Source organism: Ursus americanus, chromosome 12, assembly GCF_024610735.1.
Source record: "Ursus americanus isolate L20-20 chromosome 12, mUrsAme1.1.p, whole genome shotgun sequence".
Classification (NCBI taxonomy): domain Eukaryota; kingdom Metazoa; phylum Chordata; class Mammalia; order Carnivora; family Ursidae; genus Ursus; species Ursus americanus.
Genome location: NC_142138.1, coordinates 68,147,077 through 68,291,255, shown reverse-complemented (window position 1 = coordinate 68,291,255; position 144,179 = coordinate 68,147,077). Strand labels below are relative to the sequence as shown.

Below are 144,179 nucleotides of genomic sequence, written 5' to 3'. Positions count from 1 at the left end.
GATGAACTTCCTGTTGAGCATAAACCCTCTGACACCATTTGAAATTCGGATCTGCCTGCTCCCAGTCACAGAACTCCCACCTTAGTACTCTGGGTGCTGGCAAAGAAAAATGGGTTTCTCTAGCTGTGTTCCATCTGACTGGGACAGCTAGGAGCTTACTTACACTTTCCTTTCCCCCCACAGGAGAGGTCACTTCCACCAAATACATCAGTCCATTCAGTGTTTCCTTGGGGGAGAGGCAGCGGCAGGAGAGTTACTCTTACCACCTCCACTGTGACCAACTGCTTTTTTTTTTTTTCTCTCTCTTTTTTTCTTTCTCCAATGGTATGCTGGAGTCTTCCTACAGGAAGGCTGGATATTTGCAAGTTCTGTCTCATGCATGAGTACCTGTCCGGTCAGCACTCATCCAATTTTTCCCTGACAGAGGTAAGAGGGGTCTAGGCAGTTGTGCTGGCTCTGTAGCCTGTATGGTGGTTTGTCTGTCTCTCATGGGTGGCAGTGGTGGGTAAGCCTCCTCTCTGGTCCTTCGGAGTAAGGTGCTAGGTCCCAAAAGACCCACCAACATGCTTTCGTTTGTGTATGGATGTCTAATTCATCGATTAAAAAGGGTAAAGGAGGAATGTCTTCTACTGCCAATGTTGGTGATGTCACCCTCTTCACTTCTGAATTTTTATGATCTCCCAGTTCCATGTCCCTTATGTATTACCTACATAGTACTCCTGCAGTATTGGAGAGTGAATGCAAACCCAGATCATCTGCGGATGGGTAGGGGAGAGCATTATGAACTTGAAATTCCTTCAGAAGTCTTCTGTTCATTTTAAACCACTCAAATATTGCACTCTACTCTATCTGCATCTATTTGTACATTTTCCTAACTCATCCAAATCAAATCAAACTAATGCTCTAGAAAAACGTGCTAAAATAATTATATGGTTTTACATACTTCAGTTTGAACCTTTCCTCTCAGTCCATCCTACACACCCCAATCTTTTAAGTTATTCTAAAATAGAGGCTCTGTTAGGCCACCTTCTATTTAAAGTCCCAAATGACAAGCCATTACCCACTGGATAAGGTCCTGCTTAGAATGGCATCTCCCTGGACAAGCCACATGTGGTCTTCTATAATGTGGTCCAAATCCCTCTCTTTAAAATCAAACTCTCCTCTCTTCCTCAGCCTCAACCCTCTACTCTGGCCTGCCTGGCCTACACACTATTCCCTAAACACATTCACTGTGTAACTGCCTGGGTCATTCAACACCCTGTACTGGGAATGACGAGTTGTGGGAATATCAAAAAGTATGAGACACAGTCAGGGATCGTCATCCATTTCTCTCTCCACTCACTTAAATTCAACCCATCTTTCCAGGCCCAAGATTACTTTCACTGCCTCCATGAAGCTCTCCCTGGTAATTCTAGCCCACACTTTCACCTACCCTGCTCTACCCTATTTCAGTTCTTCTTCAGAAGAGTACACACTCTCAACCCTATTTCCTTACCAACCACTTACGCCTTAACTCTGTGCAACCAAGGTTTAATCTTCACACTCTCCTCAAAGTACTCCAAAGTCATGCAAATCCAATGGCCTTTTCCCAGTTCTCATCCTCACTTTGGTGCCTGACAATGCAGTCCACTTCTTGACACCCTCTCCTCCTTTATACTTCAAAATATTACATTCTCAAGGTTCTCTTAGCTCACAATTCCTTCTGTCTCACCTTCTTGCTGCTGTTCCTAAGTGGAGGTGTCTTCCATGTTCTGTTCTCTGCCCTCTCATTTCCCTGTCCTGCCTCCCTCACAGTTTCAAACAAGGATCTAAACAGGCATTCCTCAGTCTTCATTTCTGACATCTCCTGAATTCTCTGCTTTTCCAACTGTCCAATCAATATTAGATGTCAGTTATTTTAACCTTTAAACCTTTCTATCAGTAACCTATTTTAGTAGAAAGAGTATTCCTCCTAAGTCTTTATATCCCTTTCCACCCTAAAGAACTAGGCAGAAGAATCAGGGAAAACTAATCTCTAAAGAATCTGAAGGGCCCTTCTCTATTGAACAAGGTCCCTTGGCCTCTCAAATCCCCAGAAAATAATGACGGTAATAATTTTACTCCTCTTGCTGCTCTGTGATTTCTGCACGTTAAAGAAGGAGCCTTTCTCCTTCTCCATGCCAAGGGAGGATACTTCCGGACTTCCAAGTTCCTCTGGCCCCAAGCACCTTTACTTCTGTCTCCAGGGAGGGCTGTATCTCAGCCTATGCTAACCTCATAATACAACCTTCTCCTCTTCAACACCGAACCCCAGCTCTTATTAGCACTTTAATGGCAGGTCTGATTTCTTTTGCACAGGTCTCTGACATTTTCAAGAAATATTCCCTTATGAAGAGGGGGTGAGTTGGTCGCAGAGGAGTTTGTAAACAACGAAATGCTCTTCATGCCAATACTTAAACATGCACAGAGGGATTGATATTTATCAGAATACTTGCCTATCCACTATCCTCATTATAGTCCCATGAGGTAGGTGGAATAAGTATTAATCAGAAATTACAGATGAGATAATAGGCACAGGGAGGGTAAAGGACTGCCTCAAAGTCACATAACTAGCTAAGTGATGACAAAACTAGCTAATGAGACCCCAACTAGCTCTCCCAACTCCTTAACTAGTGCTTCATAACCCATGTGATACCTGCCCCAAGTTTCCTCTACTCTTGTATTCCATCCCTACCCGTTTTCTCTACTTTGCTTCTTACCTTTCATTTTCCCAGCCAGCTCATATATTTTTCTTGGCTCAGCAGATCGTGTTTCCAAAGCTGTGAATAAACCACCTCTGCCCCAGCGACCAGAGTCATCTGAAAGAAGAAAAAAAAATTTCATTTATAGAAGGCAAAGTCCAGTCCATAATTCAAAAACACAAAGGTATGCCAGATTTGTAGAAGGATGATTTTTCAAAGAAACACCTATGTAGCCTCCCAGGAACATCACAGGTCGGACTTCTCATATGTTTAGGTTTTATGGAATATACATGGCTATCATAATAGGAAAGGTGGAGAGTAGGTGTAACATACAGCTAAAGCACTGGTAATACAACAGCATACAGCTCCCATTTCACAGGTAAGGAAGAAAAAAGGTTAAATGACTTATTTGAGCTACTACTAACATAGCTGGTTAGTACCTTCTATTTACAGTCATTCGCTCATTCTACAAATATTTGTTAGCATGTATTACATGTCAGACACTGCTCTAGGTACTACTGTTACAGCAGTGGACGACAACAACAAAATGAATCCCTGCTCCCATTAAACTTATTTTCTAGTGCAATGAGACAACCATATAAACAATTACATTCATAATACGTCAGGGTGGTGATATGTATTAATAAAGTAAACTAAGGTAGGAAAGGAGTAGAGAATAAAAGAAGCATGGAGGTGGGGTCTGTTTTACATGAGGCACTCAGGGGAGACCTCTCTGAGATGCAGACATTTGACTAATGCTTACTGTGGTTATCTGTGGAAAGAGGGTTCCAGGCAGAGGAAGTAAAAAGTGCAAAGATCATGGAAGCAGGGGGAATATCCTTGCAGTTTTGCTTTTCCTCAAAAGATTTGTCTTATATATACTGACTCCTTTCACCCTCTTAAAAAACTTGTGCAGAGAATAGGGAATTATTCAATTATATGCAACCAGGTAAATGAGAGCACCAAGAGTCAAATCTATGTCTCTGGATTCTAAAATTTGCCCTTTTTTGACCACAAGACCACATCGGCCCATCAATCATCCCTAGGTTAGGCTTCTGCCTCCTCCTCCCCAGTTCTTGGCATCATAAAGAACAAGGTACCCACCCTTGGCCAGTACCACTTCTCCTACCTACACAGTGCACGATGATAGCATCCTCTGCCCCAGCCTGTGGGTGGGTGACATCACCACTAACATACTTGATGGCAGTTGAATCTGGATCTTCATAATCCAGCTGGGCAGAGCTCTCATCTTCCCTGTCCTCTAGGTCCTCTGGTTCACTCTCCTCGGAAGGCAGGCAGAAGGACTGGTAATTGTTGGACTCCCACCAGGCCATCCTTCAACAGGCCAGAGAGAAAAGGAAATTAACCTGGCCTATCACAATTTCCCTTGGAGCGCACTTCATCCTGCTATTCACAAACAGCAAGGGCCCAGTGGAAATGCAATTAGACACTCACCCTGACTGCAGTTTTCTGCCTATTTGTAAATCAACAAGAAGTCTTACTGATTAGCCTAGCGGCCTCCTGACTATACTTCAATAATGAGCAGCCATCACTGGATGTCCCTGTTTTTAAGAACAAGATTAAGGTACTGTTCAAGTGAACTACTCTTTGTCAGACAGCGACAATAAAATCTTAACATTTTCTCCCTTCAACTGAATGAGTCTACCTTAGGCACTCAAGACTTTTACAAAAGTACACTGTTAGGGTTAAAGTTCAATCTTTAAAAAAATATTCTATTACCAGAAGAAGCTACCAGTTTTATAGAAGTTTTCTGCAATTTTAAAATGTTTAACTGTGGATTCAGTTTACAGTACTGATTCCTTTAAATGTGACCCTTATCATCTTTATGATAATACAGTCAAATAATACACACATACTTTTTCTCATGTTCTGCTTCTTCCTTTTTCCTCTTCTTCTCCTCCATTAGTCTCTTTCTCTTGGCTGCTGCTTCTTGTCTCTTCTTCCTTCTGTTCTCCAGTTCCTCTGGGCTCAGAATCTGCTTCCTTTTGGTAGACCCCTCCGCAAGGCCTGGGAGGAGAACCTGTAGGAAGAACAAGATCTATAACCAGGAAGGTTGGGGGCTGCCTATCCTTCATGAGTTCCATTCATCCCTAAAACACATCTTGTGTGAAAGCAACACGCTTAATATTTCACAAAACTGCATCTCCCTGACCCCTTGTGTGGTGGGAAGTGGTGGCAAGACACTTCAATTTACTGTCCACATTACACATCTCACTGGCCCAGTGATCAGGATATTGTGCTCTAAGCTCAACCAAAGCACTGGCATGGTTGGTACAGAAGTATATCATTTGATTGATTTCAACAGGACCAGGTACTTCAGAAAAGTAACTTTTTTTTTTTATAGAAAGCATGCATACCTTGCAAGAGGCCATTTTTAGGCTTAACCTTTTTTTTTTTTTAATTTTTTAAGAAGATTTTATTTATTTATTTGAGAGAGCGAGAGAGAGCATGAGCAGGGGCTAAGGGAGGGCAGAGACAGAGGAAGAAGCAGACTCCTCTGCTGAGCAGGGAGCCCGATGCAGGGCTCGATCCCAGGACCCTGGGATCATGACCTGAGCTGAAGGCAGATGCTTAACCGACTGAACCACCCAGGGGCCCCAGTTTAACCATTTTTAAAGGAAATCCTCCTATAACGTATTATATAATTCTTTTTCAGAGTATTTCAACATCAAGATTATCTTAATGATAGCTAGCATTTAATGAGCACATACTAAATGCCAAATACCAAGGACATTACTACATACATCGTTCATGACTGCCACACTCTCTTAATGACACAGGGTCAAATTATTGGGAGCAGGATGTGGTATTTTGGTGATCCCTTCTGGGATGGCTAAGATGGATAGGGCTGCTTTCACCTGCATTAAATGGTAAAACACACTCTTCCTGTTAATGTTATTTATGCCAACTTTTACACGGTTTCTATACTAGAGTACAGTTAATTATACTTACATTTCAACAAATATTTACATGCTTATTTCTCAATAAATCACTCCCAGCATCATTTTTTATTCTTAGTATGCAAATTTGGGAGAATTTATTCTTTTTTTTTTTAAAGATTTTATTTATTTATTTTGACAGAGATAGAGACAGCCAGCGAGAGAGAGAACACAAGCAGGGGGGAGTGGGAGAGGAAGAAGCAGGCTCAAAGCGGAGGAGCCTGATGTGGGGCTCGATCCCATAACGCCGGGATCACACCCTGAGCCGAAGGCAGCCGATTAACCGCTGTGCCACCCAGGCGCCCCTGGGAGAATTTATTCTTTTACGTAAATTAATAGTCCTTACACTGCTTTTATTTCGGAGTAACCGGCCCTCTTGCGAAGTTTTCTCCAAAAGGGTTTTCTGCAGGTTCACCAGTTGCTCAAATGATTTTCTATCTTCTTTACTAGGCTCCTTGGAATAATCTTTACCTTCAAATAAGTACATATGGTTTTCTAAGAACATAAAACACAAAAGAGAAATGTCGGATACCAGAGAAAAACGGATTAATTCTATTCAAAGCAATCAGGGCAAAGAAGAGAACAGTTTGTATTCTAAATGGGCTAAGACTAGCTTGTGATAAGGGGTACTGATTTTGGATCTCACTAACATTGACAGGTGAGGATCTCACACATTTACTATTTAAAGGAGAGGGCGTGGCTGATGTCCTTTGGTCCATCTCTAGCTGGTCTGCAGGTCTCTGCTGGATACCTCCACCCTGCTGAATCTTGGGATCACTCATCACTAATTCCACACTGCTCTTCAGCATAGGTCTCACTGATATTAAGATCACTTAATGAAAGATAACTGAGAATATAATTTTTTTATTCTGCCCATGCTTAATACTCAACTCTTTGCCCCCCTTTTCTGTAGTATTAAAGGAACAAGTGGCAAATCTATGAGAAAATGGAGAATCACAAAAACAATTCCTGAGATTTACAATATTCTCTTCAGATCTCATGACGTATCTTTATGAGCCTCCGCACAATCCTGGTATAACTAACCCTGCTGAAGAAAAGGAGAAATGAGGCTCAGACAGGATTAAGGGACTCCCCAGTTCTCACTGCTAATAAATGAAGAAGGCAGAATTTTGACTAAAAAACCAGCATGCTCTTTTCAGGGCATTCCTGTGTCTGCAGAAGGATCGAGAGTGAACAGGCCAGCAAATACTAATTATAGTAATAACAATAATGACAATAGTGTAATCTTGATAGTATTTTATGCTATTGGAACACTTTCACATCTATTATCACATTTAATTTTTCAACTATTTAAAAGACTAAAGCAGACATTAGGGGCGCCTGGGTGGCACAGCGGTTAAGCATCTGCCTTCGGCTCAGGGCGTGATCCCGGCGTTATGGGATCGAGCCCCACGTCGGGCTCCTCCGCTATGAGCCTGCTTCTTCCTCTCCCACTCCCCCTGCTTGTGTTCCCTCTCTCGCTGGCTGTCTCTATCTCTGTCAAATAAATAAATAAATCTTTAAAAAAAAATAAAGCAGACATTAACAGCAACATTTTACAGGTGAGGACACAAAAGCTGAAAGGTTGGGTGATGTGCCAAGATCATGAATCCGTGATAAAGAGAAGTCACAAGAAGCCAAGACCAGCAACCACAGAAAGGTGAGATAATGATTCTAAAGTGAAGCATACTTAATAGCACATACTCCCAAAGAATGTATTTTCACAGCACTATGAAATCAGCTTTAAGTATGTTTTCTCTAGAGAGTATGAAAGCAAAACATTTTCATTCTCAAGAGATCAATTGCTTCACACTTGTACCCAAATCCAACCAGCTGTAATTCTAATTGGCATTTGCTAATTAAATCAGCAGGGGGCTTTCAATGAGGTGCTCTATCAACAAGTGGAAAAAAAAGAGCTGAGAAGTGTCAAATATGATCAACATATGTAGCTTCATATTGCATGCAATTCTCAACTTACAAACATGCTTTTGAAAAAACCCTGGCATTCCAGATAAAGCAACCCTGGTTTTTTTACTTGCTTTTGATTGGAATTGCTTTAACTACCGGTCTTTCATATTCATTTATATTATTTTTAATAGTGCTCCCTGTCCTCACTCTGCAGCCAGGAGGAGGCTGGAGACCACAGGCCTAGACCCTCATCTACATCCTGCTAGTAGAACCATCTACCACAGAGTGAACATGTACTCGCTGAACAAAGACAAGATTCCAAATTTTAATATAAGTAGGAAATCTTTTCTGGCAGCTGCAGTGACTGAGGAATATAATTATCTTTCCGGAAAACAGCAAAATTTTATTTTGTTCTAATAACATTAGGAAACTAACCTGAAATTAATCTAGATGGGTGCAGAAATGGGTACGGTCTTCAGTATTTCACGTAATCCAAGTATAACTGCAAAATAGGGTCATATGCACCCATTTCTTCTCCCACCTAAAACCACTAAATGGCAGTAAACGGATTTTGAAAAGATATGAGACGATAGTGGATGGAAAGTTCAATAATTTGGAAAACGTAAAGTGGCTGAAGCAATGAAAAGATTAAGAAAAACAATAGAAGCCAAACACAGGTGCCTAGTCAAGCGATGATTATGAGAATACAGACCCTGTCAATCCTTCAAAGGACGTACAAGGACAAGGTGCTGGAGAGTGGGGGATCTGAGAGAAATTGTGTACACCAAGTAACAGGAGCACCGTGAACCCTTGTCGCCCACTGTCTCTTCAATTTGAGCAAACAGGTTTATTCCAACCCAAGAAAGATACTAAAGGATTCATCTCTGGAGAAACTAGTTGCCCAATGAAAAGACTTCAAATGCAGACATCTGGGAAGGTCTCCTCAATGCAGAAGCCAGCTCCCCAATCAGTAATGCTGGAATAAAGACAAGGAGACCATATACCTGCTTGGCTTTGAGCTGTCAGCTTGGGCACTTCACTGGCACATTTCAGTGAACAGTGTTTACAGACAGCCAGAGGACAGCAGCTATTTCAAGAACACTCAAGACAAAAGCAAGAGATTCCAAAACAAATTTTGAAAAAAAGCAGCAAAAGCAGCAATGTGAGGAAAGAGAAAAAATGCAGGGGGCTAAGTCCTGCATCAGGTTCCCTCCTCAGCAGGGAGTCTGCTTCTCCCTCTGCCCCTCCCCCTGCTCATGCTTTCTCTCTCTCTCTCTCTCATTCTCTAACAAATAAAATCTTTAAAAAAAAATAAAAGCGATAATAAATGTGTCAAGGGAGGACATTATCATATGTAAAACGAAAACAGGATGAGATTAAAACCAAGAATAAGAAAAAGTACTTGAAGAATAAAAATGGGACGCTAATATTAAGATATTTAAAAGATAAAATATAACAAAAGTCAAAGAGCTGTGTCCTATAGAATAATACTAACTGTCTAAATTCCAATCTCTCCATATAGCCTATAAAACCACCCCTAATCCACGTCTACTATAAAACGAGGAGTCAGAGAGTATTACAAACTTCCATTTGCAGGTAAGTAGAGAAGTAAACATCCAAACACCAACAGAGCCAGCTCCCAAGCCCACACTAGACAGTGAGGCAGAGACCGGCAGTGTTGGACACAGCCCCCCGAAGAACACCACACCCTACATGCAAAAATAATAAAGACAAGTCTCCAACTCGGTAGATCAGAGCATGGGCTACTGAGGAATTGAAAGGAAGGGACCAGCAATTGCAGCCAGCAATTTGGGAAGGCACTGCTTTTGGAGGAGAAAGAGACAGCCTTTGGCAGTTTTGTGGCAGAAAAAGGAAGCAAGTAATGGAAATTGGGAATCCTACAGAAACAAGAGAATCACAAAACCAGAAGTCATGCCAACCCCACTCCTACCAAAAAAGAAGCTACAAGTCTGTGTATGTGTGGAATAAGGTACTCTTGAATTAAGTTTAGAGTAAGGCTCTCAAACCTCACCCTGTCCACACTGAATCCCTGCTGCCACTGGTACACAAAAAAAATAAGTATAAGACAGCAGGGAATATCCTTACAAAGCTACTATGTGAAAAAACACTTCAAGTCAGAAATTCAAATACTCAGAACTGAAACGTACAAAAAAGACAAATGCTGACCAAATTCAGAAAAGACAAAATCCTCCCATAATCAACATGTATTGTTTCACTAAAAAATTAGCAGTACCTACACCTTATGAGGTATGGTGAAGATTAAATGAAAAAAACAGGTATAAAGCACATGATGCAGGACACACTTTTGATCAAGCACAGAATAAATGTTCAGCCGATGTAAAAAACAAATCATTCTAATATTCAGAAAAGGAATATATTGAGAAAAGGAAAATGTGGAGGACACCATACAAAGGACAGTGGGATTCACTAATGAAGGAGAAAATGCTTGCAACCAAGGCAGAAATGGAAGAAATTAAAATCTTTGAGATACTACTACAAGCATTAATATCGCCGAGCAGGTTCAAAGTTCAGCTACAAAGGAATAGTCAGACAATTTCCAGTCAGTCTAGGAAGAGTTCTTGGACCAAGGAAGTCTTAAACAGTGTGCCCAAGATAAGAACAGGGCTGGGCCGGAAAAAGATGCCCCGTGGAGCACTATCCAGGACTTTCTATGGGGACCAATTTCACTCATGTGTGACTCGGGCGGCTGCACCATTTGCTCTACTCTCACCCCCAACTTACTGCCTTCTTCCTGCTCCTTGACTCCTCCTTCTATTGTAGGCAAGGAATCAGAGATCCACTGGCCATCTTTTGTTTCTCCCAGGATCGTCTCCAGGTCTATCTCATCCACGGTGCTCCCCTCAGATGACAGCAGTTTATCCAAACCGAATTTGAGTATCTCACTCAACTTGAATGGAGAGAATGAAAAAGTCCAGTTAGTTCTCATGAAAACAAGCATTGGGATGTCAGTGATTCTGCTACATGGCTTAAGCACCCAAGGCAATCCCTTCCCTGTTAGTCAGCCATTCTTCTCTCCCCATGATGATGATACCAATAGATCCACTTAGTAGTCGGATGACAGCCAAGCAGAGAGGTGATAAACACTGATCAGTGATGTTGACTTTGACAATTCCCCATAACAACAAGAAAAATTAGCCAATTTTTTTCCAAAGAACAGTAATATCCTCCACTATCTATAGCACTTCTCAGAGTCCTTCTCACAGGTACTTCCAGTAGCCACATGAGAAATCAGAGACCCAGTTAGCTTCTCTCCCAGTGACAAATTTGGAAGGAAAAGGCTACACTGGGTACTTTCCCTCTACCTTTAACTGTCTTCTTTCCTTAGGCAATCTGGTTTCCTACCACAGCGCTCTATGGAAACACCTTCGCAAAGACCAGTATCAACTGATAGCCAGAACTGAAGGCCATTTCTCAATTCTAATCTTCCTGGATATTCCACTGGCACTGCCCTATCCTGTTTCTCTTCCCTTACCTCAAATACATCCTTAGCCTATTCCCTAGGGATACAGAAACCACCCAAACAGTTGAAATAATTTCCCTGGCTTTAGCTTCCTAATTCCAGCTTTGCAACTCCTTAAGCACTAACTCTCTGAGATTCCAAATCAAGACAGACTCACATCTTGGCTTCTAGTTCGTATTTTACCCTTTTAGATTGGGTCAGTTATCTCTAGATGGTCTAGTATTTGTGAGCCAAATACTGTTGGGAATGTAAACTGTTCCCAACACCAGCTGTTTGAGAGGGCTCTATCAGACACCTTCCCCAGCTCAAGGACACCAGGTTACACTCTGGCTCTAAAGTCTGCTTTCTCTCTTCCCCATCCAGACTACACTAATTATCTCTTTGGTTGCCAAAACCAAAGGTGACAACCCAATGCCCTTGTCTCAGATGAAAGCAGTTTGTTCGTTATTTGTTTTAAAATAATCCAGTAATAAAAGATGTGGTTGTGGTTTATTAAATTTAAGAGGTATAAGATTCTCAAGTCCTGAAAGAGGGAAGTAGGTTCATTATCCTACAGAGAGGCAGATGCAGTGAACGTTTATTAAATGCTTACTATGTGCTATTATCTGAAGTGCTAGTCTCTATTTCAGTGAATATGATCCCTGGGCCAAAATGGAAGAACATTATAATACATTATAATGTGGGTTCTAATTTTAACCTAGGAGCTACTACAGAATAACTCAAAGCCCTCTTCAAGAAGAGAAAACCTTCAAGTCAGCATCTGTTTCCTATCCAATATTCCCATCTTCAAGCACTGTACTCTTTCATCCATTTTTCCTAAAGCATAATTTTGAATTCCTGATCATCTCATTTACCCTCCTATGACTATGAAGGTCACTCACTGATCAAAGGGTCTGGGGTTAGATGAGGTATGGGATTAATCATCATTTATTATGCTGAGTTCTTTATCTAATTTTTTAAACAGTCCTCTGAGGTAACTTGCAGTATTCTCATTTTTTGAAATGCAAACAGAGTACATCTGAGAGGTGAAGATATCTGCTCAAAGCTACACAGCCACTAAGTGACAAGGCTTGGATCCGAATTCAAGTGAGGGGGCTCTAAAGCCCATCCTCGTTATTCCACATTCTGCTACCTTCATATATCAAATTCACTTCCAGCACTTGCTTGCATGCAGTAGATACCATGCAGGTATCTGGCCAGGGAACACATGTGTAGCTGGGGAGAGTGGGCGTTAATGCCAGTTCTCTGTGTTTACTTTCTCACCCACGAGAAAGTACTGACAATATGACACATTCTTAAGGGAAGAACAACGTATTATACCTGGAGGTCAGCATCGGCTGCAGGTTTCTGGGTCCCCAGAGTAAAATGGCCTCTCTCTATGATTGTGTTGGTAAGCTGCAGTTTGGAGGCTGCTTTCCTACAGACTATTTCCTCCACGGTGTCTCGGCCAATCAGCCGAATAACTTTAACAGACCTGTACAGAGTCAAAGGAGAGGAGTGTGCTGTGAGGGTCTGCACAGATGAACACAAGCATGCAAGGCGGATATACCTAAAAGGAAACAAACCCCAAATGCCACGTTCAGGGTACTAACGGGAGACTGTGCTATGTGGACCTGCACATTTGTTAGAACTGACCTCACAGAAGCTTTCCAAGACAGTCAAGGAAGGGATGAGGAGGAGGCCATAAACTGGGGTTTCTGATGGGAACAGAGGAGGGAAACCTCTGGTAGATCTCGATTATCTTCTGGTCAAAGGGTAAGGTCCATCTTTTTAGCTTAACTCCACAACTCTGTAAGTTCATTTTTTAAACTAAATTAGACCTTAACTCAGGAAAGAGGAGTTAAATAACTTCTAAAAGTTCCTTCTAGTCTTTTCAGGGTTTGATTGGGCCTTTTAACGAAGCAGATCTGGAATGAGAATGTGTGCTGGCCCGCAGCCTTTAAGGAGTCAGCAGCAAAGCTGGGCTAAAACCCCGTGCTCTCTGGGCCTCCTGTATGGGGCGTCACAGGACCAGCTTCTTCACTTTCCTTTCCCACCCAGAACTGCCGAGGAGCCCGGGATGTGGAAGGACGCTGGTGTTGAAATCTCTCACTTGTTCTGGCCAATCCGGTGAGCCCTGGCAGCTGCCTGCAAGTCATTCTGAGGATTGAAATCACTGTCGACAAAAATAACAGTATCTGCAGCCGTTAAGTTCATGCCAACTCCTCCTGAAAACAATGCAAAAGGAACATGATCGGCAGCATGCTGGCTAGACACAAGGCTACAGTGGTATGATTGGTAAATTAAGATCAGTCAAAACAACTGGCCTCACCCTTCAAACCGACACTCCATCCCCAACTCCAGGACCTTGGAGTGGTTAACAGCGCTACCCAGGCTCATATTGCCTGACTTGGGAAAATTTAACTACCGAAAGTAAGAGAATGAGAGGAGCGGGAGCAAGAAGCCAAAGTGCATGCTTAAGTTAGTGCCAGGAAGGCGTTTTAAAGGGTTTGATTGGTTTGTTTAGAATAGTCTGCGTAAGAGGATGCACGCTCTCTCAAAAGAACAGTTTTAAATATGCGAGAGGTCTTCTGCTGTGGGCGCTGTTAAGAGAGGAGTTAACATCCATCGCAGGTTACAACTAAGGTAGCAAGATCCCTGATACGGGCTAATGAGAACAGAGGATGACATTTATTTATTACACTCCTAAGCAGAGCAGGAAACTACCTCCTTCTGACAGGAGAAAACGTGAGAAAGTCTTTTCTGTATTTGTTTCCACATTAATCAAAGAGAAGGTAACAAAACCAACCACAGGACAAGAACACTCCACAGGACAACTTTCTGATCCTTCTTCAGCATTGTAGGAAAAGGGCTGAGGAGGCTCTTTGGATGATGAGAATTAATTAAGAGGACCATGAAAGCAAATTACAGCCTTGTCTTTGATTAATGTGGAAACAAGTACAAAAGGGACTCCCTCTTGCCAGGGTCGTTACAGCTCATTGCTGAGACAAGCGAGCCTGAAAGGGCTTGTTCCAAGAGCCTGAATTAAGGACTGACTTTTGAAATGGGCTACTGATCTAAGCTGGCTCTCTAGACGAGTCAGGCAGGAATATTCTAATTAAAGACTTCATATAAAATTAAAGTTGGAATAAAGAGATAATAAAGACTGATTACTGAGAGATGCTAAATTATACCTGATAACAACGCCAGCTACACTTGTGCTGTGCTTACTACGTGCCAGGCACTGTTCTAAGCACTTTACATATATCGACTTCTTTAAACCTCACAACAACCTTATGAGTAGATTATTATTATTATTCGCATTTAATAGATAAAAGAACAGAGAAGCCAAGGGACTTACTAGAGATCACACAGCTAGAAAATGAAAGAGCCAGGGGTCAGTTCCACAAGGTCTGTCTGGCTCCAGAGCTTTTGCTTTCACCCACTACACCATTATTCTCTCCCAGACACTTATTTCATTAAAGTGCACTCCATAAAAATTATCATCTTCTTCTTGGGTTAATGTTGTCTCAGTTCAGCTCTTACTCATTACGGAGTGATGTTTTACAATAAGCTATTCTCCGGTTTTGTCTGGGGTCTATCATGAGCTATCACTGCCACCTGGTGGCAATATGCTTCAATCACAGAAATACTTGAAAGTTGGATGGAAAACTGTTAAATGAAAATGATAATACTACTATTCTGCAGCTAAAAAGTGACTGGAAACACGACCATTAGTGTTTGGAAAAGGCTCATGTCCAGGACTGCTTCAGCTCTTAAAAGATTACCCTGTGTTGGCTAATTCTGAGTATTCCAAGGGGCTGACTCTCTTCCTAATTTTAGACCTTTCAAACATAACGCTACTCTTCTGAATATGAAGATGATGAAATCGGTAATGCATAAATAGAGCTGTTTTCCAACACTGAAGATGCATTTGCCCTGATCCTTCCAGTGTCTCCTAAACCATCCCTGAGACAACAGAGGATGTGAATAAATGGCTGATTCAGGGTGTAGTCTATGATAATGGAAGCAAGTGAAGCCAAATGAATCAGGTTATACCTTTAAAATACAGAGATGAGACACACACAGGTGAACAATCTCCTTATGGTCAAGAATTCTACCTAACACATCTTTTATGTACCCTTACAGTACAAAACACTTAATAAATACTTTCTAAGATGAAACTTTCTCTTTATAAAAATAGTGATTTCCCTTAATAGAGGACAGGAATCCCTTTAGTGTCCCTGCATCTATTCTATCAAGTTTAGGTCTACAGGGCGCCTGGGTGGCTCAGTCAGTTAAGCGTCTGCCTTCGGCTCAGGTCATGATCCCAGGGTCCTCAGATCGAGCCCCACATCGGGCTCCCTGCTCAGCAGGGAGTCTGTTTCCCTCTCCCTCTGCTCCTCCACCCCACTAGTACTCTCTTGCTCACTCTCTCTCAAATAAATAAAAATCTAAAAAAAAAAAAAGATTAGGTCTACAAAAAATAAGATAATAAAACTAAGATTCTAGGGGCGCCTGGGTAGCACAGTCGTTAAAGCGTCTGCCTTCGGCTCAGGGCGTGATCCTGGCGTACCGGGATCGAGTCCCACATCAGGCTCCTCTGCTATGAGCCTGCTTCTTCCTCTCCCACTCCCCCTGCTGTGTTCTCTCTCTCGCTGGCTGTCTCTGTCAAATAAATAAATAAAATCTTTAAAAAAAAAAAAAAAAAAAAAAACTAAGATTCTAGAAGTTCAAAACTAATTTAAGGTCGGCTTGCTCCATGACATAAGAATAATTTCATCTCCGAGAACTGATTTCAAACAACTAAGGCATCTATCTATGAAAGCAGTCTTTAACTGGTAAAGCACTATAAATATCACATAAAATATTTATGACTTAACTCACAAAGATAATGTTAAAAATAATTCTAAAGAGCTGGCAATTTCATAACAATCACAACTTTTTAAAAAAAGATTTTTATTAAGCTTTCACAGCACTATTCCAGAGCTACTTAAGGAAGAGGGATAACTAACAGACAGGTTATCTTACTTCCCAAATTCACAGCTGGGAAGGAGAGTGTTCTCTACTGAATGTGAATAAAACCTTCCATGAAATTGCAGACATATTCCAGGACAAACCAGGTCAGTGGTCAAAGCAGATTAAAATTACCTTCCAACAACCCCTAGTTTCAGCCTTACTTCTCTGAGCTGACAGCTTGGATAACTTGGACAGGAAAGAACCCCATGCTAGGAGTCCAGTACTTTGATTAACTTATGGCAACTCCCTCATTTCCCCTTTCTTATGTTCCTTGGTAATGACCTCACACCTTTCAGAGAATTAGGGAAAAACGTATTAATGGTCGGGATATAAAAGTACTGTATCTCCCCCTTATTTGTCTGCTTTCGTCAATACTTGTGCGCCTACCTGCTCTGGTACTCAGGAGAAAAATAAAAACAGGCTGCTGTCCGAAGTTCTTAATGGCCAGGTGTCTCTCTTCTCCTCTCACAGAACCATCCACACGCTCATAGCTGTACCCTTCACACAGAAAAAGAAAACAGAAATAGAAACCCTTTTCACATATTCCTTGGGGAATAAAACACTGTCAGCTCAAAACCAAATGCTAATTTTGTCCCATTTTGTATACAGGTATGCCTCTACTTAAAGCAACTTCCATGGGAAAAATCTAAATTTAGGTGACATTTCATTGTTTTACAAAAGAACGCAACATGACATACCTCTCTGGGTTTTTTAAATACATGCAGTTGATGTATTTGGCCTTTGTGGAGTTAATAGTCAATTCTGACTATCCCAACCCTGAAACACACTGTGAACCATTCTGTGTGGTAGTTCCCAATTCTGCCGCGACAGAACTCTTACTTACACAAGCAGTAAGACAAGCACTTAGGAGCTGCTGAGTGAGCCGCCCAATGGCCCAGCAGCTGTCTTCCACCCATTACCACAGACCCCTGTCAGGAAGGGGAATTATATGCTCAAGCCCTGTTTGTGAATCTGGGGATCCCTCAACATACCAATGGCATTTCCTGCAAGTATCCAGTGGACCAGGTACCGTACTGTAGTCCTTAGGGGGCGTCAAGTGGCTCTGAAAGACCTACTCTGAATTCATGTTTTAAACAGTAAGGTCTGAAGCTGATACTCCCTCACCACTGATTTTAAGATCAGTGTTACAGCCTTTTGCCATCATCCCACATACATTTTATTATATATTAAACAGAATCCCCAGGTAATAACTTACATTCCCTATTGTTTATATAGAAAAAGTATTCCTTTCCCTTGGTTGATATGTGGGATTTCTATAATTTCATCTTTTCTACTGATCCTAAGTGCTCGTTGAATTGAATGTTGCAAGACACCGAAAGATCTTTTTTTTAGCAAACATTTTCAAAAACACTCAACATTTCTGCAACTCAGATTTTTTTCCAGGACCCATAATTTTAAATCACATCACCAGTGGGAATGTATGTTTATTTCTGCCCACGTGTCTCTACCTGGCTGTCAATCCTTGTGTAACACACCTCTCTCCTTACTTTCAATCTTCCTTTGGTTCAGAATGATGTTCTTTCAGTGCTTTCCTCTGTAACATCCCCACCCCCCAGATTACTCTTCATGGACCTACTGGACTGTTAAGTCTAAAAAAGGCTTAAGCAATGTAGTGGCCAAGGAATGTCACCTCTATAGTCCATGTAGTCTTGGAGAATATCCAACATCTGGGTCATCTGGGAGAAAAGTAAAACTCGATGGCCCCTGGCAAGAAAGAGAAAAGGAAAGGCTGCCGACTCTAAGTATTTAAGGTGAGTTTCCCTCAGGGGAAACTTATCAAAGAATACGAGTTTATAAATAATGAAATACTGAAGCAGAAATATAAATACCATAATCATTTACAGAGACTTCTTCAGAAATGCTAAATGTTCCACATAAATAACTCCACATGCAGCCATATTCTGCAGAGCCGAAGTTCTCAAACTACAGATATTCCCAGGAGCATGTGTCAATGCACCAGGGGGTACAGAAAGCCCCAGGATAACCAAGGCACCTCTTTCTGGAATGTCAATTTACTAATGGAAAAAAATATATGCTTTCATTTTAACAGCAAAATAAATAAAGGTATGTGAGGAATAAAATGCAAAATTCAAATGCACAAAACCCAACGGGTTTTTGTGGTCAGCCAATTAAAGCCATTCTCTACTTGGGGGTGTAAAATCACTGTCCTCTCATCTACAACTGTATTGGTTGAAAAGTCTGAGAAGTATCACTTTAGAGAAGCAAGAGGCAGGTGACATCTCATATCCCATATGATACATTAAAAAACTTATGTATAGGGAAAGGAGGGGAAAGGAGGAGGCAAAATGAATTAAGTCAAGAATGAAGATGAGCCTACAGTCCCATGTTATCAGGTATTATTTTAAGTTTTCACAAAGAAAGAAATATGACACTGTCAAAACAAGAGTCTCATTAGGAAAACTAATTTAATCTGAGCTTGTGAAGTATGTAAAGGAATAATTATGAAGAACTCCTTCAAGACTCTAGCCCCAAACATGTGGAAAAGGCATCGAACTTGATGACCTCAATTCTTTTTTTTTTTCTTTTAAAGATTTTTTATTTATTTATTTGACAGAGAGACAGCCAGCAAGAGAGGGAACACAAGCAGGGGGAGTGGGAGAGGAAGAAGCAGGCTCATAGCGGAGGAGCCTGATGTGGGGCTTGATCCCAGGACCCCGGGATCATGCCCTGAGCGGAAGGCAGACGCTTAACAACTGAGCCATCCAGGCGCCCCTGATGACCTCAATTCTAATCCCATTTCTGTCACTTGCTGCCTGTGTGACTTTAGACAGGTCACACAACCACTCTAGGCCCGTTTCATCACCTGTGAAATGAAAAGGTTGGACAGAAGATGTTTACGGTCCTCCTCCACCTCTAACACACTTTTTTTTTTTTTAATGATTTTTTTATTATATTATGTTAGTCACCATACAGTACATCCCCGGTTTCCGATGCACCTCTAACACACTTATACTAGATATATCAGAGCCAATAAAATACACTAAGACATGCAATTATTTGGTTTGCACATTCCTAACATTGGGTGGTTTTGCCAAATCTGAGGTTCTAAGGTTAGCTCAGGCTCACTTGGACAGCTGTCCCACAGGGACAACTTTGAAACTCTTAGGTAGCTGGGCTTTTTCTAGACTTTTCTGTCCTTCTGGGGACTAGGAGGATCAGGTAGAGGCTGGATACCAGCCGCTGAACACTTAGCTAAACATTTTAAGGTTCCAGAAGTGACTTGGTCTTCTGCTACCCAACCCATGTTTCTGGGAAAGAGTTCCTCAAGTTTTCTCTGAACCAAACCCTACAGGTTAACAAAAGTGCATACTTACTAAGCCCTCACTAGGTACCAGTTCAATGAAAGATACCAGCAGGCGATTAAAAAAGAAATCTTTGACGTTATCTTTGTCTTTGTGGAACTAAACACCACAGCTGGAGCAGTAAGATTACTACACATCAATTAAACAGAGAGCAGATTAAGGCAGTGCATTGCCAAGTGCTGGATGAGGGTCCTAGGTGCTATAGGAATTCAGGGAAGGGAAGGATGATTATGGAGGGGATGGGGTAGATATGGGATGGGGTGTGGGTGTAGCTGCAAAGAAGGTGCAACTGGAATCACGGTCTTGAAAAAAAGGTAAACTGGAATTAGTCTCAAGAAATCAGTGAATTGGGGTGCCCATGTGGCTCAGCTGGTTAAGCGTCTGCCTTTGGCTTAGGTCATGATCTCAGGGTCCTAGGATCAAGCCCCGAGTTGGACTCCTGCTCAGGGAGGAACCTGCTTCTCCCTCTCCCCGCTCCCCACTCACGCTCTCTCTCACTCTCTCTCTCTCAAATAAATAAATAAAATCTTTAAAAAAGAAAAAAAGAAATCAGTGAATCATCTGGCTTTAAAAATTACCAGCTCAGAGCAGAAAATGTGAACTGACCACCTACCTGGAATACAGGAATGCCAGCAGCTTATCCAGTAGATAAAGTTTCCCACTGGCCTCAATCAGGTGGTCTCCAATTTCAAAAGGCTCTGGTTCCACACCTGAAAAAAAAGGAACCATTCCCAATAATGTGTCCCCTGGTCAGGGCTGACTCCTTACGTAGAAAAGCTGATGGTGAGGCTACAACAAGAAGTCAAGCTCCTTCTAAAGGAAAATGGGCCTGTCTCATCTCTCTTTGAGACATTTTCTAATTATTTATTTGTATGATAATCTTGGTGCTGCTTAACATCAATCACAGAGCCCAATACCTTCAACATACCTAGTAAATGTCCATCCAGGGAACAAGCCCACTCTTTAGGAAAGGGAGGCATAAGGACATGCTAAAGGCCAGAGAATTGAAAATTTGAGACTCTCACTCAAGAAAACAAATCAAAAAATAATGCTTAGATGTATAAACTAGTAATTCTCAGGGTGGGGGTGGCAGTCAGAATAACCTAGAGGGCTTCTTTCAAAATCTACATGTTCCCAATGTCCCCTGCCTTAAAAGAAGATTGTGAAATGTACCTGAATAAGATTCTGTGACATCTGAAACAATTCATAGTGCTACTTGCAAATACTCCCTTAAAATGACTCCACAAACTCTCCACATTGATCCTATCCATTCCAGTGTCCCAATGGCCAAAGAAGTCCTAGAAGTCTCCCAAAGGCTACCTATCAGAGTGAATCAAAAAAGCCCTCGTTTGAATAAAAATGAAAACACTACATAGTGAAATGTGTGGTCTGTAGCTAAAGCAGCACTCAGAGGGAAATTTGCAGACATCTCTAAGATGGAGGGGAAGCAGCCAAAGACGCTGAGAAGGAGCGGAGGTAGGGAAATGGAGAAGCAAGAGAAAGTGCTGTTCTAGAAGCCCAAGGAAGAAAGTGTTTCAAGAAAGAAGTGATCAACCGTGTCAAAGGTTTCGAGAGGTGAATTAAAATGTGAACTGACAACCACTGTAGATCACTGGTAAACTTGTAAAGTTCAAGGGTGGTAATGAAAGGCTGACAGTGGAGTGGGTTTAAGACAATGGCACATCTAGGGGCACCTGGATGGCTCAGTCGGTTGAGAACCTGATTCTTGATCTCAGGGTCATGAGTTCAAGCCCTGCGTTGGGCTCCATGCAGGCTCCAGCATGGAGCTCACTTAAAAAAAAAAGACAATGGGACATCTAATCACAAAGAAATAATCCGTAAATTCAGATTATGAGACAACCCATAAAACAACCAACCCTGAGATTCTTCATAACTGTAATTTCAGGCAAGACCAAAAAAAAAAAAAAAAAAAAAAAGGCTGAGGGAATGTTTCTGGATTATAGGAGAATAAAGAGACAGACAAATATAATTCAGATCTATGACTTGATTTTGAATTTAAAAATAAAGAAGAAAATCAAAGCCATAAGGGACATTAAGGGGACAACTGAAGAAAGCTGAATATGAACGATAGATTACATCCACAGAAAAAATTAACAAGAGAAAATGGGGGCAAAACTAGACAGTAAATATAGGTAATTCTTTTGAAGAATGTTGCAATGATGTTGGCCACAAATGTTCATGAGGGGGGCCTGGGTGGCTCAGTCCTTAAGCAGCTGCCTTCAGCTCAGGTCATGATCCCAGGGTCCTGGGATCGAGTCCCCACATCTGGCTCCCTGCTCGGAGGGAAGCCTGCTTCTCCCTCTCCCACTCCCCCTGCTGGTGTTACCTCTCTCGCTGTGTCTCTCTCTGTCCAATAAATAAATAAAATCTAAAGAAGAAAGAAAAGAAAGAAAAGAAAAGAAAAGAAAAGAAAAGAAAAGAAAAGAAAAGAAAAGAAAGAAAGAAAGAAAGAAAGAAAGAAAGAAAGAGGGAGAGAGGGAGGGAGGAAGGGAGGGAGGGAGGGAGAAAGAAAGAAAGAAAGAAAGAAAGAAAGAAAGAAAGAAAGAAAGAAAGAGAAAGAAAGAAAGGAAAAAAAAGAAGGGGAAAGAAAGAAAGAAATGTTCATGAAAAGCAATGTGAGAAAAAAGGGCATTGTCTCACCATCAAACAGATATGGGTGATCCACACACTTTCGAAGCTGGGACAAGACGTTCTGAAGTTTAACTTTCTTTGCCATCTCATTTTCAAATGCATCTGAAAACAGTGACAGAGACAGAGAGACAGATAGGGACTACTGAACAAAAACAAAACAAAAACTCTAAGTTAACCTTATTTATCAGTAGTCTATCTCTCAAACCTCTATTAACCTCCTAAATTTCAACTGAATTGCATTAAGAATTTACCAGCATATCCACATGAAGTTTTCTTAACTACCCTTTGTTTTAAGGAAGCCTAACTACAAAATGAACTCAGGAGTATGTTGTTATTTCTGCACAATTCTAAATTCCCTTCTTTACTGTTGTGGAGCCAAGGGATAGAATAATACAAAGTGACAGACTGTTCTACTCCTCTCTCTGTTTCCACTCCCAATTCCTCTCAGTGAATCTGATCCAAAAAAAAGCTTTGCAACGTGTTAAATATCTGACAGGGTAGAAAGATGAAAGGCATGACTGGCATACCTAGAAGTGTTTGCTTAACTAACTTCTACGCAGTAAGGACAACTGGTGGGGGCGGGGAAGAAAAGGAAATTTCCCAAGTCCAACAACCAATAAAGTCTGCGTTGTAGTAAAGATACCCCACATGGTTTCATTGCAGCTGACCTAAACATTATTCAGAATACAAAATTCCATCCCATATTACTATACAAAGCAAGTGTGGTAATAAAATATTTACTCACCTAGTACACGTATACCCACTAGTAGGCATGCCTAGTATTTATTTTGAACAATCATCCTGGGATAATAATAAAATCATATCCTCATTTAGTTTCTAAGCAGTCAAGTGCCCTCTGATTACCTAGGTCTTTCATCAAAACGGCCTTGTAGTATTTTTTCTGCAATGCTGACATGCCGTGGTATATCACTACCTCTGTCTTCTTGGGAAGCTCTGTAGCTACCTCAGCTTTCACCCGCCTCAACAGAAATGGCTGCAAGAGTTTGTGTAGTTCGCTCGCTGTGTAAGGAAAAAACAACAACACAAGAGCAGGATGAAATTTTCAGGCCAATTCCACATGCTAGACCAGTATGGTAATTTTTCATAGTAGAGGTGAACCTGGAACATGGGGTTGAACTATGCAGGTTGACTTAAATGCAGACTTCTTTTCAATAAATACAATAACTACAGTACTGTAAGTGTATTTTCTCTTCCTTAGGGTTTTCTTAACATCTTCTTTTCTCTGGCTCACTTGATTATTAAGAATACAGTTTAATACACATGACACACAAAATATGTGGTCATTGACTGTTTACATTGCGAGTAAGGCATCCAGTCAACAGCAGGCTATTAGGTTTTAGCAGATCTTCGATTGTGTGGGGACTGTCAACACCCCAAACCCTGGTTGAGGGGTTAACCATATTTCTTCTTCATTGGGTTCTTTTTCCCAACTCCTTCTAAAATTGTTACTGGCTCTCAACTCAAGAACACTCAAAGAACTAGATTTTCATTAATAATCTCATTTGCATGGAGTTTTACTGTTTCCAGGATACTTCTGCACTTAATCTGATTAACCAGCATAGCAGCTCAGAAGTAGAGGCCAAGTAATATTGTCCCCATTTTTATAGCTAAGTTAAGCACACCTAATCCAAAGTCACAGAGCTGGATGCTAATGTTGCTATTATTCAAATCCAGTTCTTTTCACTTCAACTCCCTTGTTCCTTCCCCAGGTGTTACGAACTTCAAAAACTAGGCTCAACTGGAATTCCACTGCATGTTGGGTAGCCAGGTGCAGTAAATAAAAAGACAAGAATGCAGTGAAATATAAATTCCACATAGACAACAAATAATTTTGTAATAGGAGTATGTCCCATGTGATATTTGACTGGGTGTCATATATTTTATCTGGCAACCCTAAACATGGAGGCAATCAGAGGAAGTTCCCCAGGTAATCTCCAGCCTGTGGTATGAGCACTTTTGCTGTGAGAAGCCCTTCCAACTCATACTCATCTGGTACACATATCCCCCCACTAGTCGCCATGCCTAGCATTTATTCTGAACAATCATCCTGGGATAATAGTACAAGGATACACAGGTAATTCTATAAGGCAGTGGGGCAAAATGCAAGAGAAGACTGCAACTGGCAGCTGTATAAATGAGGACGGCTCCCCTCCTTCGCTTCCACCACCTACTCACCCCGGACTCTTAGTTTTGGTGCACTGTTAATAGAAACTCCAGTGCTGTGGAATGCTGAGTAGTTTGGGACTATAGAGCCCACATATTTTTCTGCCTCAGGAAACAGCATAGAAAGTTAACAAATCACAAAAGTATAGAAGTTACGTGTGGGTAAAAAAAAAAAGCAGACACTTTCTATCTCTTCCAAAATGATCCATTAAGCCCTACTGTAGAATCACGTAACAAATAAGAATCATGACTAGCAGACAACTGGGTACAACGTGAGGGATCTAGCAACCCCTCAGGTTTGTGTGGCTCTTCATCTCCCTAGAAGGTGCCCTCCAGTTATCAATTCTCTTTCCTTCCTATGTATAACCCCGTATCTATTATGCACCAGGGCAGTTTCTGGGCCCAGACTTCTGGGCATGATTTCTAGGAAGGGAACTTGCCTGATTCAGACTCCTTCTCAATATCCTGGTAATGCTGAACAAAATCTCCCACCTGCTCCTTGGGAAAGAGATCAGGCTCCACAAAACTGAGGAGAGAGTAGAGCTCTTGAAGGCTGTTCTGGATGGGAGTTCCGGTCAACAGGAGACTGAAGACTGCGGAGAACTCAAATACATAAATAAGTAAAGTAAAAAATTCATAACCTTGGAAAGCAAGACCCTGTTCCCTCTCACAACCTTTACCTGTACAGAGAGGCATAATTTAGTGGGATGACCATGAGGACATGAAACTAGAAGACGCGGTTCAAGCCGTATACTAGAGATTTGATGTAGGAAATAGTACCTCTTCAGTTGTAAGAAGGGGACAATAATCCATGAAGGAGATACTGTCACAAGGAGGTAAGTGAAATCACTGTGTGAACTCCGAAGTACTACATGAGTATTGGATATGCTGACTGTTCCTCAATCTTAGTGGGGATTCAAGCTGTATTTTACTACCCACATGGGTGAGTCTACTGAAGCATCACAGGCACATGGTACACACTCAAGCAGTTTGAAACAGCTATAGCATCAGCCCCACCACTACAAGCAAGAAGATCTATACTAGAAGAACGTCCTCTGTACAACTTTACAGCGCATCACATCCAAAACCAAGACTTCTGGATGTTTCTGGGCCTTATACAGCCCAAAATGAAAGAAATTCTTTAAATTTTGAGCAACAGGTAAGAACAAGAATAAGAGACTAATGAAATAAAAGGTTAGGAAAGACAATAATGGATATTAGGTTAAGCAAAGGACAACCACTAAACCGACATTAATAAGAACTTCTACCATTTGAGTTAAATAATGCAGCAAAAATGGAAAGCCATATCCCGTGTACATTAAATACTGAAATACAGTATGATACATATATACACATATGTATACATATACACACCTTATTGTAAATATAAAAATGCAGTATACTTTGGTTTCTAAAATAATATATATGCATATTTATGTGTTTGGGTGTTCACATGCACAGCAAAGGATATGGCAGCAGATATACCAAATGGTAATGTATTCATGGAGTAAGATTATTGATGGTTTTTATTTTTATTCTTGTGTTTCTGTATTTTGATTTGGGGGGGTCATAAGAAGATACTGCTTTTGTAGTCAGAAAAGGTAACAGATGGAATGACACAATTAAAACTGATTTGAAAATGCTGTATTACTGTTGTTTTTTTTTTTCGATCTCCTTTTTTTTGTTTTCTTTTTAAATTATTTCATCAATGTCTACCCACTCATGTCTGTTCTGCTGGTAGGGCAATGTTTCCATAGAATGTAAATATGGGAACTGGTCAAAAACAAATGTTTTCAACAACCAACTCACCTTTTTACAATGTGTTCACCAAGCAAAGAGCTGGGGTGACCAAGAATATGAAGTCAAAAAGACAACCAGGATTTTTGGTCACTACAGTCAACTTATGAGCTAATACGTCATATGAGCTAATGTATTTATTCACAGTAGTGTCCATTTAGTATCAAAACTTATAACTGGGCAAAAAAAATCCAGAGGCCATCTCTTTGTATACAGTATTTTTAAAACTTCTTTTTGTGTAAAATATTTTGCAAACATTTCCCATGTTGTTAAATATTCTTCTACATAATTTTTCACAGCAGCCTTACTTTGTCAAGGGACTATACTTACTTTGTGAATGTACTTTGTAAATGTAAATGACGGACAGCACAAATTGTAATAACCAACTCCTATGTTTCACTACAAATTACTTCCAAATCTTACAAACAAGCTGAAAACAATATTATAAAGGGGAGGGGGGAAAGGCACTACCCTTCTCCCCACCTCTCAGCCCTATCAATAAATACATTTCTTTCCAACCAACAAGTTGTCTGCAATTCAAACCCCACCTCATGCTTAGATGACACAGAAATTTGTCACATAATCCCTCTGAGACTTAGTTTCCTTATGAATAACAAGGAAAGACTCTGGGACCAGCAACAGAACTTAGTTTCCCCACTTCAAAACCCGGAGTTCCTTTACTACACCTGCTTCTCTTCTCCCATTATCCATCAGTAAACTGGCATGGTAGTTTACGAAGCAGTCTTTTATAGGGTTAGGTGCCAGAATATGAAACCCTCTTGGGAAAAAGATACTTTAAGAGTCCCTAAAAGAAGGCAAAAGACATCACAGAGCAGAGGGGGCCCACCAGGGCATAGCAATCTTTGAGACTGGACTAATAACAGACAGTGACCATATCTGCATTAAAATGCTAAAAACTACAACTTCTGGCCAGTAAACAGAGAATTCAGACCTAAGACTTTCCTCCAAATCACCTCTAAATTTATTAACTCATTTGTTATAGGACATCATGTTATAGGACAGGGACCAAACTTCAGTGATGGCCACAGGAATTTGCATATGTGGTCTTATTTATAAGGTCAGCAAGGAGAAGGGCACTTCTTACAAGCTGTTCCACTGGCTCCTCAGAAAAGAGGGCAAATCTAGAGCTGTACTGACATTTCTCATTTCTCACTGTGCCAGAATGATGCCAGAGATCAAGAGAAGGGAATGAGATCAAGAGTATCACATTCAAAAGTATGACAAAGACAAGAGTGACTAGAGCTAATAGTTAATGGCATGCAATGGGGTCTCTTCATTATTCCATGTGAACTATTGAATCTTAAAAAAGGTAAATGGGGGGAAGGGTAAAACATGTCAGATGTATTTGCTATTGCAGAGAGAAGAGTTATAATAAGATTAATTTTAAAGAACTATCCCTCTGAAGATCAAAAGAGAGTTGAAACATTTCCAAAAATACAATGTATTTTATTGAGGTAGTATCTTATTATTTGATATCCAGATTTCAGTAACTGTTATCTCCTATGTAAAAGATGAGAGGAAAAAGTTAGGCCATATTAAGTACTACCTCTGTTACTCACAAAATGTTTATTTAGCCCTACAGAAATCTGACTAAAAAAATGTTTCAACTTAACTAACTCTATACAGGCCCAAGATAGTATTTTTTTTAAAGGAAGTTGTACAAAAACTAAGACTATCCTGTGAGTTTACCTCCGAAAGTGTCTTATGCAGCAAGGAGCTTTGGTTTTTCAACCTGTGAGCTTCGTCCACAACAAGAACACTCCAAGGGAAGCTGTGAGAGAAAAATCCAAGCTTTCAGTTTTGTGTAACCCAAGCACGTATCTCATACCCAAAAAGTCTTACTGTACAAATGGCACTAGTGTTGGAAATACTAATATTAAGCCCATTCTATTAGAAACACACTTAAATTGCCCTTTTTTTTTAAAGATTTACTTACTTATTTGAGAGGGCGTGTGCATGAGTGGGGGGAAAGGCAGAGAGAAAGAATCTCAAGCAGACTCCCCACTGAGCATGGAGCCCCACACAGAGCTCGATCTCACAACCCTGAGGTCATGACCTGAACTGAAATCAAGAGTTGGATGCAACCCAGGCGCCCCTCAAATTACCTTCTTATCTGAAAGCCTGCCATGTACATAAGACAACATCTGAATAAGGTAGTAAATTTAAGGGAATTTGTTTTCCAAGATGGGAAAGATCTGTGCATAAAGGCAGAAAGGAAGGAGCTAGAGACAGAAAGCAAAAGGAAACATTTATGACCATCTACTATGTGCCAGACCCTGTGCTTGGTTAGGGCTTTATGTCTGTTATTTAATCTAAAAGAATATAGTGAGTCGACATTACTCTGCTCATTTTACCAACAAGGAGACTAAAGCTCAGAAAGGTTAGGTGACTGGCTCAAGGTCATAAAGCTAGAATGAGGTAGAGCTAAGATTTAAACCCAGAAGAAAAATCAAGAGAAAATGGTGTCATAGGAGCTTAGTAAGTGTTTTAGATTGAAAAATGGGAAAGCAGTGAGTAAGATCAAACGTTAAAGACGTTTGGGAAGATACAGCCGTTGGATATACTATGGAAGTCATTGGTGGCTCTTGCTAGAGCACAAAAAAAAATTTTGAAATATGGAAAAATATGTATGTATGAATATGTTCCAAGCTGCATTATTTAAAATAGCAAAAAGCCAAAAATAAAAGTCCAATTATACGTGATGAAATATTATTCAGCATTTTAAATACTATGATTATCTTACAATAAAAAGGCCTATACGATAACTAAAAAATATATAAATATTATGTGTCTTCTCACAAATGAGAAACCATGCAAGAGATAACAAAGTGAAAGTTACAAGATTTTTAAATTTTTGTTTGTAAACATTCTGTAATCTCATTACATTGCTTTGTTTTGTTTTTTAAAGATTTATTTATTTGAGAGAGAGAGAGAGAGCAGGAGCACGGATGGAGAAAGTGGGAGAAGCAGACTCCCCACTGAGCAGGGAGCCAGAGGCGGGGCTCGATCCCAGGACCTGAGATCATGACCTGAGCCGAAGGCAGATGCTTAACCAATGCTTAAGCCACCCAGGTGCCCCCTTATTACATTGTTTTTATATTTAAAATACTAAACATATATACAAGTAAGACAGAACACTGGAAAGATAGCGGGTATGGAAATAAAAATCACTCAAAATTTAGAGAAAGATCTTGAGCAGATGTTGCCCTTCCAAGGAAGCAGCCCTCTTCCTCTGAGGCTCCAGAGAAAATCCAGAAAACAGGTAAGAAACGGAAACCTAGTACCATCTACCTATTGAGAGTGAAGTAGACGGAGCAAGAACTGGGGGTCCAAAGAGAGTAGGAACTGGGATCATTCCTGCTGGGTAGCATCTGGAGGAGATGCATTTAAGGATTACGAGCAGTAAGTGTCCAACTGGTGTTGGACAGTGGTCATGAGATAAGCTGGCAAAGTGGCCATAAAATAGCACCTGGCCTGTCAGAATCAGCATTCAAAACAATTCCGGTCCTATTTCCTCGTGACGAACTGGGTGGGTATTAAAGTCTTACACAATAAAAGCTTATGCAGTGAAGCAGCCTACAAGGAGATGGATGTGGGTTTAGTGAAAGGAAGGTCAAATCACTCATCAAAGAACACCAAAGTACACTAAAGGATGCCCCCTGGAGGGGAAGAGGTGGACTGAATTCCAGCACTGAATGCAGAGTGGGATGAGGAAACTTCTAAATCTCTTGACCTGCATATTTCATAGGTCTATTATCAAAAAAAATTTTTCATATTTTTCATTCTGGTAAGTACACAATCTTAATTCCCCACTAAACCTCTTTAGGGCAGATAATACATTACACTTTCTGGCTCTTCTCAGCGTGTGATATAGTAATATACAAAATAACCTTGTCAAGTATATCAAAAGAATAAATGTGTCCCTGGGGTTCATACTATTAGCCAATATTATAAACGCCCCCTTATTACTTAGGTTCTTAAATTCATGTGGGATGGATTTAAGATGGATGATTTAATATAAAAAGACTGTCTAATGAACAGTGTGAAACTCCAGTGCACCTAGATGATTTGAGAAGCTGTCCCTGGGGTTTGTTTTGTTTTTTCTGATATCAGTATCGGATATTTTTTGTTTTTGGTTTTTTTTTGAGAAGCTCTTTTTAAAAGTCTCCACAGCACTGCATGCTGCATTTGGATAAATGTTTTGCCATTATTAGCAACATAGCCTTGGCTGGGTTACCTAATCTCTTACTTTCCTCATCTATAAATAAATAATACCTGCCTACTAGGGTTTTCATGAAGATCACGTAGGATAATTTAAGTACCCCAAAACATTTATGTTCCAATCTTCTAGCCTTTTGAGACTTCCCACATCCTGCCTTGTATTATGGATATCCAAATACTGCCTCTCCCTCTACTGGAGTCTACGTCCTCTTAGGAAGCTCTATAGCTTACTTTCCCGGCACTGCTGGTAACTCCCAAACAGTGTTTTTCCAAAGAAAAGATCTTCAACAAGTATTAAGTTGGATATTAATAATAAAAAAAGAAAGAGGGAAAGCATGTTTTCTTCTTAAGAAGAATAAGATAATGTGCTCACTTAAATGAAACGTAGTGAACCAAAACACAGGATGGAAGTCATGAAATCTATGACTGGGCCTTTAGTATCTCAAAGTAAGATGAAAATAGAAATCCAACTCAGAAGAACCTGGATGAGAGCATGTAAAATACTGATAAAGCGCTTTGAAAACAGAAGTTTCTGAATATTAAAAATGCAAATCCCCACCTAACCACATCATTGCTATGCAGTCTATGGAGAATGAAATCCTGTCAACACATCTTTTCTTATGTATCTGAAGTCCGGCTAATGTTCAATTTACATTGCAACCGCAGTCCTGACCCTACACTGTAACATATTACCCCTAGTGTCAGGTGGTATGAAGAAGTAAATCTAAGTCTCCTATACTTCATGAGCTGATATGAAAGCCTGAAAGCTAACTACTTAAAGTATATTTAAAACTCCCTTCCTAAAAAGTGAATTTTATAGCACTGACTGCTACTTTAGGATACTTCTAGGAAAAGGCTCGAATAATTCACCTCCTATATTATACTAAAAGCTCCAAATAGCAGTCCTGAAAGATATCTATGCATTTGCAATGTAAAGAATCTAATATTTATTAACCACCCACCATGTACACCTTATTTAATCCTCACAACAGCCATTCAAAGCGAGATTTAACTATCCTCAATTCAAAGATGAAGAAGCTGAGGTTCACTAAGGTTAAGTAACCCAAGGGCACACAGTTAATGAGCAAGGGGCTATAGAGCAGGCCTCCCACTATGCCACCTGCCTGTAAATCAGACTCGTGGAAGACATACCAGGAAGACGTACCAGACATAGGATGAAAGAGACAAAGTACTAAAATGTAAAGGAAAGACATGACTCTCATGAGATATTCAACAGTTTCTGAAGCAGTGCAACATACTCACGATTTTAGAAATGATGAATCTTTCAAGCAAATCTGAAAAATTAAGAAAAAAGACACATTACAAGTAGTATTAACACAACTGATATTATAAACTAGTTTCTTTTTAGCTAAATCCTGTAGTTTAAGAGAGTTAAGCCTCATTCATTCACTAAGTAGAAAAAGTTCTGAGCAAAATTCTTAAGTAGCACTATCTCAGAGAAAAACAAAACATAGGCATGAATAAGTGGAAGGTCTTGCTTATGGTGAGTCAGTCTTTGCTTAAAGAACAGGAACTTAAAAAGAAACTGGAACTTAAGTGTCCTACACTCCCATCCTGCATTAACAGACAACCCTCAGCCCCCAAAACCCTTTCTCCTACCTGCCTGACTCCACCTATTCACCGGCCAAGTGCCACCTCCCTGGAGAACCTTTACCCTTGATGCACCAGGAAAGAGGGAGATATGTGCAACGAATTTGGTCCTTCTCTGCCTTTGGTCATGGTCCCTCTCTGAGAATCTAATGGAAGTAGACTTTTCTCCCAGAAAAATGTATGCTCTCAAAAAAAGTTAAATTTAATTCCAGTGGATTCTACAACATGTACAGTCCCAGGTTAAGAGTTCTTGCTATAGAGAAATAAATGGATACCTCATAGGTAGTTAGCAGCACATGAAAACGTGACTCTTGTTTTAGGTCTTGCTGTATATGGGCTCTCTCCTCCTTGTCACCTGCATACGTTATGCAGGAAAGACCTGGAGCAAATCTGAATCCAAGAGAAAAGGTAGATGAACACCAACGCAGAGCCAAAGGGAAGGGTGTAGGTATCTGGGAAATTACATTTCATGGAAGGATTAAGGACGTGCAGACTTCGTGATGTCCTGCAATCAGAAAGAGTCCTGGGACTCTGGAATCTCACCAGAGCAAAGGTAAATCTATCGGTAAGTTCCTGTGTGAAAGGCAGAGGGTTGGATGAATATCTACAAGGGCGCTGTACTAATTCTAAAGAGAAAATTGTTTTTTCCATGTTGTTACTTCCATGTCACTGTGAAAAAGATAGTTTCTCCTTTAGTTCAGCAAAATTTACTGAGTACTGATCTTCAAATTGCCAAATAGTTATAATAACATCCACTGGACCCTCCCCCCATCAGATTCTTTCTCTACCTACATTGCCTCAGGTCAGAGTTTCTCAGGAAGAAATAAAATCACAGATTGGGACAATATGTTGCTTTATCATATTTCACATACCACCCAGAAAAAAAATCTTTATCGATGTAAAAAACAAAATTGCAGCTACATCTGCTCTGTACCTCTCCATCTCTTCTGTCCAGTTGCTCAAAACAGACAAGGGACATAGAATCAGAAATGGTCCTTCATCATTTAATCTTCCTGCCAAGTAAATGAAGAGAGCAATAGTCTGGAACACACAAAAAGGCAGTTTTTATCACATTTCCACATGAGAAACAACCACAAAGTTCCCAGGACCTTGGAGGGAACACAAACTCGTAAAGAAGACTTAGTGCACAAAAAAAATAATGTACCATCTTCCACACGTCGGGAGAGTCATCCATTCCTAAAGTGAAATCACGTAAGCCTAAATACAATTGCCAAAGAAATGTACGGTACCCAATTACATCAACAGTTAACAAGCAGTGGTGCTCAGTATTGATGTAACTGAACCCTGTAGTGCAAAGGGAAAAAATCAGGAAAGATAAGAAAAATAAATGAAAACAATGCAAATACCGCACCAGATCAAGAAAACTGAAAACATACAGCAAGCACATCCAAGATGTGACTGACGATGACCTACCATGCGGTGCTCTCTGCTGTTTGCCACACTCTCCTGAGGGACGATGTTTTCCTTCCTCATTTCCTCCCCCGTTTCCCTCACATTTCCCTTCCTTCTGTCTGCATTTATAGAGTGCCTTCTATTTGCTAAGCACTGTGCTAAGTTCAAGTACATCACAGTGAACAAAACAGACAAAACTCCTAGCTCTCCTGGAACATACATTCTAGTGAAGAAAACAAACAGTAACACCTCGTAAGCTTAAGCAGGCATATGAAACAAAAATCTTTGAAAAGCCAAACAGGCATATTTTAGGACATGGCTGTACGTACTTTTGACTAGAAAAGTTTCTTAAAAAGGTTGCTGAGATTCACAGAGAAAATAGCACTCTTTTATAAAACAAAATGTTTGAGGACCCCCATCCCCAAATGCTGAACCATTCTGAGAAAATCTATCCTAAAGATACAATCCAAAATCCTGAAAAAGCTATATGCCCAAGGATGTTCACACTGAGGTTAATACAGCCAAAAAGAGGGGACACCTGGCCATCCCTCATCTGCAGGATACTTAAATTATGGTGAATTCTCTAGATGGAATATTATATAGCCAGCAGATGACTGTGAGGAATATAATAAAATGGATAATTACAATAACAAAGTCAGATTAATAAAATACAAGCTACATGTGTACCATGTCAACCATTTAAAACACACTGCTATTCATGCTTTTGGTTAGTGTTGGGGCTCTAGGGTGACAGTTACTTTTTAACTGAGATTACATTAATTTTATAGTGGAAATAATTTCCTTTTTAAAAAAAATAATTTCCTTTTTTAACGATCCACTGCTTCCCAGCCCAGACTGTACCAGAGCAATCACCCAGTAAGTACTTACTGGAATAAAATTATTCCGTTTAGCTTTTGTTGAGGATACTATTGAGAGAAAATTTATTTTTTTGTTACTGTAAACCACATAGATCTATAAAATTAATTTGGATTCACTAGTGAATTCTACCAAACATTCACAGAAAAAACAATGCCAATTATACACAAATTCTTCTAGAAAACCAAAGAGGACAAAAACTTCTCAATTCATTCTATGCGCCCATCTTTATCACAAAACTAAAACCAAAGACATTATAATAAAAGGAAACTACAGACAAGTATCTTTCATGAACAGATGCAAAAATTCTAAACAAAATTTTAGCAACATGAATCTGGAGGTATAATAGTTTTAGGACACTTAAAGTAGAGCTGTATGAATACTCTGGAGAAAGGCAAAGGACAAGTGGAATTTGCAGGCTCTGAATGAAGTCCGGGGGATCCCAATGTGCAAAGCAAAGGAGACTGCAGGGAGGGCTCTGCACATGATCTGAGTGTCTCCTAGCCTGGCTCCCAGAGACACCCAGAAAACTTACCTTTGTTCTGGTTGCATAGTTCTCAGTTCAGGAATGTACTAGAACCTGATTTATTTGCCTGAGAAAGCTGAAGGTGACAAACCAGACTCAAAGGTCATTTTGTGTTCTGAATAACCCCAAGATCAATGAGGTATACGTGGCTTATAAAGTAGTCTCCAACACATGGTCAGATAGAACGTGCAGAACTATGTGCAGAACTGCTCCAACTGGATGTTTACGTATGTGAGGTCAGACTTGCATTTTGGAAGACAGGATTCTTCCTCTGCACTTCTCTAGCATGGCACAGAAATGAGAAGTAGCCCCTACCACCCACTGAGGAAGAGCGATAAATAGATCCAGTTAACTAAATAGAAGTATTGCTAAGAAGGGAGGAGTCCATATGATCCCGGGGGCCGGGGGGGTGGGGGGACACGACAGAACAGTACGACAGATACATTTACATAGAGAAAAACCTTGCCCATTAATTGCAATCCTATGTCAAGTGACACAGTTCAAAACCATCCCCATAACTAGGAAAGTCAATTCCAAGGTCATAATCTCTTAACAAAGGTTCAGGCGTTTTACCTCCTAGTATAAAAACCCACAGTGGTAGCTAGCAGCTAAAGACAGTGATGAGTTGTGAGGAGGTATTTCAGCGGAGGTGAACAGTGGTCACTCCACAGTAACATACCTGGCAGGTCTTACCCAGGCCCATCTCATCTCCCAGGATGCAGCCATTCTGACCATGGAAGCACTGGGCAAGCCAGTTGACTCCCTCCAGCTGATAAGAGCGTAGATGAATCCCTAGAAATAAAAAATACAGCAAGTCTGAAAAGAAGCCATTTCAGCACACACAAGCTATCTTCTAAGACGTCAACTAAAGAACATTACAGCTATATCCCTTGCTAGGAAGTTATAAATGTAAACATGTGCTGACTTCCAAATAACTTTTTTTTTTCTTCCCAAATGACTTTTTGAGCAGACTTAGTCACCATTATATTTGAAGCCCTAAAACAGCCTGTCCATGTCACAGGATCCATCTGACAGACGAGAAAGTTGACCTGGGATTTGGCCTCTATACTGCCTGGCTCCCATGTCAGTGTCCATTCTAGGAATGAGGCATTACTAATGCAACATAACCACAAACAACAACACTTGGAGGGTACATGTGTCTGGCTGCTTAACTGCAACCATTTAAGTTTGCCAACAGTGGTAAAGGAAAAAAAATCAAGACAGGACTAGATTAAATTATGTTTCAACAGACAAGCAGCACCATTAAGAACTGACATGATCTTGCATAGAGAATATTTAACAGCGCACAAGAACAGCAGGAAACATCTGAAACCCACAAAGAGCTTCTGCTCTCTCTCTCTCTCTTTTCTCTCTCCCTTGGGGGAAAAAAAATCCAATTTCAGAGAATAACCATATCTGGGGGTAAGAGAAGACCCCAAACATACTTTAACAAAAATATAACTTTCTGGTTTAGTAACTCATGACCGTTACAAAGAAACTAGATGGTATATAATAATTGTAGAACATTAAAAAAATGAACAAGTTATTTTTATTAAGCACTTCCTAAATACCAGGAAGAGCAGCAAACACTTTACCTAAATTGTCTCATTTGATACTTACACTCATGTACTAGGTATTATCCCCAGTTGTAGGTTAGAAAATTCAGATAACTGAGGCTCTAGCTCAAGATGGCAGTGTGGAGGTGCGGGTGAGGGGATGGGCAAAATGGGTGAAGGAAAGTGGGAGACACTGGCTTCCAGTTATGAACAGAAAAGGAATATGGTCCATGATATTTTAACAGCATTAAGTGGTGCCAGATGGTAGTAGCTACATTTGCAATGAGCATAACATAGAGAAGTTGAATCGCTATGATGTACAACTGAAACTAATGTAACATTGTGTGTCCAACTATACTCAACTGAAAGCAAATAAGAGTTAAAATAAAATAAATGTTTCAAAAAATATGGCAATGTAGGGAGATCCTGAGCATACTTCCTCCCACAGATACACCAATCTACAGCTATCTATGGAACAATTTCCTCTGAGAAAAACTTAAAAACTGGATTGGGAGATAGGGGGAAAAAATAACTTAAAAACTGGTAGAGCAACCTCTTCACCTCGAGCAAAAGAGATGGAAACAACACTGCAGAGGGCAGGAAAGGCTGAGACACAATCTTGCCGTAAACCCCACCCTCGGTGATATGACCCACAGTTAGGAGAGGATGAAGGGTTCGCACCCCACACTGGGCACCTAACTCTTAAGACCAGCACCTGAGAGTGGGGCGCCCGGGTGTCTCAGTCAGCTCAGTGTCCAACTCTTGATTTCAACTCAGGTCGTGATCTAGGGTCATGAGATCCAGCCCTGCAGTGAGTGGGCTCCCTGCTCTGCGGGGAGTCTGCTTCTCTCCTCCCTCTGAGCTCCCCCATCCCTGCTCATGCGCTTACATGTATGCACTCTCTCTCTCAAATAAATACATAAATCTTAAAAAAAAAAAAAAAAAAAAGACCAGCACCTGAGAGGAGCCCCCAAAACATCTGGCTTTGAAAAACTGAGGAACAACTCTAAAAGGACCTACACACAAACTCACCCACCCCAGGGCACAGCACAGAAGCAGCCCTCTGAAAAGTGCTCAGACTTTATGGGGAAAAGACTCACTTCCTAACTGTAGAGCACTGTCTGCGGTTGCAGGGGCCTGCTGGGGCACTGCCCAGAGATGGAGGCTGGTAGGTCCCATCTTCTTGCTCTCTCTCTGTGCCTTGCTAAAGCAGGCGGGTGCCATCTCCCTTTTTTTTCTTTTCTTTTTCTCCTCCCCCCCCTTTTTTTTCTTTTTTCAGTGGGTGCCATCTTTACATTATCCTTCTGCATACTCCAGAACACCAGTATCTCCAAGAGGGGAGCTTCTACACACATTTGGTGCCCCAGTTTTTTACTTTTGGTGACCTGGTTTCTACAACTGCTATCCAGAGGACGCTCCTTGAGTGACTGGCTCTGGAGAGTAGGAGGGCTTGTGTTGCTGGGTCCCACGGGACAGTAATAACTGGAGATTCTGTTCTTGGCAGACTACCACCCCCAGGGCACTGAACAGATAACAGACAAAAACACACCCTCAGTTTTCCTGAGAAAGAGGCCTATTTGCTTGCCCATGAGCTTTGGCCTGAGTGACAGGCTTCTGGTTTGGCACACCTATGGAGGCCTACAGAGTTGTTCTCAGGGAACAGAAGATGGTGGATGAAATCTTTGCATTCTTCCTCAGCCTCACTCCAATTCACCAGTATCTTCCAGAAAGAAGATTATATCCTTTTCTGGTGAGCCCTGATTTTGCAGCTGCTGCCTGGACACACCTCTACATTGCCTGGCTCTGGCCAGGCTTAAAATCGTGGATTTACAGTACTCTAACCAATGAAGAAAGAGTTCTTAAGTAGTTACCACCCCCAGGGCACAGCAAGAGGCAACAGGCCCAAGGGCTCAATCTTTTAGGAAAGAGGCCTATTAGCTTACCATTATCTGTAGCCTGAGAAGTAGCTTTTTTTTTTTTTTTTAAGATTTTATTTATTTATTTGACAGAGACAGCCAGCGAGAGAGGGAACACAAGCAGGGGGAGTGGGAGAGGAAGAAGCAGGCTCATAGCGGAGGAGCCTGATGTGGGGCTCGATCCCATAATGCCAGGATCACGCCCTGAGCCGAAGGCAGATGCTCAAGGACTGAACCACCCAGCACCCCCTGAGAAGTAGCTTCTAATCAGACACACATCTAATGCTGACTGTAAACCTTAACTGAGACCTTGGAAGGTATGCACTATCTTCACTCTCTCCCTCTGCCACACTCCAGAGTGCCAGCATCTCTCCAGGGGAGCTCTTATACATGTCTGGTGCCCAGTTTTTACGTCTGGTGCCCTGGTTTTTGTGATTGCCACCCAAGGGATTTCCCGTGATTGCCTGGCTCTGCTGGCTAGGGGGGCTTGTGTTCCTGGGTCCCACAGGACTGTAACAATGGCATGCTGCCACCGTCAGAGCACTAAACAGACAGCAAACTGAAACAAATGAAAAGTCCTACTTGCTGGTCCTAGAACTTCAGCCTTGGGACAGGCTTCACCCTTTGGCAGGCTCTAGAGGTTACAAAGTACTCTCAGGGAACATAGGCTGGAGGGTGCCACCACCACACTCCCACCTTGCCTCCTTGCTACAGACCACTAAAATCTCCCAGAAAAGTGCTTATATACTTGTCTGTAGTCCCAAGTTTGTCACTGTTGCCCAAAGGACACCTTAAAATTGCCTGGCTCTGAGGACAGTGGGGCTTCTGCTTACAGTCCAACAGGACTGTAGATATTTGCATTCTTTTTTTTTTAAAGATTTTATTTATTTACTTGAGAGAGACAGAGGGAGAGCAAGCGCACATGCACGCACAAGTGGGGGGAAGGGCAGAGGGACAACTGGACTCCCCACTGAGCACAGAGCCTGACATGGGGCTTGATCCCAGGGCTCTGAGATCATGACCTGAGCTGAAGTCAGATGCTTAACTGACTGAGCCACCCAGGTGCCCCAGCACTGCATGTATCTGTATTCTTTAAAAGCTGCTGAGGGTCTGGCTTCCAATCCAGTCTGAATGGAACTGCTGACTGAGATCCCTCCCTTTGTGAAACTGACTGGTCTTGGCATACCATAACTACTGGGAACTATTAAAACTAAAATAGGCTGGGGTGCCTGAGTGGCTCAGTCGGTTAAGTGTCTGCCTTTGGCTCAGGTCATTATCCTGGGGTCCTGGGATCAAGCCCCGTGTTGGGCTCGCCGCTAAGCAGGGAGCCTGCTTCTCCTCCCTCTGCCTGCCTCTCTGCCTACTTTGCTGGCTCTCTCTGTCAAATAAACAAAATCTAAAAAATAAATTAATCAATTAAAATAAAATAAAATAGGCTGCCTGTAAAATCACAAAGATGTGAAAGACAACCAAGAGCTTAACAGGGTTGAATAGTATGTTTTATCACCTACTTTATGTCCTACACAAAACCAACCCTTCAAGACCCAGAATATGCATAGAAACCGACAGGAAAGACGAGCACAATGAGGAAACATATGAATATGTCCTAAACAAAAGAACAGATAAACCCTTGGGAAAAAACTTCAAAGAAACAGTTAAATAATTTACCTGCTGAAGAGTGCAAAGTAACGGTCATAAAGACGCTCATCTAATTGAGGAGAAGAATGGATGAACTACATGAGAACTTTAACAAAGAGACTGAAAATATGAGTTCCACACAGAATTCAGAGAACTGAAAAACACAGTAATTGAGCTGAAAAACAAACAAAAAACAAAACAAAAAAACCAACAACAGAAGAGTTCAACAGCAGACTAGATAAAACAAAAGAAAAGATCTGTGAACCTGTAGACACAGCAGGAACTCGCCTAAACAGAGCAGCACAAAGAACAAAGAATTTTTTAAAATGAAGAAAACTTAAAGGGACCTCTGGGACAACATCAAGCACACTAACATTCACATTATAGGAGTCCCACAAGGAGAAGTGAGAGAAGAGGGGGGAGAAACTTATTTGAAGAAATAATGGCGGTTTTTCAAGGAAGATGGCAGAGAAGTAGGGGACCCTAGTTTCATCTGGCCCATGGAAGTCAGCTAGATAGCTATTAAATCATTCTGAACACCTACAAACTCAACCAGAAATCTGGGAAAAGAATTGCTGCAATTCTACAAATAGAAAAGCCACCACTTTTTCCAAGGTAGGAGATATGAAGAAGTAAATCTGAGGACATATATCCGAAGGTAAACCCCGGGGGTTTTATGGAGGGAGCCTCCATAAGCCGGTACTGGAAAGTGATAGATCAGCAGAGCACAAAATCGGAACTTTCAGTAATCTGCTCCAGTGGGGGATGTCCCACCTGAAATGTGCTTGGGTGACTAGGCAGGGCAGAATCCTAGGTGGGACAGCACGGTCTCAGGATCCTAGGGGTCACAGAGAGAACGGGGGTTCCTGAGTGCAGCGAAGCCCCAAGCATCAGAGCAGGGAAGCTGGACAAAAAGAGATAGCCCAAGAGGGGGCTTTCTGCTCAGTGTGGCCATAAACCTCAAACTCTGACACAACTGGGTGACTGCTCTTTGAGCAGGGCCCCAGCAAGCGACAGAACCACGGTGAGACAGTCCTCCTTCTCCCTCCCCAGGAGCAGCAAGGCTGAGCACCGGAGGAGTCCATAAAGTTTGCAGACTCGAAACAGGGTTGCACGCCTGAGATAAAAACGTTTGGTCACAAGCTGGGTGAATACAAAGTGCAGACAGAAACCAGGGAGACGAGTGACTGACTGCTTTTCTGTGAGGGTTCACTGAAGAGTAGGGAGCATAAACTTTCAGCTCCAGGACTGGATATTGGGGCAACGCCATTTTCATTTCCAACCCCCATAGTGGTACGAAAAGCTTTTAGGAAACAAAAGACACATAGAGCAATCTGGAGCTGCTTACGCTGAGCCCAGCCCCCTGGCAAGGGGGAATACAATTCCGCCCTGGCAAAGACAGCTGAGAATGAGTGCAACAAGCCCCTTCCCCAGGAGACCAGCAGAAATATCCGGCTAATACCAAGTTTACCAATCACACAGAACTGCAAAACTCCAGTGCTGGGGGAAAACGGTATACAGATTTCATGGTTTCTTCTCATGATTCTTTAGTCTTTCAGTTTTAATTTTTTTTCCTTTTCAACTAATTTTGTGTTTTATCAACTTTTTAAAATCTTCATTAATTTTCATTTTTACATTTATATTTTATACTTTTTTTCATTTCTGGCTTCCTTTCATCATACTCAGTTTTATTTTTGGATATGCATAAGTTTTTCTTTCTTTACAATTTCGGGATCTAGTTTCTTCTAACAAACAAACCACAAAAAACGTTTATTTGTTAGGATCTAGTATATTGCTCTGTTCTGTTCACCTGTTTGATTATATTCTCTCTTTCACTTTTTCTTTTTTTTCCCTCTTTTTTGGTTTCTGATGGCTTCTGATTTGATAGTATATATTTTGGGGGGTCATTGTTGCTATTTTTGTATCTTCTTCTCCTTAACTTATACTTTTCTAGACAGAATGACAAGACAGAAAAACTCACCACCCCCCCAAAAAAAAAAAAAAAAAAAAAAACAGAACAAGAGGCAATATTCACTGCCAGGGACTTTGTCAGACTAGAATTCAGAATAACGATTATAAAGATACTACCTGGGCTTGAAAAACGCATAGAAGACACTTGAGAACCCTTTCTGGAGAAATGAAAGAACTAAAATATAATCAGGTCAAAATCAAAAAGGTTATTACTGGGGGCGCCTGGGTGGCACAGCAGTTAAAGCGTCTGCCTTCGGCTCAGGGCGTGATCCCGGCGTTCCGGGTTCGAGCCCCATGTCAGGCTCCTCCTCTATGAGCCTGCTTCTTCCTCTCCCACTCCCCCTGCTTGTGTTCCCTCTCTCACTGGCTGTCTCTATCTCTGTCAAATAAATAAATAAAAAATCTTTAAAAAGAAAAAAAAAAAGGTTATTACTGAGATGGGAAAAAAAATGGAGGCCCTAACTGCTAAGATAAATGAGGCAGAAGAAATAATCAGTGATACAGAAGACAAAATGATGGAAAAAAAGGGTGCCTGGGTGACTCGCTCAGGTAAGTGTATGCCTTCGGCTCAGGTCATGATCCCAGGGTCTTGGGATCAAGCCCCACATTGGGCTACCTGCTCAGCGGGGAGTGTGCTTCTCCCTCTCCCTCTGCCTGCTACTCCCCCTGCTTATGCACACATGCTTTCTCTCTTTGTCAAATAAATAAATAAATAAATAAAATCATTTAAAAAAAAAGAAAAGAAAAGAAAATAATGGACAATAATGAAACCGAGAAAAAAAGAGATAAACAACTACTGGACCATGAGGAGAGAATTCGAGAGATAAGTGATACCACAAAGCAAAACATTATTAAAATAATTGGGTCCCAGAGGAAGAGGAAAGAGAAAAGGAGCAGAAGGTATACTGGAGCAAATTACAGCTGAGAACGTCCCTAATCTGGGGAAGGAAATAGGCATTCAAATTCAGGAGGCACAGAGAACCCCCCCTTAAAATCAATAAAAAGAGGTCAGCACCTCAACATAAAATAGTGAAGCTTGCAAATTTCAGAGACAAAGGGGAAATTCTGAAAGCAGCTCCAGACAAGAGGACCTTAACCTACAAGGACAGAAACATAAAGCTGGCAGCAGACCTATCTATAGAGACCTGAAAGGCCAGAAAGGACTAGCATGATATGTTCAGAGTGCTAAATGAGAAAAATATGCAGCCAAGAATACTTTATCCAGCAAGGATGTCATTCAGAATGGAAGGAGAGATAAAGAGTTTCCAGACAAACAGAAACTAAAGAATTTGTGATCACTAAATCAGTCCTGCAAGAAATATTAAAGGGGATCCTGCAAGCAAAGAGAGAGCCCAAAAGTAACACAGACCAAAAAGGAACAGAGACAATATACAGAAACAGAGATATTGCAGGAAATACACTGGCATGAAATTCATACCTTTCAGTAGTTACTCTGAATGTGAATGTGCTAAATGCTCTAATCAAAAGACAGAGTGTATCAGATTGGATAAAAAAGCAAGACCCATCGATATGCTATTTACGAGACACTCATTTTAGACCCAAAGATACCTCCAGATTGAAAGTGAGGGGTTGGAGAACCATTTATCATGCTAATGGACATAAAAAAAAAAGCTGGGGTGGCAATCTTTATATCAGACAAATTCGATTTTAAACCAAAGACTGTAATAAGAGATGAAGAAGGACACTATATAATAGTTAAAGGGTCTATCCAACAAGGAAATCTAGCAATTGTAAGTATTTATTCCCCTAATATAGGAGCAGCCAATTATATAAACCAATTAATAACAAAATTAAAGAAAAACATTGATAATAATATAATAATAGTAGGGGAATTTAACACCCTACTCACAGCAATGGACAGATCACCTAAGCAGGTCAACAAGGAAACAAGGGCTCTGAATGACACACTGGACCAGATGGACTTCACAGATATATACAGAGCATTCCACCCTAAAACAAAAGAATACTCATTCTTCTGGAATGCACATGGAACTTTGTCTAGAATAGATCACATCCTGGGTCACAAATCAGGTCTCAACCAGTACCAAAAGACTGGGATCATTCACTGCACATTTTCAGACACAACGCTTTAAAACTTGAACTCAATCACAAGAGGAAATTTGGAAGGAACAAAAATACTTGGAGGTTAAAGAACATCCTACTAAAGAATGAAATGGGTCAACCAGGAAATTAAAGAAGAATTGAAAAAACTCATGGAAACAAATGAAAATGAAAACACAACTGTTCAAAACCTTTGGGATACAGCAAAGGCAGTCCTAAGGGGGAAGTATATAGCAATACAAACATTTCTCAAGAAACAAGAAAGGTCTCAAATATACAACTAAACCTTATACTTAAAGGAGCTGGAGAAAGAACAGCCAATAAAGCCCAAAACCAGGAGAAAAGAGAAATAATAAAGAATAGAGGAGGAGAAGCAGGAGAAGAGAAATAATAAAGATTACAGCAGAAATCAATGAAATAGAAACTAAAAGAACAGTAGAACAGATCAACAGAACTAGGAGCTTTGAAAGAATTAATAAGATCGATAAACCCCTGGCCAGACTTATCAAAAAGAAAAGAGAAAGGACCCAAAGAAATAAAATCAAGATGAAAGAGGAGAGATGATGACCAACACCAAGGAAATACAAATAATTTTAAGAACATATTATGAGCAAATATATGCCAACAAATTAGGCAATCTGGAAGAAATGGATGCATTCCTAGTAACATATAAACTACCAAAACTGAAATAGAAAGAAATAGAAAACCTGAACAGACACATAACCAGCAAAGAAATTGAAACAGTAATCAAAAAACTCCCAAAAAACAAGAATCCAGGGCCGGATGGCTTCCAAGGGGAATTCTACCAAACATTTAAGGAAGAATTCATACCTATTCTTCTGAAGCTGTTTCAAAAAAATAGAAATGGAAGGAAAACTTCCAAATTTGTTCTTTGAGGCCAACATTACGTTGATCCCTGCACCAAAGAGCCCACCAAAAAAGGAGAATTACAGACCAATATCCCTGAAGAACATGGATGCAAAAATTCTCACCAAGATACTAGCCAATAGGATCCAACAGTACATTAAAAGGATAATTCACTGCAAACAAATGGGATTTATTCCTGGGCTGCAAGGGTGGTTCAACATCCACAATCAATATGATACACTACATTAACAAAAGAAAGGACAAGAACCATATGATCCTCTCAATAGATGTAGAAAAACCATTTGACAAAGCACAGCATCCTTTCTTGATTAAAACTCTTCTCAGTGTAAGGATAGAAGGAACATACCTCAATATCATAAAAGCCACATAAGAAAAGCCCACAGCGAATATCATTCTCAATGGGGAAAAACTGAGAGCTTTTCCTCTAAGGTCAGGAACACGACAGGGATGTCCACGCTCACCACTGTTGTTCAACAGAGTACTAGAAGTCCTAGCCCCAGCAATCAAACAAAAAGAAATAAAAGGCATCCAAATTAGCAAAGAAGTAGTAAAACTCTCACTCTTCGGAGATGACATGATATGCTATGTGGAAAACCCAAAAGACCCCATCCCGAAATTGCTAGAACTCATACAGGAATTCAGTGAAGTGGCAGGATAGAAAAAGCAATGCACAGAAATCAACTGCATTTCTATAAACTAACAACAAGACAGAAGAAAGAGAAATTAAGGAGTCGATCCCACTTACACTGAAAACTCTAAGATACCTAGGAATAAACCTAGCCAAAGAGGTAAAGGATTTGTACTCCGAAAACTACAGTACACTCATGAAAGAAATTGAGGAAGACACAAAGAAATGGAAAAATGTTCCATGCTCATGGATTGGAAGAACAAATACTGTTAAAATGTCTATGCTACCTAGAGCAATCTATACTTTCAATGCAATCCCTATCAAAATACTATCTATATTTTTCACGGAGCTGGAACAAAAAATCCTAAAATTAGTATGGAACTAGAAAAGGCCCTGAATAGGCAAAGGACTGTTGAAAAAGAAAACCACAGCTGGTGGCATCACAATGCCGGACTTCAAGCTCTATTACAAAACTGTAATCATCAAGACAGTATGGTACTGGCACAAAAACAGACACATACATCAATGGAACAGAATAGAGAATCCAGAAATGGACCTTCAACTCTATGGCCAACTAATCTTTGACAAAACAGGAAAGAATATCCAATGGAAAAAAGACAGTCTCTTCAACAAATGGTGTTGGGAAAATTGGACAGCCACATGTAGAAGAATGAAACTGGACCATTTTCTTATACCATATACAAAAATTTAAAAAAAAATGGATGAAAGACCTAAATGTGAGATAGGAAACCAACAATATCCTAAAGGAGAACACAGGCAGCAATGTTTTTGACCACGGCTGCAGCCAACTTCTTGCTAGATACATCTCCAAAGGCAAGGGAAACAAGCAAAAATGAACTACTGGGTCTTCAACGAGGAAGAAAGCTTTTGCACAGCCAAGGAAACAGTCGACAAAACCAAAAGACAACCGACAGAATGGGAGAAGATATTTGCAAATGTCTCATCAGATCAAGGGCTAGTTTCCCAAATCTATAAAGAACTTATCAAACTCAACACCCAAAAAACAAAGAATACAGTCAAGAAATGGGTAGAAGACATCAACAGAGATTTCTCCAAAGAAGACATACAAATCGCCAAAAGACACATGAAGATATGCTCAACATCACTCAGCATCAGGGAAATACAAATCAAAAGCACAATAAGATACCACTTCAAGCCAGTCAGAATGGCTAAAATTAATAAGTCAGGAAACAACAAATGTTGGTGAGGATGTGGAAAAAGGGGAACCCTCTTACACTGCTGGTAGGAATGCAAGCTGGTACAGCCACTCTGGAAAACAGTATGGAGGTTCCTCAAAAAGTAAAAAATAGACCCAGCAATTGCACTACCAGCTATTTACTCCAAAGATGCAAATGTAGTGATACAAAGGGGCACGTGTATCCCAATGTTTATAGTAGCAATGTCCACAACAACCAAACCATGGAAAGAGCCCAGATGTCCATCAACAGATGAATGGATAAGGAAGATGTGAGATAGATAGATAGATAACTCAGCCATCAAAAAGAATGAAATGTGCCATTTGTAACGATGTGGATGGGACTAGAGGACATTATGCTAAGAGAAATAAGTCAATCTGAGAAAGACAACTATCAAATGATTTCACTCATATGTGGAATTTAAGAAACAAATCAGAGGAGCATAGGAGAAGGGAGGGAAAAATAAAGTGAGGTGAAACCAGAGAGGGAGACAAACCACTAAGAGACTCTTAACCACAGGATACAAACTGGGGTGTTGGGGAGAGGGGCGATGGGGTAACTGGGTGACCGGCATTAAGGAGGGCATGTGATCTAATGAGCACTGGGTGTTATATAAGACTGATGAACCACTGAGTTCACCTCTGAAACTAATACACTATATGTTAACTTACTGAATTTAAATAAAATTAAATTTAAAAAAAAAAAGAAATGATGGCTGAAAATTCCCCTAACCTAGGAAAGGAAAAGAAAAAAAATTCATATCCAGGAAATCCAAAGAGTTCCAAGTAAGATGAATCCAAAGAGACCCACAAGTACATTACAATATAAATGTCAAAAGTTAAAGACAGAGAGAAAATATTAAAGGCAGCAAGAGAAATACAATTTGATATGTATATGGGACAGCCTGTAAGACAATTAGGAGATTTATCAGCAGAACCTTTGCAGGCCAGAAAAGTGGCACAATATATTCAAAGTACTGAAAGAAAAAGACTTCCAACCAAGAGTACTCTACGCAGTAATGTTATCATTCAAAATTGAAGAAAAAACAGTCTTCCAGACAAGAAAAAGCTAAAGGATTTCATCACCTCTAAACCAGCGTTATAAGAAATGTTAAGGGATCTCTTTGGGCTGAAAAGAAAGGCACTAATTAGTAACAAGAAAACATATAAAAGTATAAATCTTACTGGTAAAGGTAAATATATACTAAAGGGAGTGGATTAATCACTTATAAAAATAGTCTGAAGGTTAAAAGACAAAAGGAGCAAAATTAACCATAACTATAATAATTAAATAAGGTACACAAAAGAGTAAAAGCTGTAAAATGTGACATCAAAAACATAAAACGTGCTGGTGGGGGAAGAGTAAAAATGTAAAGCTTTACAATGAGTTCAAAATTATTATCAACTTAAAATAGACAGCTGTAGATATAAGCTGTTATATGTAAACCTCATGGTAAGCACAAAGCAAAAACCTATAGTTGATACACAAAAGATAATAAGAAAGGAATCCAAGCATACTGCTATAGAAAATCATCAAACCACAAAGGAAGAAAGCAAGAGAGAAAGGACAAAAGAAGTGCAAAACCACCAGAAAACAAAATGGCAATAAATACATACTATAATAATCCCTTAAGATGTTCATGGACTAAATTCTCCAGCCAGAAGGCAGAGTGGCTAAGTGGATTAAAACAAAAACAAAAACAAGACCCACATATACTCTGCCTATAAGTGAGTCATATCAGACATAAGCATATAAAGTAAAAGAATGGAAAAAATAGACGATGCAGATGGAAACCAAAAGAAATTGGGGGTAGTTATATCAGATAAAATGGACTTTGAAACAAAGACTGTAAGAAGAGACAAAGAAGGGCATTACATAATAACAAAGGAGTCAATCCAACAAGAGGATATACCATTTGTAAATATTTATACACCCAAAATAGGAACACCTCAATATATAAAGCAAATATTAACAATCCTAAAAGGAGAATACAATAATAAGAAATACAATACTAGTAAGAGACAGAAATACAGTAAGAGATCCTAATACCCCAATTAACGTCAATGATCATACAGACAAAAAAATCAATAAGAAAACATCAGCCTTAAATGACACATTAGACCAGTGGACTTAACAGATGTACATAGGACATTCCATTCAAAGCACCAGAATGCACAATCTGCTCAACTGCACATGGAACATTCTCCAGGATCAATCATATGTTAGGCCACAAAACAAGCCTTAAGTTACGAATGAAATCATATCAAGCATCTTTTCTGATGACAATGTTGTGAAACTAGAAATCAATTACAAAAAGAAAACTGGAAAAATCTCATGCGATTAAACAACATGCTACTGAACAAATAATGGGTCAATGAAAAAATCAAAAGCAAAATTAAAAAACACCATGAGACAAATGAAAAGGTATATACTACATATTAAAACTTATGGGATGCAGCCAAAGCAGTTCTAAGAGGGAAGCTCACAGAGATAAATGCCTACCTCAAGAAACAAGAAAAATCTCACATTAACAACCTAACTTTACAAGGAACTAGAAAAAGAAGAACAAATAAAGCCCATGTTAGCAGACGGAATGAAATGACAAAGATCAGAGCAGAAATAAATGAAAAAGAGACTAAAAGGACAACAGAAAAGATTACTAAAACCAAGAGCTGGTTCTTTGAAGAGATAAATATTGGCAACCCTTTAGCTAGACCCAACAAGAAAAAAAGGGATTCAAATAAATACAATCAGAAATGAAAGAGGAGGGGCACCTGGGTGGCTCAGTTGGTTAAGCGTTCAACTCTTGGTTTCGGCTCAGGTCATGATCTCAGGGTCATTAAGATCAAGCCCCTCATCCAGCTCCATGCTCAGCATGGAGTCTGCTTGAGATTCTCTTCCTCTCCTTCTGACCCTACCCCTGCTCACTCTCTGTCTCTCAAATGAAATAAATAAAATCTTTTAAAAAAATGAAAGAGGAAACGTTACAACACCACAGAAATATGAATGAGCATAAGAGACTACTACGAACAATTACATACCAATAAACAACCTAAAAGAAATCAATACATTTTTAGAAACATACAACCCTCCAAGGTTGAATCTTGAAGAAATAGAAAATCTGAACAGACCAATTATTAGTAAAGAGATTGAATCAGTTATCATAAACCTCCCAAAAAACAAAAGTCCTGAACCAGATGACTTCACTGGTAAATTATACTAAACATTCAAAGAAGAATTAATACCAATTCTTTTCAGTCTTCTAAAAAAAGAAGGGTTGGGGGGTAATACTTCCAAATTGTTTTTACAAGTTCAATAATACCCTGATACTGAAACCCAACAAGGACATCACAAGAAAATTATAGGTCAATGTCCCTGAAGAACATAGATGCGAAACCTCAATAAACTATTAGAAAACTGAATTCAAAAATACATTAAAAGGATCACACACCATGATCAAGTGGGATTTATTCCAGGGATAAAAGGATAAACATCCACAAATCAATTTGATATACCACATTAACAAAATGAAAGATAAAAATTATGTGATCATCTCATAGATGCAGGAAAAGCATCTGACAAAAATCAACACCCATTTGTGATAAAAATTCTACACAAGTGGGTATAGAAGGAATATACCTCAACATAATCAAGGCCATATAGGACAAGCCCACAGCAAACATCATATTCAATGGTGAAAAGCTTCGCTTTTCCTCTAAGATCAGGAACAATACAAAGATGCCCATTTTTGTCACTTTTATTCAACAGAGTATTTTGAAAGTCCTAGTCACAGCAACTAGGGAAGAAAAAAAGGGGGGCATCGAAATCAGAAAGGAAGAAGTAAAACCGTCACTATTTGAAGAAGACATATCATATACAGAGAACCCTAAAGACGCCACCAAAAAAAACTATTAGAATAAACTAATTCAGTAAAGTTGCAGGATGCAAAATCAATACACGGAAATCTGTCGCATTTCTATACACTTACAACAAGCTATTAGAGATATTAAGAAAACAATCCCATTTTATCCTCTCCCAACCCTGTACTTTTTGGATTTTTAATGGAAGCTTCAGCATGTAGTCATCATCAATCATTAACTTCATTTTAAGCCCTTTTCCCATCTCAAGGGAATGGGGACTGGAGCTGAAAATTCCAAGCTTCTAATTATGGCTTGTCCTTTCTTGTGACCAGCCCCCACCTAAGAGCCATCCAGGAACATACCCAGAGTCACCTCTTTAGAATGAAAGATACTTCTGTCACCCACGAAATTACAAGGGTTTCAGGAACCCTACTCTGGGAACCAGGGGACAGAGCCAATATATATTTTCCATTATCTCACAAGACCATTAGTCCAACTGTCAGCTCCAGGACCCCACCCACCTCAGCTACAATCCATACCAGTAAAACGGATGCTCAGACTACTCTCCAAGAGAAATGCAGAAAACCCAAATCCCTCCCAGACTGTGGCTTCTCCCACATTTTCCCCTTCCAAATCTCCCACAGTCATCATGTACAACAGAACTAGAAGGGAGTCTGGGAAATGTAGTCTTTTGCTTTATAGCCTCGAAGATGTGGTAAGGCAGGCTTGGGGGCTGGGGAAGAAATAAATGTGACAGTACCATCAGCTATATCTATCACAGCGTTGTTTGAATTCTCTTGCCTACCTCTCAGGAGGGTGAGGAGTACAGGCATACCTCATTTTATTGTGCTTCCCTTTACTGACCTTCACAGATGCTGTGCTGTTTTTGTTTTTGTTTTGTTTTTACAAATTAAAGGTCTGTGGCAACCCTGAGTAAAATGGGTGTATAAGCGCCATTTTTCCAACAGCATTTCCAACAGAAACTCTGTGTCTCTGTGTCACATTTTGGTAATTCTCACAATATTTCAAATTTTCTCATTATTGTTGTATCGGTTATGTGATCTGTGATCGGTGATTACAACTTACTACAAGCTCAGATGATGGGTTAGCATTTTTCAGCAATAAAGTGTTTTTTAATTAAGGTATGTACATTGGTCTTTTTTTTGATGCTACTGCATACTTAATAGACTACAGTATAATATAAACATAACATTTATATGTACTGGAAAACAAAAAAATTCACTTGACTAGCTTTATTGCGATATTCACTTTACTGCAGTGGTTTTTAACCAAACGAACCTGCAGTGTCTCTGAGGTACGCCTATCGTGGAAAAGCAGGAAAAACAGCACAAGTAATAGGTCTGCATGTTCCAAAAACAAAGTGGTCCTAACACACTTTTATGATCCAACGTTCTTTGGGTTTCTGAAGTTCACTGGAATGTATGGGATCTATCTGCGATACTATTCAGGGGACGAAGATCAACTAAAAGGTTGTTTTTTGTGTTTTTTTTTAAAGATTTTATTTATTTATTTATTTAATAAATAGAGAGAGAGAAAGAGAGAGAGCACAAGCAGGAGGAGCAGCAGGCAGAGGGAGAAGTAGGCTCCCTGCTGAGCAGGGAGCCCAATGCGGGACTCAATCCCAGGACCCTGGGATCATGACCTGAGCCAAGCGCAGATGCTTAACTGAGCCACCCAGGTGCCCCTAACTAAAAGTTTTTTAATCACTGGGAAGAACACTGCATAGCAAACTACCTGTTTCATTGGTTTTCAAAAAGTGGCTAATTCATTACATATTTGAGAGAAAAAAAAGACAGTCAAGTTCCTTCCTAATACATTTCTGGGGAAATAAAAATTTAAATATAAAGAGATCATAAATGTACTAGAAGAAAAATATTAAGCCAACAACAATAAATTCAGAGTAGTAAAGCGCCACCTAAGCAAAATACTAAAGGCAAAAATTTAGAAAAAGGCTGAAAGATTGGACTACAAAGAATTTTTAAACATCACCACTGAAATACACAAACACACACCTCAAAATCAAAAGACAAACTAGAAAACATATTCCCAATACCTGTAGCAAATATTTAATATCAATGCAAGTAAGAACAAAGCAAAAGACAAACAGTTAAAAAATGGGCAAGAAACATAAATACACAAGGAACAAAAAGAAGACAAATATCCAAGTGTCCATCAATACTAGGAAACAAACATTAAATTAAACAACAAAAGAACATTTTTAACTTCTCAAATCAGAAAATATCAGTGTTCGTGAGAATGTGGAGAAATGAGCAAAATTTTCACATACTCTTTGGCCTAGAAATGCTGCCTTGAAAGAATTAAAAATTTATGAATGTAATAAAATTTGGTTACAAGGACATTTATTAGTATTATTTATAACCACAAAAAAATCAAAAACTTAAATACCCACATATTTGGCTGGTTAAACTATAGCACATCCATTCACTGAAAGATCTGTATCCACTAAATATGATATTGAAGAAGATGAAAAGAATAGAAAGACTAAATGATATTAGAAGAAAAAACTGTTTCCAAAAAGTATGCATATGAAACCCCATTTTTGCTCCTCTCCCTCGCTCCACACCCTGCCTCAGAGAAGAAAAAAAGAAATCATATGTACACACACAGATCAAGGACTGGGAGGATAAATGAGAACATATTAACAGTAAGAGGATTATGGCAATTAAATTTTTTCTTTATGCAAAGAATATTACTCTAAATGTTTTACAAAGAACATGTACTACTTCTGCAATAAGGAGAAAAAAAATCAGTGAAGATTTTTAACCAACTCTCAAAAAATCATTTTGCAACATATAAATTCTAGTAAATAGAAACAGGAATTTCAAGCTATAATATTCAATGGTTATTCTTTTGTGTATACCTGTTTTCTATTTTTTTCTTTCCCTTTACCAATTTATTGTTCCCATCACTAAGTTTCCACATGTGTCTACTTCCTTCTTCATTAACTAACTCACTAACAAGCAAAGGTGCAACGTCTTATGTCTCCTACTTTTTACTAAAATAACACACATCCAGATGACATTTCTCCAGATGTATTATCTGTATCAGTGAGCACACTTCATCTAACCTAAAAACACATGCAAAGAATAGGTACACACAAATATGTAAGATACCCACATAAACACCAGTCCATAAATTTCTGTTTAGGTTGGATACACACTCCTTACAGACACAGATACACTCATTCACACAGCCTCAGGGACGCAGGAAAGGTCTTTCTCTTTCGTGTCTGTATCCCACCCATTCATCTTCATTCCTCTTCTAAGCTGGATACAGAACTGCATCTTTTGTTTCATTCTGAGAATGAACAAAACCTCACTTCCTTGGCATTTAGTACGTAACGAGAGGTTTAATAAATATTGGTTTATACTTTTGGAAGCACTCACAGTCCCGAGCGTAGAAACTCTGGTAGGGCAGGGCCCGATTTTGTTTTGTGCATCTCTGTACCTAACAACTCACAGTATGTAGCTCCCAGTAACACTGAATAAATAATTAATTAACGTCTACACCACTGATTATTATTGATCCAAGTTTCTATAATGCAGTTAAAGCATGCTCTGCGTCCCCATTTTATAATTCAAAAAATCGAGGACTGGAGAGGTTAGGTGGTGAGTCAAGCGTAGCCAGGCCAAGAAATAAGAAAATAAGGCCTGAGTTTTTCCATCCACAGGAGATGGTGTCACCCTCGCTGTTTGAAGAGCTTCGAGCTTCAGAGATTCTAGGGAAGGACTGGTATAAATAAATAAAATACACTTAAGTGCGGTAAGGTAAGAACTAATAAACTTTGCTTGGCTTTGTATTTTAAAATGAAGCACTGCGGGAGAATTAACCAATGGGAAATTATCAAAGAACTGCACGTGCACGCTAAATGAAGAAGACAGCGGATGCAAGTAGGCGGTTCTGATAGTTTTACAGGAACAACTCATGAAACCCGCAGTCCAGGCCTCCAAACCGACCGGAACAGAAACTTTAAACAACACACATTCTTGGGGCGCCAGGACTTCCTCTGCATCTTCAGAAAGAAAGGGAAAGAAAGGGCTTACCTTCCGCACAGGGGTCTCAATGAATCGTCGTCCCCCCCTCCCCCCTCGCCCCGCTTCCCCATCCGGAATCATTCATTCCGCGCCCGCCAACCCCGCGCTGCGCCGGCGGGGGCAATGGCTACCTGGCCCCCGACCCGGGTCCTCTGTGCCCTGCCCCACCCTCAGGTAAAACAAAACAAAACAAAACACACAGGACGGCCCACCCGCGGCGCCGAAGGTCCGTTCCTGGCGCGGGGACCCCCGGCTCGCCGGGGCGAGTCCCAACGAGATGACAGGCCCCGGACGAAGCTGGACCGGGGCCACTGACCTGTCAGGCCCCACTGCCTTAGGTCCTGCTCCTGCACCCGTGCCCGCACCGCCTCGCCTCGGCTCCGGGTCTGAAGGGCACGTAGGAAGCCCGGCATGGAGCCCCTACATGTTGCGGGACCAGCGCTCTCCATCCAGCCCAGAGAAGCTCCGCCCCGCGGCGCCCGCGCGCTTCCTTCCGACGCGCCCCGGCGGATCCCAGCGCGCAGCCGCCGCCAGAGGACGCGTCCTGCGCGGAGTACTGGGGCTAGCGGTACACCGAGTTCGCTTTCCGACTCTCGTTTTCACTCTTTCCGGATGTGCTCTGCGTGTTCTCCGCTCGTGCGGAGGTTGGACTATGCTCACCATTGATTTATTAGCACCATTGACTATGCGCCAGGACATACCATTGACTCTGCTGGGCTCTGGGGCTACAGAATTCAGTAAAACATGGTCCCTGACCTCCAGCGATTCACAGCAAGAATGTAAAGCATGGTGTGCTCAGTTCCGTTTGCACCAGTGATAAATTGGTTTGAGCCCTGAAATCCTCTTATTTACTCCCTGTTGGCCGTAGGCCAAAGTTAGGAACTTCTGAATGGTAGGATATTAAAATCATGAAAATTGTCATTACCGCAATGGATTTCTTAAGTGAATTATGGGGAACAAATTGAAGCAATGTGTTAGATTAAGGGTCACCATGACAACATCAGCTTTGAGTGGATTTATGACGTAGTAATTTATAATTAGTAGTGTACCACTGATACAAAATATAATAACCAAATAACTGCAGTAATGATGCAGTTAGAGCTGCTGCGCTTAGGGTTTTACAGGTATTTATTTTCTTATTTAACCCTCACGGTAACCCTATAAATAGGTACTAGAATTGTCCCCACATTAGATGAGGAAAGCTAGAATAGGAACCATATTATTCTCTAGGTAATGTCATCAAAATACTAGTCCCATTTAGGTTAACCTTGGTGCTTCTATCTTCAGTAAACTCAGATTAAAGTTGCACGCCCCCGCCCCGAGTCTCATCTACCCTTAAAATAAAAGGGAGAAATTAGTTCTGAGCTACAAAAGAGGTGTCTTCGGGTTGATTTATTCATAAAAACGCAAAGCACTGTTTTGAGCACCTACCATGTGTCAAGCGCTCTTGGCACTGGATATAGAGGCCACTAGTCGCATTTGCAGAACATTTAAGTAAAACATACTTATATTAGACTTATATTTCAAATTAAGTATATATTTTAAAAGGAAGAGACAGGCAATAAGCAAATAAAAATCAGGTAGTTATCCATGTTAAGGTGAAAGAGAAACAGTTCCATAATGGGGCTACACTGATTTCCTACTTGATGTTTTTTTCAAAACCATGAATGAGATTTGTATCCTTTCCTGGCTTCTCTGGAGGGCTTCTGCCCTTGTGGTTGCTCGTGAGTGATTTCTTTTTTTTTTTTTTTTAAGATTTTATTTATTTATGTGATAGAGAGACAGCCCGCGAGAGAGGGAACACAGCAGGGGAGAGGGAGAGGAAGAAGCAGGCTCCCAGCCGAGGAGCCCGATGTGGGGCTCGATCCCGGAACGCCGGGATCATGCCCTGAGCCGAAGGCAGACACTTAACGACTGCGCTACCCAGGCGCTCCTCGTGAGTGATTTCTGCATCCCGATCTCTGTGTTTGACTTTTTTCCTCCCCTCCAGGTTCTGTAGGTAGACATCCACTAAAGCAGCAATATCAACCACCTGCCACTCAAACAAAAGAGACTTTATTATTTTTAACTGAAAGCACATTTGTTTTAGCATAATACCAACGATAGGGTCCTAGCTTTAAGTTAAAATTTCTCTTGGTGGATTGAGTCTGACATCAAAAATACAGCTAGGAAAGGTAGCTGAGAAACTCCCAAGTCAACTACTAGTAAGATAACACCTATAAAAGTTTTACTCTAGATGGTGTATGAAAGGAGTGTATGGAAGGGGGTAGGGTAGAAGTAGGGTGACCAGTTAGGAGACCATTGCAGGAGTCTGGGCAAGAGATGATAGTTGTTGGGCCAGCATGGTGGCAGTGGAGTGATGAGTAGTGGGTCAGATACTAGATATATTGCAAAGGTAGATTCTATAAAGTAAACAGATTGAGCATCTGAGAAAAGTCCAGGAATAAAGGATGATTTCGGGGAGTTAGCCTGATCAAATGGTAGAATGGAGTTTCCAGTTATGGAGGGGGTAAGACTGAGAATGAGGAGGTTTGAGGAACATCAAGAATTCGTTTTTAATGTCAACTATACTTCAATTTATAAAAGGAATTCATGGGGCGCCTGGGTGGCTCAGTCGGTTAAGCTTCTGACTTCAGCTCAGGTCATGATCTCTGGGTCCTGGGATCGAGCCCCGAGTTGGGCTCCCCACTCCCAGGGGAGTCTGGTTGTCCCTCTCCTCCTCCCCTGCTCTCATACTGTCCCCCCCCCCCGTTCTCAAATAAAATCTTTTAAAAAATAAAAACCAAATTCATTTTTGGACACAGTAGCATGAAACTCTTCTTAGATATCCAAGTAGAGATTTTGAATAATCAGGTAGATTAGTCTGGAGTTCACAGGAGAGGTTGGAACTGAATATATTAATATGGAAGTCATCATTTTCAGATGGACCTTAAGCCTTGGTACTAGATAGGACCTCCTGGGGAATGACTGAAATTATAAAAGAGACTTAGCCTTGGACAATTAACATTTAGAACTTGAGAAGAGGAGGAGGAACCAGCAGAAGAGCCTAAGAGCAACAGCCTGTGATATAGTAGAAGTAGGAGTGTGGTGTCCCTGAAGCCAAATGAAGAGGAATTTCAAGAAGAAGGGAGTGTTTGTCTGTGTCAAATGTAACTGAGATGTGGACTAAACTAAAATAGAGAAAGAAACACTGGATTGGGCAGTATGGTAGTCATCGATGATCTTGCCAAGAATGATTTCTATATATCGTGGAGTCAAAAGCCTGATTGGAGGGGGTTCAGAAACGAAAACAGGAAGAAAGTAAGTGGAGACAGAAAGAGATGTCACACATCTCTTTCAAAGAGTTTTGCTGTAAGAGAGAATAGAAAAATGGGAGCAGTAACTGAAGGGGGATATGGGTTCAAGGGGAGGGTTGTTTTGTTTTCAGATGGGTGATATTAGAGCATGTTGAATACTGATGGGAAGGATCCTGTAGAGAGAAAAACTGATCCTGCAGGAGTGATGTCCTTGAATGAGAGGAGGGGCTGACCTAGATGAGAGCACAGACAGTTCATGACCTGGAACACGCAGAGGCATGGTATACAGACATATTTGGTAGTGAGAGTATGTGGAAGATCTCTTCAGATTGTTTCTATAGGTGAAATAAGCAAAGTCATCAGATGAGCTTTGAGGAAGGGGAATGGGATTTTGGAGGTGTTAGGAGGGAAATGTGTGCAATAGTTGTCCGGGTTGTGGAATAGTGAATTGGCTAGAGAAATACGGTAGCATTGCCAAGCAGCAGCAAGGTTTATGGTCATGACACCAGCCAGTATGGTGTGTGATGAGTGCAAGTAGGGAATAGTTAAGAGTATTGGAGCTTACCAGGGTTGGACTTTTGCCAGATGAGAGCAATAGAGAATGATTATACTGGCCATATCCCCAGTGTCCAGAACAGGGGTGAACAAGCAGAAAAAGTCTCCGCACTTATGAAGCTTAGATTCTAGTGATGGAGGAAGACAAAATGGTGGGGAGGGTACAAATAAGTTATCAGGTAGTATTGGTGAGAACAAGTAGTAAAACAGGGTAATGAGATTAAGAAAAGGGCTGGGAAGCAACTCTGAATAGGGTGGATGGAAGAGCATGTCATCAAGAAGATGACATTTGAGCTAAGATCTGGATGATGAGAAGCCAGCTGTGTGAAGTCAGGGAGAAGAATGTTCAAGACAGGGAGACCACAGGGCAAAGGCACTGAGGCAAGGTTAGCAAAGGAATAATAGATTCTTTAGATTGGTGAGGGTACACTTGAGGGGACTTGGTCATTGATTGGATATAGGGCTGAGGAAGAAAGATATGTTGATATAGACTCAGGGGCTTCTGCCTTGGATAACTAGGTGGATGTTGATGCCAGCACTGAGACAGAAATTGCAGGAACAACGGTTGGTTTGAGGAAGGGAAGATAAGGATTTCACTTTAAGGATTTGTTGAATCTGTACTTAGAACAGTGCCTGGCACATATATGCACTCAATAAATAGTATTGCTGAATGTTTGAATGAGGTACCCGCAGAACAATTCTAAAGTCCAGGAGCCATGATTGTTACAAACCTGAAGCACAGAGAAGACATGTCCCAGATGGTTAAACTTATGCAACAGTTTTTTCTAGGAAGTCAGTGCTAACTGCCAATAAAATCTAACCCCAACTCCTTTGTAACTCATTGCTCAGGTTATGTAATCATGGCTTCATATTAATTATTTGTTTTATTACTCTACAGAGAAGGTAAATCCTCTGCAATAGGCACTCAGTAAGATTAATGGTAACCAGATCACGCTAGCGACAGGTCTTAGCAGCTACCCACCCTATGAAAACAAGCGTGATCATGCACAGGTTAGCAAACAAGTTGCTTGTTGGCCATTATGTCCCTGTTGGGTAACAGCAGGATCCCAGCTGGCAGCGTCCACTAAATCAGTTATAGAGCCTGAATAAAAGCTGTGACCATGGATGAAAATTTGTACTGACCTCTTCTTAGGTACATGAACTTAGACCTTGGGACTCGGGTTAGGCTTAGGTCAGGGCCCTCAAATGGAAAGTTCATTCTACTGGGATGAAAGAAGAGTTTTCTTTCTCTCACGAAAGGAGAAAATTTCATTTTGACTTTTGATATTATTATACATCTTTTGCATCAAATAACACATAATAAATTTAAAACCTAGAAATTCAGGGGAAATGTACTATAAAGAGTAAGCATTTAAGTATATCAACAAAGTGAATCTGGTTTACAGGACTCTTGTCAAGTCAGTTTAGAAAGTTGCCATTACTCTTTAGTACCAAAGGTAAGGGCATAATACTGGAATAATATAAAATAAATCTCTGAGGACAAAGTACAAAGATTGTGTACTGACCACAAGTCAGAATTTGCCCACAGGTCTTTTGGATTACAGGGCTGTGTTTTCTCCTTTTTATTTGAACACCTTTTGACTGTCATGCCTTGCCACTAAATTAACCACATGCAGTTTTACACAATTTTCTTTCATCTAAAAATGTATTGTTGTGCAATCCACACAGCTAATCACAGAAGGCTTTTGAGTTGGCCAACTCTGGAATTTAACTTTTGTGACATATTTCCACAGAAGGAAAAGGACATCTCCATAATAACCATAATAAATAAATAAACACGAATTTGAATGTCCGGGGTATTGTGAAGGACCAAACAGCTTAAGTTGGGAATGAACCTTCTGATCACCCAGGTATCTGCATCTCACCAATGGAGATTCAAGAAATTAGGAATTATCCCGCATTGTTGAGGTCCCATCATAACCTCATTTGCTTGGGGAATCCACCAAAAAATGTTCCATAGTGTTTTTCTCATAAGCATGGCTCACAGACATGGTTCTAAAAGTAAGCAGAACACACACACACACATACACACACAATATGGGCTATCTACTTAGTGGTGGCATCATGGATAGACAGCTTTGGTAGATTGTATCACTGTTCCCAACTACTCACTTTCTCCCTGTAAGTAACTATCCATACCCTATAAAATGATCATACATCTATGCCTTTATCCGTGACTTCAGTGCCTTCCAATAGGCTGACTCTGTATAACTTGCTTTGGCCACTGAAATGCAAGTGGATGTGTATATGAGCTGAAGCTTTAAATGTGCGTGCTGAGATTGTTCTAATATATAAATACATAATATTTAATATATAATAAGCTCTTTCAATCCATGAAAAGGCTTCTTTGCCATCTGCACATCTTTTGGGAGGCTTGTTCTGTTTTGGGTGTCATAGCTAAGATTTTAAAATCAGCCTCACACACATGTGCACACACACATCTCCTACATGTTGAGATTTTGGTTGGCATTGCATTGAATTTGAAGAGTAAATTGCAGTGAATGGACATTTTACAAAATTGACTCATAACTCATAAACATGGTATCTCACTCCATTAATTTAGGTTTTCTTTATTTTTTCCAATACTTCCCCCACTTTGTGCATAGAGAACGTGCACATCTTTCATTCAGTTTGTAGCCAGTTATTTGATATTTTGATGTGATATAAATGGTATTTTTATAATTTTCATTTCAAACTCTCTTTAAAAGACTGTCTGCCATGTAAAACAACAATACTATCAATGTATTATGGGGTTCATAACATGCTGAAGTAAAATATATGACAACAGGGGTGCCTGGGTGGCACAGTGGTTAAGCGTCTGCCTTCGGCCCAGGGCATGATCCTGGCACTGTGGGATCGAGCCCCACATCAGGCTCCTCCGCTATGAGCCTGCTTCTTCCTCTCCCACTCCCACTACTTGTGTTCCCTCTTTCGCTGGCTGTCTCTATCTCTGTCGAATAAATAAATAAAATCTTTAAAATATATATATATATATGACAATAATACAAAATTCAGGGGAGATAAAATTGTAAGTATACTGTTGTAAGACTCTTACACTGTGAAGCAGTTAAATAATAATTCAAGATAGTAATAAAGTAAGAATGCATGTTATAATCATTAGAATAACCATTAAAACATAAGAAATTGATCTAAAAAGATAATAAAAGAAAAATGAACTAAAACATAACTTGATGAAGCTGAAGGAAAGCAGGAAAGGAGGAACAAACAAAGAAGAGGTGTAAAATTTAAAAATAAATCAATTTTCAGTAACCATGTCAGTAATCACAATAAATTTAAGAGGACTAATCACTCTCTAAAAGAAAAAGATTGCTGGGGAGACTGACTGGCTTAGTTGGTAGCATATGCAGCTCTTGATCTTGGGGTCATGAATTTAAGCCCCACACTGGGTGTAGAGCTTACTTAAAAAATAAATAAATAAATCTTAAAAAAAAAAAGAAAAAGGAAAAAGGTTGTCAGACTGATAAAAAGAAAAAAAAAGACCCAACAATATCCTGCCTACAAAAACACACTTTAAATACAAGTAGTTGTTTTAAATACAAGTAATTGGAAATAAAATAATGAGAAAAGATATTCCAAGCGAACAGTAACCATATGAAACTGTCAAAGTAAATTTTAAGGAAGAAGTGAAAGAAAAAAGAAGGAAATTTATAGTACTTAGAAGATCAATTCCATAGGAAGAAGACATAATCCTAAATGTGTATGTACCTAATAATAGAACTTCAAAATTTATGAAGCAAACAATTGACAGAACTGTATGGGAAAGACAACTTTAGAATTATATGTGGAGATTTTAACATACCTCCTTAATAATCAATAGAACAAACAGACAAAACATTGGTAATGATATAGAACATTTGAACAACAGTATCAAGCAACTTAACCTAATGGACACTTGCAGAACACTATACTTAAGAGCTACAGGTTACACAGTCTTTTCAAATGTATATGAAACATTGAACACAATATCCCATATGCTAAGCCGTAAAACTAGTAATCAGTTTCAAAGGATTAAAATTATACAAATTATGTTCTCTAGTGACAACAAAATTAAGCTAGAAATCAATAACAAAATATCTAGAAAATCCCAAATTATTTGAAAATTAAGTAACTTCTAAATAATCCATTCATCAAAGATGAAATTACAATAGAAGTTTGAAAATATTTTGGAAGGAGCACTAATGAAAATACAACATATGAAAATTTGTGGGATGCAGCTATAGTAGTTCTCAGATGGAGATTTGATGAATTAAGTAACCATCTCTCTACAAGCTTAAAAAGGAGCAAAGGTAGAAAGAAGGAAATAATAAACACAAAATCAGAAATTAATGAAATAGAAAAGAGATATAAAACAGGGTATGTCAATGGAGCCAAAAGACAATTCTTTAAAAAGATTAATAAAATTGACATAATTGATCAAGGAAAAAGAAAAATGAGAAAAACAAATAACTAATATTAGGAGTGGCAGAGGCAATATCATTCTAGGTGCTACAAACTTTAAAAGGATAATATGAGGGGGCTGCCTGGGTGTCTCGGTTAAGGGTCCAACTCTTGATTTGGCCAGGTCTTGATCTCAGGGTCGTGAGATCAAGCCTTGTGTCAGCTCTGCGCTGGCATGGAGCCTACTTAAGATTCTCTCTCCCTCTCCTCCTGCCCCTCCCCCCTTCCCTTCCATGAACCACTCAGTCTCCCTCTCTCTCTCTCTTTAAAAAAAAAAAATGAGGATGTCATGAATAATTTTACACCAATACATTCAACAACCTAGATGAAATGGGCAACTTTCTAGAAAAACACAACTTACAGAAACTGGCACAAGAAGAGAGAAAATCTGAATAATCCTCTATCTTTAAATGAAATTAAATCCATAATTTAAAACATTCCAACAATCAAAACACCTGATCCAGATGGCTACACTGGTAAATGCTACCAAACTTTTAAGGAAAAAGATTAACAATTCTACACAAAATCTTTCAGAGAGGCCAGCACAACCTTGATACAAAAACCTATCAAGGACATTACAAGAAAAAAAATAGAGCAATATCCCTTTAAAATATTGATGGAAAAAAATTCCAAGTGAAATTTTAACAAATCAAATACAATGTTATATAAGAACTATACACATCATGGTTATGTGAGTTTATTCTAGAAAGACATAGTTTGCTCAACATTTAAAAAATCATTCAGGGGGTGCCTGGGTGGCTCAGTCAGTTAAGTGTCTGCCTTTGGCTGCGGTCATGATTCCAGGATCCTGGGATTGAGCCCTGCATTGGGCTCCCTGCTTAGCAGGGAGTCTGCTTCTCTCTCTCCATCAGCCCCTCTCCCCCATTCTCTTTCTCAAATAAAATCTTAAAAAAAAGAAAATTAAAATAAATCATTCAATATAATTTTAACAATAGGATCATCTTAATAGATACAGAAAAAGTATTTTATAAAATTCAACCCCCATTCATAACAAAAATTCTTAGCTAACAAAGAATAGAGAGAAACTTCTCAATTTGGTAAGATTATTTACCTAAAGCGTACAAATCACATCACACTTAATGATAAAATAGTGAATATTTCTCCCTAACAAGACAAGGATGTGTATTATCACTGCTTCTATTCAATACTGTATTAGAGGTCCTAACCAGTGCAATAAGGAGAGAAAAAAATTTAAAAATAAAAAATTGGAAAGAAAACAGTAACATGTTATTCATAAGTGACATGATTGTATATATAAACTATCCAAGGAATCTACAAACTACTGGAGGTAATAAGTGAATTTAGCAAAGCCATGTGATACAAAGTAAGCACACAAATATCAATTGTATTTCTTTATACTTGCAACAAACAAATGGAAGATGAAAATGTAAAAACGACACTATTTTTTTTTATTCAGAGAAACCAAAATTTTATTTATTTATTTAACATATAATGTATTATTTGTTTCAGGGGTACAGGTCTGTGATTCATCAGTCCCACACAATACACAGTGCTCACCACAACACATACCCTCCCCAATGTCCATCACACAGCCTCCCCATTCATCCCACCCCCTCCACTCCAGCAACCCACAGTTTATTTCCTGAGATTAAGAGTCTCTTATGGTTTGTCTCCCTCTCTGGTTTCATCTTGTTTCATTTTTTTCCTCTCTTCCCCTATGATCCTCTGCCTTGTTTCTCAAATTCCACATGTCAGGGAGATCATATGATAATTGTCTTTCTCTGACTGACTTATTTTGCTTTGCATAATACCCACTCACGTCATTGCAAATGGCAAGATTCCATTTTTGATGGTTGCATAATATTCCATTGTATATAGATACCACATCTTCTTTATTCATTCATCTGTCAATGGACATCTGGGCTCTTTCCATAATTTGGCTATTGTGGACATTGCTGCTATAAACATTGGGAGACAAGTGCCCCTTCGGATCACTACATTTGTATCTTTGGGATAAATACCTAGTAGAGCAATTGCTGGGTTGTAAGGTAGCTCTATTTTCAACTTTTTGAGGAACCTCCATACTGTTTTCCAGAGTGGCTGCACCAGCTTGCATTCCCATCAACAGTGTAGGAGGGTTCCCCTTACTCTGCATCCTCGCCAACATCTGTCATTTCCTAACTTGTTAATTTTAGCCACTCTGACTGGTGTGAGGTGGTAGGTATCTCATAGTGGTTTTGATTTGTATTTCCCGAGTGATGTTGAACACTTTTTCATGTGTCTGTTGGCCATTTGTATGTCTTCTTTGCAGAAATGTCTGTTCATGTCTTCTGCCCATTTCTTGATTGGATTATTTCTTCCTTGGGTAAAACAACACCATTTACAATAGGATTTTAAAACTAAAATACACAGGGCTAAATAAAATGTGCAAGATTCCACACTGAAAATTATGAAACAACACGGGGAGAATCAAAGAAGACCTAATAAAAGGAAAAATAGTCTATTTTACAGATTAGAAGTTTCAATTGTTCAGATGTCCGTTCTTCCCAAGTTGGTCTATACATTCAATGTAATCCTAATCAAAATCCCAGGAGGCTTTTTTGATAGAAATTGATAGGCTAATTTTAAGATTTACATGGAATTGAAAAAAACCAGGATAGTCAAAATCATCTTTAAAGTAAGCACAAAGATGGAAGATATGTATATAACCAGTTTTCAAATTTTAGATTAAAGTAATTAATACAATATGGTATAGGTAAAAGGATAAACAAATAGATCGGTGAAACAGAACAGAGTCCAGATATAGGTTCACACATATATGACCAATGACAAAGACACCAACGCAATTCAAGGGGAAAGAAAGATCTTAGAATAAATGCTGCTGGAAGAACACAATATCCAGATAGAAAAAAAATTCACCTGACCGTTATACTTTTACCATTCATATTAATTTAAAATGGATCATAGATCTAAATCTAAAATCTAAAATTATAAATCTAGCTGGAAACACAGGAGGCTATATGAACTTGGGATGTACAAAAGTTTCTTAAATAGGAGCAAAAAGTACTAATTATAAAAGAAAAACTGTTAAATAGATTTCATCAAAATTTAAAACTTCTCATCAAAAGACACAATTAAGAAAGTGAAAATCTATGTCCCAGTCCAGTGCCTATCAGGCAGCTTTCCTTGGCAGTTCTTCAAATAAGATCTAAGCTAAGCTCTTTCTATCTTTTATAGCTGTCATCTTAAAAGAAGTGGCCTCCAGCAGGCAATATTTATTGAATGAATGTAAAATGCAAAATATGGACTTAACAAAAGCATATATTGTTACAGCCCAATAAAGAAATTGACTCACTTTCAAATTCGCAGTTAGACTGAGAAAATTTGAGTCAAGGTTTAAAACATTTTATAAGTAATTTAAAAACAACACAAAACAGCGGCACCTGGGTGGCCCAGTTGGTTAAATGACTGCCTTTGGCTCAGGTCATAATCCCAGGGTCCTGGGATGGAGCCCCACATTGGGCTCCCTGCTCAGCAAGGAGCCTGCTTCTCCCTCTTCTTCTGCCTGCCACTCCCCCTGCTTGTGCTCTCTCTGTCAAATAAATAAAATCTTTTAAAATAAGACACAAAACATATGTGCCAAATTTAAAAGTAATTAATTGAAAAACACAAAGCAGTAGAGAATTAAAATAAAATTACATTTATAATATTGTTTTAAAAGTAACTCTTGCATTGTTCTGAAATTATGAAATTGACTCAGTAAGGGAGAGATTGGTATTCAATTTATAAAGGTAGTCACCTGTTTTCCTGTATCTAGGCATCTCAAATGCATTCAAAATTATCCAATTTACAAATAACTCATTTATAAGTTAAACTGCCTGGTTTGCATTCCTGCCTTGTGGTGATAGTACTTGCCTCATGGGGTTGCTGAGAGATTACGTGGGTTCTTTCCCATCAGGTTTTTTGAACGGTACAAGGTGAATTCTTGAGAAATGATCATTATTGGCCCATAAAAGATACTTTGGGGAGAGGCCAGCAAGACAAAACCCAGGACTGACATTAGTGACATCAAACCATCTTGTGCCAAGTTGACTAAGAAAGTAAGTTAGAAGGTAAACAAATAGATGGCATCAGCCACTGCTCATTTCTCCGAACACCCCCTCACATCTATCAAAACAGTCTGGTGGGTTGGATGGGCCCTGATTCTGACTCCGTGTGTGTATCTACATGCATTACACTGGCCTCTTCTGCATGATTTTATATTTGACAAAAATAAGTTCTATTTTAAAAGTGAATATGTTTTTAATTACTTATGTGTGTCAGAGAAAGCACTCTAAAAGGAAAAAGATTTATTTGAGAGAGAGAAAGAGAGCGAGACAGCGCGCGAGGAGGGCAAAGGGAAAGGGAGAGAAGCCCACTCCCTAAACCGAAGCCCTGGACGGGGCTGAATCTCCCAACCCTGAGAACCTGACCCGAGCGGCAATGGAGAACCCACGCTTAACCAGCTGAGCCACCCAGCGCCCTGAGAAAACACTTTTTAAAAGTATTTCTATTTTATTGAAATGACGTTTGTGTTTGGTCCTCTCTGCTAAACTAGAAACTCCTCTAAGTAGGAAACGACATCCTTTTCTCACTGAACCGCCCCAGTTTAGTGCACGGGTATTTTAAGTAAATTTCTACCAGCAACCTGGAACCGAAGAGCCAATCTGTGAGGTGGGAGCGGGGTGGGGAGGAGGATGAGGGAACCGGGATCTGTTTTAACACATCTGCTGAAGGTTGGTGTTCTCCGCTGAAGCTTTTAGAGCAAGCCTTGCTTTGGGGTTATTGCTAGTTTCCTCTTCACCAAGAGGAGTTTGTCCCTTTAAGGCAGATACCAGGAAGTTAAAAGTGGATGCTGAGGAGAGGCTAGGGACGGAAACGCAGCGTTGCTCCGCCTCTAGAGAGGTAGTTGACCCTCCGGGCAACCTCAGCCGGAAAACAGAGGTGGTAGGATTTTTTTTTTTTTTTTTTTTCTGTCCAAGGCAGTTTTGGCCCATGTAATGTTCTCCCTGTGGGAGAGAGTGGGTGCCGTTGTGTTTCGGGGCTCTGGCTGAAAGGAGGTGGAGAGGAAGAGCTTCTCCCTATTGGCTGTCGCTGTTTGGACTTTGTTGCTTTGTATTTATATATATACTCCACAACGGCCAAAGAGCGGAAGTAGCCTCTGGACGGCAGCTGAAGGATTGGCCAGGTGCTGCAGAAAAGGCAGTGGGACAGGCTACCATGGCAGGGCTCTCGGCTTCGGTCTTGCGGACCCAGAGCTCCCATATCCCTTTCATAGCAATTCCTTATGGCCAAGAGGACAGCTGAATCTGGTTTATCCTAAAGCACCTGTTGTCGCAGAATTTATTTGGAGGATGCCATGGCCAAGATCTTTCTTCCCTGAAATGTGTTAATTGATGTGTGCTTTCATTCTGTCTTTTGTCTTTTTTTTTTTTTTTTTTGACAGGTTACATTGATCTGGCCTGGTAAAGGTATCTGGAGACCATGACCAAGAAAAGAATTGCAGTGATTGGGGGAGGTGTGAGCGGGCTCTCCTCTATCAAGTGCTGCCTGGATGAGGGCTTGGAGCCTGTCTGCTTTGAAAGGACTGATGACATCGGAGGGCTCTGGAGGTTCCAAGTAAGTCTCCTGGTTCTTTAATAATTGGAAACCTCACTGGAACTAGGTGACTAGCAGGAGTGTTAGCTTGCAACTTCAGGAGCATCCCAGGTGTAATCTGAAACTGGTCTCCTTCGTGGAGGGCAGAGAGAGACCCAAGAAAGAGGCAGGCCACTCCAGGTTGGCAGGTAGCAGGTTTAAATAAGGGAACTTACATATGAGGCTTGTCCTGGGCAGCAGCAAGACAAACACATCTCCACACCTGCCATATGTTAAAAGTTCATATAGAGGCTTTAACTGGATTCAGTCAGTACCATGCACATGGTCTCAACACCACATCCCTAGTAAGGCCAGCAAAATGTACATTCCAAGAAGTCTTTGAGGGCCCAGCTTCTGGGTCAATGCGTGGTCATATCCTCTCGATGACCCCCCCAACATGCCACCTCTCCTAACCAGCTTTTACAATGTCACATAGCCTCCTCTTCTACGGCATTTCCCCAGCAGTCAGCTGGGGGGGTTCGCTATCGTGGAGGTGGCCCATTTGGTGTCTGTCTGTCTGCATGGGAGGCAGATACCACAGCAACAGTGTAGGCACATGCAAAAGAAAACACAGATTAAGGTAATGATTCCCAAAACAATCTTTTTTCACCAAGAGCCCCAGGCTCCCAACCACTGATTTATTAAGTTCCCTACCTAGCTGAGGGATGGATCACTCAGGGTATTCACTTATGTTCTCATGTGATTTAGTAAAGGTGATACATCAGCAGACTCATCAGGCACGAGCACACAGCATTTTGTTTGGATAATGGCACAGGTGCCTCTTTGGAGGCAAAAGTAATGCCCAAAGCCATTCTATTTTGGAGGACAACTTTTCTCACTAGAGATATTTCAGTATTCAGTAAAGACAAGGTTTGTTAGTTATCATTTAATGCTTGCTGGGTGAATTTAGTAATGATTTCTGTATGTGCTATAACATCCACTGGGCCAATGGAGGAAACAAAGACAGCAGCCATACTCCATGTTAGTGAAAGACACAGTGTGCCCATCTAGCCTTGTGGTGAAGGAAATTGGTCAAGTATTGTTACCATGGGTGGGGGGAATTCTCCCCTATGTCCAGGGAAAACCCAGGGTGCAGTGGTCCAACCACCCAGGGGGATCCGTAGCCAAAATTTTGTTCCACACAACCACTAGGCCCCTTTTGGGGCTACCCAATAAACACCTGGGTGGTGTGACCAGTTAGCGCCAAACTAGTCACTCTCCTTTACTATGACAGTGACTGAATACACAGTTCCAGTGATATCCAGCCTATATTCCTGGTACAGTTGTGTTGGTTCTGTTTCAAATGACTTTTCTCTTCCCAACATAGGGGTGTGTGGGTGTTCAAATGTCCATAAATCCATCTCAAATCTGGCTCAATGGTGGTATTTCTAGGACCCTTACAGTCATCAGGTTAATGTTTAGTTTGATAGAAAGAGAAGACCCTTGCCCAGTATTATTGATAGTGTGCCACAGGCCAGGTTTCGGGATTAGTATTGGTAATAGCAGATGAGCCAAGAATGCTGGTACTAGTTTGTTCTTCCTTAAGGTACTGCTTTAGGGCCTTTCAGTCTCTTTCTTGAAGGGATGATACCCACCATGGCAATCCTGAGGAGCTAGAGAGGGGCAGCTGCCCACACAGCCATCAGTTGGATTGATTTCTTTGTTGGACATAGGAGTGGGCCCATGTAGAAAGGAATTTCCACCAGGTGCCCATCCTGTAACTGGACACCAAAGGAGCAGCAGAGTCTAAGGTCAAACAGATATCTAGTAGGAACTTGTATGGGGAGGTGTTTCTCTGCTACAAGAATGACAAGGCCTGATCTTTAGATGTTAGTGTGGCTGCAGTTTTAGGACTTTGACCAGATCATGTATACCATCTGTGTTGGCCATCTGAGATGGACTAGGCAGATATGCCAGACCAGGACCCCCATTTTCTCCCCCTCTTTTGATGGTACATATTCCATTGCAGATATAGTATGTTTCAACAGGTCTAGCTTGTAGCAGGACAATGGGATCCCAGTGGAGACTGAGTAGTTCCTCCTCACCCAGGCGTGCAAAGTAACTCACCCATCCCAGTAGAACTTCCCATTGCAAATTCCAGTAGATAATGCCTTTCTCAGGGTTTGGTGTTCTCAACAGCACAGCATGCTGATCTCGGTGAGAGCTGGGGCAATGGCTGGGTTCTTCAACTTCTGCACCTTTACAGTATTGAGTGCCTTAGTGGGGGTCCCCAGTCTGGCATATGGGGTAATAGGACTTATTGGTTGATCATGCAAATGTGTTAAAGTCTGGGACAGTACTTTAGTCTGCTTGGCCAAAATGGTTTTACCTGTTAGTAATTTCATCTGCCCCTTTAATATTCCATTTTTCTTTTTACCATCCCTGCTGCTTGGGGATTCTAGGGGAGCTGGAACCTCCATTCACTGTCATGACTTTTGCCCAGTCTTGCACATCATGACCTTTGAAATGGGAGCACCCCATCATGTCTACTGATGAGGGTATCCATACATGGTACTCAGCTTCTATAATCCCCTAATGGTGGAAGCCTGGTTCGCACACTGACAGGGAAAGATTGGGTTAGGCCAGGTGCTGTGTCCACACAAACCAGGGCATAGGTATAACCCGCATTCTGAGGGAGTGAGGCAATATAATCAATTTGCCAATCCCTCCCTTGTTGAGAACACTGGTGAGTAGCCCCAGATTCCTTTGGTAGTTGCCTTTGGCATTGTTTATAACACACAAGACATGCTGTTACCGCGTTAACTTGAGTCACTATAGTTCAAGAGCTAGGGTATCAGCTTCCTGATTGCCAGGGGATGTCAGTGCTTTAGGAGCACAGATCTAGAAAACACTGAGTTATACCTCAGGCTCTTATGGGTGGACCTAAATGTCTTTCCACATATCCTGATCCCCACAAGGGCTCATCCACAATCATCCACCCCTCGGCTTCCCAGTGTCACAGCCATAAGTTTCATCCCTTTAGAACAGCCCAATTGTCAGTGCAAAGTGTTAACAAAGGAGTAACAGCCAGAACTCATGAATCACCAGCCAAGCTGTTCTGCATTTAGCCCACTGGCTACTGTACTCTGTTCCTGTTTTCAGCCAGATGGTGTCATTGTTGGGCAAAATAGTGACTGTAGTGCTCTTGGAGGGATTGCCCTGACTAGAGCCATCTGTATACCAGGCATCAGCTAGAATTTCCCCACTCCCTCTCTACAGGCTACAGGGACACAACAGGTATAGGGGCAGGGGCATCTGGAGGATCTACATCCTCCCTAGGTCCTAGTCGCACCTGCATTTCTAGTAGGCTGGTGGACAGGGTGCTCCTCTGCTGCAGATAGGCATGTCACTTAATCACAGTGGGAATTTGAGCCATGGCAGAGGTGGGTCAATGGAACATATTCTCATCCCATCCCTTGATGGGCAGGGAAGTTCTTACCACAATGCTCTGTTCCTTAGTGAGAGGCTTAACCTGGAGGGGTCCTTTTACACTGATAGGAGCCCTTGCTCTATGGGGGTAGACAGGTTTTTTCCCTCTTCCAGAAATGAGACCAAAATCCTAGGAGTCCTTTCTCCTTCTCTTATTTCTGTCAGTGCCCAGCCCATATATTCCAGAGTCACAGACACATCTAATTTGAATGGTAGTCCTGCTTGGGAGATGCCCAGGTTATAACCTGCTTTACTAGTATTTTGGCCTTTTCAGAGGCAGCTTGCTGCTCACATCCCCAGTCCCACATGTGCCCTTTCTCTACCAGGTGGTATAAGCAATGGGGGCACTGTGCCACGTGGGCAATAAAACTCCTCCAAAGTCCCCAAATTCTTACAAAGGCTGGCATCTCGTTTACATTCTTAGGGGTTGGGTAGGCTTGCACCTTATCGATCACAGCTTCTGGCACAACACAAGTCTTATCTGACCAGACAGCTCCCAAAAACTTTATGGCAGTGCTTTGACCCTGAATTTTTTTGTGGGTTCACTGCCCATCCTCTTTCTCACATATGCTCCAGCAAAGCCTCCACAGTTTGCCTCCAGCAGAGGCAAATCTTCCCATGTTAACATTATATCATCAATGCAATGGACCCATTTTAGTGATGTGGAGAAGGAAAACAGGGCAGGTCTCAGGCTACCATCCCATGACATATGGTGGGGCTGTGCAGGGCACCTTGGGGAATCACTCAAAAGACCCATTGTTGCCTCTCCCATGTAAATGCAAACTGGTCTTGTGACTCAGTGGTCAGGGGTATACTGAAAAAAGGCATTTGCTAAGTCCAGCACAGCATAGTACACTCCTAGGACTCTGGGCAAGGTATATAGATAGTGGCAAGTGTGGGCACAGCCGCATGGATGAGGGACTACCTTGTTCAGTTCTCGGTAGTGTGCTGTCATCCACGATGAGTGATCTGAATTTTTACCGGCCATTCAGTGCAGTTTTGGATTGCTTATCCTTATGTTTCCCAGGCAATTTACATTAACAGTTACCACTCTGCAGGAATGACAGGCTGACTGGTTCCCAGTTGATGTTTCCCCTCGGCACTGGTTTGATTACCCAGAGGTGGATTTTACCCATGGAGATTTGCCCAAGGGCAGGGGAAAGGGTGAGGGGCCTTCCATTGCCTGACTCTGGCTTGCCAGTCAATCGGTGGTCATGCTCTCTTGATGACCTCCTCCAACAATGAGATATTTTATCTTGTGTCAGGAAATACAATGGGCTTAACAGTAATTAAACTTGCTAGAATTCAGCCTGCTGGCTTTTTCTCGGTCAGCCATCACCTCAGGTTCTGTTCAGGTTCTTTTTTTCCCCCGAGGCTAGCAGCAAAATAGGACCCAGGTATCACTTGTTTGTACTTTACTGATGTCTATGAAAATGAAAATAGCACAGAGATCATTTTCATTTAATGAGTTTTGCTGCTATCTGAAAGAGGGTAAAACAATCTTGGGGGGGTGGGCAGAGTGAGGGTGGAGTGTAACAAGATAACAAACATTAGAAAATGTAAAGGGGTTAGGAAATTTAGAGTGGTTGCTCCTGGTCTGCATTAATAAGTAAGTGATCTAGAATACTTGCTTACAACTCCTTCCACGGATCCCCTTTTCAGTCCTCTCTGACCTTATGGTTCTTTCTTTCTTTCTTTCTTCCTTCCTTCCTTCCTTCCTTCCTTCCTTCCTTCCTTCCTTCCTTCTCTTTGAATTCTGGTTCAATTTAAATAATTCTCTAATAATCCTAGACCTCAAATAGAATATAAATTCTGGCTTCCTTCTTTGCTTTGAACTTTTCTATCACTTGAAAAATCAAATTTAGTTCAGAAGCCTATCTTCAGAAGAGGGCAGAGGGCACCTGCAACTGGTATTTCTTACCCTTGCAGTTTATTCAGTTTTAAAGTTGAGTTATTAATATGTACACCCAGCCCTGTAACTTGTTACTAAGTTTAGTTATCATCTACTTAAAAGATAATTAAGTTAATTATATGCCAAAGAGTATCAACCATCTTTACTGATCTTTGAAGTGGCACGCATTCATTGGGTTTGTTTTTAAACTCATTTTCTAAACCAGTGAATGGTATTAAGGTCTCCAGATGTGTTTCATATTTCATACAAACAAACACAGTGTTGATCAGCCACTTAAAAATGGCTTCACAGCAGGGCACCTGGATGGTTCAATCGGTTGAGCATCTGACTCTTGATTTCAGCTCACATCATGTTCTCAGGATCGTGAGATTGAGCCCCACGTTGGGTTCCATCCTCAGCATGGAGTCTGCTTGAGATTCTCTCTCTCTCTCCCTCTGCCCCTCTCACTCATGCACTCACTCTCTCTCTAAAGTACATACATACATACATACATACATGGCTTCATAGCATTCCTTAGTTGAACAGCACTGCAGACCTTTTACATCTTGGCTCTGAATGGGGAACAAACTTTATTTGACAATAGTCCTTACTCAGACCTAGAGTGAATACCCCCTGGCAGAACCCCCATGCCTCAGTCTTGGGCATGAACTGAAAAGGCTGTTAATCGGTGTTTGGTAATTAATAGAAAATTATGCTTTTGAAACCCAACCACAACATAGTATAAAAGTTAAGCACATCGCCTGGGTTCAAATCCTAGGCCTGTACCTACTAGCAGTGTGATCTTGGGGAAAATCACTAGACCTCTGTGTACCTCTGTTTTCCTATCATTGAGAAGGAGCTAATAATAGCACCCATTTCATAGAGTTATTGTGGGGATTAAGTGAATGGATATTTATGTCAACACTAACAACCGTACTAGGTATACAGTAAGTGCTATATGCCATTGTTATTATTATTCAGTATGCCTGGAGTGGGGCCCATGCTTCCGGTGTCTTTGGTAAGCATCCTAGCCACGTTTGGCAATAGCTAATCAGGCAATGAAATCAGTTCAGGTCCCCATTCTACCTGATTCTCAGGTTTCTGGCTTTTACCTGCAAAGTGGTTTAAACTTGTTCTCTGTTAAAAACCTAACCTGGGATTTTTTTCTGAGTATCCACTTGGCAAAATTTCAGCACAATATGAACTGCTTCCTTGAAAATAAAGAAGCTATATTTTGTCATAACTCTGACTTCTGTTAAGACAGACTACATCTGTGCCCATTATATTATATATCATATGTAATATATTTTACACACACATACACACACACACACATATATATATACACATACATACGTACACATATGCACACCCACACTATATATTTCTGTGATGTCTGGCACATGTTAGGTGCCATATATATTTATGTTTTAGAAATAAATCCTTGAGTAGCAAAATGTTTTGAGGGGCTGCTTAGAATGCTTATGGAAACAGGGACCTTCATTCTCACACAATCCACAGTTACACGGTTGTGGATCCTGATGTATTATAAACACCAATTAATTTTGGATTAAACATCTTTTACATGCTGATGCTGTTTTCCTCAAGAATTTCCTCTGAGACCTGCTTCTCCACCCCACCCCACCCACCCCCCCCCGTTGGTTTGTTATTTGGAGTCCTGCTCTCCCCCACTTCCCTAACTCTTCTGTCATACATAGGATCATTCCCAAACACTTTGGAATTCCAGTAAGACACAGGAGACTCAGGGCCACCCTTTTCTTTTCCTTGTGACAGGTCCCAGGGATTCAGTATACATCCATATTTTTATTCTCAGACACCATCACTTGCATTTTCCTATTTCTTCTTTCTCTGTTCCACTTGCCAAACAGGAGTATATGATTTACTCTCCACTTGCCTCCTTCTTAGTATTGCTGAATACTTTCCAGTAATAATTATTTATAAGTTCTCAAGACATTAATTTCAGTTAGTTAGTCTCCTTATTAACATTAGATCAGACTGATGGTGGAAAGTAGGTGCTAATGTGAGAAATATCATTTTGATTTTTCATACTTTAATATTACTTTATGAGTGAAATAGCTTTAAAATGATAAACCCCTTACGAATGCTGAGGATTTAATAAGTATTTAATGCTGGAAATATTTTTTTTTAAGATTCTTTAGTCAATCTGAACTTTAAAATCCTTAAAGCATACCAAAGCAGTGTTTCTCAAACTTTAATGTGCATATGAATCACCGGTGATTTTGCCAAAATGTACATTCTGATTCATTAATCTGGAGTGCCACCAAGATTCTGCATTTCTGATAAACCCCTTGGTTATGTCGATGCTGCTGATCTGAGAACTACATTTCCAGTAGTAAAGAGTATAAAGAATATATGTAGGGGCACCTGGCTGGCTCAGTCAGTAGAGCATACAACTCTTAATCTCAGGGTTCTAAGTTTGAGCCCCACATCAGGTGTAGAGATTCCTTAAAAATAAGATCTTAAAAAAAGAGTATATATAATATAAACAAGTAATATAAAAAAAGATACCAAGTGGATACAATATAATATAAAATTAAAACAAAATAAAATATAAATTAAGTAATAAACACCCTTAGATGGATAGGTTTTTTAAAATTCTTAAATTTATTAACTCTCTCCCCTCCAAAAAAATAAAAGACAAATGAATGAATGCAAAAACACTTAGAAGAGGGTAGACAGCAGTGGTTCTCAGCACTGGCTGTACTTTAAAGAATCACCTAGGAACTTTAACAAATACTGATGTCAGTCCATCTAGACGTTCTGCTTTTATTGGCCTGTGATGCCAATAAAGCTCCCCACTACTTATCTGTAATAGGCAGCTGACGTGGAGACCTTTGCCCTAAAGTTTTTAACCTCAGCTTTCCAGTTGATAAATGAGAATGATATGGCATCTTTAAAACAAAATAAGTAACAGTATATTAGACTTTGGACTTTGTTAGATGATGTCCACTGTCCTTAAGCATTTTGCAGTTTAGCTAAGAATGTGTGGAGAAAAGACTTTTGAGGTTGATGGGATGAACTCTGGTTCCCTGAGCTTTCTGGGGTCAGCACAGTACCTCTTACCAGGAGATCTCAACCGTGTCTGCATATTAGACAAGGAGCAATTAAAACAGGGTCTCTGGGAGTAGGGACGAGGCATTAGTGTTTTTAGAGTTCCCCAGATTATTCCAATATGCAGACAAGGTTGAGAACAGTCCTAAGAGTGCTTCTATCCCATGGAATTCTAGGTCTATCAAAGGAACAGAAGAGCAACACTGCCCTGTTCTCTTCTCTTCTATGAACTTCTTGTTCAGATGTGTGAGTCATGCAATCAAGGTACATTTGTAGAGGGCAGGCTTATTAATTGATGGCAGGAAAATTTAAAACCCCAGTGCAGCAGCTTCGTTTTCCACTCAGTGACCCAATATTGCTCTATTCCCACTCTCTTTTATAAAAAGCAGTGGGTTGACACAGTGGTAAACCCTACCTGAGATCCAATCAGGTGTTTGGAAGAGCTTGATGGTTTTTTTTTTTTAGGAATTTATTTATTTATTCATGAGAGACAGAGAGAGAGAGAGAGGCAGAGGGAGAAGTAGGCTCTCCACAGAGCAGGGAGCCCGATGCGGGACTCGATCCCAGGATCCTGAGCTGGAGGAAGACACTTAACCGACTGAGCCACCCAGATGCCCCTTGATGGTTTTTGTTGACACAAGAAAACACTTTGGTGTGTTAGTGACATGAAAAAGAATATAAATATATGAGTTTTGCCACAGGGGTAAGATCTGTGATGTATTTAGCTCTGTGAACCCAACAGACCTGCTCTAGAAAGCATGGTTCTACTCCTTGTACTAAATTTTGAACTTCTGGAAGACAGGGACAAACTCGTATTTCTTAGCATCTAATATAGTGTTTTTATTACAGAAGGACTTTAGAAATATCTGTTGAATAAATGAATAAATTAATGAAATTAAATTCAGAAGTTAGGAACATGTCTACCCTTGCCCCCATAAACATCTTAGTTTCAAAATGGCCCTGCCACTCATTAATTTTAATTTCTTTTAAAAAATGTGTTATGTACAAACATGTTTAAATAAACTTTTAATTTCAGAACAGTTTTAGATTTACAGAATTATTAGGAAGACAGTACAGAGTTCCTATATATCTGACACCCAGTTTTCCCTCTTATTAACATTTTATATTAGTATGATACATTTGTCATAATTAATGAACCAATACTGATACTTATTAACTGAAGGTCCATACCTTATTCAGGTTTGCTCAGTTTTTTACATATATTCCTGTTCCAGGATCCCATCCAGGATACCACATTACATTTAGTTGTCATGTTTCCTTAGGCTCCTCTTGGCTGTGACAATTTCTCAGACTTTCCTTGTTTTTGATGATCTTGACAGTTTTGAGAATTATTGGTTGTTTTACAGAATGTCCCTCAGTTGGGATTTGTCTGTTTTTATCATGGTTAGACTGGGGTTATGGATTTGGGGGAAGAAGACCAGAGAGGTAAAGTGTCATTTCCATGAGATCATATCAGTAGTACATAAATATGACTCATCACTATTGATGTTAACCTTGATGACCTGGCTCGAGATGGTGTTTGTCAGGTTTTGTCACTGTAAAGTCACTCCTTTTTTTTTTTCTCCTTGCCATACTGTACTCTTTTGAAAGAAAGTCACTATGCACAATATACACTTAAGTACAAAGTTGGCTTCTCTAGGCCTTTTGTTTTTCCATATAAACTTTAGAATCAAGTTGCCAGTGTCTACAAAATAGCTTGCTGGGATGTTGGTTGGGATTGCACTGAATCTATAGATTGGGAAGAACTGACATCTTAACAATGTGGAGTCCTTCAATCTATAAGCACAGAATATCTTTCCACTTATTTAGATCTTTGATTTTTTTCATCTGTGTTTTATAGTTTCTGCATATAAATCGTATACATATTTTATTAGATTTATGCCTAAGTATTTAATTTTGGGGGTGTTATTGTAAATTTTTTTTTTAATTTAAATCCGATTGTTCATTTCTGGTATATAGGAAAGTAGTTGACTTTTGTATGTTAACCCTGTATCCTGCAACCCTGCTATACTTGCTTATTAGTTCCACGTTGTTGTTGTTGTTTCCAATCCTTTGGGATTTTCTAAATATGTTATCTCTGAATAAAAATAGTTTTATTTCTTCATCTCAATCTGTATATTTTTATTTCTTTTCCTTTTTTTGCGGGGAGGGATTTAATGCCACTTTATTAATTAGTTTGTTTTTATTTAAATTCCAGTTAGTTAACATACAGTGTAATATTAGTTTCAGGTGTACAATATAGTGATTCAACACTTGCATAAAACATCCAGTGCTCATCCCAACAAGTGCACTCCTTAATTCCCATCACCTATTTCACCCAACCCCCATCTCCCCTTTTGGAAACCAGCAGTTTGTTCTCTATAGTTAAGGGTCTGTTTTTCGCTCTCTTTTTTTTTTCCTTTGCTCATTTGTTTTGTTTCTTAAATTCCGCATATGAACGAAATCACATGGTATTTGTCTTTCTCTGACTGACTTATTTTGCTTAGCATAATACTAATACATAGTTGAAAATGGCAAGATTTTGGGGTTTTTTATGGCTGAGTAATATATATACATACATGTATATATATGTACATATGTATATATACATGGATATATATACATATATACATAACATTGTATATACATGTATGTACATATATCACATTTTCTTTATCCTATTCATCAGTTGATGGAGACTTGGACTATTTCCATAGTTTAGCTATTGTAGATCATGCTGCTATCAACAATATCTCTTTGAATTAGTATTTTTGCATTCTTTGGGTAAATACTTTGTAGTGCATTTGCTGGGTCATAGGGTAGTTCTATTTTTAACTTTTTGAGGAACCTCTACGCTATTTTCCCCAAATAGCCAAAGCAACCTTGAAAATGAAAAGCAAAGCTGGAGGTATCACAATTCCAGACTTCTTATATTACAAAGCTGTAGTAATCAAAACAGTATGATCCTGGCACAAAATATAGACACATAGATCAATACAACAGAAGAGAAAACCCAGAAAGGGACCCACAACTATATGGGCGATCAATCTTTGACAAAGCAGAAAAGGATATCCGATGGAAAAAAGTCTCTTCAACAAATGGTGTTGGGAAATCTGGACAGCAACATGTAAAAGAATGAAACAGGACCATTTTCTTACATTACACGTAAAAATAAATTCAGAATGGATGAAAGACCTAAATGTGAGACATGAAACAATAAAATTCTATAGGAGAACATAGGCAGCAACCTCCTTGATATTGGCCATAGCAATTTCTTTCTAGATAAGTCTCCTAAGGCAAGGGAAACAGCAGCAAAAATAAACTATGGGGATTTCATTAAAATAAAAACCTTCTGCACAGCAAAGGAAACAATCAACAAAACCAAAAGGCAGCCTATGGAATGGGAGAAGATATTTGCAAATGATATATCTGATAAAGGGTTAATATCCCAAACCTATAAAGAACTTATCAAACAACACCCAAAAAACAAATAATCCAATTAAAAAGTGAGCTGAAGACATGAATAGACATTTTTCCAATGTCTACAGATGGCCAACAGACACATGAAAAGATGCTCAACATCACTGATCATCAGGGAAATACAAATCGAAACTACAATGAGATATCACCTCACACCTGTCAGAATGGCTAAAATCAACAACCCAAGAAATAAGAGGTATTGGCGAGGATGTGGAGAAAGGGGAACCCTCTTGCACTGTTGGTGGGAATGCAATCTGGTACACCCACTATTCCTTTTTTTGTCTTATCACATCAACTAGGATTTCTAGTACAGAGTTGAACAGGAATGGTGAGAGAGGATATCTTAGCCTTGTTCCCAATTAAGGGAGAAATTGTCCATTTTCTCACATTAAATTATGATATTAGCTGTGGGTATTTTATAGATTTTTTAATCAAATTGAAGAAATTTTTCTCTATTCTTAGTTTGCTGAAGTTTTTTTTTTTTTAAATCATGAATGGGTGTTGTATAAACAACATTTCAACAAAGATAAAAGAAAAAATACTACCTCCTTAACAAATCAACTTGTTTTTCCCTATTTTCAAGTTTTATTGACTTAAATAAAATATACTCAGAACCATCTGACAGGGGAGAGGTTATACAATTATATAAACATGGGTAAATATAGGTAGTATACAATTGCCCCATGCAGACATAAATTTATATATTTGGTGGTAAGAATGTAAATTTAATTTTGTAATATTAATTTTTTTTTACTAAAAGTTATATTATAGGCCACTTTCAATGTTCCTACCTAGATTTGAAAATTATAGTTTAGGTGTCTCCAAATTCATTTTCCATAATTCAGTCATTAATTCATTTCAAAGCACTTATTGAATATCCACTATATATCAGTCACTGTATTGATGATAGAGACACAAAGAAAAATAAGACATACATCTTATTCACGGGTAGCTCATGGTCATAGAAACATACACAGAATATTACAGTGTTAAGTTTAAGTTGCCTTTGAGAGCTTGGAAGTGAATGGGAAATCTAACTCTGTGGGGGAAACAGTAAAGTCTTCTTCAAAGAAGTGCCATTTGATATGACTCTTGAATGACAGGAATTTTCCAAATGAAGAAGCAGTAATATGTACTTTTAAAGTTGTGAAAGGCCACCCACTTGCACCCCACTTCAGATACTAGTCACAAATCCAGGTTATTACTTATACTTCTGACCAACTGGCTATAAATCAGAGGTTCCCATGACCCCCTCCTTGGGTTTGATTAATTTGCTGTCGTGGCTCACAGAACTCAGGAAACCCATTTACTCATTAGATTACCAGTTTATTATAAAGGGATATAACTTATAACAGCCAAATGGAAGAAATGCATAGGAGAAGGTATAGGGACAGGACACAGAGCTTCTGTGCTCTTTCTGAGTGCTCTACTCTCCCCATATCTCCTCATCCTCACCAACCTGGAAGCTCCCCAAACCCCATCCTTTTGGGTTTTTGTGGAACCTTTGCTTTGTAGGCATGATTGATGAAATCATTAAATCATGGCCATTGACAATTTATTCAACTTCCAGCCTCTCTTCCCTCCCCAAAGATCGGTGGTGGGGGTGGGATTGGAACTGTAAGTTATAGCCCTCTAATCACTTGGTTGGCTTCTTTTTTTTTTTATTTGAGAGAGAGAGGGAGAACGTGCATGGTGGGGGGGGGGGGCAGAAGGAGAGGGAGAGAAATAATCTCTAGCAGACTCCCTGTTGAGCAGGGAGTCCAATGCGGGGCTCAGTCTCACAACCCTGAGATCACTACCTGAGCCAAAATCAAGAGTGGACCGCTTAACTGACAGAGCCACCCAGGTGCCCCTTGGTTGGCTCCTTTGGCTAATCAGCCCCTATCCTTAAGTAGTTTCTGAAAGTCACCTCATTAACACAACAAAAGACATCTTTATTATTCTTAACCCTTAGGAAATTCCAAGGGTTTGGGGAGCTTTGAGTCACAAACTGTAGGCAAGTCCACATATATATGCAAAATATATACAAAGCCCAAATACATATGAGAGAAATATTTTGGTTATCTGAATGACCAATATATATTTCTTATAAGTCACAATATCATAGGCACTTAGCTTATTTCTTTTCTATAAATAATACTATCATTAACATAATTTAACATAAATTTGTCTACTATGCTGAATATTTCTTAAAAACGCTAAGTTTCAAGGGTTTTCATATACTTGCCACATTGCTCTCCAGAAAACATTGTACTAACTTCACTCTCTCCAGCATACATTCCCATTTCATAAGTTTCTGTTTGTGCTAACACTGAGTACTAGTCTTTTAAATGAGTAAAAATGAGGTAATAAATATGGGAACGTATGCTGGACAGAATGGAAGTTAGTACAATGTTTCCTGGAGAGCAGTCTTACCAGTGTACAACAACCCTTGAAACTCACCTAGGCTTTGAAATATATAAAATATTTATAAGACCATTATTTAGATGAGCAGTTCTCACTTGGAGTCTCATGTCATTGCAATTAGGTGACAGCTGAGACTGTACATCTGCTATGGTCTCTTTGTTCACATGTTTAGAACTTCAGCTGGGATAAATCAAATTTCTGGGGGCTGAACATCTCTCTATCCCAAACATTCTCTTCATGGGTCTGACTTGGGCTTACTCACAGAATGGTGACTTAAGGTAGTCGGACTTCTTACCTATCTGCTGAGTTCTACCAGATCAAGCTTTCTAAGAGACAGAGGGCAGAAGTTGCAAGACTACTTAGGACTGTCTTAGAAGCTATTCAGTATCATTCCAACTGCATGCTATTAGTCAAAAGCAAGTCACAAAGACAACTCAGATTCAAAGGGAAGAGACAACACAAGGACACAAATACTGGGAGATGTGGAGAATTGTGTGTCTATATAACTTTTTTTAATTGACATTTCTTTCAGAAAACTTTTTTGAATGTTTATTGACTGTTAATAAACCATGAAGTAATTCTCAAGTTGCTATGAATGCTTCTTATTTAATGCAGGAAAATCCTGAAGAAGGAAGGGCCAGTATTTACAAATCGGTGATCATCAACACATCTAAGGAGATGATGTGCTTCAGTGACTATCCCATCCCAGATCATTATCCTAACTTCATGCACAACTCCCAGGTCCTCAAGTATTTCAGGATGTATGCCAAAGAATTTGATCTTTTAAAGTATATTCGATTTAAGGTAGGGAATTTTGTGGTTGTCTTTGTGTTTGAAGTTGTTTGTCAAATAAATGAATAATGTGGCTTCATTTACCAGTGCTTACGTGTCAAATAAATGAATAATGTGGCTTCATTTACCAGTGCTTATGTGTAAAGACTGGTTTAATAGGTCCATATATCTATCCTATCCAGACAAAGACTCCATTCTTTTGTCTTCTCTGTGCCTGGAATACATTCATGGAAAGGTCATTTTTCTGTATATTTTGGCTGCAGATCCTAGAAGCCACCTGCCAGAATGTTTTGCAATAAAACAAATGAGGGGAAGTGTTTTCCCAGTTAGAGAAGGGAACTGACAGGTATGGAAACTTAAAACCTCTGGATCCACCACAACTTATCTGCACTGCTTAGACCTTTTATACTTTCTGAAGTACTTGCCAATGCATTTTTTAATTTAAATTCAATTAGCCAACATATTCTCAGTCTCAGATATAGTGTTCAACAATTTGTCAGTTGCGTATAACACCCAGTGCTTCTCACATCACACCAATGCATTACTTTTATGTGATCACAAACAACCCAGTGAAGCAGTTATTGGGAAGTTATTGAGGAAGCCAAAAAGTTAACTCTGGTATAAAGAGAAGAACACTGAAATGGGGAACAAAAACTTGACTTCTAGGGGCGCCTGGGTGGCACAGCGGTTAAGCGTCTGCCTTCGGCTCAGGGCGTGATCCCGGCGTACCGGGATCGAGCCCCACATCAGGCTCCTCCACTGGGAGCCTGCTTCTTCCTCTCCCACTCCCCCTGCTTGTGTTCCCTCTCTCGCTGGCTGTCTCTATCTCTGTCAAATAAATAAATAAAATCTTTAAAAAAAAAAAAAAAAAAAAAAAAAAAAAACTTGACTTCTAGTCTTTGCTCTACCACTAATCAACTTGTGACTTCAGAGAAGTTAAGTTCCTCAACTTTGATGTCTCTTGTTTTTTTGTTTGTAAAAATTTTCTTGTTCGTAAAACAAGATGATTATATCAGATCACTTCAATGGTTCCTGTTGTTAAGACTTCCATGATTTTTCTATCATCTTTTTTTTCAAAGATTTTATTTTATTTATTCATGAGAGACAGAAACAGAGGGAGAAGCAGGCTCCCCATGGAGCAAGGAGCCCGAAGCAGGACTCGATCCTAGGACCCTGGGATCACAACCTGAGCCAAAGGCAGATGCTTAACTGACTGAGCCATCCAGGTGCCTGATTTTTCTATCATCTTTAACCCTGGCCACAGAAGAACACATATTTCTGACAGCTGGCAAAAAGCCTAAATCTTTTACTTTTTTGTCCCCTTGTGATGAGAATATTAGGATCGACTCTCTTAACAACTTTCACATATACCATACAGCAGTATTATCTATAGTCATCATGTTATATATTATTATATCCACAGTACTTATTTATCTTATAACTAGAATTTGTACCGCTTGACCACCTGCATCTAATTCCCCACCCCCACCTCCCTTCTACCTTCTGATCATTCTGCTAAATCATGACTTTTTCTATTTAACGATGATAATAAAGTGGTAATATCCAGTGACAACTAACAAAGTAAGTCATTTATAGTCCAGTGACTTCCCTTCACTTGTTAAACACATTTAACAAGTTTGTTACCATACTAATCACTGGAGATACAAAGACAAAAAAAAAAAAAAATCAATGATTTCATAGCCTAGTTAAGAAGATATAAAAATGAAGAAAAAAATTTCTATAAATTTAAAAGTAAAGACTTACAGGGTAATAAATGCCATAGAGATTTATATATTGTTAGCTCAGAGGAAGGGTGCTTAACCATTCAGGGCATGAGACAATAGGCACCAGGGAAGTTTTCTTAGAGGAGATAATATGTAAGAGCTAAATGTTGAAAGGTAAGTAGGAATCTGCCAAATGAAGAAGGAATAAAAGGGTGACCCATGCAGGGGAATAAGCCTGTGTAAAAACAAGAAACTTAAAGAGAAGAACTCTAAATAGTGCAGGATGGCCAGGGTTATACAGAGGTGGTATCTCTAGGAGTCCACCAAGACATTATGGTCAGAAACCCTAGAACCACATAGGAATACATTCTTAATGTTTCCTTAGGCTGGATAGAATAACCCATTTTTTAAACCTAAAAATTATACCACTGACTATCTCATCTTGCAGCCTCTTTCTTTATAATTACTTGTAAAATGGTCATTTATGGGAGCCAAAGAGAGGAACCACAAAAGTTCATACATAAAATATGAGCCAATGAGATGTTCTTAAACTCTAAGAGAGTCCTAGGACTCAGTCACAAGTTTAAGCCTAGACAGTGAGAACAGGATTTGGGGTAAAAAGATATCGGAGGGTCCCAGGATGTCTGGGGGCCAGGGGAGGAATAGGTATTTAGGGCATGGACTGCCTTAGAAGCACAGGAGAAACCCAAGTTCTATTCAAGTGTTGCATGACATCTTAGGGCATGGTCTAAGAGAATGAGTAATTTGCACTTTTCTAGAAGCAGAGGAGAGTGCAACATTAATCTGCCAACTATTTTATTTAGCCTGCCTCATGACAGTTTTCTCACTCTGACCACAGCCCCAGACAACAAAGTTCTTATGTGTGTAATATAAAAATCAAATATCCCTACATGAGCTCTATTATGTGATATCACTCTGCAAAGAGAGTCATGTCAGGGAAAATGTCCACTGTATTGGCTGTGGTTAGTCTCCTGTAGCTATCACTTTTCTTTTCAGACCACTGTGTGCAGTGTGAAGAAGCAGCCTGATTTCTCCACTTCAGGCCAATGGGAGGTAGTCACAGAATCTGAAGGGGAAAAGGAGGTAAATGTCTTTGATGGAGTCATGGTTTGCACTGGCCATCACACCAATGCTCACTTACCTTTGGAAAGCTTTCCTGGTGAGTAGCCTACAAGGAAAGAAACCCTTGAACCACGCCTGTGACCTGATCTCTGAGGAATGGGAGGATTGTGGCCTGAGTGATTCCTACCTAAGGATGAGATAAGGCTTATCCTAATTCTACATGTTCCCCTGAAAGATGTTGGGACAGCTTTGATTACTGCCATTTGGGAGGTAGAAATAACATTAATTTTGGAGACTAGAGAAAAATTAGAGGGCTCTATCTCTGGTTTCACAACAACCTTAGTTTTTCTAAGGATCAAAAGAAAGAACATGGGGTTGATCTGTATTAGGTTGAAAAAGGACCTTTTCAGCAATCAAGGAAACAAATATTGAGTTTCATAAAAACTTAAAGAACTGAATTATAGTTTTTGACCTGGATTTTCATTTTGAAAAAAAAAAACACTCTAGTATACTCTAGAGCATATGAAAACATACGTACTCCAATTGAAATGTAAGTAGGTATTTAAAGATGAAAAGACAAAAGAGAAAGGAAGTTTTCTGCAGCAGTTTAGATTTGGGAGTCTACAAGTCCAAAATACAAACAGATCCTGAGGTAAGCAGACTATCCATGATAAGGAAGCCACAAGGTTCTGCTCTGAGACTATGAGAAAAGAAAATAGGCAAAAATATTCAGAAAGGCAAGCATGCAGGTGAGTAAAGGGAGACCATTTGGAGATGTGTGCTTAAACTCTACACACTTGCCAGCAAAATGAATAGTTTGACAAATGATAGCAGATAAACCTCATCCGATATTTTTCCTTCTCTTGCAGGAATTGAGAAGTTCAAAGGACAGTACTTCCACAGCAGAGACTATAAGAATCCAGAAATTTTCACTGGAAAGAGAGTCATTATAATTGGCATTGGGAATTCTGGAGGGGATCTGGCTGTGGAAATTTGCCACACAGCCAAGCAGGTTTGAATCAGTAAATTATTTACTTTGCTTCATCAAGGAAGCTGTATGTAGACCCCACATAGAGTATGAATACCTCTGCACATAGCCCATCAGTGCCAATGGCAAACACAGGGCTTGGCTCCATTGCCTCAGTTGGCAACATTATGATAATGATATGATTGAGCCAACGTTCCCTGTTAGATTCCCATCATTCAGTTTACCTCACACTAAAGAATCCCAATGAACCGAATCAGCTGTCTCTTCTGAGTATGCCTCGGACTTTGAAGACCAAGCAGTTGCTTCGGGAGCTTGATCAAATGCAGCATTCAGAGTGTGGCTCCTGTTTAGGCTAGTGGAAGTGCCACACTCTCATATGAAGGAAAGCACACTCGTTTAGCAGAAGGCTTTGCACTCATAGGATGGTGGGGGAATTTTCCTCTTCACTCCCCAAATGGAAAATAGAAACAGTCTAATCTTTCCAAAGACAACGTGGATATCAGTATGAAAAGTATCCATGCTGTAGCATGTGCAAGAAGTTCACCCAGCCTTTGCATACAGTCAGGTATCAGAATGACATTCACTCTAAAGCAATTTCTATGTCCTAGAGTTTGTTTTGTTTTGTTTTTTTGGGTTCTGATTTTGCACTCCAGTGTTAAACAACAACAACAACAACAACAACAACAACAACAACAACAACAACCAGACCTGAGCTGTTTTGTTTTTCGTATCATAGATTTTGAGCTGGAAAGAAAATGTCTTCATTATAAATTACTAGAAAAAGACATGTCATTTTATATCTTGTTATTCATGTCTTTACTGAATAACTTTATTGGCAATAGGTAAGTGTCTGGTCATTTTCCAGTAACTTTAATTAAGCTGTGTTTCTCCATAAATATGTTTAAAAAAATTTTTTTAAATAGAAGTTTAATGCCAAAGCTTTGTTAAATGACCTTTACCCAGAAACTCCATTCAATAACACTTCTTAGTATTATCCCCATCACTACAAAAGTAATTTCATGTTACCCCATATATTAATTCAACAAGATTTATCAGGAAATAGGTATATAAACAAAAAAAGGGTAAAAATATGTATAGATGTTGTGATAAAAGATTGTGAAGGTATATGATGGTGGCCCAAAACATGAGTCTTCTTTAATATCACTGGCTTATCGAATGGTCAGAAAGGGAGCTGGGCCTTCCATGCACTGAGGAATTGTAGACTGCCAAAGAACAAAGCACCCAGAGTGGATGGAGATAAGATGGCTGTGTCTGAGAAAGCCTGCGGACAACACACAGCACAACCATGTCTGCGTGGCAGGGGCAACACCAGCCCACCACTAATGCAAGCCAAAGAAACTCAATTGCCAGGTTCTAACTTTTTGCTTTACATATTAAATTCTATTTATTAGAATTTGTAGATCAAAAAATTTAAATGGACATATAAGTTTCAGTATATCAAGGAAGTTTTGGTATAATAAATTTTGTGCTATAATGCTTTTGTGAGGAGAAAACACCTATATCTTATAAAACAACTTTCCTTACATTTTTTTCTTATAAATCCAAATTTGTAAATACAGTGTTTGCTTAAAACAAGGTATAGATGGAAAACTGAAATGAGAAGTATGACGACAGCCATTAAGCATTTATTGAATGTTTACTATATGCCCCACCCTTTGCAAAAACACTATTTAATTCTCACAATAGCCCTGTGATGTATTATTGTCACTACTTTATACATAGGGAATCTTTTGAGACTCTGAGCATTTACTCACATACTTATGTAACAAAAGTTATACAGACTGCACACAAAGCTGTGCGATTCCTAAGACCATGCATGCTCTCTTTTTTTTTAATAATAATTTTTTATTGTTAGTCAACATACAGTACATCCTTAGTTTTTGATGTAATGTTCCATGATTCATTATTTGCATATAACACCCAGTGCTCCATATGCAACATGTGCCCTCCTTAATACCCATCACCGGCCTATCCCAATCCCCCACCCTCCTTCCCTCTGAAGCCCTCAGTTTGTTTCCCAGAGTCCACAGTCTCTCATGGTTCATTCCCCCTTCTTTTTTTTTTTTTTAATGATTTTATTATATTATGTTAGTCACCATACAGTACATCCCCGGAAATCAACTATCATATGATTTCTCTCATGCATGCTCTTTTAACGGTGCTTAATCATCAGAGTGTGTAAGGTTACCATCAGTGAGAATGTATGAGTGAAATACATTATTATCCCTCTGTAGAGTGGTCACCTTTTTATATGAGAGTTTATAGACAAAAGACCATAAAGCAGGTACTTATGTACCTTACAATTCTGGAAATTATCTCCAAGAGTTTTGTAGAGAAAGTGATACTTTCGCCAGGTAATTGAATGTCAAAACTTTATCAGCTCTGAACATTGGCTTTAGCCAGCAGAGGACACATAAAGACTGACCAGCTTCCTGTTGTTCTACTAGTGATCTGCAGTTTTTCCATTCAATAATCAATGAAACACTTCTTCAAGCACAGGCTTTGGGGTCATCAGACCTGGGTTGGAAATTCAACTCTGCCACTTACTAACTGTATGATTTCAGGCAAGTTACTCATTTTCTCCACGCTTCTCATCCATAAAATGGGGATAATAATACCTATTTCAAGAGGTTGTTGTATTTATTAAGTAAGAATATAGATAAAGGACCTGGCACAGTGACTTACAGGTCACAATTCTCAAAAAATGGAAGCAATGATGATGATATGTTGGGGAGACAGAAAGATGTCAATGCTGTACCTCCCACCCTGGAGGAAACACATTTGCAGAGACAGAAATAAGAGCGTAAAAAGTTTAATATCAATATAAGTGATAAATAACAGTGTTTTTTTATAATAATGCAAATAATATCAAAGGCAAAAGAGACTGAGGGTTTTAAATTAAATGATGTCCAATAGCTTTCAGTTCTACTGCTCCTTGATTTTAAATGAGTTGGACAGGTTAAGTGCTAGAGAAGCTCAAAGAACAGAGAGAAAATTGTCAGGCAGAATGGTCAGTGGTGTCTTATGGAGGAGGCACACTTAATCTGGATCTTAACAATAAGAAGGCTTTGGAGAATTAAGAGGATAGGTGGCTTTTCAAGAAGGCATAATGACATTAAACAGAAATGCGGTGGTGGATGAGAGAAACACACATTCTTGGTCAGTGAGTGTACTAATTTAATTGTATTCTTAGTGTTTGAAAAGGAAAATTACAGGAAATAAAAAAAGATGTGCAGGGACTAAAAAGACAGACAAATGAGTTTGAACTTAATCTTGAAGAGAGCAGGGCTCTATTAAAGGATTATGAGCAGAGAGTGACAAAAGCAAACAATTTTTTCCCCATGCCCCAGGTTTTCCTCAGCACCAGGAGAGGGGCTTGGATCCTGAATCGTGTAGCAGACTACGGATATCCTTTTGATGTGTTATTCTCTACTCGATATCATTATTTTCTTTCGAAGATTTGTGGTCAATCATTAGTAAACAGTTTTTTGGAGAAAAAGATGAACCAAAGGTTTGACCACGAAATGTTTGGCCTAAAGCCTAAACACAGGTATGTTGCCACAATGGGGGTGGGGAAGTGATGGCCAAGGCACAAGAATAAGGACTGTTCACACAGGCTAACAGCATTCAAATTATAAGTACAAGGTCTTAGAATAGTGAAAAATACATTTTGCTCTGGGACTTGCATGTAGTCTGGTTTGGCTGGACTATAATAAAATGGCAAAGATGAAAGAGTGATTGAGTATATCTCCAGCCTCACTGGACAGATATATTAAAACCTTTGTATACTCTGCTAAACAAAACGTTTGGAATGAAGACAGTCCAGAGCCATTGAAAGATTTTAAGCAAGTGAGTGACCTAATAATAAATACATTTTGGAACAACCACTCCAAAAATGATGTAGAAGATAGACTGAAGGGGGCTGGAGCAGGAGGCCCTAAAGACAATTGTAATATCTAGGTAAGATAGAAAATAGATAAAACTATTCTGGGGATATTAAGTGGAGAAAGGAAAAAGCCCATGTGACCAGATATAAGACTCAGTTTTGTGGCTTAGGCAACTATATAGATGGTGGTACTGTTTGTGAAAAGCAGTAAGTTTAGAGAGAAAGATGAAATCATGAGGGCATAATAAGAACAGAATCTGTACCTAAAGGTTAGAGTCAAAGCATAACTAACTGCAATAGACCAGTAACAGTAATGCCATGTTCCTGAGGCTAGGCCAGCTCTGTCTGACCATGATGTGGTGAGAATTCTCAGAGCCTATTAACTAAGGGCCCAAGGATCCAGGCTGATTTTTAGAAATGTCCAAGACACTGGAAACCCTATTTTTGTGGCACCCTTATCCTATGCTATCTCTAGGAAATACTACTTAACAGACCCAGAGGCTCCCAAGGGAATTTATAGAAAACCATTTTGACATAAATTCTAAAATCCTAGTCTGTGTAACCTTGGGCAAGCCACTTAACTTCTTTAGGCCTCAGTTTCCTCATCTCTAAACTTGGATGACACCTGTTCTCCCTCCTTTATTGGGTTTGTATGAGACTCAAATAAGTGAATGTACATAGAATCAATTTAGAACTATAAATTACTATATACATGTAATTTATTATATAGTTTGGAAAATGATGGTCTAATTCTAGCTCTTGGGCCTTTGAAACTAGAAATGAGACTCAATAGAATGCAGATAGCCCAGTTCTCCAGACCTATTGATCTGTGGATAGAATCTATAGACCTCTGGCCTTATCATATCACTGAGAATATTACTGCTATTCCTTGAGAAATAAGACCATTCTTCTTTTACTTCTCCAATGTCTTCTCTTTCTTTCTTTCTTTTTTTAAGATTTTATTTATTTATTAGAGAGATAAAGAGAGAGTGCACAAAGGGGAGGAGCAGAGGAGGAAGCAGACTCCCCATTGAGCAGGGAGCCAGCCACAGGGCCTGATCCCAGGACTCTGAGATCATGACCTGAGCCGAAGACAGATGCTTAATCATCTGAGCCACACAGGCACCCCTGTCTTCTCTTTCAGTGCCAAGCTGGTATACGTTAGACCTTTCCCAAATTTCATGGATAGACCAACAGGGAGACCATTAGCATATTGTTTAACCACCTCCATCAAAGTAGAATTTTACTTACATGTTATGGATACCTCTTTTTCTTTCTCTCATTTCTCCTTCTTCTGATCTTTATCACCACTTACAGAGCTCTGAGTCAACATCCAACAGTGAATGATGACCTGCCAAATCGTATACTGTCTGGCTTGGTTAAGGTGAAAGGAAATGTGAAGGAATTCACAGATACAGCTGCCATATTTGAAGATGGCTCCAGGGAGGACAACATTGATGCTGTTATCTTTGCCACAGGCTATACTTTTGCCTTCCCTTTTCTTGAAGATTCTGTCCAAGTAGTCAAAAACAAGATATCCCTATATAAAAAAGTCTTCCCTCCTAACCTGGAAAAACCAACTCTTGCAATCATAGGCTTGATCCAGCCCTTGGGTGCCATTATGCCCATTTCAGAGCTGCAAGGACGCTGGGTCACTCAAGTATTTAAAGGTAAGTGTCCATGCAAGTTGATTACTTAACTACTTAGTGGTATGTTTAATTATGTTTATGTTCTTGCTTTTAAATAGCTAAACAGCATGTATGACTGTAACAGTGCTTGGCATAAAATTAGTGCTCAAAAATTATCTTTGAGTGAATATAAAGTAACGACTTATAACTGTAGATATATATTAGAATCTCCTGGGAAATTTTCCCAAAATAGGTATACTTTGCCTGGTGATATTTATTTAATAAATCTAAGTGGGGCAGACATGAGATCTCTGAGTAAATATTCCTTCATTGATTCCAATGGGAAGTCCAGACTAGAATCCACTCATCTAGATTTTAGACAACTGATACGTATTTGTGAAGCAAAAGAATGTAATCTTTCATTATAGAGAAAAGCAAATATAGAAATGGTGTGATTTGATTTCAGCCAAAAATTAAGACCTGGTTAAAGACTAGTCCAGAATGTATAAGATTCAACCTCTCAGGGGTGCCTGGGTGGCATAGCGGTTAAGCGTCTGCCTTCGGCTCAGGGCGTGATCCCGGCGTTCTGGGATCGAGCCCCACATCAGGCTCCTCTGCTATGAGCCTGCTTCTTCCTCTCCCACTCCCCCTGCTTGTGTTCCCTCTCTCACTGGCTGTCTCTATCTCTGTCAAATAAATAAATAAAATCTTTAAAAAAAAAAAAAAAAAAAGATTCAACCTCTCAAATTTCTACTTTCCCCCTTTTATATACCCTCTCTCAGTTTTGGCCAAGAGAACATGTGAAAAAATTTTGGGTTTGGGATAGTAGGCTCAATATGAGTCAGGAGAATGATATGGCTTCTAAAAGGCTTATCTCTAGCATCATTAGAATTATAATGTCCTAGAACTTACAATTGTTCTTCACTAAGGACTTAAATTGTTCTTGTCTAAACTGGTCAGCACATACCCAAAGATATATTTTATTTTATTTTTCCCAAAGACATATTTTATTTTATTTTTATTATGTTCAGTTAGCCACTGTATAGTACATCATTAGTTTCTGATGTAGTGTTCAATGATTCGTTAGTTATATATGACACCCAGTGCTCATCACAACACATGCCCTCCTTAATACCCATCACCCTGTTACCCCCACCCCCACCCCATATTTTAAAAGTGAAATTGGGGTGCATGAAAAGGAGAGAGATTTGAGGGATTTGAAAACGTGACATTTTAAGTACAACTGAAGGAGCCTGAGGGGTTTACCTAGAGAAGAGAAGATGGAGGGGAGATATGAGAGTTCCCTTCAAAGGTTTGAAGAATGTCCCCTGGCAGAAGGATCTGATTTGTTCAGTATCACTTCAAAGGGTTGAACCAGATCCAAGGAGTGAAACTTTGAGGGCTGCACAAAATCAGCTTAACATTAAAAACAAACACGCCAACCTTTTTTTTTTTTTTTTTGGTCAGCTATTGCCATTTCAAGATGGACTGGGCTGCCTCTGAAATTGTGAAGAATCCAAGCAGAACAGGAAAAAGCTTATCTTTAGGACTTTAGGCATAAATGGGATCAATAATTTATTTTTCCTTCTCACCCTGTGGCGTAAAGTCTGTTTGTTACAAAGAGTACAAATGTGTGTGTGGTTCCCGCAGGCTGCCCTTTTACTTCCTTATTTTTCATATACTTTTAAGACCATTTATTATTTCCTCATGTCCATTATTTCATTTCCCAATTAGGAAGATGTTGTTGGTTAGAAGGCAGAATAGGAGAAATATCTTCCAAAGACAAGGTAGAATAGAGTAAGTTACTGCTGTTAATGTCATACTGTGGTGATGATGGGGTAAGGTGATCTAGTGAATTATAACCTCCTTGGGTACAGAAAATTACCCTGTATTTCTTTGAGTTCTCCATTGCATAGTGATTGTTAATAGGATTATTGTTCCCAGGGAGGTAATTTTACACTTAAAATTTTGATTTTCCTCTTTAGGGCTAAAGACATTGCCCTCACAAAGTGAAATGAAAGCAGAAATAGCTAAGGTTCAAGAGGAAATCGCTAAAAGGTAAGAAATTCTCCAGGAGGTATGTAATTTTTCTTAATTAGAGTGATGTACATTTATTAATTTTATTTATATGAGAAAGAAAGCGCGTGGGTGCTCGTGCACACAGCAGGGAGGGGCAAAGTGAGAGGGAGAGAGTCTTAAGCAGACTCCACCCTGCAGGTGGAGCCCAACTCAGGGCTCAATCTCACAACCCTGAGATCAGAACTGAGCCAAAACCAAGAGTCAGACACTCAACCAACTGTGCCACCCACGTGCCCCTATTATATTATATTTAATCTTCCTTGTGTTATGGTAAGGATTTAGATTATATTTTGAAGGGAAGGGAAGTAATAGTTTGTGACAATAAAATGGAGAAATAGCACCAAGTGGTTTGGATATACATGGAAAAGGAGAGAAAAGCATTTAAAATCCTATGATTAGAACCTAAAGAAAAGTCAAGTAGGAAAAAGCACATGGAGAGAAAATCAGGTATATTAATTTTGGTAGAATTACTTGAAATGCTAGTGAAGCTGCCAGACAAAGAAAGGGTGTCAATGAATTAATTAATGGAGGAAGATATAGTCCAGTTACAAATCTGTAGGTAGATTTACAAATCAGATTAGGCTACTTTGCTGTCTGTCATCATGTGACAGCACACCCAGGTCACAGAGGCTCACAGTACGAACAGTCTTTGTAATTTGGGAAGGTGGTAACATGAGCTAGTTCCTTAGTGCTTGGGTGAACATGGTAATTTAGCAATCTGAATTTCAGAACTTGAGTTTATTCAGTGGATGATTTTTATTTGGATAAAGTGGAAGTTGATGACAGTAAGATCCTAAATTTTTGTGGAAAAGTCAGAGGTATAATCATTCCAGGGCCAAAGAGGTGGTCTTCTTTAATTGATTATACTAGCATACTCTCCCCTATCTGGGAAGAGGAGAAAGTTTTTATTAATCCTGATATCCTTTCCAGGTACTCTGCTGTTCCCCTCCTAACTTTCACTGACAAATTTCTACAATATATTCTCTAAATTCTCACCCTTTTCTCTCTCCTAAGCCTCCTGCATTGTAACTTCCATCCTTAACCATAACCATAACCAACTTCATTTTTCTTCTCACTCCTGAGTTTGGTGCTTCTAAACGTCTCTTCCTTCTTAGAGTGCTTTCTTTCCTTGGTTTTCCGGCAGTAAACTATCCTATTTCAACTTTCCTTTGACTTATTTTTGTCTAACTACCTTCTGACTGTGAGCAGTTTCCAATAACCTTTATTGAGGGTCATCTATGTACACAAAGTATATTATATGCATGAGTTTATTTAATCCTTGCAACAACCCTACAAGGCTAGTATAGTGAATCCTTGTGAAACCTTCATGAATACTCAGCTCTTGACTCATTACTATAGGATAAATGCATGCCTACAGACCCTTAAGCCAAGGGGAAGCACTCAAATTCTTTCCTGTCTAGTCCCATTTTTATAACACTAGTCCCATTTCAATAAATTGCAATTTGACCATCTGGTAGTTCCTCTAGATTTCCATCTCACCAATTCTACCTCAAATTTATTTTCTCTAATTTTTTCCTGTCCTTGTTTTTGGATTCCTCAAGTTATCCCACCTAATCTCAATTAGTTTGACTTGGCTTTTCTCTTTCTTTCTGTCCTACTATTCTTTATTTTATTTTCCTTATAGGAGGTAAAAATTTACCAGTTAGCTCTCTAAATCCTATTCCTTCCACAAGTATCTGTTACCACATTTCCCCCCTAAAAAGTTTTAGCTCTTCAAATCTGCACTTAGTATAATCACTCCATCTGACTCTGTTTGGAGGGCCACTTCCTCTAGTGGGATAAGTCATCCTCCCCCTTCTTTCAGTATTCCAAATTAGCACTGGCCCTGGGAAGTCCTGCTCTGTGGACCCCACTACCACTACCCTCATAAACAACTGAAGATCCCAAACTTGAGAATTTTTGTGGCAAGTCCTCTCGTAACATCAGAGTCCTCTGTATCTGGATATGTTATATTCGCCTCTCTCTATTCATTCCTGTTTTCTAAAACATGCCTCCTTTACTCTCAGTAGCACCCATAGATATTCCATTCTCATATTGCATACTCATTGCTATTTTATTCCTTCATTCTGCTGCTCCCCCGACTTGTAACACTTTGCTGTTTGCTATCAGTTATATCCTCCACATTCTTCAAGGACTTAATGCTCTATTTTAACTACCCTCTTCTAACATTTCTATTTAGCAATCTAAAACCACACAATATACCAAAAGTCTTATATTCTTTTCTGCTTCATGCGTATCTATCTTCTATCCTCCAGTAGATTATATAAGATCCTTAAGGTTGGAGACAATGTCTTCTTTTTCTTTCTACAGCTCCTAGCCAAATATGGAGCCAATAACAGGCACTCAGAAGCACTGAATAATTGATTGATTGATTGACTTGTTGATAGGCCATGGCTTTTGTCTTCTCTGCTTCAGGTATGTGGAGAGCCAACGTCATACCATTCAAGGAGACTATATAGATACCATGGAAGAACTTGCTGATCTGGTGGGTGTCAGGCCCAATCTACTATCTCTGGCCTTCACTGACCCCAAACTGGCAGTACAGCTATTTTGGGGACCCTGCACTCCAATCCAGTATCGTCTTCAAGGCCCTGGAAAATGGGATGGAGCCCGAAAAGCTATCCTCACCACAGATGATCGTATCAGGAAGCCAATGATGACTAGAGCAACTGAAAGCAGTAACTCCACAACTTCAACAATAACAATGGCCAGGTTTATGCTGGCTGTTGCTTTCTTTGCTATAATTATGACCTACTTTTAGCTATCCCATTTGTCACTGCCCTAGTTTTCTTTGGAAAACTGGATCTACAGATGCCTTAAGAATCTGATGAGATTGAACAACTCTCAGCTTCACATTGCTTAGGAATCTACTTTTCTTTCTTTTGCCAAAGCATTAATCCTTTGTCCTCTTCCCTACAGTAAGATTCTAACTTTTCATTCATATTAATTTCCCTCCCTTCCTTTTATGACCCATCACTTTTTCCTTTTAGTAACCCCTGAACTATGAGCTCAGGTATTCTTTTAGTCATCTTTGTTTGTCCTTAGTATACTTCTTAACATGTGGTATGTGTTTAATAAATGTTTGTTGTCATTTATCAAATATAATGGTGGGGAGCATAAGTCAATATTTATATAAGAAATGGGTGACTCCATGTATTCTGCATCTGACAGGATCTGGTTTTCTGTTAGGAGCTTAATCTTTTGTTTGTTTTTAATACTGTAACTAAATGTATATCTCCTGAGAGATAAGAGAAATAATAGTTATATACATCTAAGATAAGATATATAAACACTTAACCATTTTATTTCAACTAGCTATTCACTAGTGTGTCTGATACCTGGTCCTTTTCACTCTTTTCCCCTAAACAACATGTCTTTATTTTTTCAATGAGAAAACTATCTTCAGCTTTCTAGGCTCATGAGTTGTTCTAATAATCTAGCATCTGCCAATAGGTTCAACTTGGTTAAAAAATTTGGGATTTTAAGCTGGCTGTCTTGTCTTCTTTTGATCTCTTAGTTCCCATAATAGGATCCAATAAGACTGTCTTAGATCTGTAGCTGCCAACTTTTGGTATATGGCCTACGGATATGATTTGATTTGTCATCCCTTACTCTTACTCTCTCCTCTCTACTCCCTCACACACAGAGTCTAAGTAGTACATAATCAAAGAGGTCATATTTGTATTAAAACAGGATTGAGGGGTGCCTGGGTGGCTCATTTGGTTGAGCGTCCAACTTTTAATTTTGGCTCAGGTCACGATCTCAGGGTTGTGAGATCCTGCAGCAGGCTCACACGCTGGGTGTGAAGCCTGCTTAAGATTCTCCTTCCCCTAACACATGAAAAAATATTCAAAATCATTAGCCATCAGGGAAATTTAAATCAAAACCACACTGAGATACCACCTTATGCCAGTTAGAATGGCAAAAATGGACAAGGCAGGAAACAACAATTGTTGGAGAGGATGTGGAGAAAGGGGATCCCTCCTACATTGTTGGCGGGAATACAAGTTGGTACAGCCACTCTGGAAAACAGTGTGGAGATCCCTTAAAAAGTTAAAAATTGAGCTACCCTATGATCCAGCAATTGCACTACTGGGTATTTACCCCAAAGACACAGACATAGTGAAGAGAAGGGCCATATGCACCCCAATGTTCATAACAGCATTGTGCACAGTAGCTAAATTGTGGAAGGAGCCGAGATGCCCTTCAACAGATGACTGGATTAAGAAGATGTGGTCTATATATACAATGGAATATTACTCAGCCATCAAAAAGAACGATTTCTCAACATTTGCTGCAACATGGACGGGACTGGAGGAGATAATGCTAAGCAAAATAAGTCAAGCAAAGAAAAACAATTATCATATGGTTTCACTCATTTATGGAACATAAGAAGTAGGAAGATCGGTAGGAGAAGAAAGGGAAGAAGAAAGGGGGGGTAATCAGAAGGGGGAATGAACCATGAGAGACTATGGACTCTGGGAAACAAACTGAGGGCTTCGGGGGGGGGGAGGGAATGGGATAGGCTGGTGATGGGTGTTAAGGAGGGCACGTATTGCACGGTGCACTGGGTGTTATATACAAATAATGAATCATGGAACTTTACATAAAAAACTAGGGATGTACTGTATTAAATATTATTATTTAAAAAAAAGATTCTCCTTCTCCCTCTCCCTCTCCCCTCCCCCTCCCTAAAAATAATAAATACATAAATACATAAATACATACATAAATAAAATAGGGACATTCTGCTTATAACAGTTCTTTTAATGTCATACAATGTAGTTCTGAAAAACAGAGCAAATTAAATGAAAAGCAGGGACTTCCATTTATGTCCTAGGACTGTTGTTGATTCCTTTTTCTCATCTGTAGAACCTTTGTTCTGTTTTTGTCTCACAAAGTTAAGTAAGTGTTAAGTTGGGCCCACCAAATTTCATATGGAATGATACTGGATGTACTAGCCAGGTTTATATTTACAAACCTGGTAAATATACACTGCTGCCTATATTTACAAAAGAATAAATGTGAACAAATAAAGGAACAAATTAGAAAGTACTGTCTGCCCCAGTTTTAATAAACATAGGAGAACCAGAAATGTGAGAACTACAACTTCTTCCTAAACGTTGAACTATTTGCACATTTCCATGCCATTGGGCCTAATTTACCACGGAAATGCCGTTTGAGAATTAGAAATGGTATTACTTCTTAGGTCTTTTTCCATCCCTAAAACTTCTGACACTGATGATTTATCATCTATAAAAATAGACCTACTATCTTACAATCTTCAGATTACTCTAGTTCAAGTAAATTAAAGGTTGCTTGCTTCTTTTTCATTTTCTTCTTTTAACATATAAATTTGCCTCTTTTAACATGTAAGCTTATTGAATGGACAATCCTTTGATAATACAATATCAATAAGTATCGGTTTCCTCTTTAAGTAAAAAGTATGTCATTCTAAATTCACTGACTCTCTCATTTTACTTACAATATGCAAGGTTACAAAAAAAAATCATTGGTTAACTTCTAAACCAAGCTAAAAGTAAGATATGAATAGGAAATGAACTAAAAACAACTCAAGATACAAAGCCCTAGTTGCTGATGATTGTGTACTAATATTCATTAATTTACCAGGCCTTGCTTTTCTAATTATGTTGAAAGGTTTTATCACTTTCCCATTATATTTTATCATTTCCCATTATATTACACATACACACACACACACACACACACACACACACACACACACACACTTGTTGTGCCAGAAAGTAAGAAAGTGCTCAAAAGGCAAACTGATAGGTGTATTTCAAAGGGATACAGAAGCCAACTGAAGCCATTGGTCTCAATGGCCAAAGGCAAAACAATCTGAGCAACAAAATAAATTACCTAATGTAATGTATCCTGGATAGGAACTGGAACATTAAATATTAGGTGAATGTGCTCTGGAGGTGCGGCTGCTGTTGCCACCACTGTGCAGCCCCAGAGCAGGAGCCATCACGGAGAGGAGGCAGGAGGAGGCCCGGACCTGGGTGGGACAGGGGAGGACAGATTCCCAGAAGAGGGATAACTGGGTCAGAGAGTGGTTACCCTGTATATAACAGTGTGTGTCTCACTGCACCTTCAGTGGCACTGAGTAGACTCTCAGTATTTAAACAGACCACATGATGCATGAGTATAAGCCAATGGCCCTTGGTTTAGGAGGCATGGGAAGTCTGCTCTGACAGTTCAGTTTGTTCCCGGAATTTTTGTTGAAAAATATGACCCAATGATAGAAGATTCCTAAACCCAAAATATGACCCAAAGACAGAAGATTCTTCTGTCTTTACAGAAGACAAGTTGAAATGGATTGCCAGAAGTGTATGCCTGAAATCCTGGACACAGCAGGACAGAGAAATTTACAGTGATGAGGGATTTGTATATGAAGAACGGCCTTAGGATTTGCACAAGCATATTCTATTATAGCTCAGCCCACGTTTAATGACTTATAGGACCATTTGATGGGTAAAGGGCACAGAAGATGTTTCAATGATTTTGGCTGGCAATAAATGTGAACTGGATGATGAAGGAATAGTTGGCAAAGAATTGGTCAGAATTTAGAATGACACTGGTGTGACTGTCCCTTTTTAGAATCGTTTGCAAAATTGCACTACTGGGTATTTACCCCAAAGATACAGACGTAGTGAAGAGAAGGGCCATATGCACCCCAATGTTCATAGCAGCATTGTCCACAATAGCTAAATTGTGGGAGAAGCCGAGATGCCCTTCAACAGATGACTGGATTAAGAAGATGTAGTCCATATATACAATGGAATATTACTCAGCCATCAGAAAGAATGATTATACAACATTTGCAGCAACATGGACGGGACTGGAGGAGATTATGCAAAGTGAAATAAGTCAAGCAGAGAAAGACAATTATCATATGGTTTCACTAATTTATGGAGCATAAGAAATAGGAAGATCGGTAGGAGAAGGAAGGGAAGAATGAAGGGGGGGTAAACAGAAAGGGGAATGAACCACGAGAGACTATGGACTCTGGGAAACAAACTGAGGGCTTCAGAGGGGAGGGGGGGTGGGGGATTAGGATAGGCCGGTGATGGGTATTAAGGAGGGCACATATTGCATGGTGTACTGGGTGTTATACGCAAATAATGAATCATGGAACATTACATCAAAAAACTAAGGATATACTGTATGGTGACTAACATAACAAAATAAAAATTAGTATAAAAAATAAATTAATTAAAAAAAAGAATCTTTTGCAAAGTCAAAATCAACATTAATGAGATATTTTATGACCTGGTCAAAACAGATAAATAGAAAAACACCAGTGGAAAAGAAGAAGCCTAAAAAGAAGTCATGTCTGCTGCGTTAGACCTGTACTAAGCAGCAGCTCGGGGCCAGATTACAGGAATGAACCGTTACCTAACTGGGAAGTGCCAGCATTCCAGACTTCAAAAATTAAAGCTGAAAAGGCCTCTCCTGTTTATACATTTTGTGAATAACTGAAATCTTATATTGGTTTCCACCAATTCCCTGGAGAAAAAAAATTGTTCTTTGTATAGCTCTTAGAAAATAAGACAATAGTATTTTTCCTTTGTAATAGCAGTTATAACAGATGTGAAAATATATTTAACTCTAATATGACCATACAAAAGAGCATAGATGCATTTTAAATGTTAGCTATTGCTAGTATAATCAAATGATTTCATACTGACCTTTTTTTCTAAAGATTTATTTTTTTTTATTTTAGAGAGAGAGAGCCTGGTGAGCAGGGAGAAGGGCAAAGGGACAGGGAGAGAGAATCCCAAGCCACTCCATGCTGAGCCCGGAGCTCTTCGCAGGGCTTGATCTCATGACTTCAAGATTATGACCTGAGCCAAAACCAAGAATCAGACACCTAGTCAAGTCACCTAGGTGCCCCTCATATTGGTCTTTTTGTCATGATTTCTCCCTGTCAAACACTAAAAAGTTGAACCATTATACTTTTATCTATAATGATATAGATTATGAAATTTCCCCTCAAACTCATTGTAGCAGATAACTTTTTGAGTCATTGGCTTCATTTTATATTTTGAAATTACAAAACATCATTCTGTCTGTATATTCTAATTAAAATTGTGCATAATGTTTTGAAAAATGGGTCTTTTATAGGAAAAAAATTGGGATAACTGATTTCTATGGCTTTCAAAGCTAAAATATATAATATAAAAACCAACTCTAATATTACGTCTTGTGTTTTACTGTCAGATTAAATTACAGCTTTTATGAATAATTAAATTTTAGTATATTCTCAAAAAAACTAAAGAGATATTATTTTTAAAAATTTTTTATTCATTTTTGGGAGAGAAAGTGAGAGAGCACTAGAGGGGGAGGATCAGAGGGAGAGGGAGAAACAGACTCTCCGCCAAGCAGAGGGCCTGATGCGGGGATTGATCCCAGGAGTCCGGGACTGTGACCTGAGCTGAAGGCAGACACTCAACTGACTAAGCCACCCAGGCGCCCCTAAAGAAATATTATTAACAAAGTATGGATTTTGGTTAATGAAAATGTACAATAATGGTTTCTTAGTTGTGACAACTATACCACAGTAATGTAAAATGTTAACAACAAAAGAAACTGGGTATGGGGTATATGAGAACTCTGTACTATCTTCGCAACTTTTCTTAAATCTAAAATGATTCTAAAGTTTAAAAATTATTTTTAAAAAAGAAATACATTTATTTGGTTCAGGACTTGACCCAGAGCCATATTCTAGTGGAATTTTCTGAGAGAGAGGGAGATTATTGGATAGTGTCATTTGTTTAATTACTATGTTTTGGAGGAGTTAAGATGGCAGAGTAGTAGGGGGATCCTGGGCCTCCTCAGCCCTCGAACACAGCTAGATCAACATCAAATCATTTTGAACGACTAGGAAACCAGTGCGAAGACTACGAAAACAATCTGCACAATTGGAGGAAGAGAATATGGTAGATGCAAGATTTCGAGACATGAAATGTGGGAGAGAAAAGCCATAGTGCTGTGGAGGGGAGGGAGCCCTTTTCACAAAGAGAAGTCAGGGAAAGAGGGAGAAAGCAGGAGAGAAAGCAGCACATAGTTCACACAAGACACTGTGGTGTGGGGATCTGCTGGGTCACACTGGGAGAGAACATTCCCTTTCCTGGAGTATATTTGGAACAGGGTATACTACCTCTCCATGGACAAAGGATTCTCCAGGTGCCACTGAGCAGCCATTCAATAGCTGGGGACAGAGGCTTACACAAAAGGCAGATAACCTGCTTGCAGCTTTCCACTCTGCTTTAACATAGACTCCAGGCAACTTTCTGGCCATGAAACTGTTTCTCTGGGAACAGTGCCAGGTGCAATGCTCTGAGGCTCTCCTCTGGGGAAGGAGAGTGGGTCTGTGCCTTGCTGGGTCCTTTAAGACGTGGAGTTTTGAATTCCAGCTGCTGGCCAGAGACAAAACACAGAACTGTGGCACCAGGCCTGCCAAAGGCCAGGGCACAGACAGGTTGAGGGCAAGGATCTGATGAAGCCTGGGACACTCTTGAGCAGTGGCAGCCATAAGTTCCCCTTCCCCGGGATGAGAGGCAGGGTGATGCCATCTCCACCATCTCCACCACCTCCCCACCACCACCACCACCCCCACCAGCACTATCAGAGAGAAACACAGCATCTCCAGTGGAGGCTGGAGTTGGTCACACTAAACCCTGCCCACCTGTGCCTGGCAGGGGAATCTTTTCTAGGGCAGGTCTGAGCCAGCACAGTGGGTCTCTCCCTCAGAAAACCAACACAGCCCCTCTGCATGCAACAAATCTACTGATCACAGGGTGCTCCAAAGCGTCAGCTTCAGTTCTGGTGGAAATAGGACCAGGCTTTCTTTTTCTTTTTCTTTTCCCCCAATTATTTTTTTTTTTAGTTTTAGTTTTAGTTTTTCTTTGGAATCAGGTTTATAGTTTTTTGTTCATTTCTTGGTCTGTTTGTTTCCTTTTCTCATTTTTTGGATTGGGCTTCTCTTTTTTCTTTTGTTTTTTTCCTTCTTTCTTTTTCTTCGGAATCAGGCTTATAGTCTTTTGTCTGTTTGCATTTTTGTTCCTTTTCTCTTTTTTTGGATCAGGACTTTTTTTTTTTTTAATATCAGGCTTATCTTAACAAACAAATCAAAGCACACCTAGTTAAAGGTCCAAACACTCCCCACTGAAAGCAAGAAGGAACTCTGCAGAGGACTGACCTGTGGGAAAGAGCAGCCAAAAACCAACAGCAGAGTATACACAGCATATATCAGAAAGACTTGAAGTGTCAGGCCCTGGCCAGTGTATGTCCCCTTCTTAATATAGTATTACTCTCAGGAGCAGGAAACATAACCAGGTTTCATAACACGCAAAAGACAGAAACCTAGATATAATGACAAGATGGAGGAATTCTCCCCAAAAGAAAGGTCAAGAAGAAATCACAGTCAGGGATTTCCTCAAAACAGATATAAGCAATATATCTGAACAAGAATTCAGAACAACAGTAATAAGAATGCTAGCTGGGCTTGAAAGAAGCATGAAAGACACCAGAGAAACCCTTGCTGTGGAGATAAAATTCCTAAAAACAAGTCAGGCTGAAATGAAAAATGCTATAACTGAGATGCAAAATGGACTGGATGTAATCACAACAAGAATGGAAGAAGCAGAGGAACAAATAGATGATATAGAAGGTACATAATGGAAAATAATGAAGCTGAAAAGAAGAGGGAAATAAAACTATTAGATCACGAATGCAGACTTAGGGAAGTCAGCGATTCCACAAAGCATAATAATATCTATATCATAGGAGTCCCAGAAGAAGGGCAGGAAAAAGGGGCAGAAGGTTTATTTAAACAAATTATAGCTGAGAATTTCCCTATCTGAGGAAGGAAACAGACAGTCAAGTCTAAGATGCACAGAGAACTCCCCCTCAAAATTAACAAAAACAGGTCAACACCAAGACATACCATGGTGAAATTTGCAAAATACAATGATAGAGAATTCTGAAAGCAGTTGGGGCCAAATGTCCTTAACCTACAAGGGTAGATATGTAAGGTTAGCAGCAGACATGTCCACAGAAACTTGGCAGACTGGAAGAGAGTGGCATGATATATTCAATGTGCTAAATGAGAAAAACATGCATCCAAGAATACTATATGCAGCAAGGCTGTCAGTTAGAATAGAAGGAGAAATAAAGAGTTTCCAAGGCAGGCAAAAACTAAAGGAGCTAATGAATACTAAATGAGCCCTGCAAGAAATATTAAAGGGGACCCTTTGAGTGGAAAAGACCAAAAGCAACAAAGATTAAAAAGAGACAATATATAGGAATAGTAAATTTACTGATAATACAATGGCATTAAATTCATCTTTCAATAATCACTCTGAATGTAAGTGGACTAAATGCTCCAGTCAAAAGACATAGGGTATCAGAATGGATTAAAAAAAAACAAGACCCACTGATATGCTGCTTACAAGAGACTCATTTTAGACCCAAAGACACCACCAGATTGAAAGTGAGGGGGTGGAGGACCATCTATCACACTAATAGATATCAAAAGAAAGCTGGAATGAAGCATGAGAGACTATGGACTCTGAGAAACAAACTGAGGGCTTCAGAGGGATGGGGGGTGGGGGAATGGGATAGGCTGGTGATGGGTGGTAGGGAGGGCACGTATTGCATGGTGCACTGGGTGTTATAAGCAACTAATGAATCATCGAACTTTACATCAAAAACCAGGGATGTACTGTATGGTGACTAACATAATATAATAAAAAAATATTAAAAAAAAAAAGAAAGCTGGAGTAGTGATACCTATATCAGACAAACTATATTTTAAACCAAAAACTGTAATAAGAGATGAAGAAGGCCACTACATCAAAAAAAGGGTCTATCCAAAAAGAAGATCTAAAAATTATAAATATTTATGTCCCCAACTTGGGAGCAGCCAAGTATATAAGTGAATTAATAACAAACATAAAGAAACTCATGGATAATAATACAATAATAGTAGGGGACTTTAGCACCCCACTTACAGCAATGGACAGATCATCTAAGCAGAAAATCAACAAGGAAACAATGGCTTTGAATGACACACTGGACCAGATAGACTTAACAGATATATAAGAACATTTCATCCTAAAGCAGCAGAATATACATTCTTTTCAAGTGCACATGGAACATTATCTAGAATAGATCACATACTGGGTCACAAATCAGACCTCAACAAGTGCAAAAAGATTGAGAGCATACTATGCATATTTTCAGATGACAACACTATGAAACTTGAAGTCAACCACATGGAAAGACCACAAATACATGGAGGTTAAAGAACATGTTACTAAAGAATGAATGGGTCAACCAGGAAATTAAAGAATAAAAAAAAAACACATAGAAATAAATCAAAATGAAAACACAACCATCCAAAACCTTTGGGATGCAGCAAAGGCATTCCGAGGATGTAAGCATACAGCAATACAGGCCTTACTCAAGAAGCAAAAAAAGTTTCAGGGGTGCCTGGGTGGCACAGCGGTTAAGCGTCTGCCTTTGGCTCAGGGCGTGATCCCGGCGTTGTGGGATCGAACCCCACATCAGGCTCCTCCGCTATGAGCCTGCTTCTTCCTCTCCTACTCCCCCTGCTTGTGTTCCCTCTCTCACTGGCTGTCTCTATCTCTGTCAAATAAATAAATAAAATCTTTAAAAAAAAAAAAAAAAAGAAGAAGAAGCAAAAAAAGTTTCAAATACACAGCCTAACCTTACACCTAAAGGAACTGGAAAAAGAAATGCAAAAAAAGCCTAAAACCAGCAAAAGAATGAAATAATTAAGATTAGAGCAAAAATAAATGATAAAGAAATTTTAAAAAACAGTAGAACAGATTAATGAAACTAAGAGCTGGTTCTTTGAAAGAATTAACAAAATTGATAAACCCTTAGCCAGACTTATCAAAAAGAGAAAGGACTCAAATAAATAAAATCAGGAATGAAAGAGGAGAGATCACAACCAACACTGGAGAAATACAAACAATTATGAGAATATTATGAGCAATGATACGCCAACAAATTGGGCAATCTGGAAGAAATGAACGCATTCCTAGAAACATAAACTACCAAAACTGAAGCAGGAAGAAATAGAAAATTTGAACACACTCATAACCAGCAAAGATTTTGAATCAGTAATCAAAAATCTCTCAACAAAAAAGAACCCAGAGCCAGATGGCTTCCCAGGAATTCTACCAAGCATTTAAAGAATTAATACATATTCTTCTGAAGCTGTTCCAAAAAATAGAAATGGAAGGAAAACTTCCAAACTCATTCTATGAGGCCAGCATTACCTTGATTCCAAAACCAGATAAAGACCCCACTAAAAAGGAGAATTACAGACCAATATACCTGATGAGCATAGATGTAAAAATTCTCAACAAGATACTAGCTAACTGAATAAGCAGTATATTAAAAGGATTATTCACCACTAACCATATGATCCTCTCAATAGATGCAAAAAAGCATTTGACAAAATACAGCATACCTTCTGGATAAAAACCCTCAAGGAAGCAGGGATAGAAGGAACATACCTCAACATCATAAAGGCCATAAACAGAAGACCCACAGCTAAGATCATCCTCAATGGGGAAAAACTGAGAGACTTTCCCCTAGAGTCAGGAACATGATAGGGATGCCCACTCTCACCACTGTTATTCAACATAGTACTGGAAGTCGTAGCCTGAAAGACTCCACCAAAAAATTGCTAGAACTGATACATGAATTCAGCAAAATCGCAGGATATGAAGTCAATGCACAGAAATCTTTTGCACTTCTATACACCATAATGAAACAACAGAAAGACGAATCAAGGAATTGATCCCATTTAAAAATGCACCCAAAACCATAAGATACCTAGGAATAAACCTAGGTAAGAGGTAAAAGATCCATATGCTGAAAACTATAGAACATTTATGAAAGAAACTAAAGATGACACAAAGAAATGGAAAAGCATTCCATGCTCATGGATTGGAAGAACAAACATTGTTAAAATGTCTATACTACCCTAAGCAATCTACAGGATTCAATGCAATCCCGATCAAAATAACATGAGCATTTTTCACAGAACTAGAATAAACAATCTGAAAATTTGTATGGAGCCAAAAAAGGCTCCCAAATAGCTAAAGTAATGTTGAAAGAGAAAAGGAAAGTGGAGGCATCACAATTCTGGATTTCAAGCTCTATTACAAAGCTGTAATCATCGAGACAGTACGGTACTGGCACAAGAAAAGACACATAGATCAATGGAACAGAACAGAGAACCCAGAAATGGACCCACAACTACATGGTCAACCAATCTTCGACAACACAGGAAAGAATATCCATGGAAAAAAGACAGTCTCTTCAACAAATGGTTTTGGGAAAACTGGATGGCAACATGCAGAATGAAACTGGACCACTTTCTTATACCACACACAAAAATAAATTCAAAATGGATGAAAGACCTAAATGTGAGACAGGAATCCATCAAAATCCTAGAGGAGTAAACAGGCAGCAACCTCTTTTGTGTCAGCTGCAGCAACTTCTTACTTGACACATCTCCAGAGGCAAGGGAAACAAAAACAAACTATTGGGACCTGATCAAGATAAAAAAGCTTCTACATAGGGGCACCGGGCTGGTTCAGTCAATTAAGCATCTGACTCTTGATTTTGGTTCAGGTCATGATCTCAGGGTTGTGAGATCAAGCCCTGCCCTGCATCAGGCTCCATGCCTAGCGTGAAGCCGGCTTTAGAATCTCTCTCTCTCCCTCTCCCTTTGCCCCTCTCACTACCCCACTCTCTGTCTGTCTCTCTCTCTCTAAAAAACAAACAAAAAACAAAACAAAACAAAAAAACCTTCTGCACAATGAAGGAAACAATCAACAAAACAACAGGCAACCAATCTATAAGAGAAGATACATGTAAACAACATATCAGATAAAGGGCTCATATCCAGAATCTATAAAGAACTCATCAAAATTAACACCCAAAAAATAATCTATTTAAGAAATGGGCAGAAGACATGAACAGACATTTCTCCAAAGAAGACATACAGATGGCTAACAGACACATGAAAAGATGCTCAACATCACTCATCATCAGGGAAACACAAACCAAAACCACAGTGAGATACCACCTCACACCAGTCAGAATGGCTAAAATTAACAACACAAGAAACAACAGGTATTAGTGAGAATGTGGAGAAAGGGAACCCTCTTGCACTGCTGGTGGGAATGCAAACTGGTTCAGCCACTCTGGAGAACAGTATGGAGGTTCCTCAAAAAGTTAAAAATAGAACTACCCTATGACCCACCAATTGCACTACTGGGTTTTTGATTTTTTTGTTTTGTTTTGTTTTGTTTTTTAGAGAAGGAGGTGAGGAGGGGCAGAGGGAAAAGGAGAGAGAATCTTAAGCAGGCTCCATGCCCAGTGCAGAGACTGATATGGGGCTCAATCTCACAACACTGAGATTGTGACCGGAGCTGAAATCAAGAGTCAGATGCTTAACCCACTGAGCCACCCAGGCATCCCACACTACTGGGTGTTTATCCAAAGGATACACAAATGCTGACTTGAAGGGGCATATGTACCTCAATGTTTATCAATGTTTATAGCAGCACTATCAACAATGGCCAAATTGTGGAAAGAGCCCAAATGTCCATCACCTGATGAATGAATAAAGAAGATGTGGTATATATATGAAATCTTGCCATTTGCAATGATGTGGATAGAACTAAAGTGAATTATGCTAAGTGAAATAAGTCAGAGAGAGACAAATATCATATGATTTTATTCATAAGAAACCAAACAGATGAAAATAGGGGAAGGGAAAGAAAAATAAAATAAGATAAAAACAGAGAGGAAGGCAAACCATAAGTGACTCTTAACTACAGAGAACAAACTGAGGGTTGCTGGAGGGGAGGTGAGTGGGAGGATGGACTAAATGGGTGATGGGCATTAAGGAGGGCACTTGTGATGAGCACTGGGTATTATATGTAAGTGATTAATCACTAACTTCTAATCCTGAAACTAATACTACACTATATGTTAACTAACTTGAATTTAAATAAAAAATATAAATAAATAAATAAATAAATAAATAATAATAAATTATGGTTTCCCTTGATTACAAAATTAAGTTGTTCTAATAAAGCATAATATAACTTACTACAGCAATTTTGTTTTCTTTGCTGAATAAATATAAACTATAATTGTAGAGAGGAGAAAATGGTGAAATAAGGTCAAAAGAAACATCTTCTTAAGATCACTTAGATTAAGTTCTTTCCTGTAGCTGAGCAGATCGAGCCAATAGTATCCACTAGCAAAATTTATGGTATATTAATGGCAAGTATATTCATAAATGAGATAATTTTACTTAATACTGGGTCTGTGCCCTGTTACTTTTGTCAATGGCAATATATATAATAGTATATAAACATCCTCCAGATGCCTACTTGGAATTTTCCAAGTACTCTTCCATGCTTCTGCAAATATTCTTTTGCTATACCCTCCTCTTGGTAAATTCTCCACTTGCCCAGATGACTAGCACCTATTTTACCCTCAAGATTCATTTCATCTGTTATCTTCCAGGAATCTTTTACTGATGATCCCCAATATGAAATAGATGACCTTCTTCTGTGCTCTGATTGTACCTGGTATTTTGCTCAAAAAGGAATCTTTTACTGATGATCCCCAATATGAAATAGATGACCTTCTTTTGCTCAATTTTATTTGGTGAATATTTTTGTCACACTATTTAGTATCAATTGGTTCTTTCACCTGTTTCTTCCTTGAACTAGTAAATTCCTTGAAGGAAGACATTTTTTAATTACTCTATATATTCCCAGTGCTGCTTAAAACATAGTAAGAGCTCAGTAAATTAATTAATTGAGTGAAAAAATTTGACATGAGTTTTCTTTAATATATGAATGTTTTTAAAGGATTAAATCAAATCATGAATATACCCCAATATATATACATTCATAAAAATAAAAGAGTGACTAATACTTTTATAAAAAAGTGATTAAGGAGCTTAGGGATGCTTAACATTTTGCAATGTCTATGGGGCAAGCATGTTCTCCTAGAAAATATTCTGGGATAGATAATTGATCTGAGTCAGTATGTCATTTCCAATGTTACGTTTGTTTTGAAACACAGTGATATGTCCTGTCTACAACTTACTTTCTCTATCAAACATAGGATCTAAAAAGTATTGGGGCACCTGGGTGGCTCAGTCTGTTAAGCATCCAGCTCTTGATTTAAGCTCAGGTCATAACCTTAGGATTGAGAGATGGAGCCTTGTGTTGGGCACACGTGTTGGGCATGGCGCCTGCTTAAGATTTTCTCTCTCCCTCTCCTTCTGCCCCTCTCTCTCTAAAAAAAAATTTTTAATGTAAAAAAATTAAAAAATAAAATCTAAATAATAAATTTAAAAAGTCAGCATCTTAACACAGGAAAGGAAAGAAGGTGGGGTCAATGTCTTCCTTGATCCTCATTTTCATTTCTCTCTCCTTTATCAAATTCCCCACCTTCTTCCAAGCACACACTACTACTATTTGAAGTAATTTACAGACCTTTCAAGTTTATTCCCCTTCATTCAGTGAAGCTTTTAGCACCTAGCTCTCTGCCTCACTCTCTTTACAAATATGACTATTCCTGTAGTTGATCTTAACAAGTATGTAGGCAATACTTTCACCAATTCGATGTATTAGTTAGGATTTGGGTCAGCTGCATATAATAGAAAAACCCAAAGTAACAATGGCTTAAATAAAATTGAATTTGAGAAAAATTGAATTGTTTCTGTCTCATATAAAAAAGTCTGGAGTAAGAGTGTCTGGAGGAAGATGGTATAACAGTTCCACAGCTCCTCTTTCTGCTCCACTATTACCATGTTGCTTTTACCTCGCAGTCTAAGACGGTTGCTGGAGCTCTAGCTGTTATATGGCCATTCTACAGAGAAGGAAAGAGAAATGTAGGAGAAGGTATAACCCTTTTCTTTTAAGGAGACTTACTAGAATTTTCCACTTAGGATACATTCCCACTTAGATCTCATTAGAACTATCATATGCATCTAGCTACCAGGGAGGCTAAGAAACGTCTTTATACAGAGTAGTCAATGTGCCTATGTAAAAACCAAGGTTCTGTTATTAAGGAGGAAGGGAGAATGAGTATGAGTGTTGAAGTAGACATTAACACTCTCTGCCACCTGGTCTCTCAGTTCAATGACCTTTTCACTCCAATGATGTTATGATCTACCTCACCTTATCTACTGACACCCATGGTCATATCTATGACATTGTCATTACCAATGACTCCAATACCACCAAAATCTCGATGTTATTTTTTTACTCAATTCCCCACTCTCTAAAACCACCTCTTACCTTTTAAATTCATTCATTTCAACTCCATCAGTTCTTTGACTCCACTGGGCCCTCCATCAATCTGCTCTGTCTTCATTTCCAGGCTACCTGGTTTAAAATCCATGGTGCAACATTGTAATCATACCTTACATGCACTCTCAACTTCTGTGCCCCACCTCCCCCAAACTTGCTTGGCTAAATTTTACCTTTGGTTATGCTCCTCCACTAAAACAACTCTATATGGCAAGACAAAAACACCACTATGCTGACTTAACATCTTAAACTCATGATGGCTAAACCTAAGTGGGCCTTCAGTGCTACCTGCCAATCCCACTTCATTTTTCTAGTCAATTCTTTGCTCTACTCTCTTAGTTGATTATTTCACATCTTTTAGCTACTCAAACCTCAAACCTGCTCCCTTTCCTCACAGTCAGCTAATCACCTTGCTTCCTTTTTCTCTATGAAATAAGAAGCAATCAGAAGACTTCACATCATTCCACTCAGCACCCAATGTTTTTAATGGGGGCTAGACATAGACACCCTCTGCCTAGCTTGTATCAAAATTCCTGAGTCCCAGAAGGAAAGCAGGTGTTCAGCTTAAAGCACATGGTTGCACACATAGCTTAGGCACAGTAAGCCACTCTATCAGTTAGGATGCTAATAACCCTCCCCAAATCCAAGTTCCCAGAAACCAGCCATAGATCAAACTTGGAAGCTGGCCTTTCTAATGATAAGTAGTATCCATAACTGGAATGAATAAGTCATGAGAATAAAAGGTACAGCATAGGGAATACAGTCGGCGGTATTGTAAGTGTTGTATGGTGACACAGGGTAGCTACACTTGTGGTGAGTGTAGCATAACATATAGAGTTATTGAATCCCTATGTTGTACACCTGAAACTAATGTAACATTGTGTCTCAACTGTACTAAAAAAAAGTACTACAAAAAACAAATAAAATGAATAAAGACGAATCATCTCGGGAGGTGAAGTTATGCTTCACCTCCTTAAGGGGGTAGTATCTACATAATTTGTTTATAATTCTGTATAGGAAATCTGTTCTCCCATACCTTGGTTGGTTTTGATTCTTTATTTTATTTTGGGGACATGAGAAGCATTATAATGGCTGTAAGATTCAGTTCTTTTGCGCACATTGACTTTTATCAGGGTCCTATACTGGTTTCCAGACTCTTGCCTAGCATTTCAAGTACCCAGAAACACCATCATCAACTGGAATTTGACAGAAATTCTCAGATCCCACCCCAGACCTACTGAATCACAAGCTTTAGGTACATGGCCTAGTCAAGTGTGTCTTAATAAGCCCACCAGGTAACTCTGATGCACAGCAAAGTTTGAGGCGCTTTGATTTAGCCAGGTGAGGAAGACCTGTACCTGCTCTCTCTGTCAGGCCTCAAACTAATCCTGAGGTCCTTATGAACTCTTACTATGTACAAGAAACCAACAGCTGTTAACTTATGAAAACTGGGTTAGAGTGAGGAGTGGTGTGGAGCTGGGATGTATTCAAACTAGCATCTTCCCCTACATGAGAATTTTAAATAAACTTATTTTAAAGCATATTTTAGAACATTCTTTTTTCTTTATTCCTTGGGTGCAAATTCTCTCATTTGAAGAGTCCTCTGACTATAAATCATAGCACTGGACTTGCTCATGTGTTTTATTTTGATTGCTTTAGTAATTTTTAAAAAGTTTTTATTTTGAACGGGTTTCAGCCTTTTAAAAAGTTTGAAAAAGACTAGAGAGTCAATATCCTTTTATGATAAAAGCTCTCAACAAAGTAGGTAGCGAAATAATGTATTATACAGGACAAACCCACAACTAACAAAGCTGAGAGCTTTTCCTCTAAGCCCAGAAACAAGACAAGGATGCCCACTCTTGCCACTTTTACTCAACATAGTATCAGAAGTACTAGTCACAGCAATAAAAGGCAATCAGATCAGAAAGGAAGAAGTAAAACTGTCAGTAATAGCAGATGATACTACATACAGAATACCCTAAACACTCCACCAAAAAACTGTTAGAACTAATAAATGAAATTAGTAAAATTGCAGGATACAAATTTAACATACGGAAATCAGTTGCATTTCCTTTTTTAATTTAAATTTTAGTTAGCACACAGTGCAATATTGGTTTCTGGAGTAGAATTCAGTGATTCGTTACTTACATACAACACCTGGTGCTCATGATAACAAGTGCCCTCTTTAATACCCATCACCCATCTAGCCTATCCCCCAACCACCTCCCTCCATCAACCCTCAGCTTGTTTTCTATTCTTAAGAGCCTCTTATAGTTTGTTTCCCTCTCTCCTTTTTCCCCCTTCCTGTATATTCACCTGTTTTCTTTCTTAAATTCCACATATCAGTGATATCATTTGGCATTTGTCTTTCTCTGACTGACTTATTTCATTTAGCATAATACACTCTAGCTCCATCCATGTCGTTGCAAACGGCAAGGTTTCTTTTTTTGATGGCTGAGTAATATTCCAGTGTATATGTGTGTGTGTCTCTATACACACCACATCTTCTTTATCCATTTCAGTTGATGGACATCTGGGCTCTTTCCATAGTTTGGCTATTGTTGATAATGTTATAAAGATTAGGGTGCATGTATCCATTCAAATCTGTATTTTCGTATCCTTTGGGTAAAAACCCAGTAGTGCAATGACTGGATCATAGGGTAGATCTATTTTTAAGTTTTTGAGGAACCTCCATCCTGTTCTCCAGAGTGGCTGAACCAGTTTGCATTCCTACCAACAGTGCAAGAGGGTTCCCCCTTCTCCACATCCTCACTAACGCCTGTTGTTTCTTGTGTTGTTAATTTTAGCCATTCTGACAGGTGTGAGGTGGTATGTCATCATGGTTTTGATTCACACTTCCCCGATGATGAGTGATGTTGAGCATCTTTCATGTTAGCCATCTGGATGTCTTCTTTGGAAAAGTGTCTACTCATGTTTTCTGCCCATTTCTTAACTGGATTATTTCTTTCTGGGTGTTGGTTTGATAAGTTCTTTATAGATTTTAGATACTAACTCTTTATCAGATATGTCTTTTGCAAATATCTTCTCCTATTCCGTAGGTTGCCTTTTAGTTTTATTGATTGTTTCCTTCGCTGTACAGAAGCTTTTTATCTTGATGAAGTCTCAATAGTTCATTTTTGCTTTTGTTTCCCTTGCCTCTGGCAATGTGTTCAGTAAGAAGTTGCTATGGCGAAGGTCAAAAAGGTTGCTGCCTGTGTTCTCCTCTAGGATTTTGATGCTTTGCTATCTCACAGGTAGGTCTTTCATCCATTCTGAATTTGCTTTTGTGTATGGTATAAGAAAGTGGTCCAGTTTCATTCTGCATGTGGCTGTCCAGTTTTCCCAACACCATTTGTTGAAGAGGCTGTCCTTTTTTCTTGGATATTCTTTCCTGTTTTGTCGAAGATTAGCTGACCACGTAATTGTGGGTCCATTTCTGGGTTCTCTATTTTGTTCCATTGATCTATGTGTCTGTTTTTGTGCCAGTACCTTACTGTCTTAATGATTACAGCTTTGTAATAGAGCTTGAAATCCAGAATCATGATGCCTCTAGTTTTGTTTTTTCTTTTTCGGAATTGCTTTGGCTATTTGAGGTCTTTTGTGGTTCCATACAAATTTTAGGATTGTTTGTTCTAGCTCTGTGAAAAATGCTGTTGGTATTTTGATAGGGATTGCATTAAGTATGTAGATTGCTTAGGGTAGTAGAGACATTTTAACAATGTTTGTTCTTCCAATCCATAAGCATGGAATGCTTTTCCATTTCTTTGTGTCCTTTTCTATTTCTTTCATAAGTGTTCTATACTTTTTAGAGTACAGATCTTTTACCTCTTTGGTTAGGTTTATTCCTAGGTATCATTGTTTTTGGTGCAATTGCAAATGGGATCATTTCCTTGATCTCTTTTTCTGCTGCTTCATTTTTGTTGTATAGAAATGCAATAGATCTGCACATTGAAGAATACACTAACAATACAGAAGAGAAGTTAAGAAAACAATCCCATTTACGATTGCATCAGAAAGAACAAAATACCTAGGAATAAATTTAGCCAAGGAGGTGAAAGACCTGTACACTGAAAGCTATAAGACAGTGATTAAGGAAACTGAAGATGACACAAGTAAATGGAAAGATATTCCAGGCTCATGACGTGGAAGAATTAATATTGTTAAAATGTTCAGACTACCGAAGACAATCAACAGATTCAATGCAATCTCTGTTAAAATTCCAATGGCAATTCCAATTTTATAGAAATAGAACAAACAATCCTAAAATTTGTAGAGAATCAAAAAAGACCCTGAAGAACTAAAGTAATCTTGAGAAAGAAGAACAAAGCTGGAGGTCTCATGCTCCCTGATTTCAAACTATACTACAAAGCTACAGTAATCAAAACCATATGGTACTTGCATGAAAACAGACACATAGATCAATGGAATAGAAGAGAGAGCACAGAAATAAACCCATACATATATCAACAATTAATCGTTGACAAAGGAGAAAAGAATACAATGGGGAAAAGACAGTCTTTTCAATAAATGGTGTTGGGAAAACTGCACAGCTACATGCAAAAGAATGTAACTGGATCACTTTCTTACACCACGTACAAAAATAAATTCAAAATATATTAAAGACTTGCATGTAAGACCTAAAACCAAAGAAATAAAAGAAAACATTGGCAGTAAGCTCTGACATCAGCTTTAACAATATTTTTTGGGACCAGCTTCCTCAGGCAAGGGCAACAAAAGCTAAAATGTTTATTTTAATGAGATTACATGAAACTAAAAAGCTTTGGCACAGTAAAGGAAACCATAAACAAAACAAAAAGGCAACCTATTGAATGCAAGCAGATGCTTGCAAATCATACATCTGATAAGGGATTAATATTCCAAATAAATAAAGAACGTACACAACTTAATTTCCAAAAAACAAACAACCTGATTGAAAAATGGGCAGAGGACTTGAACAGACATTTTTTTCAAAGAAGACATACAGATGGCTAACAGGCACATGAAAAGATGCTCAACATCACTCATCATCAAGAAAATGCAAATCAAAACCAAAATGAGATACCACCTCACAACTGATATTGACTCGTCAGATTGGTTTATACCAGACTGGTTATTATCAAAAAGACAAAAAATGATAAGTGTTGGTGAGGATATGGAAAAAAGGGAATCTTCATACACTGTTGGTGGGAATGTAAATTGGTGCAGCCACTATGGAAAACAGTATGGAGATTTCTCAAAAAATTAAAAGTAGAGCTACCATATGATCCAGCAATTCCACTTCGGGGTGTTTTTTATTTAAATTCAATTATCCAACATATAGCACGTCATTAGTTTTAGATGTAGTGTTCAATGATTCATCAGTTGCGTATAACACTCAGTGTTCATCATAACACATGCCCTCCTTAATGCCCATCACTTTCTGGATATTTATCCAAAGAAAATGAAAACACCAATCTGAAGAGATATATGCATCTTTATGTTCACCGTAGCATTATTTACAATAGCCAAGATTTGAAAGAAAACTTCGCGTCCATGGATAGATGAATAAAGAAGATGTAGTATATATATCCAAAGAAATATTAATCAGACATAAAAAAAGGATAAAATCTTGCCATTTGTGACAGAATTGATGGACCTAGAGGAAATTACACAAAGTGAAATAAGCCAGACAGAGAAACACAAATACTGTATGATTTCATTTATATGTGGAATCTAAAAAACAAAACAAATGAACACACAAAACAAAACAGAAAGAGACTCATAGATATAGAAAACGAACTGTTGGTTACCAGAGTGAGGAGGGGTTGGGAGGGGCAGAAAAGGTGAAGGGGATTAAGAGATATAAACTTCCAGTTATAAAATAAATAAGTGATGCAGATGTAGTGTACAGCATAGGGAATATAGTCAATAACGTTGTAATAACTTTGTATGGTGACAGCTGGTAACTAGACTTATCGGGGGATCATTTCATAAGGTATAAAAATATCAAATCACTATGATGTACACCTGAAACTATTAGGATATTGTATGTCAATTATATTTCAATAAAAAATAGTACAGAGAGTTCTCAGATACACTTTACCCAGACTCCTTAATTATAAGATTTCATATAACATTACAATTATCAAGGAAATTAACATTGATAAAATACTGTTAACTAAACCACAGACCTTATTCAAATGTCACCAATTTTCAAACTAATTTCCTTTTTCTGTTCCAGGATCAACTCCGGGATCCCATACTGTATTTAGTTGTTATGTACCCTTACTCTCTCCCAATCTTTGTCAGTTCCTCAGTCTTTTGTTGTCTTTCAGGACCTTGACACTTTAAAAAAAAAAAACTAAGTTCCATACTTTTTTCTGATTTATTTAGTTTATTCCTAATGTTCTTTTTCTGTCACAGGATCCCACTCAAAATACATTACCCCTCATCATTAGGCTTGTTTAGACTGTGATAGTTTCTCAGACTTTCCTGTTTTTGATGATCTTTACAGTTTTGAAGAGTACTACTGGTTAAGCATTTTGTAGAATGTCCCTTACCTGGTGAGTATCTGATATTTTTTCTCACGATTAGGCGGAGGTTATGGTTTTTCAGGAAAAAGACCAGAGGTAAAGTGTTATTCTCATTACATTATATGAAGGGTACATGCTACTAATGACTTATCGTGAATACTGTTAATTCTGATCAACTGGCTGATGCAGTGTTTGTCAGGTTTCTCTACTGTTAAGTTCTTCTTTTCCCCCCTTATATGTTGTACTCTCTAGAAGGAATTACTATACTCAGCCTACACTTGAGCAGTTGACAGTTATGTTCCATCTCTCTGAGAGTAGAATATCTACATAAATTTGTCAGAATTCTTCTGTATGGGAAGAATTCTTTCCCCCTTTATTTGCTTATTTAATCATTTCTTTATATCAGTATAGACTCCCGAATATTTACATTACAATTTGGGTTATAATCCAATACTGTATTATTTATTTCCTATTATCCCATCTTTAGCCATTAGGAGCTATTGCATTGGCTCCTGTGTTCCTGCGACACACCCCAGTTGTTTGTGTTGTGTGTGTGTGTGTTTGCTTGCTTGTTTGTTTGGTTTAGGTGCTTCTTCACTTTCTGGCACTACCAGCTGCTCCAGACTCATCTTATATACTCAGTGTCCCAGTCCTAAAAGCAGCCATTTCTCCCAAGAGTCCTGGTTCCTTTTATTAGAGAATGGTATTAGAAACCAAAAAAACTGGGTGCAGGTGTGCTCATGGCTACTGGGGTGTCATTTTTTTCTAGGCCCTTCATAGGACAGAGCTTGGAAATACATGTGTATATACTACCACATAAATACACACATACTTATTTCTGTATTTATCCATCTGTATCTATATGAAGGTAAACATGAATTCACATTAATGTCTTCAACTCTAACCCAGGATTTAGTGATGACATGCACAATCTTCTCATTTTACAAAGGAGAAAATTTACAATTAGGAAGATAAAGATACTTGACCTAAGTCAAACAATTTACAGCTAACAGTCTCTTTGTACCAAATCAGTACTCATGTGGTGATATATATATTAAGTGCTCAATCAATGCCTGTTAATAATTATGATGCTAATTGAAATACTAATTCTTCAAACAATGTAAGTTTATTTTGGAAAAGGAATTTTTTTTCCCAAATGAATGTTTTTATTAGATTAATATATACATTACTTTTTTATAATAATATTTTTTATTATATTATGTTAGTCACCGTACAGTACATCCCTGGTTTTTGATGTAAAGTTCGATGATTCATTAGTTGTGCATAACACCCAGTGCACCATGCAACACGTGCCTTCCTTACTACCCATCACCAGCCAAGAATGAGAGACTATGGACTCTGAGAAACAAACTGAGGGCTTCAGAGGGGAGGGGGGTGGGGGAATGGAAAAGGAAATTTTGAGGGAATATTTAGCCATAAGTGTCAGTACAGATACTTATGTGTCTAGAAGTGTCAGGTTTGGGGTTCTAACTAGTTGGAGTCATAGTCATTCTTCACTTGGAGATTTCAAGACTGTGAGCAACTTGAGAGCAGGGACTGCTTAGAATAGGCCCAGCATCAAGGTTTTTAAAAAACGAATGAGGTATACATATCATTTTAGGAAATGCTGGCTATATATTTAACCTGAGCCTTGTTTATAATGAGATATAATCATCTGTTCTGTCTACCCTCACAGGGCAGTTTTGAGATCACATGATATAGTTCACATGCAAATCCTTTGGAATCAGAAGGACAGAATTAATGATAATATGTCTGGAAAATTCTGGACCTTTTAATTTGGTTCTTCTTCCTTTGGGTGGACAGAATGTAAGAACCTCACTACCACTTCCAGGCCAGTAAAATTATTTTAAAATAAAAAATAAGAAAACACAAAAGACCACAAAAAGCCAAAGGAATCTTGAGAAAGATGAACAGATCTGGAGGTATTACATTTCTTGATTTCAAACTACTGTAATCAAAACAGTATGGTACCTACATAAAAATAGACACAGACCAAAGGAAGAGAGTAGAGAGCCCAGAAATAAACCCACCTGTATATAGTCAACTAATCTTCGACATGGGTACCAAAACCAAAAAATTCTGGAAAAGTCTCTTTAATAAGTGGTACTAGGAAAACTGAATATCCACATACGAAAGAATGAAACTAAACCCTTATCTTTTTCTAAAAAAAAGATTTGATTTATTTATTTGACGGACAGAGAGATAGCCAGCCAGTGAGAGAGGGAACACAAGCAGGGGGAGTGGGAGAGGAAGAAGCACGCTCCCAACCGAGGAGCCTGATGCGGGGCTCGATCCCAGAATGCCAGGATCACGCCCTGAGCCAAAGGCAGACACTTAACGACTGAGCCACCCAGGCGCCCCTAAACCCTTATCTTATACCACTCACAAAAACTAACTAAAAATGGATTAAAGATTTGAATTAACACCTGAAAATATAAAACTCCTCAAAGAAAACAGAGGGGAGACTCCTTGGCATTGGTCTTAGTGATGATTTTTTGGATTGGACACCAAAAGCAAAGGCAATAAAAGTAAAAATGAACAAGTGGAACAACATCAAACTAAAAAGCTTCTGCACAGCAAAGGAAACAATCAACAGATGACCTACAGAATAGGAGAAAATATTTATCTGATATTTAACTATATATCCGGTATATCAAATAAGGGACTAATATCTAAAATATATAAGAAATTCAAACAATTCAATAGCAAGAAAACAAATAATTCAACTAAAGCAAAGGTCCTTAAGGGTTATGGTTACCAATTCCAGCGTGGGAGTTGGACTAACTCCCCATACCACCAAGCAATTCTTGACACTAGCCGCGTGTCTTAAAATTCAACTCAATTCTGACATTATGTATCTGAAGATGGTGTCTGATCCCACAGCTTAAGGGCTCAGTCCTACAGAAGTGCCCCAACCCCCATATGCACACATACTTCTTTTTTTTTTTTTAAATACTTCAGACACCAATCACAAGTCCAAGTTGTCACCTGGGCTTCTGACCAACAGGTTATAGATTGGAGGTTCCTAGACCTCCTCCTTGGGTTCCATTAATTTGTTAGAGTGGCTCACAGAACTCAGGAAACCCATTTATTCACTAGATTCCTGATTTACTATAAAAAGATGTAACTCAGGAACAGCAAAGGCATACATAGGGCAAGGTATGGGAAAAGGGCATGAAGCTGCCACGCTCTTTTCTAGCTCACCACTCTCCCTGAATCTCCACATGTTCACCAACCTGGAAGCTCTCCAAACCCTGTTCTTTTTGGGTTTTATGAAGGCTTCATTACATAGGCATAATTGATTAAATCATTGTCCACTGGCAATTGATTCAACCTCCAGACCCTCTCCACTCCCTGGAGGTCAGTGGGGTGGGACTGAAAGTTCCAGCCCTCTAACCATCTAAGTTGGTCCCTCCTTCTAAAAGTCCCTTCTTTAACATAACGAGACAACTTTAGTGCACTCATCACTTAGGAAATTCCAAGGGTTTTAGGAGCTCTGTACCAGAAGTGGTATAAAGGCTAAATAAACATTTATTGTTAGAAATAACAATAACAGAGACCTGAATAGACATTTCTCCGAAGAAGATATGCAATTGGCCAACAGGTACATGAAACACTCACCATCACTAATCATCAGGGAAATGCAAATCAAAACCACAGTGAGATATCACCTCATACCTGTTAGAATGGCTATCATCAAAAAGAGAAGAGAGGTGTTGGCAAGGATGTGGAGAAAAGGGAACGCTCATACATTGTTGGTGGGACTGTAAATTGGGATAGCCACTATGGAAAACAGTATGGAGGTTCCTCAAAAAATTAAAAATAGAACTACCATAGGATCCAGCAATCCCACTTCTGGGTATATATCCAAAGGAAATGAAATCAGGATCTCAAAGAAGTATCTGCACCCTCGTATTCATTGCAGCATTATTTACAATTGCCCAGATACATAAACAACTTCAATGTCTGTCTACAGATGAATGGATAAAATGTGTTATATACAATGGAACATTATTCAGCCGTGAGAAAGAAAAAAATCTTGCCACATGTGACATCATGAATAGACCTCGAGGGTATTATGCTAAGTGAAATGTCAGACAGAGAAAGGAAATAAGTCAAATAGACAAAGACAAATACCATACAATTTCACTTCTACATGGAATCTAAAAAAAGTCCAACTCAGAGAATCAGAGGGTATAATGGAGTTGCCAGGGACTGGTGGTAGAAAAAATAGGGAGATGTTGGTTTAAGGGTATAAACTTTCAGTTATAAGATGAATAAGAGTATCTAATGCACAGCATGGTGACTATAGTAAATAGTAACTATATTGTATACTTGAAATTTGCTAAGAGACAAATTTTGAGCATTGTCATCACACATACACAAAGGTACCTATGTGGATTGACAGGTGTGTTAAATAACTTGATTGTGATGATCATTCCACAAGGTTTATATTAAGTTGTCATGTTATACATTTTAAATATACATAATTTTGTCAATTATACAGCAAAAAAGCTGGAAAAAATTTAAAATAAAATCAATGGTATTTGTTTTTAAAAATAATTGGTTTCTACAATGAATGAGTAGTCTCTTTCGTGTATAAACTTGTATCTTTCCTCTTGCTAAAGCTGATTTTTAAAATAGTATTAAATTATTTTTATTTCTTACTGAGGTATAATTTTCTTACAATAAAAGTCACCCTTTTAATTGTATAGTTCTATAACTTTTGGCAGATACACTTCTGCAAGTTTTGGCCACTACAATCAAGATATAAAACTGTTCTGTACCGCTTCCCACATTCCCTCCTGCTCCTTTGTAGTCAACCCCTCCCTCCCATCCTCAACTCTTGGAATGTACAATTCTGTTTCTGACCCTCTGCTTTTCCCAGAATGTCAAATAGAATTTGGCTTCTTTCACTCCCCATAATGCATCTGCAATTCATCCACGTGTGTATGGACAGTTTAATCCTTTTACTGCTGAGTAGTTTTCCATTTACAACTATGCCACATTTTGTTCATTGATTTACCAGGTGAAGGACATCTCTATTGTTTCCATTTGGGGATAAATATAAATAAAGCCATACATGTTTAGTACAAATAAACATTTGTGTACAGGTTTTTGTGTGAATCCATCTTTATTTCACCTGGATAAACACCTAGGAGTGGGATTACTAAACTACATGTTGAGTGAATGTTTAACTTTATTAAAAAAATCAGATTGTTGAAATGTAAATCACCAAGATGAGATGTCCTACCCATCCCTGACCACAAATGGGAGGGGAAATGGGAATGTAAATCTCCAGACGCCCAACTAACCTGTCATCGAGTTCTATAAAATCAATATACTCTTCTCCCATTCCCACCTCTTCACCTCTCAGAAGAAGGACACCTGTAGCAGTATACATAAAAGCTTACTGTGCTATAAGGCTTCCCATGCTCTCTGTTATTTTCCTCTGTTCATCAGGCAGAATGGCTGATCTGAGGAGGGTCAGTAGAAATGACATCTGAGACACAGTAACATCAAGAGAACCCCCACCAATTACATTACCTATCACCTCCTTTTCTTTCCCTCTGTAAGGAAAGACTGAACATCGGGGTGACAGCAAACAAAGAAACTTGGGACTAGAAGGAAATAATTAATCCATCCTACAATGTTAATTACTTTTCTCCTGTGTCTAAATATGCAATATGCAAGGCTGACTTTAACTACTGACTGACTTAAAAGTGCTATCAGAGCAAAACAGTGTCATGGGTAATCCCTTAAAGGAGATAACCCAAAAAGCACTTCTATTTAGTTTTACAAGAAGTTTATTTCTTTTCTTAATAAGTTTTCCATTGGCCAATGTAATACCTGGTTTGCTTCTCCTATGCTGATCTGACTACTGTAAGGTAGACCCCCAAGGACGTATTATTTGTCATAGAGAAACCACCCTGCAGTTAGAAAGCTGAATAGCACACAAGTTAAGATTTAATGTATTATTCCTTCAAGGGCCTTGCTTCAGAGTCCCATGGAAAGAATGAAAGGAACTGGCAGGGAGGGGAACGGTAGGAACCAAAGAGGAGGTAACCAGGCAGTGGAGACTTAGGAGGGATGAGCAAAAGGTGTACCTTTTTTCTGCAAACTGCCTTTGGTTAAGAGCCAGAGAATAACTGAGTTTACTAGGAGCAGAGGAAACACAAAAGGAAGAGAAGTGGATTTGCCGAACTCCAGTGGATGGGTTTTCAATTAAAAATAAACTTCCAACAAATAGAGCTGCTCATTCTGAAAGGGTGGCCTTTTACGACTTGGGGTTCCCCATCGCTGGCTATTTAAGTGGTATTATCTTGTTGGAAATGTAGTAAACAGTATTTATGTACCCTTCATTGGGCAAATGTTTATTAAAAGCTTACTCGATAGAAGATGCATGCTGAATATGAAGAGTAATCAAATCTAGATCCGCTCGCTGCCAGGTGTCAAAGCAATGCTCCTTCCACTTTCACATGTATACACATCCCCCCTGAGGATCTCGTTAAAATGCTGATTCTGATTTCTGTAGGACAGAGCCTCAAATTCTACACTTCTAACACGCTCCCAGGTGATGCTAGTGATGCTGGTCTGTGCAACACATATTGAGTGATGAGGGTTTCTAGTAGGGAATTAGACATGCACATGATTGTGATACAAAGTAAGAATTAGTAAATACCATGTAAGTTCCATCAATTATCGGTAAAGACCTAGATCTGTCCCAACCCAAGGACAATCTTTAATCTTTGTCCCTTTCTGTTTTCAGTGTTCCTTCGGATGTTTTTGCCGTTGCTCTCTTTCTCAAACTGTATTTCTTTTCGGGTTGCTCATTGCATATGCTCTTTCTTAGTTTAGAATAGCTTTCTCTTCTTCAGACTAACGTTTCACTAATTTGTCAAGGATTATCTCCTAATCATCCCTTCTTCCCTGGGGCCCCAGTCAGGGCTGACTACTCCCCACAGCAGTTAGCTTGAACCTCAAACAACTGCCACTACTTCCGCCTGACTCTAGTAGAAGTCCGGTTTTTAATTCCCCATAGGAACCCACGTCTCCGGTTGCTTCCCATAAAAACGCTGCCGAGAAAACGTTTTGGCTAACCTGAAGCCCGGTGAGGAGGCCGGGAAGAAAGTAGCGCCGCTTCTCCGGGTACGGAGCACCTGTGCCCAGGGACGTGGCCCTAATTATCATCTGGAGACCGCCTCCTCCGGAAGGCAGGCCCTGGAGCTGACCACACCAAAGATTCCTGGTCCAGGGCCGCGGCAGGTATTTCCCGCCCCGCCCGAGGCTAACTGCAGAGCTGGCGCCCCCGCCTGGCGCCGGAGGCTGCCTACCATAGAGGCGGCGGCGGCTAGAGGGGCCGGCGAGCTCCGGGAGCCGTCACCGCGCGGCCGTAGGGAACGCGCGCGGGGCGGGTCTCGCGCCACTGGCCTTGTAGCCATTTTAGGAGGAAACCCGGATAGCTAGCCCGGGGCGCGGCTTCAATTTCAATAACTTTATTGGTGGCCTTGTCCGCAGAACAGCCATCGCACTAGTGGCTAGGGGAGGAGGGAGAGCATCGCGGGAGGTGATTGGGGTGGGGGCGTCCCCGGGCAGTGAGCGCGGGGATGCGGGGTGTTCCCTAAAGTGGGTTTCCTGAGCAGGGGGCATCAAGAGGGTTTTGGGGGGTTCCGGGCGCTCCTGGAGGCCAGCGAAGGAGGGGACCCCGGGCACGGCTTCCCTGGAGCGGGGATTCCCTTGCCCGGGTCCCCAGGCGCAGGGGCGGAGCCGAGAGCGCCCCTGACGCGGCCGCCGGGGTGTTCCTAGACCCGTGTTGTTTCCCACGGCAGGTGGCCCCCGACTCGAGCTGCAGCCATGGGAAACACCAGCGACCGGGTGGCTGGCGAGCGCCACGGCGCCAAGGCTTCACGCGCCGAGGGCGCCGGCGGCCATGCGCCAGGCAAGGAGCATAAGATCATGGTCGGGAGTACCGACGACCCTAGCGTCTTCAGCCTGCCGGACTCCAAGGTGAGCGTCCCCACGCCCCCATTGGGCGCAGCTGCAGCAGGCTGGGAGTCAGGGCTCCTCCTCCCTTTCCTGGTTCTTTCTTATCACACTGACCTAGGATACGGTTTTCTGAATTAAAGGGATTTTGGGAGGGGGGGGACGGAGATGTTGGAGGGTGATTACTCCTGCGGTGCTGCCTCAAAATAGGATAGAGGCGGAATTTTGTTTTTCGATTAATCTGTTGTCCATATTTTTACGATAGGGACTGTAGACCCCCACCCCCACCCCATCCCTGGTTTTCCTAACAGGCAGGTGCCCTCTTTTAGAGTACTGATGAGTTTATAGGTTGTAAACCCTGGTAGAAAACTTAAGACGGTAGGTTCCCCGAGTTGCTGATCATCCGCGGCACTTTCTCAGATTTACCCTGAGGTGGGTAAATGAATTTATTTTTCCTGACAATTTCTATGTATCAGTGTCATTTTTGCGCTACTAAGAACTCAGCGCTTCTGATCCTCTCCCTCTTTGGCATGATTGTGAGCAGCAACCACTTGCTTCTTTGATACTTTTTCCAGTCTTGGGGGACAGTAAAGGACCTCCTTTGGTTTGCTGCTCAGTTTTCATCTTATACTTTATATCGTGGTGGCTGGGGTGCTTTTTTCATGCCCAGCTACATCCTCAAGTGGGAGAGCAAATGATTGCAGGATTTCTCCACTTCCCAATAGTAGTTCATGATGTTACCATCGCTGAAAAAGAACAACCCACAGCTGCCCGGAAGACCTTGTCTCAAATCCAAGGACCTTCAGAGAAGTGGCAACTTGTGTTCATCCATAGAAGAGTTAGATGGAACAAACAGCAATGTGATTACCATCGGAATGTTTCTAGTCACATTTAGAGCTGTCGGCATGAAATACAATAATCCCTCCACGCTGTATGAGTGGGATAAAGTAGAAAAATGGAGGGTTTGAGGAGATTCGGGTGTATTTGATGTTTCTTATCACTTCAAACCTTTCACCAAATTGAGGTTTGAGAGAGTAAAGAATGAATTGCCCCATAGGTAGCACATGAAATTTGGATTCTACAGTTTATTTTCTTGAATCCCAATTGAGAACATAACTACAGAAAAAGAAGTGAAGGTGATAAGAAGAACCACTTCTTGGGGTTTCTTCTTCCTTCTCCCACTTCAGAACTTCTTCCTCAACATTTGGGCCATCTACCCAGTCATTTGAATTTACTTTTTCAAAGCTTTCTCAAGGTGATCCACCGTGTAATTTTACCCTTTTCCTACATCGATGACTCAGGATTTAAGTACGGTGTATTGTCAAACTGTGACTGCAATAATCAGTGTGCTGAATAAAAGCCAGGTTGCTCCATCTGAAATGGAGCCTATTTTGGTTCATTCTTTCCCTAACCTCAGTCTTGCCATTTGTGAATAAGAAAATTATTTCAGATAATTCCTAAGGTCTCTTCTACATCTCAAATTTTATAGTTTTCCATCTAGTCTCTTTACTTCTTCCTTCAATGTTTTACTTAAACGTTTTCAAACTGTAGTTCTCATTGTTTTGTCTCTTTTTCTGGTGATTTTGCTGACGATTTAACTTGGAGTAAATGGTCTTTCAGCTAGTCAGCTGCACTCAGGCCTGCCACAGAAATGTCATGTCATATGTGGAAGGGCTTTCTTCCAAAGCTAGGCATATTAATAGTTTGCAGCTTTCAAATTCTAAACTGCAAATACTAAATCATGAAAGTAACTCGTAGAAACAGTGGCAGTGGGGCCTACATTGCTTCAAATGCCAGTCCTCTTCAGTGGACTAGTTCAATGGTTCTCAATCCTATTTGCACATTAGAATCATTTGAGATTTGTTTAAACACTATATGGAAATTTGGAAACATTTTCCATGTTTCAAAGTAGGGAGAACAGTGCAATGAACTCCTGTATACCCATCACCCAGTTTAAACAATGATCAAATTGTGAACAAATTTATATCATCTATACCCCAATCCACTCTCCCCCCACCAGTTATTTTGAAACAAATTCCAGACATCTTATCAAACATTTTATCTGTAAATATTTTAGGATCTATCTGTAAAGATGAGTTTTTTCCTTTATTTTAACAATCACAGTATTATTATTCTCTGTAAAGCTTTTTAAAAACAGATTCCTAGGCCCTATATCTGAATCAGAATCTGAGTTATTCTTAGGCGTATGTAAAAATTTCTGTAATTCTGATGCAGCCAGTCAGGCAAGAGTGCATTGCTATAAGAAGATGGAGATAAAGGTTTTCACTTAAGACACTTCCTTATGGAATGTGAAAGTCCCTTCAATTCTGTTTCTCTGTTTACTTGAGTTTATGCTGCTACAGGTGTCTCATAGTATAGTTTTGAGGAATATTGGGAGACCGTATAGAAGGTAGACTACCTTAGCCATTTTCAGAGTAAAGCCCAAATGAATAAGTTAATCCTTTTTTTTAACCCACATTATTTTATTTGGTGATGTTTTTACTTGATGCAGTACAGTCCTATTTACCTATTTACCGAAGTCATTTAAACCATTTCGAATTGGGGATCAGCAAACTTTTTCTGTAAGGGACCAGACAGTAAATATTTTAGACCTTGTGGACCATACAATCTCTGTCACAACTATTCAGTTTTGCTTAGCATGAAAGCAGCTGTAGATAATATGTAAATGAGTGAGTGTGGCTATTTTCCAATAAAAGTTTATCTATAAAAGCATCTGGCTCCCTGGCCATAGTCTGCCAACTCTTGTTCTAAAGGATGGTAATGAAAAGAAACTAAGTAAGAAGTCCTTTTTTTTTTTAGAATCCTACAGACCTCATTTGATATTGGAACTGCTTTTGTAAAAGGAAGCTGTGTTTTTGATCTGATGCTCCTTGAGGCTCCAGAATTTTTATCCCCACTCCTGAAATAATTAGTATATACCTGGCAGAAGTGAGCAAGTAAGATTTCATAACCAGTTTCCAAAAATTAAGAAACCAATGATACAATTTTTCTGTACTTTTAATGTCCTTTTGTAACCGATTAGCCAGAATGAAGTTTATGAATTATTTATGAATTTCAGTATCTCTAACTTGTATTACAACTGATAATTCAGAGCTGTTCATATTTACATGTGAAAAATACATGGCTAACTTTATTGCTTTTTATGGAAGCATACTTTTTTCATATTTTTTCTTTTAAGAGGGACTCAGAAACATATCATAATTGCCTGCCTGTGGGTTAATCTGGTAACAGGGAGTAGTAAGCTTCCCCCACCTCTTTTTTTGAAAGGAGATCCTAAGGCTCTGAAAGGGTGAGTGATATATGCAAACTCTAAAGTTAGGCTGTGATTTGGGCAACCCTTGAGCGTAAGCCATTTGACCATTTTAGTCCTAGATGGGTTATTTTTCCATAGTTTGTTCAAAATCTGATGCAGTTGCTAATTTCAAGGCTCATTGATCCTTAACCAGAAATGTAGCACCCCTCTCTGCCCTAGGGAGGAGAGTGACCTTTTAAGAATTCCTGGGTCACAATTTAGGGATGACCTAATCCTTCTTACAGCTCCCTGGGGACAAAGAGTTTGTATCATGGCAGCAGGATTTGGAGGACTCCGTAAAGCCCACACAGCAGGCCCGGCCCACTGTTATCCGCTGGTCTGAAGGAGGCAAGGAGGTCTTCATCTCTGGGTCCTTCAACAATTGGAGCACCAAGATTCCACTGATTAAGAGGTGAAGACGAGTGTCTTGGTTGAGTCTACAGGGTCCAGGAGTAGAGACCTGATTTCCCTTCTCAGGAGAGAGACCTGGCTGGACTGCTTCTTTCTACCCGCTAGGGACTCTCTCTAGAACATTTTCTGTGGCCAATGACTACTGCTGTGGCATTTTTTTTTAAATCTCACAGGGAGTCAGAAATGTTTAACCAGTTAGAATATCATTGCCTCAGAGGAACTTATCGTACAGCTTTGTGGGTACATTCTTTAGGACTGTGTTAACACAAGTCCTGTCTATCCCTGTGGGAAGTCATCTGTAACTGGCTGAGTCCACTTGTTCTGACTTCTGCACTAAAACAAAACACAACTGATATTCTAGGTAGTAATGTGAGTTGTTGCTTGCAGAGCAATAATGAACTAATTGGTAATCAGAATGGCCCTTTATAAGTAAGTCATTTTTCAGAAAATGCTCACCAAACTATGGGAAGGGTACCTTGAGGCACTCACACAAACTATGGGAAGGGTACCTTGAGGCACTTCTGTATTGTGAAGCTACTTGCTGTCTTCTTTACACTTGTGAAGGATCTGTTCCTGCTGAAGCAAATTAGTTGTACTAAGGTGAACCATTTTGGGGGATTAACATCTGTTATTCTTTTCCAGATATTAAGAACTAAAGTTCTTGGGAGGGGCTGGCAAATATGTGCTCAAGGTGATACAGAAAAGGATAATGGGTCTATAAATTTTTTTATTCCAGGGGGGAGAATCGCTTAGGAATGTGGGAGATCACTGGTATGATGTTGTGAATGTCTCATGGCTTTTACATTTACATTCTCTCTTGTAACAGGAACTTGGCCTGTTTAACCTTCTGTTTTCTTCTGTAGCCATAATGACTTTGTTGCCATCTTAGACCTCCCTGAGGGAGAGCACCAGTACAAGTTCTTTGTGGATGGACAGTGGGTTCATGATCCGTCAGAGGTAAGGCCTTGATCTCCAAGGGCAACCATTAACTTAACTGTGTCCTTTTGGCTATTATTCCCCTTGGTGTCAAACATCATTGCTGTCAGGATTGATGAGCTCCTACACTGGAGGATTTCTCTCTTGATTAAAGATGGAGGTGCCAAGTATGATCATTTTTTTAAAATAGGAGAGTTAGATGGAAGAGATGAATTTAAAACAGGGTATATGAGTATTTTCCATTCATTGTTTCAGCCTGTGGTTACCAGTCAGCTTGGCACGATTAACAATTTGATCCATGTCAAGAAATCGGACTTTGAGGTGTTTGATGCTTTAAAGCTAGATTCAATGGAAAGCTCGGAGACATCTTGTAGAGGTAACGTAGCATTTGCTCTTTCTTGATGTGTTTTGCTTATTCTTCCCAAGAGTGGTTTTTGTTTTTCATTTTTTCCTCAGGAATCTTCTGAATCATATATGTGTTTTACATATATATACAAATTATAATTTATTAATATATATATTTTTTGTCTATATATATGTTTATCTTTTTTTTTTTAAGATTTTATTTATGTATTTGACAGAGAGACAGCCAGCGAGAGAGGGAACACAGGCAGGGGCAGTGGGAGAGGAAGAATCAGGCTCCCAGTGGAGGACCTGACGTGGGGCTCGATCCCAGAGCACCGGGATCACACCCTGAGCCGAAGGCAGACGCTTAACGATTGCGCCACCCAGGCGCCCCATATGTATATGTTTATCTTCTAAACATTTAGATCTTGTCTGAGAGAAAAAAAATCTTAGTTTAGTATATTTGATTTCAAAATTTTTTAACCAAGATCTACAGCAAGACATTTGTTTTACACTGTAACCCATTCTCTCTCCCCCCATCTCTCTCCCCCTCCCCACTCTCACTCTCTCACACACACACACACACACACACGCATTCCTGTAACACAAATCTCAGCAGAATGTGTGTCTTTGTTATATATGATACACTCTGTTTTCTATTTTATCCTTTCTTTCATGAGCCACTAATGGGCTATAGCCTGTAGTTTAAAAAGCTATTTCTAGTAATATTTCAAGGTTTCATTGACCTTTTGGCAGTATCATCCAGCGAGACTAGTTCCGTCTGGTTTGCCTTGTTTAGCTGCGTCTGCATTAGCTTAATTCTGCCAATTTGATAGCTTGGCTGGCAGGTCTGCATTTTTGTATGGCCCTCCAACTATGGCTGTCTTTGGGGAGAAAGGGTTACAAAAACCCCACAGCTCTTTTGTGTGTATGTTAACTGAAGTTGTATCAGTTTTTGGTTTAAAAAAAAAATTCCTTGTTAGAGGAAAAGACCTGTGTCCTTTTGTTTCTCCCAATATTACTTTTTCCATGGCTTTCTTCCCATTTGCTACAGCATCAGAAGAGTGATTTGCTAACCACGCTCACGGTTACCATTTTAGTACATTACATTAAGGCTGTAACTGTCTAAAGAATTGTGCACCCTTTTCCTAGTGAGCACACTTTTCCCTCGTGAGTTCAAAGCCTGCCCTTGCTACTCACGAGCTTTGAAGTCATGGACAGGTCCTTCGACCTGTCTGGTTCTCAGTTCCATATTACTAAAATCAGAGGCTTAGCTTCTCAGTCATTCTCATCTGAGGAGACACAACCTTAAGTGGAGCATATTAGAATCTCAGAGCACAGAGGTGGCTTATGCAGCTTCTAAAAGACCAATCAATAGTATTATAATTGCCTGTTTATGAAAATCATAAAAATAGTTTTCATTATATAAGCTCAGTAAATAAAGCTGAACCTTCTTCTTGCCTGGTGGGGCAGTGATTAATAAGGGTTTAATTATATTAATTAAGTGATGAGGCCACTTGAAACTCTACATTTTTACATTATATGATTCTGGAGAAGCAACTGATGAACAGTAGACATGGAATCATAATTATATAGAAAGGAAACTAGCATACTTTTGATATCTCTCTTTTCCCTCTTTCACCCAATTTCCTGATCTACTTTGTGTCTCTACGGATTTGCCTGTTTTGGACCTTTCCGCAATATGTGGTCTTTGGTGTTTGGCTGCTTTCACTTAGCATGTTTTCAGGGTTCGTCCGTGCTGTGATATGTCTTAGTACTGCACTCCTGAATAAAATTCCATTGCACGGATTCATTAGCCGGTGGACATTGGGATCGTTTCCACTTTTTGTCTGTTACAGACAATGCTGTTCTGAACATTTGTGCTCAAGTCTTTATGTGGACATACATTTTCATTTCCCAAGAGTATAATTGCTGGGTCATATGCCAACTTAAAGTTTAACTTTTGCGGGCCGCCTGGGTGGCACAGCGGTTAAGCGTCTGCCTTCGGCTCAGGGCGTGATCCCGGCGTTATGGGATCGAGCCCCACATCAGGCTCCTCTGCTATGAGCCTGCTTCTTCCTCTCCCACTCCCCCTGCTGTGTTCCCTCTCTCGCTGGCTGTCTCTACCTCTGTGAAATAAATAAAATAAAATCTTTAAAAAATAATAAATAAATAAATAAATAAATAAATAAAGTTTAACTTTTGGAGGAAATGCCCAACTGTTCTCCAGAGCTGCTGCACCATTTTACATTCCCACCAGCAATGGGGATCGTACAAAGGTTCCAATTTTTCCACATCCTGACCTACAATTATTATTATATGTTTTTTATTATAGCCATCTTAATGAGTGTGAAGTGGCATTTGATATACATTTCCCTAACAGCTACTACATCATTAGTAATCTTGTCCTCATTGTTGCAATTATTGTAGTATCAGCAGTCTGAGAGTTTATAACCTTGTTATCTGTTGCTTGCATGGAAAAAAGAAAAAAATCTAATTTTTTCACATCATTTGACAGTTTACAAGGCATTGTTACATCTGTTACCTCCTTTGATTCCTATAAAAACATTGTGAAATAGGGTAGAGATTATTATCTTTCAGTTCATGAATGAAGAAACTGACCGTAGTAGGATTTGTTCTAGGTCATACAGCTGATAAATAGAATGGCTCTTCTCTGAACCTATGTCTTTCACTCCTCTTCCCCTCCTCTGTCCTCCATATCATGTTGCCATGTTGAGGAATTTCAGGGTTCGTGTTCAGGATGATTCAGACTCTTTCTTTGCCTTACAGTTGTAGAACCAGCAGGTTACAAGTTTATGATCTATGGCTTTTCCCATATTTAATATTAGCTGCCATGTATTGACAGTTTTTTCATGTATTTTTACTAGCTCTCCAACTTTCCCTTATATTTGGATAAATCTCTTCCAGACCTCTCCAGCTCTCCCCCAGGGCCTTATGGTCAAGAAATGTATGTGTTTCGATCTGAGGAGAGATTCAAATCCCCACCCATCCTACCTCCTCACCTTCTTCAAGTTATTCTTAACAAGGACACTAATATTTCTGTGAGTATCCTGAGAGAATTACTGGGGCATCTGGGGGTTACTAGGACCATTTGAGCTAGTTGATAATCCTAGAAGTTGGGATTTTTACAAAGCTGTGTTGAGAATATATATCATACACATATCAATAGCATTACAGATTCCTTTTTCCAGGGCTGAGTTGTTACTTTTCCAGGTACTGATACCAAAATTCATAGTTATCTTCTGGTCCTCATAAATTAGACCCAGAGCCATGGATTGCTAGAACCAATTTCTGGGACTTCTAGTCCAACACAAGATAAGGCATACTTATCATTTGGGGATATAAAAAGGAGTATAAAAGGTTTGGGTTTTTGTGTGTTTTTTTCCATATAATTTACATCTCTAGTCAATTCACTTGATTCCCACTAAGATTATTTTTGCCTCTTAACACAAATCTTCTGTATGTGTTTTGGGCAAGATTTTTGTTTTAGCTCTATTAAGGGAGAAAAATAGATGCTAAGGCTTAGAGTTTCTGTCCCGGACTCAGAATTTTCCTAAGTTTCTGTAATGAGAACATAAAGATTGATATATACTAGGGTGAGTGTATTATTTAAAAGAAATACACATTCTAGTTTAGCGTTTCTCAACAGATCCAAAGAACTCTGAGGAAGAGTCAACTGTTTGGTTCAAAACTGTGCACTTAACCCCATTTAGTGATTTTTGTTTTCTTTCTTAGTGTGATCCAGCTTTGCTTCCTGAGCCCAATCATGTTATGCTGAACCATCTCTATGCATTATCCATTAAGGTAAGTGGTGGGCCTGGCTCTTCCCTAAAATGGGAGGGCAGGGGTGACACATGTTCTCCAGTGGTTACTTGGCCTGCCACTTCACTGACGCTAAAGCTGGCCATAATGGTCAAATAATAGGAGAAAAACCTTTTTTTTAACTAGTAGGTGGATTTTTTGTTCGTTTTTAATCTTAGTACCTCTGTGTTCTGGCTAGCTAAATTGCGCTGTGATTGAATGAACTTTTTTGCTTCCTGGTTTCTTTTTGGGTAGCTATAACCTTTGTACCACCTCCTTCATTAAATTGGAGTTCACAGCACTAGGATTTCATTTGCAGGCAAAGCAAGTTTATCTTCCAGTTCAGAGAATGCTTGAATGTGATTAAGGCTTTTGCTTTTTAAAGGTGGATATGTGCTGCTTTTGAGTGCTTCAGTCATACACCCACTGGTTGCATCACTCCACTACACTAGGTAAAGGAGAGAGGTGACCAGATTTGCTCTGTCCCCTCCAATTCTAGAGTCCTTAGTTTCTCTGCTGCTTTAGAGTCTGGGTTGAAGATAACCCTTTCAGTCTTGTCATGCATGTCTTTGTGGTTTGGCTATTGGAATGAAGTTTTATATAGCTCTGTAGTTACTATACAGAGCTGTATCCTCATCAGAATCACCTGGGGAAATTTGTAAAAATACAGTTTCAAAGCCTACATCCCCAGAGATTCTGAATAAGTGCATCTAGGATGGACCCCCAGTAACTGTCTTTTAAGCTGCTTATATTTCTTAGATGTGCAGCCAGATTAGGGAAATCACTGATACAGTTATCTTTAATAGATTATGTAGTACTTTTCAAATATATATTATTGAATTTAATTTTTATAATAACCTTGTGAGGTAAGTATTATTTTTAACCCCTGTCTTATAGATAAAGAAACTAAAGCTCAGAGAAGGTCATAATGCCAGTAAGTACCAGAGAGAGGACTGGGGTCCTCCCGTCCTCATTCCATGTTCTTTCTTAGAGATCACTGTGCCAGGTCTTTCCAAGTAGGTTTTTCTCTCAGCTGCTTCTCATTTCTACCAAACCCTTCCTGGAGCCGAATTTTTTACCTTCCTGGCTTTTGTCGTATTTAGGCTGTGATCAGCATACTCTGGTCACAGAATGTTAATCTGAGAAACATTCATTGTAGATAACACAGCATATGGGAAAATGGGAAGATGCATTGGTTTCTCAGTTGGATTTGCTTGAGTTCTTTGGATCAAACTGAATTTTGCCTCCTGTAACTGCTCCTTGACTGTCAACTGACGCTCATGGGCCTACCGTCTCCTCCCATGGCATACCCTTGAGCTGTAACACAGCCAGGGAAAGAGTACCTCTGACTTGTCATATTGGTTCTGACCCAGATCAGGGTTTTGATTACTGTGATTCAGCTTGGCCTTGACCCACTCCTGGTTCTGTCAGATTGTTTAGGCTGTTTGGAGTTGATCCATTGGATTGAGTGTCTTTCCAAGGAAGATTTTGGGGTATACTTTGTTCAAGGATAGAGAGGGATTTCTGAATCTTCTCTTGATTAGAACGAACTTTTTAAGTTCATCCCTGGCATTAAATGGAAATTAGACCTGCTTTGGGGTTTGAAAATGGGAAAGAAAAAAAAAAATCACTCCCCTTTCTTCTCACTGCATTTTAGACTTCCTTCTAAAAATGAATGTCAGGATTTTTTTTTTCATGATAGTTTTAAGCCGAAGATTCAAATTTGAGGTAGGGAAATGAGTAAGAAGATAGGAAACTAATATTTCTTCAGCACCTATTTTGTGTCAGGTACTCTGCCAGATATTCTCATAGAATCATCAGAGCCCCCTTCATGGTAGGTGTTATCCTTTGTCATGATGAGAAAAAAGGCTTAGAGGCATCAAGTATATTACTCAAGACCACAAATAGAGTAACAGTAGGAATCAGGATTGGAATTGAAGTTGAATTGAACCAGCCTGCTTATATAATATCAACTATCTCTGTTAAAAGTGGGCAACTGTGAAGGACTGAAGGCTGGAAGAGCCACCTGTAGTCTGAACTAACAAATTAGCTGCATGTGTCTTTCCCTTGCAGGACAGTGTGATGGTCCTTAGCGCAACCCATCGTTACAAGAAGAAGTATGTCACTACTCTGCTGTACAAGCCCATCTGAAGGGATCACTTCCTGCCTCCCAGGATTTAAGAGAAGCATCTCTCTTGCCTTTCTGGACTGGACCAGTCTTAACTAAGACTGGAAGGCTAATTTGCTTTGAGGCTAATATGTGTGTTTCAGAGCCTTTGAGTAGGATGCTCTGCTTTTGCATTTGATTGCAGACGGGAGCTTTATGAGTTCATGGAATTTATTTTAAGGAAAAAAATTATGTGTGTGTGTGTGTATGCACACATATACATACATATATATATACACACACACACATACATGCACATATATGAGAGGAAGGTTAGTGGAAGCCTCCTAGCTAGATGTGTTCTCTCTGCTGTGGGGACTCACCAAGACCAGTTTGGGGGAGCTGCAGGAAGAACCATTACAGGAAGCTTTTTTCCTAAAATGGATGAAGAGCCAACTCTCAGGATCCTTGTTGGGTAGAGATTCTACCACTGCTACCTTGGCTCTCCAAGGGATGGGCTTGTGCCGGACTTCTGCCCTACTTACAGTTGCCTCCCTGCAGGGGCAGCTTTTTTTGCATGGGTTCTCTGTATTCGTAGAGTATGTGGCACAGTCTTTGCTTTTTATGAAACCAGATGCCCCACAGGAACCCTTTCTATACTCTCTTCACATTCTTGCTTTGATAACCTCCTTTAGATCTTATACCTGACACAAAACTCCAAAGGCTATGTGAGACCTGACCCACCACACAGACTGGGGCTGCCAGAAAGACTCCTTTTCAGCCCAGCACAGGCCCAGGCCACTTTGTTACCACTTGTTTTAACTTCTACTAAAGAAAATATGTCTCAGCATTATCAGAAAGGCAGAGTGCAGAAGGTCTACTTTCTCGTTTTAGTTTAGTGACACAGCTTAGGCTGTCTTGGCACATTCCCATAGGTTTTCCCACCTGGCCTTGCCCTGCTTCCATATTTTCTTTCACAGAGCAGACAGCTTTGAAGGTGGGAGTGAAACCAGGGGAAACCTTAATGTCTTTCATCCCTGGGAGATTTTTGTGTGCCTCCATTTTTCTTTAATTAAAAAATGACTTTTCATTGTTCTTAAGAGACTGAATAGGAAAATTTTAGGCTCTTAATGAATGGTTCCCAAGATTTTCTTCAACAAGAATAGTAGTTTAGCCCTCTACAGTCTTACATCTATGTGGCCAACCCTGTGCACATCACTACACTAAACACTGTTCTAGAAACAAATTCAGGTTCATTTGGTGCACCTAAAAAGTTTCTTCAACTTAAAGACTCAATAGGCCAAGAAGCAAGAAAAATACCCCTGGGGTTCCTAACCATGAATAGTATTACTTCCCTGCACCAAGTACAAACAGAACCGTTTTGTTTTTCTCTTTTTTGAAAGTGTTCGATGAAGAAGTGGGTTCAATGATTTTCATTTGTGGAATGAAAAGTAGCTATCCAATCCACTCTTGGGGTTCAGAGATAAAAATCTTTTTCTAAATATCTGTGGCTCTTCCATTAAGGATAAATGCAAGTCAAAACATTCAGCACTGAAGGAGGACAAACTTGAGGCTTGAGAGACACCTTGACTGTTAGGATGTGCCCAGCGACACTGAAAGGGTACCCATAGGTCAGCTTAGCTACCTCCTGTCTTTCCTGTTCAAAGCTGATGACACAGTTGTCTTTGGGTACGTAGACCTTAGATCCTGCGAGTGAGGCAGTAGGGCATTGGGTGGTTTTGCTGGGAATGCAAATTGCTAAGTGCTTTGGTGGTTACTTGCAGAGAGTAAGTACTGCTTTAGCCAGTGAAGGCCCCCTTCTGCAGCAAAAGGCTTTTGTGGGAAACCTTTTATGGTCCCAACCACTTTTTGAGTGGTGTGTCATTTTAAAAAATCCAGGCCAAATCCTATTATAAGCAACTCTCAGGATTTACATTGTCTTCAGTTATACTACTGTTTTTTCCAGTACCCATTAAATAAGTGGGCCACATAGGAGGATTCAGATTCTTGGTTGTTACTTGGAAGATTTTGTCACACTACTATTTCTTGTCAATAGTACTGAAGTATAATTGCCTATGTGTTCATGTATTAAAATTTTTGCACAGTTGTATCGGTAGAATGGGGCAGGAAAAGAGATTCCTTCAATTTCTTAGGCCAGCGGCTTCCATGAACTGGCTCTGACTCCAAAGACACTAGGTTTTGGTGCTTGGTGGCCTTCAAATATCCCTAATCTGGGTATGTGCAGAAAGTGTCAGTTTCCTAAGTTCTTAGGTAATCTCCCCGCCAAATGTGAAGTGGGAGCCTACCAGCTAGTATGGAAGAGGGCAGGCAAGGTGAACTGGGGGATGCCTCCTTCACTGTTCCTTCTCTGCACTGCTCATACAGCCTGTGGCCCTAAGAAGCCTGTCACACAGTCTGTCCCCAAGAAACTGTTCTAGACGGTAGAGAGGGAAGGGGGAAGGTAGCCCAGAGTATAACCCATTCATTCTTTTTTGTTGGTTAAAGGGATAGTTTATTTTCTGTAGACGAGAGCTTGGCAGATTTTGAAAATGAATAAAGGCAGGAAAAAAAACCCACTTTTTTAGTTTTAAAAAACATGGCTTTTTGCTTGGTTGTTTTTTGTTGTTGTTGTTAGTTGTTGTTGTTTTGCTTATAGGAGTTTCACAGAGTCAAAGTTAGAAGAGTTAGAAAATCACTCTTTAGGAGTGCTCACCCTTCAAGAACTGCATCATGGCTTGGGGGTTGTGGGGAAAAGGAAGAGTGACTGAGCTAAGGAGGATACTAGGCAATTAAAGGCTTAATTAACTGAGAACTAAAAATAGCCTTTTTGTTGTTAATTAAATGAGACAACGTACTGGTCCTACTGTATAAAACATCCCTTTCTTGTTACTTTTCTCTGCCCTTTCTTTTATATTCTGCTTTAGCTTCATTTGTCAAGCTGACTTTACCAGAGTCTCAGGCCAAATATTACCTAAAACAAATGTTAGTCATCTTGGTGGTCTGGTCATGGTTATTAGCTTGCATTAAGCTTAGGGTTGAATGGGATTTGGTCACTGTCAGTAACACCCCCTATGAGCACACCTGGCCTCAAGTGTGTTGGCCTTTTTTTTTTTTTTTTTTAAACAATGCTTATATGGTAGAGAAACCCTGTAAAAGGAGAGTCCAAGAGAAGATTCTGAGAGGATCATACAAACCCAGGCCTCCAATTTCTTGTCTCTTGTAGACCTAATGGATCTGAGGTAAAACCTTTGCAAAGTGTCAGTACTCCGTGTATGCTGCTAAAATGAAGTTAAGTTTGGAAAGAAGTGTTACCTCCAGACTGTGCTTACATTAATCTGGGTATAAATGAAGGAGACATACTAATGATAGAATCCCCTGCTTCTCATTGGGGAAATAGGGCTTTTAAAATTTTGACCTCAACTAAAAATGATATGCAATAGTCTATGTTGTGTGTGTTTGAAAAATATTCTATTCTCAGAGATTTCTAAGTCCTCACGTTCTAGTGATATGGGGCATAGGCTTAGAGGCAGATATACAGTTTGTTCACCCATTATTCTGACTCATCCTTAAAGCCAAGTCCTTGCTGTCTTCTACCAGGAACTGCTAGCTCCAGTTACCCATGGGATAGAGCACCTGGGAGGGCTAGGGGTTAGGAAGACTCTGGATCCTAGGCATTTGTTTCTTCTTAAGCGCCCACCACAGTGGAAGGTTGAAGGGCTATCATTTCGGCAGTGAACCCAAACTTCTGGAACAAAAGGCCAAATCTATTTTTTTAACTATAAGAAGAAAGAAGTCTCAAGAGTCTGTTACTTATGAAATCCAATTCTTAGCAATGGAATCCCTCTAGGATTCAAATGTGGACTTTGTCTTGATTTGCTTTTCTCTCTTCTGCTTTGAAGTGATTAAGTTTCATTAAAAATTAAATTTTTTATTAGCTCCAACATTAGTTGGAGTTGAATTAATTGCGTGTAGCACAGTGCGTTTGCAGTAAGATTGCTGTGAAATGCCAAACACTCTGGATTTTGTAGTCAAGTTAAATGATCGAGGAATGCCACCTACCATAAGTATTATATTCTGTATTTGATCATCCTCTTTTCTGTTCCCATCCACAGAACAATTACCTTACTTAGGTTGTGGTTTTGGAGCAGCCAAAGCTCACCGATATCCATTAGTCCTAATCTCCACGCTGGGCCCTATTTGTGAGACTTGTTTGAATTTTGGTAAATTGAAGGATGCTGGTTGTTATTTCACTGAAGCACTTTGAATGAGTGCAGCTCTGTCATAAAGGGGGAATAAGACTATAATTTGGAAGGGAATTAAATATGTGAGTCCTCCTTTAAACGGTGCTTTTTGTAACCTTTAGTGCCGAGGTACAGGGTTGCTTTTCAGTATTCCACAAAGGATTGGCATACAAGCTTTTCCCCAAATGTAATTTGTCACTGGACTTTGACATGTCTGAAAATTATGTGATGTAACACATACAGAAATGTGAGGTTTTTCCCATAAAACTGTTGAATAAAAGTATTATACAGCAATAATATTTGAGTTCTTCATTGGTCACTGATTATATTGTAAAGATCTGTCTGCCTTGGTAGTCTCACAACCTAAAGAATGCAAATCACCACATAAACACATTTGAATAAAGGGAGAGGTCATGGTGCAGGACACAAGTGAAGTCATCCAACCATCTGCCATTTTTCCTCTTTTCCAGGCTATGCCAGCATTAACTAGAGGAATGTGAACTCAGTGATTTGAAATTTGGCACATTTTAAAAATCTGCACACTTAGCTATTATCCTGTGCTGGATTTACTTAGGCCCTAGACTAAGGGTTTTCACCCATCTGTACATTCGTATCACCTATGCAGGTTCTAAAAAAATATTGATGCCCCATCTAATACCTCCATCCCTAATTAAATGGAAATCTCTGGTATGGGATCCAGGCACCCGTATTAGAGTCCCAGATGATTCTAACGCATATCTGTATGAGTCCCCAGATGAAGAGTCTCCCTACTTACAGATACTTCATTATATATGAAAGCAGAGTATGTGCTTCATTCTGACACCAAATCACTCTCCTCAGATGGCTTTGTTCATGATGGTAACAGGATAATTTTTGTCTTACATCCCTCTATTTCATAGGGTGCTTACATAGCTGACCTCTGGACTTTCCCTAAAACAACACAGTCAGATTCCCCTATATTTGCCACTCTACAGCATCTAAAATGAGTTAAATTTCCT

General features: G+C 39.5%; 3 protein-coding genes and 1 long non-coding RNA gene across 7 annotated transcripts in view; 2 read left to right on the top strand and 2 right to left on the bottom strand.

The window, feature by feature from the left end:
* The window catches only part of CHD1L (chromodomain helicase DNA binding protein 1 like), a 66,535-nt gene extending 11,493 nt beyond the window's left edge, over nt 1-55,042 (bottom strand). Inside the window, exons 1-19 of the mRNA XM_045813580.2 lie at nt 54,882-55,042; nt 35,413-35,525; nt 32,853-32,959; nt 32,194-32,308; nt 31,571-31,602; nt 27,776-27,857; nt 24,709-24,871; nt 22,949-23,104; nt 22,094-22,186; nt 20,046-20,142; nt 17,740-17,813; nt 16,476-16,586; nt 13,183-13,297; nt 12,411-12,564; nt 10,352-10,517; nt 6,027-6,175; nt 4,598-4,761; nt 3,850-4,055; nt 2,739-2,837 (exon numbers count right to left, since the gene is read on the bottom strand). Coding sequence (XP_045669536.1) covers nt 2,739-2,837; nt 3,850-4,055; nt 4,598-4,761; nt 6,027-6,175; nt 10,352-10,517; nt 12,411-12,564; nt 13,183-13,297; nt 16,476-16,586; nt 17,740-17,813; nt 20,046-20,142; nt 22,094-22,186; nt 22,949-23,104; nt 24,709-24,871; nt 27,776-27,857; nt 31,571-31,602; nt 32,194-32,308; nt 32,853-32,959; nt 35,413-35,525; nt 54,882-55,014 — 2,329 coding nt within the window. The 5' untranslated portion in view covers nt 55,015-55,042. The remainder of the gene's footprint in view (nt 1-2,738; nt 2,838-3,849; nt 4,056-4,597; nt 4,762-6,026; nt 6,176-10,351; nt 10,518-12,410; nt 12,565-13,182; nt 13,298-16,475; nt 16,587-17,739; nt 17,814-20,045; nt 20,143-22,093; nt 22,187-22,948; nt 23,105-24,708; nt 24,872-27,775; nt 27,858-31,570; nt 31,603-32,193; nt 32,309-32,852; nt 32,960-35,412; nt 35,526-54,881) is intronic.
* Nucleotides 55,043-68,332: 13,290 nt separating this feature from the next.
* Nucleotides 68,333-127,257, bottom strand: LOC148109225 (uncharacterized). Of its 2 annotated transcripts, none has more exons than XR_015726398.1 (2): nt 127,125-127,257; nt 68,333-69,070 (listed from the first exon to the last, which is right to left on the bottom strand). It is a non-coding gene; the product is annotated as an uncharacterized LOC148109225 (long non-coding RNA). The 2 variants fall into 2 exon arrangements; XR_015726399.1 differs by lacking the exon at nt 127,125-127,257 and adding an exon at nt 113,479-127,118.
* FMO5 (flavin containing dimethylaniline monoxygenase 5) lies at nt 68,401-100,130 on the top strand. The gene is made up of 8 exons (XM_045813589.2): nt 68,401-68,535; nt 83,468-83,656; nt 86,386-86,548; nt 87,321-87,463; nt 90,811-91,010; nt 92,664-93,016; nt 94,960-95,032; nt 97,490-100,130. The coding sequence occupies exons 1-8, from the start codon at nt 68,401-68,403 to the stop codon at nt 97,833-97,835; spliced, it is 1,602 nt and encodes a 533-aa protein (XP_045669545.1). The 3' UTR covers nt 97,836-100,130.
* PRKAB2 (protein kinase AMP-activated non-catalytic subunit beta 2) lies at nt 127,150-143,478 on the top strand. Of its 3 annotated transcripts, XM_045813593.2 has the most exons (9): nt 127,442-127,590; nt 127,853-128,030; nt 131,565-131,731; nt 132,594-132,687; nt 132,922-133,042; nt 135,940-136,073; nt 136,768-136,836; nt 137,731-137,767; nt 138,907-143,478. In XM_045813593.2, exons 2-9 carry the CDS (start codon nt 127,878-127,880, stop codon nt 138,924-138,926), a joined length of 795 nt encoding a protein of 264 aa, XP_045669549.1. In that variant the 5' UTR covers nt 127,442-127,590; nt 127,853-127,877; the 3' UTR covers nt 138,927-143,478. The 3 variants fall into 3 exon arrangements, with proteins under 3 accessions (XP_045669548.1, XP_045669549.1, XP_045669547.1); XM_045813592.2 differs by lacking the exons at nt 127,442-127,590; nt 137,731-137,767 and adding an exon at nt 127,150-127,289; XM_045813591.2 differs by lacking the exon at nt 137,731-137,767 and having other exon boundaries at nt 127,443-127,590.
* The last annotated feature ends 701 nt before the right edge of the window (nt 143,479-144,179 follow it).

What these genes read in the sequence shown, in the direction of transcription:
- FMO5 (XM_045813589.2), top strand. Translation starts at nt 68,401, where the DNA reads ATGACCAAGAAAAGAATTGCAGTGATTGGGGGAGGTGTGAGCGGGCTC. An exon ending in ACCTTTGGAAAGCTTTCCTG is followed by an intron (nt 86,549 to 87,320) that starts GTGAGTAGCCTA and finishes CTTCTCTTGCAG; the next exon opens with GAATTGAGAAGTTCAAAGGA. An exon ending in TTTGCCACACAGCCAAGCAG is followed by an intron (nt 87,464 to 90,810) that starts GTTTGAATCAGT and finishes CCCATGCCCCAG; the next exon opens with GTTTTCCTCAGCACCAGGAG.
- PRKAB2 (XM_045813592.2), top strand. Translation starts at nt 127,878, where the DNA reads ATGGGAAACACCAGCGACCGGGTGGCTGGCGAGCGCCACGGCGCCAAG. An exon ending in AAGATTCCACTGATTAAGAG is followed by an intron (nt 131,732 to 132,593) that starts GTGAAGACGAGT and finishes TTTCTTCTGTAG; the next exon opens with CCATAATGACTTTGTTGCCA. An exon ending in GGGTTCATGATCCGTCAGAG is followed by an intron (nt 132,688 to 132,921) that starts GTAAGGCCTTGA and finishes TCATTGTTTCAG; the next exon opens with CCTGTGGTTACCAGTCAGCT.